This window comes from Mixophyes fleayi, chromosome 2 (assembly GCF_038048845.1).
Source record: "Mixophyes fleayi isolate aMixFle1 chromosome 2, aMixFle1.hap1, whole genome shotgun sequence".
Classification (NCBI taxonomy): Eukaryota; Metazoa; Chordata; class Amphibia; order Anura; family Limnodynastidae; genus Mixophyes; species Mixophyes fleayi.
In genome coordinates, this window is record NC_134403.1 from 162,793,272 (window position 1) to 162,937,450 (window position 144,179).

Genomic DNA, 144,179 nt, shown 5'->3' on the forward strand with positions numbered 1-144,179 from the left:
ACCCAAATTTCTTAGAAAAAAAACAGGCTTGAAAAGAGAACTATGAAAAGTGTTTAGATTTTTCAATGATCTAGGAAGATCTAACCGGAAGGCAACAGGGTTAAATTTTTTAGTGAATGGACCATTGTATCTAGATCCAAATTTCCTAGAAGGTTGCTGAAGTCAGATATTTTGAGTGGACAACCAGACCCTATCGCCCACTTGTAAAGTGTATGTCCTACGATGCAGATCAATGAAAAAAATTAAGCAAAAATAGGCATGTAGGAAGGCAGAATGGACTTTCTTCCAAATAGACTTAAAACATAAAGCAGTGTTGCGTACTTCAGTTGATCACTGGGTGATGAACTGGTATAATGAAATTGCCCTATGATGTTGTACATAATTACAAAAGAACAAATATTGTTGGTTGATGAATGACAGGACTTGCTGTAATCAAATTCAGTCCATGGTAAATATTCGACCCAGTTATTATGAAATTTAGACATAAAACTTGATAGATACTGCTCCAAGAACTTATTCATCTTCTCAGTCTGGCCATGATGAGGACAGGCTAAGATTGATTCCCAACATGGAACAAAAGAATCTCCACAACTGAGCAACAAACTGAGATCATCTGTCGGAGACTATATGAAAGGGCAGTCCATGGAGTCTGAACACATGTTAGATTAGAAAAAAGAAGTAGTAAGAGGAACAAAATGGGCCATCTTACTGAAACAATCGACAATGACCCATATGGTATTGTAACCAACAGCAATGGGTAATTCAACAATAAAATCCATGGGTGCAGGTTTTACTGGGTATAGGTAGAGGCAAAAGTTAGCCAGAAGGTACACTCCAAGGGGATATATTTATGCCCGATATCTCACAAGACAAGACAAATTCCTTCACATACATATACAAACATGACCACCATACAGAATTGGACAAAAGTTTCCATGTTTTTCAATTCAAGGATGACCTGAGGTTTTGCAAGAATGCAGCTCTAAGATAACTACTTTCCTAAGACCAGCAGGAACAAATAAAAGCTGAGTATATAAATAAATAGTGATGATGATGAGGATGATGATGATGAGCAGGTATTTCTTGCATTTGAGACAATTTGAATTTAAGCTTTTAGCTGATTCATTATAAAGCAAGTTTTTGTTATCATTAATGACTGGCCCCTTCTAACCAATGCCTCCAGTCGTTGCAGGCTCATTTTGAAGGCCCATTCTAAGGCAAGAAGTTCCTGGTTAGTTGGTTTCAGTAGACAAAAACTTTTGAGGGAAAAAAGGCACAGGGATAAAACCTCTTATCAACAAGGTCAACTTGGAAAAGGATGGATCCAGCAACAACATCAGAAGCAACCACTTCAATGAGAAAAGGTTTGGGATGACGAAGCATTGGAGCAGAGATAAATGCTCTTTTTAGGACAGAAAAGGCTCAGGGCAGGATTAAGGGAAGGGAGGCTCCTGGGCCAAGAGTACTGCGAGGGCCCTACCCCATGAGGCCCCCCAAGCCATGAGCCCTCCTCCATGAGCTTCACTCCTTCCGTTATTCCACTCCCTGTAGCACTTACGCGGTGTGCAGTAATCTCCTTAGTGAGGAGATCTCATGAGAGTGAGACTATGACTCATAGTCTCACTCTCACGAGATCTCCTCACTAAGGAGATTACTGCATGCGCTGTAAGTCCTACAGTGACAGCAGGCAACTAACAGCATAACATTCGCTGTTAGCTGCCTTCCATTCTCCTTAAACAGGTGGCAGTTGGAGCCGGGGGTGGGGACGCCCCCAACCCGATGAATGCCGGTGAGCTTCCCAGCTGCCCAAGGTCCCTGGGCTGTAGCCCCTTTAGCCCTATTGTTAATCCGGCTCTGAAAAGGCTTCCAAGGTTTGAGGAGTCCAGTTCATAGTGCCAGCTCCCTTTAATCAAGCCAGTGATGGGTGCAACAATGACTGAGAATGAACAAATGATTCTTCTGTAGTAGTTGGCAAATCCTAAAAACCTCTGGATAGTTTTTAAGTTGGAGGGTTGTACACAATCTAGGATGGCCTGGAGCTTGCTAGGATCCATAGAGGGTAGATATTGTATCCAAGAAAGGCAACCGTGTCAATTTCAGATTCATATTTGTCTAGTTTTGCAAATAAATGATTCTCCCGGACTTTCTGAAGGACCTTCTTAATATGAAGCCAATGTAATTCTAGAGATGAAAAATAGATCAGATAATCATCTAGATACACAGAACAAATTTGCCCAGGACCTCTCGATGAACATCATTCATTAATTCTTGAAAGACTGCAGGAGCGTTGTCGAGACCAAAGGGCATAACTAGATATTTATACTGTCCAGATTGCATATTGAATGCAGTCTTCAACTCATTTCCTTCTTTAATATGAATTAAATTATTTTCTCCACAAAGGTCTATTGAGTTGATCAAACAAGACTGAGAGCAATGTTAACGGATAAGTATCCTTGATGGTAATTTTATTTAGACCCTTAAAATCAATACAGGGTTGAAGACTCCAAACAATTTTAGAAACAGAGAAGAATCCAGCCGGGGATTGAGAATGCCATATGAAGCCTGTACTGAGATTCTCCTGGTTATACTTTTCCATGCCCTTAGTTTCAGAACAAGACAAAAAATAAAGTTTCCCTTTAGGGAGTCTGGCACCCAGAAATAATTCAATAGCTCAGTCACAGCTCCATTGCGGGGACAGTGTATCTGCTGCCTGTAAGAGAAGACATCAAGGATTATATTTGACTAACCACAGATGTCCTAAATGAATGGAATAGTGGGACAATTACTCTGAACGCAGGCTCACAATGGATAAATGTAAATGTGCAGTCTTGTTCAAAATGTGTTCCCATACAAGGGGATTACCATTAAGACCATTCTTAATCATAATAGGATCGATATTGAGGAAAAGAATTTTAAGGACTTTAGCTAGTCCAATGTCCAAGAAGTTTCCCACTGCTCCACTATTCAGGAATGTCAAAAAATTGGTCATCAAAAAATAAACAAATAAACAAGCATCAACCAGAAGAGAGTTTCTGGTGGAGAAGAATTGTATGTCCAAGTGGACCTCTTCTGAATCCGCCTAGCCTGGTGTTTTCCTGGCTTATTGAGGCAAGTGCGGGTCATATGACCTTTCATATCCACAGTATAAACAGAGACCCAAAGAGCGTCCCCTGAACTTTTCTTCCTGGGAAAGTCTGTAGGCCCCCAACTGCATGGGTTCAGTAAGGTCATCCACAACAAGAATGGATAGAAGATGTAAAGGCATCGTGTTCTTTCTCCATCTACCTTTCTTAAATGTACCTACCAATTTTAATAGCCAGCTGCATTAATTTCTCCAACGTTTCAGGGGCAAGGTACTGGAAATCTTTGATTTGTTCAGTCCCAACCGGAATTAGCTGTGCAGGTCTGGGACCATTCCACTGTCTATGGGCCAGCAACTGAATTCAGCGGAGTATTCCTCTGCCATCGCAAGGCCTTGTTTAAGATATCACAGATGACTTTCAGTGGAGGCTACCCTGTCAGGATCATTATATAATAAGCTGAGGGCTTTTCTACTAAGATCCCTTTACAGTTTGCAAATCGGGATGTCCCCCCAAAGTTGGGAGGTATGTATACAATAAATTTCCTATATAAGCATATGTTTCTATAATTTTATTTCATTTATCACATTCACAGGTATAGCACTAGCAATCATGAGAGGGGTGCACTGACTAGGCAGTGTCATTGTATCTCAAAATTGAAAAATAGTAATGTGACCCTCAGCTTGCTTGAGTTTGTCTTATTATTAGTAGGGCTAGGCAGAGCATGGTCATACTTAGAAGACTCATCTGAACTCAAACTACAATAAAGTTTATCAAATATCAAGATATCCAGAATTTAGTAGAAGAAACCATGGATATAGCCAAGCCAAGTAACTCCAGTGAGTGAGTATCAATGTTGAACATAGTTATTATGCTCTCAAACAAAGAGGATTAATTTTAGTGGTTTATATTAATTAATTATTAGTCGAGTACATTGGTGCATTTCTCTTTGTGTAAATATAGTGCTGCAAAAGTAAACTGCATTGTCTTAGTAACAAACACATTATAATGCGTCTTAAAAATAAGTAATTACCAGATAAAGTACAAATGGGTCAGGGTAATAACAATTAAATGCTGCTATCTTTCATGTAGCTCTAATTCCCATCAATAGAGTGCAGAAAAAGTGAAAAAAGAAATTCAAAATACTTTGTTACATTATTTAGTGCCAAGTAGAAGACAAACAGCATGCACTAAGGCTCATTTAGAATGGCAAGTGAGGCCTATTTTTAAGTGTAAAATATACATTTTGGAACTGTTCATGCACACATTAATGTGTATCCCTTTGTTCAAATTACACTATTTGTGTATCCCTGGCTTGCACTTCCTTACGTCTGAAGATCCAGAATAGTTAAGGGAATGGCCCTGTTAATGAAGACCAAGTACAGTAAATTTGTGCATACGTACTTGTGAAGAAACAGTCACAGATACACCTATGAAGAGACACTTCTGTTGTGGGTGTATTCCAAGAGTAAAGGTGCGTGCTGATGACTTGTAAAAAATAATAATGCAAAAAAAAATGTTGCGCCCTACCTCTCCAAAGTGCTCCTAGTACCAGTGCTTATAGCCTGGGCTAGCAGTATGAGGACCCCCTACCTATGCAATAGCCACTATCAGTACTAGGCTATGACAGGCTGATCTGGTGATACTATGCCATGGGGTCCCCCTGTCATAATGTCAACCAGCCATTGCCTGTTCAGCATGAGGAAATTGGGCCTGCAAAAAACTGTTCCACTCCTTAAAAAAAATAGCCTTGTGCTGAAGCTCTAGAGCTTTTTCAAACCCATGCCCAGTTGGTGTTGGGTAATAAATATTTCAAAGACAGATTTTATCCTTTTTTTCTGGTCCATTACTTGTACCAGCAATTGAAGGCATCCCAAAATTGCTTTGGTATGCTAGTACTTGGCATCCAGGGCCTGTTGGATCTGTAGTGCACCAACAAAAAATACTCTTAAATAAGATCACCCTCAGTGTGATAAAAAAAATTGTTAAAATTAGAGATTTACTCAGACCCCCATGATTTAGTTTTGGATTTGATTCTAGTTCTAAAACCATCTTCATGTTTTGGTTTTGACCAAAAATCGTCATGTGTTTTGGTTTTGGTATTGAAACTGGATTTGATAAAAAAAATGAGTGAAAATAGGTAAAATCATGTGATTTTGAGCATCTTTTGCTGCTACTTAACTATTTATAGCATTTACATTCATTTACAGTCATTTACAGTCTATTTTCTAATGCTACCCCAAAACTGAAATGGTTTTGTCAATAGCATGTGTGTATATATACATATATACACACACTAAATGGACAAAAGTATTTGGTCATGCCTATTAATTATTAAATTGAGGTGCTTCAATCAGAACCATAACCAGAGGTGTATAAAATCAAGCACCTAGCCATGCAGTCTCCATTTGTAATACATAATAGGTCATTCTGAAGAGATCAGTGACTTCAAGCGTGGTACTGTGATAGGATGCCACTTTTGCAATAAGATGGTTAGTGAAATTTCATCCCTGATGGATATTCCACAGTCAACTGTAAGTGATATAATTAGAAAGTGGAAGCGTTTAGGACCAAAAACAACTCAGCCATGAAGTGGAAGACCACGTAAAATCACAGAGTGGGGGCCAATGACTACTAAGTTGCATGGTCTGTAAAAGTCGCCAATGCTCTGCTGATTCCATAGCTGAAGAATTCCAAGTTTCCACTGGCATTAATGTAAGCACAAAAACTGTGTGCTAAGAGCTTAATGGAATGGGTTTCCATGGCCAAGCAGCTGCATGCAAGCCTCACATTACAAAGACCAATGCCAAACATTGGATGGAATAGTACAAAGCACACCGACACTGAACTATAGAGCAGTGGAAATGTGTTCTGTGGAGTGGCGAATCACACTTCTCTGTAAATGCTCTACAGAATGAATGGGCACAAATTCCCACAGAAACAATTCAACATCTTGTGGAAAGCCTTCCAAGAAGAGTGGAAGCTGTTATCGCTGCAGAAGGTGGACCAACTCTATACTAAAGTATATGTATTTGCATACAAGGTCATTACAGTCCCTGTTAGTGTAATGGTCAAGCATCCGAATACTTCTGTCCATATATTGTATATATGAAGCTTACAAAGTATGGAATTCCACCTCATTACTACCCCTTGCTGGGTTTGATACATAGGTTCGACAGTTACATGTTCAACATCATAATATAGACAGGGTTGAAAAGTCGACAATAATGACATTGACAGTATTATTAGGTTGCCAAGTGAAATGTAGACCATATTATTAGGATGACAAATCAAATGATGACATTATTTTTAGGTTGACAGTAAGATCCCTAAAACCTATCCCTATTCCTAATCCTACCCCTATCCCTTACCATATAATACTGTCTATATTGGAATTGTAGACCTAATAATACTGAAGGCACTTGATTTGTCAATGTAATGATGTCTTTCAAATTAATGTCTAGCCATCGACCGCTTACCTTTGGAAATTTTGGCATGAGTAGTAATGACGATAATTTAGACATTAGAATTTGAGGATACTACTGTGGAGCTTAACAATGTGAAACAGGATGAGGAGATAGTTGTGGATCTGAAAAGAAGAAGGGTGCCAAGAAAGGTAAGCATAGTTTTAAACAACATTTCTCTGTGGAGCAAGCATTTGCAAATATGCCAGCATCCTGTTGCATAGTGGATCACTAAAGCCACTACAGCTGTGTTAGCATTGGATGTGTGTCCAATCTCCAACATAAATGCATCAGGTTTTAGCAGATTAGTTGAGATCATGTGTCCACACTAACAAATTCTTGATTCCATTTCTACGGAACAGCAATTCCTTGGCTGGATCTGGAGACTATACAATAAGTTATTCAGTACCTATAAAATGCCATTGTACTGGCTATCCAAATACAGATATGTGGACAAGCAGTACTGGTCAAATATGATTAAATTACCATAACAACCTACTAGGTAGGTGTATCACCTTTACCAGCAGCAGTGCCTGTAGCATCCTCCTCCTCCTCCTCCTCATTTTCTATTTTGCAAAGTAGAGCTAGCACACAGTACCAGGTCATTCACAGCACCCTGTCTTTCGGCAGCTTTTTAGTACAGGTACTATCCTGCCCCTCACACAATTGCTTTTATATTGAAATACTTGAGATTTCAAAAGCAAACAAAAATATATATTTTTTGCGTGTCTGCTCATAGTAAACAGCACCCTGTTTTTTTTATCTCTAAATAGTTCAGATGTCACTGATGCTGACCCTTGCATTACTGCCTTCAGATTAAAACACTCTGATTTGAATAGCAAGAAAAAATATTTTTGTCCAATCCTAGTTAGCTTACTAATATAATGTACAATTACAACGATAAGCCACTGCTTGTCTAATCTGCACTCGCTCACACCCAATTTATCAGCACACAATTCCAACAGACTGATCTGTAAATAACCTTTGAAGATTCATGCAGTAAAATATATAGCTATTGCAATAGCTGTGCTAGTGCAACATACATTGCCTCTTTCACCCTTTCCAACTGTCTACTAAAATTTATGAGCACAGAATTGCAGCAAATGTCCTACCCACATGCTATCTCTTCTAACTTGGCAGCTGAGAACAGAGGGAAGGGCTAGAAACTAGAGGTCAGCAAAATAAACTGAGTCATGACTCTGTACCACAAAGTTCTGTTCTGTCAGATTTCTCCAAATCCAAACCACTCTTCTCTAGTTAAAATAGGGACTCCTCAACATACTCTCTTTTACCAATTTATCAGCCACCTATAGCCAGGGGGGAGAATCTTGCCTTTCTTGCTGCTAAATCCTTTGGGGGGAAAAAAAACATATCCACGACTTGCTCTTTGTGAAGCCGCAACCTGAATGACAGGCAAGATGGTTTGTCAGATACTAAACAATATATAGCGGCTTTGCTTTGATTGGTCAATGCATGGAAAAGCCTCTCTGTATTGGTTAGTAGTGGTTATATATCATGTGAGGAAATACCTCAATGAACTACTTTGCTACAATGTAGTACATTAAGAAAATGTAACATTAAGGTTATAGCCTACATGGGAATTAAGCACTACTAACCAATACAGAGCAGCTTTCCCATGCTCTGACCAATCTTGATACACTATAAACGTATATTCCTGCGCACACATGACATGTTTATTATGAATTGCATGTAATGTAAGATACAATATGTGCAATATGTACATGTGCTTTTTTTAAAGCCCGCATATTACTTCTATACTTTTGGCATAAATACGGCCAACTCTAAATAAAACCTAACACGTTTTATAATTAAACAACATACTAGATACAAAATACATATAATTTGATGCATTCTAAACTCACTAAAAGAAGCAATTTAGCAAATTTACCATGGCACATACTGTATTTGCATAATTGGTAGTGTTACTCAGACACTAGGTTATTAGTACTATGATTCATATGCAGTTATAAGAAAAAGGCGGTTCACACCATTGTATATGGAGAATATCTAAATGATGTAGATTATCTTGTGTTTTCATTAATTATTGTCATCTGAATGACCTTGTGTTTATCATTTTAGACTGATTATATTTCACCTCTGTTTTAGTTAATTATTCTAAAATAAGTCTGTGTTTTAATCATTCTTTATGTGATCAGTTAGTTGTTTAAATGGGGGTTGCAAACAATAATTTTGAAGTTTACCTGTCCTCGGCTTTATTGTTTAAGAAGTAGGTTATACATGAAAATACACTAATAATACAGCACAATTAATTATTGCCAGGTGGTTTATAGAATGTTAGAGGAAAAGACACAACATATTTCAACAGAGGAGCTAAATTATTTGTATACTGTAGACATATAGGAGAGTCGTTTTTAATGCCATTTGACTAGTAATTGCATTAACTTTGTTTTAGAGCTCTGTCTATACATTTGTGGGCCCCATGGTTAAAATTAGTAAGGAGCGCCATGTCCATCACCCAAGTATGAAAAAAACAGGAAACAGTTGACAATATTTTAAGTGACAACAATCTCATTTGTTGCTACAAAATATCATATAGTAAGTGGTTTCATAGTTCCAAGCATAATGAATAACAGAATAATATGCAAGCACTATAACTGGTAAATATGCAATTGTTTATACTTGAATCAGTTGTCTCAGCTTCTTGATAACTATTTTTCTTTTTTTTAAACATATTTTATTAGGAAGATTTTTAAATTTTCAAAACAGTGTAAAGGTTAAGTTACATTGATCAAACAACAAGTACCTTACAAACGAGAAGAACAATGTAAACTTTGTCAATCAAAGTAAAAACATAGTAAGGGAAAGAGAAGAGAGAAAACGGGACGGGGGGGGGGAAGGAAAAAAGGGGGAGGAGAGGAAGAAAAGTTAGTATGGTAAGAGGGGGAAGGAAAAGGGGCACTCGACTTGGCATCTAGGTGTAGTACATGTATATACCATATATTCAACATCTTCTGACGCTATATTCATTAGTTTTCATTCTAATCAGGCCTTGGTTGTTCTGTACCATAGGAGGAGAGCCAAGGATCCCAAATTGCACGAAATGTATTGGGACGATCATTGAGAATGCTTGTAATGTGTTCACAGCTATATGTCTGCCATATTCTATTGATAATTTCAGGCAGCGATGGGGATTCTGGGTGTTTCCAATTAGCTGCTATTGCGCATTTAGCTGCATTAAGCATATGGCCTATGAGCATCATTGTGTATTTGTTAACGTCCGGTATAGGCCTATGCAATAGTGAGTATGAGGGGCAGGGGGGGGAGTTTTACTGAGGTGACTCTATCAATTAAGTTGTGAATTTTCCGCCAGAATTCCACAAGTCTCAGACAAGACCACCAGATGTGTTGAAATGAGCCTTCCTGCCCACATAGTCTCCAGCATTGATTAGAGGAGTCAGGATATATGGCTTTCAAGCGAGTTGGGACCAAATACCATCTATATAAGAGCTTATACGAGTTTTCCTTGGTACGGACACAAATAGAGCTCGTAGCCCCCGAGTTCTTTATTAGCTGAAATGTGCGAGTACTATAGTCCCACATCTGGAGGGAGAAACGGGTGGCGGATAAGAGTAATGAGAGTGGTGGTCTATGTTTGATTGAAATCCACAGTAATGTAGAGGGCGAGAGTAATTGCAGAAAGGTAGCCTCAATGTCTACCCATAGTCTAGTGGAAGATGGGGAGTGAAATAAAACTAGCTGGGTCAAGTGTGCAGCATTATAGTATTTGGAGATGTTTGGGAGGCCCACCCCTCCTTCCGATCTTCGTTGGAAGAGCGTGCAGGCCTTTACTCGGGGTCGCTTGCCTGCCCAAACAAATCTAGTAATTTGCTTTTGGAGGGTCTGTAGCGCAAGAGAGGGTACACGAACAGGTAGGGTTTGAAATAAATAAAGAATACGTGGCAAGAGGTTCATTTTTACCGCCGCCATGCGGCCGAGCCAGGAGATATATAGTTTATCCCATTTTTCAAGATCATGCTTGAGTGAGTCTAAAAGCCTGGGGAAGTTAGCTGCATATATCTGATTATAATGGGTCGTTAAGTAAATTCCCAAGTATTTAAGTTTGTCTCGTTGCCATCGGAAATTTGTTTGGCTCTTCAGGGTATCTAATAGGTGGGGAGGTAGATTAAGAGGGAGAATTTCTGATTTGTCCATGTTGATCTTGAAGTTAGATACTACGCCATACTCATCGAGTTCTTTTTGAAGAGATGGGATGGAGGCGAGGGGATTGGTGACTGTAAGAAGAATATCATCTGCATACATAGATATCTTATAATCAGTTGTCCCCATTTGAATTCCAAAAATTGTCGGGTTCCTGCGTATACGCGACGCCAAAGGTTCCATCGTGAGAGCGAACAACAAGGGGGAGAGTGGGCAGCCCTGTCGTGTACCATTTGTAATGTAAAATGGAGATGACGCAGCGCCATTGGCTATTACCGTAGCTGAGGGATTATGATAGAGGAATGCTAGTCCGCATAGGAAACGGCCCCTGAACCCCATTGCGCCCAGGGTGGCTCTCATGAAGGACCATGAGACCCTGTCGAACGCCTTTTCTGCGTCAAGAGACACCACCAAAGCAGGGACCCGGGCCCTATTCGCTATTTCAATCAGATCAATAGACCGTCTAGTATTGTCGGCTCCTTGTCGACTAGGGATAAAACCTACCTGGTCTGGGTGGACCAGGGCGGGAATTACTCTGGCTAGTCTGTTTGCCAGTAGTTTGGCAAATAGCTTTAGGTCCACATTTAATAGTGAAATTTGGTCGATAACTTCAACAGCGACTAGGGTCACGTCCCTCTTTGGCTATAACAATAACGTCTGCTCTGGTGGTGTCCCTTTCAAAGTACCCACCATTCAAAATTGTTTCAAAAAGCGAGAGATCTTGATAACTATTTTATGATGTACTGCCCTGGCATCTATTTTAACAGATTTATATGTTTGTTACACTGACCTTTGGCTAAAGCTGGGTATACACTACACTGTTTTCGTCCAATAATCGGCTCAAACAGCTGACATACGACCGCTCGTTCAAAAGTCGGGTCAGTGTGTGCAGTGACACGATGGTTGAAAGTCTGCCCAAATGGATGATTATCGCCTCATTTGGTTGGTCGTACCATTTAATATTTTCATTCCAATCTCGTTTTCGCTGTGTAGTGTGTATAAACTTCCGACCGATCCACAACAGTGAGTACAAGATTACAGTCATTGCTCACGACAACATGACTGTAAAAAGTCGCTAAAGGGACTTCTGCTCTTCCCTTTATCGTCCTAAACAAGGCTATTGTGTATGCAGTCCATGGACCGAGCGATCAGAACATCGATTGCATGTAAAATCACTTGGCATAAAAAGTTGGTCGAAATTTCTGTAGTGTGTACCCAGCTTTAGTTATCTGTTGTTGAACCTAAGCTGCCTGCCCCTGACCTTGAAGTAGCATTCTGATTTTGTACCTGAGCTGCCAACCAGCCATTTGCTTATACTTTTTTACTTTACATTCTCCAACTAAGATATCATTGAGGAAAGTTCAAGCATGGATGTTTTTGGGCTTTATAAGGGATCCCTAGCATTATCATCACTACCACTAACTTCTAAAGAATTACATACTTTTTATGTAATCCAATAGCCAATAAAACGCACTATATAAATGTAATATTTAATGTACTGAAAATTTAATTATATATTTAATTATATTTATTATAGTTATTACAAACTGGTTATTCAAAGATGCAAACAAATAGCATTGTCTTTTTAAAGCAGAAACACAGCTTTCATGACACATAACAAAAAGTAAACAAGTTGGATGTATTGACTTTGTTTTTAATAAGTACGTTTGATAGTACTGTCTTCCAGCACCATCTATGTTGTTGGGGACATTGCTCCTTTCCACTATCAACATCATCATCAGCACCATTAATTCTGCATCTCTGTACAGAGAACACACTCACATCAGTCCCTGCCCCATTGGAGCTTACAGTCTAAATTCTCTAACATACACAGAGAGAGAGATTAGCGTTAATTTGTTAGCAACAAATTAAGATAACAGTATGTTTTTGGAGTGTGGAAAGAAATGGGAGCACCTGTAGGAAACTCACACAAACACGGGGAGAACATACAAACTCCACACAGCCATCGGGAATCGAACTCATGACTCGCTGTGAGTCAACCACTAAGCCACCGTGCTGCCCATCACTATCAAATATCACACATGTGAACAGGTCAGACAATTCATACATACCTTGAAAAATTATACAACTTAAGCTTTATTACAAAAAAACATTACATTTTTGTTCAATTTGGTTCTTGTTTAATATTTAAATGCAAATTACATTAATTAGACATTGATTAAAGTGCAAATAGGATATTAGATTTCTAAAGTCTTATTTTTAATTTGATGTAATACAGCACATTAGGAGTAAGTAAGGATAAGCCTAGGAGCCGATGGACAAATATTGTGGTAATTGCAACTTTGGGCTTGAGTCATTAAGGCATGCATACTGAGGGCATCATGCGTTTGTTTTAAAATGCATGATGCCCTTAGTATAAATGAGCTCTGCATACTTCCAAAATCAACAAGGAATGTATCTAAAGATATGTGTGGTGTTGACTACGGGTGTAGGTTTAATCTGCTCTAATAGACCAAGCACTGCAGGATATGTACAATACGTATGTGGAATATAAAATCTCAAAAGAACGCACATAAAAAAAATTATTAAATAATTAATATTACTTTTCAATAACAGTCAATTATAATTATAAAAGTTTGAAAAATAATAAAATAATTGTAATATATTTTTTTCCCTTGGAAAAACATTTATTAGGTTGTGCTTAATGTCTACTCTACATAAAATAAATGTTTACAGTTGCACCTAATTGCAAACACATATTTTTGCATGCATACTCAGCCGTCAGCACTAGTATTCGAAACTTAAACTAGTCCCCATTTGGAGCAAGAGATACGGCAGAAAATCAGCATACTTCTGTGTGCGCCTGAGTTTGACTTGGACGTAGCTGCACAAGAGCGCCTTTACTGTATATTGTCTACGTGAATCCACACATTCTCTATCCTGTTCACTCCCCTAAATCTTAGGCTATAGTAAGTGTTGTTTGCGCTTGAAGCTGACCTGGACGTGGCTGCGATCTGTTGCATATCGCCCGGTCCTGAGCATGCGCAGCATGATTTTTGCGAACAATGAGCACAATACTGGCAGATACATTCCTTAATGACTCAAGGCCTTTATATATGTTTTGGAATAATAATTAATTTTGATGTCTTACTTTTTTTTTCTTTTTTTTTTACCATTAGTGGGATCAGATGGTGTTAGTTCCAGATTAAGGGATAGAAGAGCCCGTAAAAGGCCTATGCCTACAGGTGCAGTGCTGTCAATATCATAAAGTAAGTGTTTTCATTGTTCAATGTATTATAGTAGCAAAATGCTTCCTGTACTGAACCACACCTTGTGACACCAATAATCCTGTTCAGTTCCTTTTGCAATACATCACTGCTCTGCCATTTGTTCAGTTATCCAAATTATGCACCGCAATCCTTTGTATGCTTTGATTATAGACTGCTGTTTATCTATCTCTGTGGTTGCTATTCCGCTGACCTGTCATCTGTCTGAAAAGCTTACTCCTGCTGTTCCTGGAAAATAGTTTACTGATGCTATTGTTTTCTATCGGTACTTGTGCTTCTCCCCCCCTTTACTGGCCAAAACACTGGAATCGTAGCTTGCACTTTAATTTGTTGCTCACTACACTACTCAGTATTTTCTACTGCCAGGTACTGGTTAGACTTGGGTACTGCATCCTTCCTGTCCCATCATCCATACCTGCTACATTAGTATCTTAATGGTCATCATCTATCTCAGCATTCATGCTACCCAGAGTGGTATTCTCAGATAAATTTTTTACCTTTGCTTGAATTCTATTGTACCAACCCTAAACATGTTAGGATACTGATCCTAAAATGTATCTGGCCTGCAGTAACTTTTTGCTACCAGAGGTGCTGCTGCTGCTCCATTGGACATTTCCACCTCTCCTGCAGAAATTAACCTCCTTCCATGAACATCACCTGCCTTATATGCTAGCCCTAAACATTTGCTGCTCCTGGTCCTTGTCAGTAGTCCTGTGTTATTGTGCCTGTTGTTCTCCTGATTATATGACTTCTACTTTTTCCATAGTTTTGCACCTTTGCCTTTGACTCAAGACCCTGACTTCTTTAGACCTTGTTCCTGCTTACTCCCTGGTATGAATGTGGTTCCCATGGCTTCTGACCCCTGGCTTGCCTGACCCTCCTCTGCCTGATTCTCCTGTAGATCATCTTGTGCCCCCCGTCACCTGGCTAAACCTGGTAACCTGCATCTCCACTTCCCCATTTATGCCTGATATCCAGTGCCTCGTACCACATTTGTATACCTGGAAACCATTCGTTGCTAAACTTGGTAACCTGCATCTACACTTCGCCATTTTTGACTGATATCCACTGGAGACTGGATTACCTAGTTTAACCACTGGAGCAGATGATACTGGTGTCCACCAGTATTTCCTTCTCCAGTGGTTAAACCACTGGCTCTCGTCAAGATCAGTTCTGAGAAGGGTAAGTCATGTTTTTGTGACATTCTACATATAAAACACATAGATATGCTGCATATTATCTAGTGTCTGCATAGAAAACACATAGTTATTGAGCTGCAAGTAAACTAGGCTCTGCATATAAAACAAATATTTAAGACAGCAAAAATATGCACATTAAACCTCCCACCACAGTTCTCTTCCTCCGAAATTTTGGCCTGTCTGATTGCACTTCTGCTTTCTGCTCTTTTTTTCTTTTATTTTTTACATTTCAATTTTTTTATTTTATTTCAGTAGGAGTTTGTGTGCAAAATGTTTAGCACTCTTTAGAGTACACGTTCAGGCCCAATGTTCGACATAGAAAACACAGATATTGCTACGCATATAAACAATACTAAACATATGAAACACCTATTTCCCTGCTTATGGACAGCACTGGATTAATTCATACTCTGTTCTTTGAGACCAACTTCTCTCCTTGCTCCATTCACTCTCTGATCCCATTATTCCAGTTTCCTTATATCAGTTCAACTCTATTCATCTGATATTGTTCTAACTGCTTCTATCTCTTGTTATTCACTCTGTCCCTATATCATCATTAAAACACTCTAACTGCTGCATATTATTTAATGTTCCCCATGCCATTCCACAGTCATACTACAATATATCTCCATGTCACATCTCCATCCCATTCCATAATAAGATCCTTCCAAATATGATTCCATTTTCTCCATCCCCAACCATATCATTACATGAATATTGAATGTACATTTTTAAAGAATTTATTTGGTTTTATATACTTGCAACATGTTAAGGCTTATGTAAAAAGATTATATTATTGTTAATGTAGTAATTAAATTAGATTAGTAACTTAACAATGAATACTTTATAATGCTATAACAGCAACCATTGATAATAAAACAAAGATTATAATTTTATCAGATCAACCAGAGGTGACACTATGTAGATCAGTGCTCAAAGTGGGCCGGTATATGAAGATATGTCATCCCACCACTTCTCCCACTGCCATAGTCATCAGCTCTGCAGATGTTCAGCACCTTTCCACTGACCCTATTTTTATATGAAACATCCCTACTCCTTGTACTCCCATCCAATGAAATCACTGCAGTGGGCAGACAGTTCCTATTTTTGGGTGCGGTGCTGCCATAAGAGCCTTTGCCACCTATTCCCCTGCAAATTCTCACCCACGCAAAGAGCAGAGAGACAAGGAGAAGATTGGACAATAAGCTAAGAAAAACTGGCAGCTGGTCAGCAAAAGCACAAGGAACAGCAAGAGTTACTATGGAAATTACAAGCGGTTGGAGGGGTTTGGGTACCAATTGACGAGTCTGATGATAGTGACAACGACTATACCGACCAAAAAAAATCTGATTTGATGAATGCCAATAAAAAGAAAATGCAGACAGCATAAAAATGATAGTGTACATCAGCGACATGCTTCCTCTATATACCGAAGGCTGCCAATGCTGGCAGTTTGTATTTACGTCACTTAGCATAGCGAGTTTCAGTTTTCTGTATTTAAAGCGACAATGCCAACAGCCAAAGACTTAGGATTATGATTCGATTTTGACATTACACACAGCTGCTAGTGCTTCCATCCTGCATAGCGCAGAATATAAATTAAGGATAGGCATTTATGTGGCCATGTTCTCCCTTACGAACATGTCCAAGAAAGATCTACTATCAGCCTGTATTGGTTGACGGGCTACTGCAGGTTTGCGGCATACTACTTAGAGACCAGGTCCGTAGCTATCATAGATGTCTGGAGATACCTCCACCTTATTAACAAAATGTTTATCAGTGATGGAGCAGAAATATGCCCACCTATAATTGTCACGGCTCTGAGGTTTTTTGCAGATCCCTTGTCTCTACTATAGAGGATCGTGGAGGCAGAACACAATGATATTCTCAGGATAAGTTCACGGCTACAAGCATCAATAATAACACAGGAGAAAGTAGTAGTGCTGCAACGTAATGTATTGAATGTTGGTACAACAGGAAGGAAATAGATATACATATATTGGCAGAGATGAATACCCGACAATTTGTAGTAATGCAGACACAATTCACATATGCTACTTCATAGTCGGTAACCCTTGGCAACAGCATGAGATGAAAGGATATACAGTTCAACACAGTGATGATAAACAAGAATTCTAGAAAACCACAATAAAGGACTTGGGGTAATCCCCAGGCACCTGTAGTATTACAATAATCAAGGAATATATATAAATTGGGTGTTTAATGTGATCAAAGCCTGATCGCAGAGATGAAATAGAGATGTGTATTGCATCTCGCAATGTTGCAATCACGCTGAAAGTAAAAACAACAACAAGCACGTATCAATCATGCTGACATATGAGATACTGAATAGAAACACATCCTGCTCAATGAGACTTGTTGGCAGCAATGGTTGCAAAATCCAATATACTGTTGTAGTCCCCATAAAAACAAGGCCCCAAACAATTGTGGGTGATAGAGTCGCATGTACTGCATCAAGTTCCCGTGCTGATTGCACAATAAGCAGTCAAATGGACAAGTGAATATGTAAGTCAATGAATAATGATAATGTGGTAGCAGCTCCGGTATATCACAGGAGGAGAATAGAGAAGGTACACTCACCCCGCTCCTAGAAGATCCACTTCTCAGATGTCCGTTCGGGGAGGCCGCTGTGTAGATCTTGGTCCACGCTGCTTGGCATGCGCATGCGGTGGTGTATGTCCGGTCTGTATGAGCGTGACTTACATATCCACTTATCCATTTGACTGCTTATGGCAATACCTTTGAATGTTTGCTTCGAGTTCATCAGTATTACATGTTTAATGGTTTATTCTATTTTGTAAAGATTTTATTTGTTTGAATGTTTTAAGAATAAATTATTTTTAATGTGAATACAAATTACCACAGTCAATTGTTCTGGGTACAGCACACACTATTGCATTTTTTTTTTCAGTCTACCAGGAGAGCCTACCGGGCAGCCTGGCAGCAATAGTTACTCTTCCTAGGATCGTGGGTTCACAATATACCAGAGGGACAATATGTTTGACTTCATATGGGATATATACCAAAGGTGTGTAACACAAACTGCTATGGCTACATGGCAGGTTTTTCATTCATGTTGAGGCTACAGTGTGGATTGGAATCCATCCCACAAATTCCTTCCTTATAGTAATGGCCCTCAAGGGATGGGCAAAGATGAGCCATACTGATATAGATAAGAGAAGGCCGATAGACACAGGCAACCTAACCTGCCTGATTAGTGCCCTGACAACAGTTGCAACAGATGCCTATGAGACGCTACTGTTTAGCACTGCATTTCCACTAACATTAATTTCACTGAGTGTTCAGGGTCAGTGAACTGATTGCGCAGTCCAGGAAATCCTGCAATGTGGCTTTGCTAGCTAAATACACTGTACTTGCTTCCACACAAATAGCTTATAAGTTGATTAAGCCAAAAAAGGATCAGTCTGATATAGGGCAGTTAATAACATTGCCCACCCAAGACAACCCAACTATATGCCCTGTCACTTTATGTTCACGATTGGCAGGGGTAAGCTCCCAAAGGGGTGACATGTGGTTGACACATGCTAACGGATCCCACGTTATAAAATTTCAGTTTAACGTGCTGCTTAAGCGCTCTCTGGTATACGTTTGTCTAGACCCAACACTGTACGGCACCCATTCCTTTTGGATCAGAGCAGCTACTGCTGCGACTGAAAGTGGTACTTTGATCACACCCATTCAATCTTTAGGGGTAGTTAGTTGGACACCTAGAAAAAGTACATGAGGCCCATGGTGTCCATGAGGTTATTTATAATATGAATATAATAATAAGATCAACATTAGAAGGAGGTTAGGTGCATGAAAATAGGGGCATCAGCACTATGCAGACTCTGCAAACTGAGAAGTAGTACATGTGAAAGTGATAAAGGCTAGAAGACATGTGGTTAGGTGGAAAATAAGGAAAAACTAAATATGTGTTAGATGAGCAAAATACTCTGCCCCTAAAATAGTGAAAAAAGACAGGTATTGTGGGAGAATTGGCTAATGACAAGATAGGCCAAGTTTTAGGTGTTTATATTCACAGCATAGTTTTTGTGTGTGTAATGATTGCTATTACTGCGTAAGATTTTGGACCCAGGGGCTTAATGATAAGTGGTGACTGGGGGTTATAAAGTTAGTTTCAAACTATCAAATTCCATTCACATTTTCCATACTGCCATTTCTATATTTCCACTTTGACTACTGATGTAGATTATAACCATATCATAGTGACCAATAAAGTTAGTTGAAGATAATCAGGTGTTATATAATATCCAAATGTTGGCTATCTTTGCCTGTTAACTATGGTTCCCAAACACTATGATATCCCCCAGTTTTGCTTTTGCCAATGTGCCATCAGTTTCTCTATTGAATACAGTGGGCCTGATTCACTTTGGAATGCAATTTGCGTTTTAACAAAACAAACGTTAATCATATACACGTTCGTCAGTATCGAAGTACAGGCAAATCTCAAGAAACTTTTGCATTCGAAAATGGGTATAAGAATTAGAGATGGGCGGGCTCGGTTCCCCGAGAACCCGAACCCGCCCGAACTTTACCTATCCAAGTACCGAGCCGAGCAGGCTCAGTACTCTGGCGCCAATTCGGAATCGAAATCGAGGCAAAACGTCATTGTGACAATCGTTGGATCTTAGAGCTCGGTTCTCGCGTTATTTGAAATACATAAATACCCGCCTCAACAGCAATCCATCGCCATTTGACAGAGGGAGAGTGCAGGGTTAGGTCGCAGGCAGCATTAGAGCAGGGAGAGAGCAATTATTCTATACATTATTTTTGCAATTATTCTTGAAATTCTTCTAGCAATTATTCTAGCAATTGTTATAGCAGGAAGAGAGGAGGAGAGAGGAGGCATTTTTGCAAACATTACCAACAGCTTGGGGTGTCATATTCCCTCTTCCAGAAAATATTTTCTGGCTGCAGAATGTATTATCTAGCAGCACTATCTATTGAATATTTTGCACTACAAGTGCTTTGGGGTGTCCCATATTCCCCAGTGCGAAACCGCAATTTTTCTGGTGTTGAAAGTCTTATCTAGCAGCACTATCTATTTAATATTTTATACTACAAGTGTTTTGGGGTGTCCCATATTTCCCAGTGTGAAACCACAATTTTTCTGGTGTTGAAAGTCTTATCTAACAGCACTATCTATTTAATATTTTGCACTACAAGTGCTTTGGGCTCATTAAAATGGATTCAAAGCAGTCCACATATGAGCAGGATCAGCAAGCAGGTGCTGGCACCCATCCTGATACTAGTCTTCCCTGTACATCATCTAGTAAAGGCTATGTAAAAGTACATAGTCTTTTTAAATCAGGGAAAAAAACACACCACAATTTTTTTTTTACCGTGTTGAAGCGAAAAAGAAGTGTAACTGAGGAAAAGTTAACTGCCGATAAAAAAAATTGCCAACATGCCATTCTACACAAGCAGTGGCAAAGAAAGAATGAGGCCTGCACTTTTCTCTATTAGTGGCAGATCAAAAAATGTTACTGAGCCTTCTTTTTGTACGGTCACTCGTGACCAAGCAAGACCAAGTAATTTGGAGTCCAAAAGTGGTGCACAACTACTGTTACGTATCAAAACCGAGCTGCAAGAACACAGTAAGGCATTAGAGTAAAATATATGCTCAGAATCAGAAATGACACCAATCCCTGTGGAGAGTCCATCCACCAGTGGTATGTGTAATCGTGAACATTCTGATAGTGTACCCATAAAGAAGATATGATACAGAAAAAAATATAATAAATCAGCGCTGAGTGTGATTCGGCAATCCCTCACCAATATCACATGGATTAATGATTAAAATAACATTTATTAGGCATGTTCACAAAAAAGATAACACATTAACCCTAAAATGACCAGCTGGTAACAATAATAACAATTAGTTCTACTGAGTCAGCGTTCGGTGATAGTCCAACACAGGGTGGATAAAAAGTATATTGGCCAATATATCACTCCTAGAGAGACTCTGTGTCGAAAATGTCTCAAATGCTCAAACTCGAGCTGATAATAATCAAACGCAACCTCGTGAGGTCTATAAAGCAGGTGTGTCTGTTAGATCAAAGGTAATTCTTCTTATACGAATCAACCAGATATCTATACGAGCCAGTGATGGTAGTCAGTCAAAGCAACTGACTGAAGTTGCTCACCAAGATAGATACTGGTGATATTCAATACATGGAAATGTTGTTATAATTCGTCCGATGTTAAATAAACAAGTAGAGTCAGTATAATCTCCACTCCATCAAACCCAAACATGGGATTCCTAGATAAGCGAATCATTCACTATGAGGGAAATTAGCGTGACAACTTTATCCGGTAATTAGCAAACATGCAGTACGATACCGTGTTAAGATGAATCTCCAAGATTCATCCTGTTGGGTTGTGCAGTTACTTCACCACCAGACAATAGAAGCTCAGATGTCTCAGTAGCAGACCTCCTTGGAAGTGGAATGTTGGTCCCGATCCGTAAAAGTTGGTATTATGACACATCCAAGAAAATAGCAAATAGGAGATGCCCCGATCTCTCTTTACTAACAGCACACAGCTCGATAGCCGCTTCATGAGTGAGTCAATTCAGCTGGTCACGTGACCTGACACGTTTCATCACCAGGTGGTGATTTCATCAGAGGTACTGGATAGTTTCCTGTGGTTTGTTCTTAAATGCAATCTGATTAATTGATTACTCCATTAATGATCGAAATTTTTCTTGATCTAATGTAGATGACAAGTTCTTGCTGCATAATCAGAAAGATTTTAATCCTGTTTTATTCTGCAGCACTCACAGTCATATCTATACATAACTAATTTTCGTTCACATGATTGATACTAATAATCCACCTAATAAAAAATAGTAATAATAGAGAATATATATATAAAAATAAAAATAATAATAAATATAACACTAAAAATAAAACTTCAAGAGTTGAGATTCTTTATAAAAACCCAACCCAAAAAATACACATATAAAAAAAATATATAAAAAATATATATATGTATAGATATAAATAGATAGAGACAACCCTCGGTCCAAATATTGATAGTATAACCACTGAACACATATCTATAGAGATGCACATAGGAAACTAATATTAAAAATATACATACATATACACATACATATATATACATATATATTACAAATAAATATATATATATATATATATATATATATATACACACATATAACATCCCATTAAATCCATGCATATACATTAAACCCATAAACGGGAATACATATGTTTAACCTTCTAGTACGGAAGAAGACTACATAGGAGACACCCTTCCCGAATCCATCACATTTTTTACATTTGTTATATTCTATATATATATAGATAAAAAGCTCAATTTCTCTCACACTGACAATGAGAATTAAATCATTCGTAAACCCTATCCTATCGCGACACCATTTTTCCTGTAAATCTATTCCACAACTATACCAAAAAGTGTGTAAAAATGTAGTGATTGCACTGAAAAATGCCATTCTGCCCACTGTCCACTTAACCATAGATATGTGGACAAGTGGAGGTGGGCAAACCAAAGACTATATGACTGTGACAGCCCACTGGGTTGGTCATTCGCCTTCACCAGCAGGAACAGCAGCAGCATGTACACCACTACGTAACACTTGTCACAGGCAGGCCACTCTTTGTATCAATGGCTTCACTAACAGGCATACAGCTGACAATTTGTTACGAAAACTGAGAGATGTGATTGATACATGGCTTATACCACTTGCACTCTCCCCAGGATATGTCATTTCTGATAACGCCAACAATATAGTGCGAGCATTACAGCTGGGTGAATTCCATCACATTCCCTGTTTTGCTCACACCATAAACTTGGTGGTGCCGAGCTTCCTAAGAAATAACCGTGAGGTGCAGGAGATGTTTTCCGTGGCCCGTAAAATTTCAGGCCATTTCCGGCATTCTGCCACAGCATCTAGGAGATTGCAACAGCTCCAAGAACAGTTTAACTTGCCACCAACTTAAGCAACAGGTGTTAACTAGGTGGAATTACACCCTGTACATGCTTCAGAGGATGGTGAAACTGCGCAAAGCCATCCAAGCGTATTGCACAAGCCATGACATTGGGAAAGGAGGGGGGATGTATTTCACTCTTGCACAGTGGGGAATCTTTTCTGTGCTGTACAAGGTGCTGAAACCATTTCAAGCTGTGACGTGTGAAGTTAGTGCAGACTCTTCTAGCTTGAGCCAAGTCATTCCCTTAATTAGACTACTGGAAAAGCAGCTTGAGAAACTGAAGGAGGAGATGAAAGAAAGCAATTCCGCAAAGTATGTTGGCCTTGTAGATCAAGTACTTAATTCACTTCGCAATGATCCAAGAGTCATTAAAATCTTGAACACGGATAACTAAGTTTTGGCCCCTGCGCTTGATCCAAGGTTTAAGACCTACAATGATTCTTTGCTTCAAAATGAACGAGATGTGAACCTTTGCAAGGAGCTATTGCTCAGCAAGTTGTCCGCTGAACTGGGTCTTGGCTTGATGACGTGTCCTCCTTCAGTTTCTCAAGAAGCTGCTGCTCGTGAAAATTTAAATTTCCCAAAGCGAGGCAGGGAAGACGCAGGGAGCAGACCAGAACAGTTTAACATCTGGGCTGGTTTGAAAGATTTTTCAAAAAAATGTGTAACCCTGTTCATTACTCCATCCAATCCGAGTATTAACATGCAAAGGATGATGGAGATTTATTTTCAAGAGGTAATTGATATGGAAATGTCAGACTGGCCCTATCCTTACTGAGAAGAAAAGCAGGCCATTTGGAAACCCATGTACAAACTTGCTTTGCAATACCTAAACTGCCCACCCTCCAGTGTGTACTCTGAAAGAGTGTTCAGCACAGCCGGGAACCTAGTCAATGATCGACGCATGAGGTTACTTCCGAAAAATGTGGAGAAGATGATGTTCATAAAAATGAACTACATCTTCCATGAGGAAGGCCTTTACCATAAAAGACATCCAAGCACTGACAGTTCTCTAATGGCGGATTCAAGCGGAGATGAATTGATAGTCTGCGATGATGATGTACACACTGATGAGGGTGAGGATGATGCTGAAGAGGATGATGATAACATATTTTTAAAACTTTCTATATAAGTGTAGGGTGCAATCTACCCCCAAATAGGAGAGGGACTTGGGGCATTTCTATATCACGTACAGTCTTGAAAGGCTGCTGTTTTGTCAATTTCACGAAGGGTAGGGTGTTTGTACACAGACTGAAACCAAACTGCCTTTGTCCATTTCTATTTATATTCTACAGTCTAGACCGGCTGAATTGTTTTCTATTTTACTACTAGTGGAAAGGGGGTCTGATGCAGACAGAAACCAAACTGCCTTTGTCCATTTCTATTTATATTGTACAGTCTATACCAGCTGAATTTTTTCTATTTAACTACTAGTGGAGGGGGGGGGGCTGATACAGACTGACACCAAACTGCCTTTGTCCATTTCTATTTATATTCTACAGTCTAGACCGGCTGAATTGTTTTCTATTTTACTACTAGTGGAAAGGGGGTCTGATGCAGACAGAAACCAAACTGCCTTTGTCCATTTCTATTTATATTGTACAGTCTATACCAGCTGAATTTTTTCTATTTAACTACTAGTGGAGGGGGGGGGGGCTGATACAGACTGACACCAAACTGCCTTTGTCCATTTCTATTTTATTGTACAGTCTATGCAGGCCATCTTCTTTTCTATTTAACTACAAGTGGAGGGGGGAGGCTGATATACAGTCATCAAACTACCTTTGCCCATTTCTAATTTTATTGTACAGTCTATACAGGCCGTCTTCTTTTCTATTTAACTACAGGTGGAGGAAGGGGGGCGGATAGAAAGTCACCAAACTACCTCTTTCCATTTCTATTTTTATTGTACAGTCAATGCAGGCCGTCTTCTATTCTATTTAACTACAAGTGGAGGGGGGGCTGATACAGACAGTCACCAAACTACCTTTGTGCATTTCTATTTTTATTGTACAGTCTATGCAGGCCATCTTCTTTTCTATGTAACTACAAGTGGAGGGGGGCCTATACAGACAGATACCAAACTGCCTTTGTCCATATCTCTTTTTATTGTACAGTCTATACTGACTGTCTTTTTTCTATTTAACTACAAGTGGAGGGGGGGGGGGCGCCTATACAGACAGACACCAAACTGCCTTTGTCCATTTCTATTTTTTTTGTACAGTCTATGCAGGCCGTCTTCTTTTCTATTTAACTATATGTGGAGGGGGTGATACACAGACAGTCACCAACCTCCCTTTGTCTATTTATATTTTAATCTAGGGGAATAATATACACCCAAACACAACATCTGCTTTGCCCATTTGTATTAATAAAATTTTCTTTGCAGGCTGCTTCTTTTTATATTTATATATAAGTGTAGGGTGTAATATACACCCAAAGACGATGGCTGCATTGCCAATAGGCAAAGATGAAGAGGAAGACAATCTGGTTTGTGTGTAGAATTAAGGACGGCCTACCGGGGATTAAACTTTTTTTTCATAATTTATTAGCTTTGGAATTAACTTACTTATCCAAGAAACAGGTGGAGCACTAAATTAGATTATTTTAGCCCGAAAAAAATTGATTTTTAAACAAAATTGCAAAACCAAACCAAACAAAACCAAAACCAAAACTAAAACACGCAAGGGCAATTTTGCCAAAATCAAAACCAAAACACAAAGGTAATTCAGATCCAAAACCAAAACACGGGGGTCAGTGACCATCTCTAATAAGACTGCTGTGGCTGTACGTTACTTGCCATATGCAGACAGACAGAACACAGTGCAGGAAACGCATATGCATATGTGCAATGTCAAGCACCATTAGAACGCATGCCTAAAAACACCTAAAAACTATTAAATAAATCAACAACTCTTAATCATATAATCAATAATAAAAATACATTTAAAAAACGAAGATGTTCTTAATGTGTACTGTACATAAAATGCATCTTTAAAGTTTCTCTTACTAGCAAACACATGTTCTGGCATGCATAGATGGCAGTCATCAGTAGGCATATATACCTGCCCCAGTGCAAGTGATATGACTAAAAAACATGTATTTAAGAGATGCCCAGAGCTTGAATCAAATGAAAGGCTTTTATTGACAATTACATTAAAATTATGCAAAGAGTCAATATTTGCAGTGTTGACCCTTCTTTTTGAAGACCTCTGCAATTCACCCTGGCATGCTGTCAATCAACTTCTGGGCCACATACTGACTGACGTCCGCCCATTCTTCCATAATCAATGCTTGGAGTTTGTCAGAATTTGTGGGTTTTTGTTTGTCCACCCGCTTCTTGAAGATTGACCACAAGTTCTCAATGGGATTAAGATCTGGGGAGTTTCCTGGCCATGGACCCAAAATATCAATGTTTTGATCCCCTAGCCTCTAAGTTTTCACTTTTGCAAGGTTATGCTTATGGCAAGGTGCTCCATTATGCTGGAAAAGGCATTGTTCATCACCAAAACTGTTCTTAGATGGTTGGGAGAAGTTGCTCTTGGCCGATATTTTGGTAACATTCTTTATTCATGGCTGTGTTCTTAGGCAAAATTATGAGTGAGCCCACTCCCTTCACTGAGAGCAACCGCACACATGAATGGTCTCAGGATGCTTTACTGTTGGCATGACACAGGACTGATGGTAGCACTCACCTTTCCTTCTCTGGACAAGCTTTTTGCCAGATGCCACAAACAATCTGAAAGAGGATTCATCAGAGAAAATTACTTTACCCCAGTCCTCAGCAGTCCAATCCCTGTACCTTTTGCAGAACATCAGTCTGTACCTGATGTTTTTCCTGAAGAGAAGTGACTTCTTTGCTGGCCTTCTTGACACCAGCCTATCTTCCAAAAGTCTTTGCCTCACTGTGCGTGCAGATGCACTCACACCTGGCTGCTGCCATTCCTGAGTAAGCTCTGCACTGGTGGTGTCCCGATCCGGCAGCTGAATCAACTTTAGCAGACGGTCCTGGCGCATGCTGGACATTCTTGGGCGCCCTGAAGCCTTCTTCACAACTATTAAACCTCTCTCCTTGAAGTTCTTGATGATCTGATAAATGGTTGATTTAAGTTATGAGGAAAGGTTAGCCAGTTTAGGCATGTTTACTTTAGAAAAGAGGCGTCTAAGGGGAGATATGATTACTATGTACAAATACATTAGGGGTCAATACAGAGAGCTTTCATGGGAACTTTTTACCCCAAGGACCATACACAGGACACGTGGTCATCCCCTAAGGTTAGAGGTGAGGAAATTTCACAACCAGCAAAGGAAGGGGTTCTTTACAGTCAAGGCAGTCAAGATATGGAATTCATTGCCAGGGAAGGTTGTGATGGCAGATTCAATAGATATGTTTAAGAAAGGGTTACACAAATTTTTAGCGGAAAGATGTATCCAGGGATACGACCGTTAATTTAAAATGAAGGATAGTAGTGGATATAGGGTAAAAATAGGACTGCAATATTGAGTCTGGGGGGATTTTCACAATTGAAACAGATTGGCGGTTGCTTACTCTGGATTAATTTCAAATATAAGTGCAGGATCGTAGGAGATCGAAAATAGGTTGAACTTGATGGACTGGTGTCTTTTTTCAACCTCATCAACTATGTTACTATGTTACTATGTTACTAGGTGCAATTTTATTAGCAGCAATATCCTTGCCTGTGAAGCCCTTTTTGTGCAAAGCAATGATGACTGCACATGTTTCCTTGCAGATAACCATGGCTAACAGAGGAAGAACAATGATTTCAAGCACCATCCTCCTTTTAAAGCTTCCATTCTATAATTTTAACTCAATCAGCATGACAGAATGATCTCCAGCCTTGTCCTTGTCAACACTCTCACCTGTGTTAACGAGAGAATCACTGACCTGATGTCAGCTGGTCCTTTTGTGGCAGGGCTGAAATGCAGTGGAAATGCTGTTTTGGGGACAAAGTTCATTGTCATGGCAAAGAAGGACTTTGAAATTAATTGCAATTTATCTGATCACTCTTCATGACATCCTGGAGTATATGCAAATTGCCATCATAAAAACTAAGGCAGCAAACTTTAAGAAAAATAATATTTGTGTCATACTCAAAACTTTTGACCATGACTGTACACATACACAATGAAAGGGTCAGTTGCATATATGTTTATACTTGCATTCATTTTGTAGTTCTGAAAGAAAGGCTGTCCATTTAAAAGTATTAGTATTAAATAGTTTAAATATCTCTTTAACCTACTCTGACCTTTTAACTTGATTAACAGAGACAAGTAAGTTTCCTAGAATTTTTTTTTAAAAAATGATGTTTGATTAAATGTTTAAAAGAGTATCTTTGGTTTTAAATGTTCTCATAATAAAAATGGTGTTGAAGTTTATAATGAACTGCACATGTGTATAATATGTATGTAATAATATAACATTTTGAACAACATGTAAACTGCAGTTTATTGATACTGTTAAGACCCATGTTCAAGACATAACAACTTTTTTGGCAGTTCTAAAATAAAAATAGCTATTTTGTTATATTTTAATTATGCTATTATATAATAAAATGTTCATTGTGTTAGTGATCAGCATTTACATTTGTATGCAGTATAATGTTTTTTTTTTGCTTTTTTTGTAGGTTTGGTTACAATTGTTATCATATTTTGGGATTCTTGCATAATGAAATCGTATTAATTGCTTTCAATGCATTTTATTTTTTCATTGTAAGATTGCAAGGCAGTTCATTTCTTGGCTTTTTTTCCTGATTTTTAGATTCCTTATAATGTAGGAGTTCACAAGAAGATGTTCCATTTAGTGTTATGCAGTCTAATTAAATTACAAGTAAATTACATGGTATGAGAATTTTTTTTCATCCTTTCATTTTTATTACTTGATATGAGATTTTAAATATAATTTTCTATACTTAAATAAACTGCCTACAGAAATACATCTGTTAAAAGAGGTCTAGTGAGATTTACACTATTTCCCCCCGTAGTTATGTAACTATGATTCAGTCCTGCCATCAGACTAAAGGGAACATTTACGAAAGTGCTGTATTTTTTACCAGCTTTCAAACAGCAAGATTTGCTAAAAACCAAACTGCTGAAAAATTGAATCACCATTTTAGAAAGTGCCACATTAGGCATTACGTTCTCATTTTTTTACATGATAAAAATATAAAGCATGAAATTAATCAAGGTGCAGTTTGACAAACTGCTGGAATACCCGACGATAAAAAAAAGTCAGAAAAAACTAAGTTGTGAGAAGTGAGATAGCTCAACCCACATGCAGTTGGAGATATCTTGGCTGTCAGGCAGGAAAAATGTAGTAAATAAATTAAGAAAGTGAAGGTTTTTAACCTTCCTCCCCTTCTGTAACTATGTATGCTACTCATCATAATACTATTGGGTCCAGTGTCGGACTGGGGCATGAAGGGCCCACCGGGGGACTGCAACACTAGGGGCCCACCATAGGGGGTGTAGTCAGTCATCATAGAGGCGGGACCAGACACTAGAGGGGGAGTGGTCAATCCACGAAGGACAGCTCGCACCTTAGTGTAGTATATAAAAAACGCAGTGTGTGTATAAAGAATACACAGTGTTGACCTGCCCCTTAGATTGGGCAGAACAGTCACCAAAAATCAGGATTGTCCCACTAGATCAGGGTTGGCTAACCTATGACACTCCAGGTGTTGTGAAACTACAAGCCCCAGCATGTTTTGCCAATATATGGCAGCTTATTGCTGTAAGGGTATTCTGGGACTTGTAGTTTCACAACACCTCGAGTACCACAGGTTAGCCAGACCTGCACTAGACTCAGAACATTTGACAGACTGTCCAACCTGTTGTTGTCACTTTTACCACCTGTGGCTGCTGCTTTCCTTAGTTGCGGCTTGTCTGGATCCTGTTGTGTTGAGGACTCTATTTGGAAAAAATAATGGGTACATTTAGAAACGCCAACCATCCCTGCCATTAAATCAACAGCACCCACATTTAACAATTAGGCCTCTCTCCAGCCTCAACATTAAAGTAATAGTGCTCACATGTGATAAATAGATCTATTTCCCTCCAACCAACCCCAACATTAAATTAATAGTATTCCCATTTAATAAATAAACCTATTACCCTCCCTCCAAACAGCCCCAGCAATAAATAGCATTTAAGTTTAAAACATCCATTTCCCATGACCATTAATAGCATTAAATAATTAATATTCCCATTTAATAGATAGCCCTCCTCCCCACACTCAGCCCCACATTCAATTATAGACCCAAACCACCTCAGCATTATAGTCCCATCACCCCCTCCCTATAGTGTTCTCTGTGCAGCCCCCCCTCACTATAGTTTAGTATAGTCAGTTCCCCTATAGTTTTTTATAGATAAGCAGCCCCCCTATGCCACATAGTAGTGCCCACAAAACAATGTAATGCCACACAGTAGTGCCCCAAATGTTATGCCACACAGTAGTGCCCCAAATGTTATGCCACACAGTAGTGCCCCAATATTTTGCCACACAGTAGTGCCCCAATATTATGCCACACAGTAGTGCCCCAATGGTATGCCACGCAAGTGTCCCCAATTCACACACACACACATTATATATATATATATATATATATATATATATACACACATGCATCCTTTATCAAATACTTAGTTTGCTACATTCAGGGGTCATTTAGATGGGGACTTCTCTGCCGTTTTGTGTTTAAAAAAAAACCCCAAAAAAAACATGCTGTCTAGCAATGAGTCTCTTACCTGTGAAATGCTCTGGCATACTGCTCCTCTGGGCAGTCGCGACAGGCAGACAGCTCCTCCTCCCCTGCTGAAGTGTAAAAACACACTACCGCGCTGGTGCAGAGAGCCCAGAAACGGCTCTCTGCACCTGCGCGGTAGTGTGTTTGATACACTGCCGCCGCAGACGTCCGGGAGTGGGACTGTCATTGAGGTGCTCCCTGCAAGCTACGCCCCAGCGTCAGAGGGGGCGGGGCTTAATCACGGCAGGGCCTACAGGTGTAGAGTCCGGCTGGCCGGCAGGCCAGTCCGAGGCTGATTGGGTCCCTGCAACTAGAGAAGACCGGCCCAATGCTATGTAGCACCGAGTTTGTCCTTGTACCCCTTGGTGGTGGTTACCAGGGAAATAGCAAATAATGCAAAATGTTTTCTCAATGATAAATAAATAGTTTACTCAATGATTTAGAAATAGTTCCCCATTTCTAAATAAGTGATAACATGATAGTGCCCCCAATTGAATACATTTTTAATCTCAAATCAGGAAAATGCTTAGGAGAAATAACTAAGACTATGTACACACTAGAGGTTTTTCAGCCAGTTACCAGGCCAAATAGTCGTTTATCGGGTGTTTGGCCTTTTTCAAATACTTCCATAACTTATTTGGGGTGCAAAGACTATTATTTCATATATGAAATGTATTAAGTAATGTCTGGATAATTATCTGTGATTTAATCATTGTTCCTACTAAACCACCTTGAGGTATATTTACTAAACTGCGGGGTTTGAAAAAGTAGATATGTTACCTATAGCAACCAATCAGGTTCTAGTTGTCATTTTGTAGAATACACTAAATAAATGAAAGCTAGATTCTCATTGGTTGCAATAGTCAACATCTCCACTTTTTCAAACCCACAGTTTATTAGTAAATATACCCCTTGTGGCTTTATACTTTTGACCAGAAATACCTATAAATGTAGACTGCTATGTGTTTTTATTTCATATTACATATTTTTGCATTGAACTATTTATGAATTTATACTATGTGAAAGGTATGCCAACACTGTGGTTACAATGCTATATGTAGCCAGACTATATTTCTGATGTTAAATCAATAGTTGGTAGATCATGAAAGATTTTCTGTCTTTAAATAGATGACCGAATCCAAAAGTCTGGCCACCGCTGTACCAAACAAAACTAAGAAAATTTACCAAAAATGTTTTGGATTCTAAATTTTCTCATAAAAAATATATTGTTATATTAGGCTGAAGTTTATGATGTTCTATATATGTGAACAAATGTTTTCAAAATCATATTATCTGCTATCTCTTGATACTGGACAGAGTCATGTTAATAGCATAATGATGCTTGATATATTTATTTAGTTATGTTTTATATTATGCTTTTATATAATAAAATAGCAATTCAGATACATTGACTAGAGGTGTTTTTCTACCATAGCACACATTTATCCACCAAAGTGGGAAAATTCTATCTCAACACAACCTTTCTTAACAATATATACTACCACTTCCTACTTGCAACCTTTGTTGTAGTGCCAATGGAGGAAATGTGTGTGACAAGCAACTTGCAAGCAAGCAACATATACAAAGGGGGGGTGAAAACTTACAATCCTGATACCTTTTTCTATACCAATTAGTGCTGTTAAGAAGTCATTACACAGCTCTGCCACATTCAACATTGCACACAGAGAGAGCTTATTTGCTTGGAATAAGCAGATTTGAGACTCAAGGGTAAAATACCATGGAACATTCATCTCCACTGGTGCAAACTGTAAGCACTGGTGGAATAATACTGGAGACAATAGATGGGGAAAGGGTAAGATTGGTGGGTAATTTAAATAATACACATTTCCTTCCCTTCTCCCTCAATGACCAATGAGAACAAAGGAGAGAAAGGGGTGTATTTAATTTTTATCACTTGCTTCCCCTGCTGCTTCTGTGCCGGAACAGTGCTGTGTGCCACCAACTATGATTTCAAGCCCTGTTACTTACCCTTTCACTGTCTTTCTAAGCTGTCCCAGTTGTCTGCAGGCTCTGCTGGTTTCAGATCTCTCTGCAGTCTGTGTCCACTCCAGAGATCACTCCAAAATCAGTACATGGGTAATGCCTTCTTGGATCGAGTCACCTGCTCTCCCTCAGCCAATCAGTGTACTGCTTCAACTCATCTGACTGTAGCTTCCAATCAGAGGATAACAGTCTCCACTCCAGGGTTCCCTCCAAAACCACTTCTTTGGTGCCACCATCTTGAATCCAGTCACCTGATCCCTCGTAGGCAGTCAGAGTGGTGCAACAGCTCAGCAGAACACAGCCTCCAATCAGGTGATAACAGTTAGTATAGAAGGACTTCCTGGAGCCCTTACCTTTTTGCTGCAATGTTGATTCTTCAGACGCCACCCTGGTTCAAAGCAGTCTGCAGTCTTTTCAGTTATTCCTGCTCAGACAGTGCAGTCTGCAATCCAGCTAAATCTGACCACCGTCTTGCTATTCTTCGCTACTTGCCAATCTCCAGTGTCATTCATATTCTCTAGTCTCCTGAACTTACAGCAACCACCATCTGTACCAGACCTTTCTCTTCCAAGCAAAGGTACCTAATGAAGCCACCCACCTTTATGCGCATAGTCACCAGTTCTGTTCCAGAGACACAACCCAGCCCGGGTATAGACAGATTCTCAGGCGTAACACTGTGCAAGGAAATTAAATTAGGAAACAGTTGGTTGTTCACGCAGCCCTGGGGCCTGCTTCACTTTCCCACCTGCCTTATCTCCAGTGCTATGGGCCCTCTGAAACTGGCCTATCTAGCATATTTTTAATGCAAAAGGCCTATTTCTGAATGGGGTCTGAAGTTACAGCTCCATCAGTTCCTATGTTAGCCAAGCCTTTATGGGCATACATGACATTGAACCATGTCTTCCGTGCATGTCTGCAGCAATGTGTCATTTGCAATATTGATGTTATATCAATCAGTAAAAGATTGTACATAAAATCTCTACTGCAAGTGTTTTATTGACCTGGATCAGCTCTAAACTGCCCAAACAAGGCCTATCTTTTATGTAGAAGTTCTGCTTCCGCAATAGGTACATAGTGTTCATTATAAACACATATATTGTGAAATCTGGTGACCAGAAAATAAATGAAACTACTTCCAGACACAGTAAGATCACTCTGTAAATGTACACAAAAAGCACTGTTAATTTCATCAAATGGTTCTGTCTACCACAAGATAGCACACATTCTACACTTAATCCATAGTCATTGTGCACCATTTACTGCATTAACATGTTCTCTATCTTTACAACACCTCAAGCTTCACTAACACCTTCAACGCTGTGGCATTTTTCACCTCTGTGCTGAGCAGTTTTGGGCTCATCATATTATGTAATTCCTGCTGAACAAAGAGCTTCCCTTTTCAAACAAAGGTACCCCTAGCTTTCTGAGTGCCAGGGATATGGAAATAAAGGCTCTACAAAAGCCTCATCGTATCCCTGGCATTTCCCATAGACTTTAATTCACTGTGCATGTGCACATGTATGTTGTGCCGCGCATGTACGACTCTAATGGTGACAGATTCCTTTCCTCTGGCAGAAAACTCCCAGATCATGGTGGGAAGTGATCTGTGGGTTTCCTTAACACCTTAAATGCAGACGTCTAGTGCACTGAAGAGGTTAAAGCTAGTACTGTAGATTTAAAATTAGTAGTACTTTCTATAAAATAAATGCCTATTATAAAAGTCATAATATATAATATCTCTCTCTCTCTGCATATATATATATATATATATATATATATATATATATATATATATATATATATATATATATATATATCCTAAGCAACTGAAATAGGTTTACTGTATGTTTACTGCTGAGAATAAAAAAAGACTAGGATAAGTAGAAAGAGTAGTAGCTAGTAGCAGGAAAAGACTTAGAGGAATAGGTGATAAAGGAATAAAGAAGAAGAAAAGTGAACAAGTATGAAAAAGAAGTATGAAAAGAAAATTCAGATATAAATTTATTTGTTGATTTAATCAAAACAATTCACTTTTGACAACTTGGACAATTTGAGTACCCTTACCTTTTCGTTATACATGTGAGCTTTAGTACATTGACTCTTTAAATTGATGGTGAATAGAGCAGGGTGAAAATGCAATTATGGGAAATTTAAATAAGGGAAAGGCTACATTTATTTTTTTCACACATGCACAATAAAAAATGTGTCCATTTTTTAAGCACAAACCTTTTTATATTTTTGTATTACCTCTCCTAGATTTTATAGCAAATTCACAAAGCAACTATATGCTATTGATTACCTACGAAACAACAATGGCATTATAGACACTTAACAGTTGAGCTATGAGTGCTTCTGAAATAATTTTCTTACATTGCAATTAATGATATAAACACTATCATAGTTGTCACTGAGATAACAGTGAAGTCAAACATCTGAATGGACTGATTAAACTTTTAGCAAGTAAGCATGAATTTAAATGTATCATTATGATTTAATTCTGTTTATTTTACTAAATCTGGTTTACATTATGTAGTTCACACTAGAACCGGAAACCCGCCATATTTTATGAATAATATAGTAATAGATCTTTTGTTTTCATTTAATGTGTTAGTCATAATATTAACTAATAATTTGGAAGAACTATTAATATCCATGTTAAAAAGCCTGTATATACTACTAGTAGATAAATTGCTTCATATAGCAGATTATCAGTCCATACTGTATTTGTAAATATGCAGTTTGTTGGATTTGCAGTCTATGAATAGAGTTGGCAATCAATTCACTCTATTTGGTGTTTTTGATGTATCTGAAATCTAAAGTCCTGCACATTTCCCGAAAAAGCATTTTATTTTCATTGTCATATAATATACTTTTGAAGACAAAGTAAATTCTACTGTGCCTGACTTTATTTTAACAGGAAATAACTTCTCATAACCATATATGTCCTATGGTAGGATTAATTTAACATTTCCTTCATTTATGGGAGATTTTAACAATTATTTCTTTCCCATGAAGCAGAAGAAATTTTTCATACGAGAAGTAAAGCCATACTTATTTCACTAGAAGAATGTTAGATTATTATAGCATTGTATATTGCATAACATGAAAGCAAACATTGAAATGGGGTTAGGTTAATTGTAAAATGTCTGTTTTATGTAAGTGCTCCCATGTGATCAGGTCAGCTGACATTTTTGCAATAAAGTTACTATATTAGCACTAATAGATGGTTTAAATTGATTTTATCTTATTTAAGTCACTCTTATTTAGTCACTCTTATTTAGTTCTATTTCTTTTCCAACTTCTGAGGTTGATATCTATCTTCTTATGCCCCCCACAGCATCAGGAAAGCAGCAAGTTGACCCTTGGTGTTCCATGTTCAAACCCAATCCCACCTAGAGTAGAATGAATTTAGCATAATGGTTTAATTCATAAACTACAAACTCTGTGAAATGCAAATTTACATATGCAGCGTGGAATGGCAATGGGGAGACAAAAGTAGATCTAGAATATTGTATTGCTGACACTTTGCGTCCTGCTCTAGTTTTGCACAAAATATCAACACAATTTCATTAATTTCTAAGCTCCAATCATTAGCTATTTTTTTATTTATTTAACCTATATTCTACTATCCTGTCAAGCTGATCAGCAGGACATTGTATAGTTTATTGCAGGTTAGTAAGAAGCACCATCCAACCCACTAATTACAAATCATCACTGAACACAGCAGAGTTAAACAATTCCTTAGAGAGGGAAGAGAGAGAAATATTTTATTTTCTAGTTGAACTATGATGGATCAAGAAGAAAAACATATGTTTTTATATCTAATTAAGTGGTGAATTAGAGTTTGGTAAGTGTTTTATTCAATTAAATTTTAAATTGTGTGTGAGCATGTTTTTTTTTTTACTCTTTTGATATAATGTGCAAGGATTTTAGGAACCCCTGTAAATTATACTTGGATCACTGGAGTGGTAACATTGCCACTCCAGGTGTAGATTTATACTATGTGTGGTTGGCGGAAGTTACATCACTGCCATCTATTTGCTATTCAGGAAGTGCTGGCTGACAAGAAATACTTGGCAGCCAACTTCATTTCTCAGTATATATCACACAGTAAAGACATGTTCTCACGGTTCTCTAGCCTCTGCTTCTGGATTTGAATGCACAGTTTTACACGAGGGGTCCCAATCTTGAAAATCACCTAACTCCAGCTTCGCTTTGAAAAATACTGGACTATTTGCAAACCCCCTGTTGGCAACAAGGATTGGTTGATTTTTATAGCCCCACCCATCATAGAACAACAAACACTGTGCTGATCATTACAGCACAGGGATGCCATGCTCATGATCTTTCTGTTTTACTGAAAACCAGTGAAAGTCCCGGGATTATTGTGTCAGGATTTGGGTCGAGATGGTATCTGTCTTACAATTATTTATTTTGAATTTCTATGTAGAGCGCAGTGTATGGAAAATTATTTTTTATTTACTGTAAATAGTGCAAGTCCTGTGATATACCTGAGGGGAGGGGGCTGCTGCAATGGTTTTCCAGCGTTAGTCCTTGACCGGTCACTGCTGCTTTGTAGACAGGAAACTGGTCTACTCATTGCTACTCTTTAAAAGGCCATCTGCATTATTCCCTCTAAACCAAGTGATCTGGAAATGAAAGATTTAAAGGTTACTCTGTTGAGGGGTATACCTTGCAGATTTGCTTTCAGAGTCTCTTGGACTTTTTTTAACAGTTACTTCTTTAACTCTGTCACTTCCAGATCTCTCACCTTAGAGGGAACAGTGGTCATTGGTTGTTGAGCGAACTGCTCCTACAATAGACAGTGTTCATGAGCAGAGTGTCATAGCTGGCCTATCTAGCTGATGATAAAGTCCACATTTTGGTGTTAAAAGCTCTTCTGTTTATTTTGATGTCAATTTCAACATAATGATATTATTAAAAGAAGGCTGAGTCTGTTTTCTTTTTAGAATTACATTTATTAGAAAACAACTAAAGACATGTTTTGTTGATTATGTAATTCCATGCAGTATTTATTAACATCTAAATGACAACAAAAGACTTCAGACAAATGTAAAGCAATTTTGCAATCTGTCATTAAGGATAAATTATTTGCATAAAGCGCAAGGCATTTTTGACAAGAGTTTTTGTTAAATATCATCTCTTAGCAATTTCCCCTGTTCCATTGTGCCTGTTTTCAGAGCAATTACATACTTTTATGATTTTGATTGCTGATTCATTTTAATCATGTTACAAACTAACACAAGTAAATTTATTATGTATTTTGATTATCAAATTGATTTTGAGGCATTGACTTTTACTTTTCGCTTTCTTAAGACTGTCAAAATTCCCTTTTATTTTTGCACAAGTACTGTACATGGAATAGCAATAGTGGAATAAGTGTCATTTTAAATACCTGTTTGTTACTAATTATACCACTGAAACAATTTCCACCAATGCCATGGTGGATACTTATAATACATTCTGTCCATGGACCAATATTTTAGTTGGTGGTTTTCCCTTATCAGGTGTTTGTATGCACACCAGTGGGTAAATTTATCTAGCTGTGAGTTTCCGGCGGGTTTGAAAGTGTAGATGTTGCCTATAGCAACCAATCAGATTCAAGTTATTTATTTAGTACATTGTACAAAATGATAGCTAGAATCTGATTGGTTACTATAGGCAACATCTTCACTTTTCAAACCCACTGGAAGCTCGCAGCTTGATACTTTTACCCCCAGATTTTGTTCTCTTCCTTAGATGCATGAACTCATTCTTTCACAGTTTATATCATCCTAATCTTGTATTGCAAATGTGTATAAAAGTAGATATTCAGACACATCTTACTTAATGTCACTCTGGTTCACAATACATTCTCTTTTGCCTTCTATGCTTTGTTTCCTTTTCCATACTTATAGTTGCTTATATCTTGTATTTGTACCTCATTGCTCCTGGAGAGGTGGATCAGAGGCCTTCTCACGCAAGTGCAGTACAGTAAGGGCCTGTAGATCTGCCATGAGTCGTAACGTTTGCATCTTCATATACCAGGTGCAATCTTTGGAGTTGATGTTCAATGATGCATGTTTATTCCAGACACAACTGTATAATACATTTACGATTAAATGCATCGTAGGATGTGTGAAACTCAAAGAGAGTTGTGGAAACATATGCAAAGGGACATCCTTACATACAAATATTAAGGAAGCCCTAAGTCTCATTGTAGGGTTTTCTGATAAATATTGGAATAATCATAAGATTCAGTAACTCTCCACAGTCAGTATCAGTAGAATTGAGATTTTCAACATTTTTCCACCTCTTTTCAATACCTTCTCTCCCCAATTTCTACATTCTCATTTTCACCAAACCCTAGAAACTTTCCTTGATCAAGTGGCTCCAGCGACGCTTCATACTCTGCATAAATTTCATTGCCAACCGTGGCACACCAAAGTAACACGAACTCTACAAAAACTTTTTTGTAAAGCAGTGTCACTGGCATAAATCTTGTACCTCTAATGATTTAATCACATATACTGCTATCTAAGACTCCTATCAAAATGCTCTGGACACTGCAAAACAAACATAATTTCAATCTCTCATCTATGCGTAGGATTCTAACCCCAAACGCATTTTCAACACATTTAAATCTATTCTAAACCCCCCACCCCAAACTCTCCCACTTTCATCAATGCCCAGGATCTTGCTTCCTATTTCAAGGATAAAGTTGATAAGATCAGGCTTGAAATGGCATCATCTCCATCGACAAGCAATCAGCTCAATTCCTTTGTAGCACCCTCTGACACTCTTTCTTCATTTGATTCCACAAATAAAGAGAAAGTTTCTACTCTCTTCTTATCTTTCTACTCTACCTCCTGTCCTCTTGATCCCATACCCTCACAAATTGGTAGGTCCCTGACTCCTGTGCTTATTCCACCTCTAACTAAAATCTGAAATCTCTCTCTCTCTACTGGTATTTTTCCATCTCTATTCAATCATGCAGTGATTACTCCTATTTTGAAAAAACAAAATTCTAACCCAAACTCTCTCTCAAATTACCTCCCCCATCTCTCAACGCCCATGCCCCTCCAAGCTTCTCGAGAGAATTTCCTACACTCGCCTCATACACTTTCAAACAGCAAACAACCTACTGGATTTTCTTCAGTCGGGCGTTTGCTCTCAACACTCCACAGAGACTGCGCTAATCAAGGTTGTCAATGATTTGATCATAGCAAAAACTGAAGGCCATTACTCTCTTCTAATTCTCCTGGATATCTCTGCTGCTTTTGACACTGTTGATCACTCTCTCCTCATAAAAACACTACAATCCTTAGGCCTTGAAGGCACTGTCCTATCCTGGTTCTCATCCTACCTAGCTAATCGCTCTTTCAGTGTTAATCTCTCGTGATTCACTTCTGCTCTGCTTAATTTATCAGTTGGAGTACCACAAGGGTAAGTCCTAGGTCCTATGCTATTCTCTATCTACACCACTTCTCTTGGAAAACTAGTAAACTTCTTTGGATTTCAGTATCAAAAACACCGCTGCTCTTAATTAATTATTCTCACTATTTAATAATTAAGAGCAGCAGTGTTTTATATCATTATATTCTCTCACATCCATGAAATGAGACTTAGGGTGTAGCAGTCCACGATTCACTGACACTAGTTAGCGATGTATTGAGCTAGATAATCCAACGCTATGATACAGCAGACAGTATTAATCAGGGTTAATTACAATATTCTATATAGTTAGTCAAGAACTAAGGGGGTCTATGAACTGGTGAGCATAATAACCAGTGGACCTCCTGAGACTATACTTATAGTATACCAGCTTTTACCCCTATGATCAGTGATTAGTGATACCCTGACAGGGAACACGTTCCAAATTCATGAATCATTAGATTTACCATTACCTCACTCCTTATAATAGTGATAACGATCAGAGAGTGGTAACAATGATATATGTGGACTAGCTAAGTCTACTCAGTAGGCGGACTCAAGCCTGCCTCCTGGTGGATTTAAATAATAGGTTTACCATAGCCCTTCTTATAATCAACCCAAAGACTATATATCATGACTACACTCTACTAGTAATAAGAGGGATTATACATAGCATCAGGCCAACGTGGTAGTTTTCTACCTTTTTTAACTGATGTAATATTCAGGTCAATTTGTATCAAATTTCGTATTTTAATATTTCGCTTATTCATTTTAAATCTACTAATAAAGGTTGTTCATTTTAACATACATACATGATAATAATTCAATTATCTGAATAAAAGAGTGCTCCTTTCAGTACTATTCCTTCTTTTCTCTTTCTTGTACCCCTATTACCTCTCTGTCTGTATGTATTACCCAGTATTGTTATATTAATGTTTGTTACCAATTGTAAAGCGCTAAGGAATTTGCTAGTGCTATATAAATAAATGAGGATGATGATGATAACTGTACTGGAATAGAATCTTTCCCCATATAAAGTTACTATATCATAAATGTATCTCATTTATAATGTGCGGGTGTTCTCTTGAGTGCATGATTGCTTATGGAGAGGCAGGATGGGAGAAGGAAGGGGCATGCAAATAAAGCTAGAGTGCACTAAAGGTGCCTGCATACAAAAGCAGCTAATGGAGACAAAAATGTTTGAAAATTTTTACATAAATCAAAGTAAATAGTGGGCCTGATTCATTAAAAAAAGTAAGGCAAAAAATTACTACGTTTTCTTCTGGACAAAACCACGTTGCAAAGCAAGGGGTTCCAATTAGTTTATTACTTTGAACGTAAGATAAATGCTGGTTGTTTTATCATGTAGCACACAAATACTTGATAACTTTATATGTACACTGAAATTTAAAGTTGATATAGGGCATGCCTTACCCCAACTATAAATCTGACATCACATTTTAAATTTACAACCAATCCAATGTAACATGGTTTTGCCAAGGTGCAAAGTTACTTGTTTTTTTACTTTACTTTCCTTAATGAATAAGGTCCAATATGTTTTAAAAAAACATGCAAAACTGATAAGACATGTACTTGTTTGATTATGCTATATGTAAGCCTTTTTTATTGTAGAACATAAAAATATTTTATATGCTTTAAAAAGGTATTCAATATTTTTCCCATGTTTCTTTCCACAGCGTTTTTCAGGCTCCAACCACCTCTGATGATGACAACACCAGTGAGTTTTCCTTGAAAAGAAAATGAAAAATGTTATAATTTTATTGTATGTTCCTCTTTTCTTCCCTCATAAAATAAGATATAGACAAAGAATAGCAAGTAAAATATATAATTGCGCAAACATTCATACATACACATGTTTTTCTTTACAGGATCTTCACTCCAATATGTTTCCACAGAACACCTTCCTGAGACTGCCCAACAGAAGCCAGGATGTCACAGATCCCAAGCCGGAATTCATTTTATATTGGAATGAGAAAGATTAAAGTCAGTAGAAAAGGAAAAGCAAAAGAAGAGTAGGAGCCTGCTGAGGAGTCAATGGCATACTGAATTCCGACAAATCCAGAAACAATATATGGACACACAACACTTATAGGTGCAGTATTAGCGAATACAAGTGCAATTGATTGACTATATATAGGTGAAAATACACTTGTTCAAATTGCTTTTTTTATGTTACACAGTTAGTGCAAGTCAAAAAATTAACTTAAAAACTGTCCTTAAAATTGTAATTTCCAAACAATTAAATCAGATGACATCAGATACCATCAAAATATGTGTGAAGTTTATGTTAAATCTGAAGAAATGATAGGGCAGTAGATCAGTGATGGGCAACAGGTAGCCTTAGGGCCACATGCAGCCATCGGAGTCTTCACTTGTGGCGCCCTTCTCCTCCTTGCTTTATTGTCAGATTTATTTGTTATAGTTTGTAACTTTTGTTTAAAATGCCTGCTGGTATGTTATTACAGATAGTTGTCTCTTTCTTTGTTGACATGTTTGGTTCTAATTTATTACTGAGATTAAGGGTAATGTGAGGCATTTTGAATGTTAGAGGGCCGTATTATGTGGCACCTGAAGTGTTTCAGGTTGGCCATCACTGTAGTAAATGCATCTGCATTTTAAAGTAGATACTATTAGAGCTAGTTAAGTAATCATTTATTAGAACTGCTATACTTTAGACGCATTAATCAGGTGTCACATTCATCCACTCAGGTCTTCCTATTCTGCACATATGTGCAATCACTCCCCCCTCCCACCTCCCCCACAAGGACAGAACTAACTAACCATGTATGGTACATCTCCTCTATGGAGTACATTACTGCCCTTCTAAACAACACTGTACCCAAATACCAAGCAATGTGGACACCGTTGTTCCACACTCACTACTCTCCTGTCCCGGGTAATGCTTGACCAAGACACTACCCTCCCTCCCACCTCCCTCTCTTCCAATACCTAGCCCACACCCTTTCCCCTCCACATAAAACTCAAAAACCCCATTTTAACTTGGTTACTTCTCTCCATAAGTCTACACCTGCTGGTCCACTTTGTAATTCTCTGATATACACAATGTATAAGAGCTATACTAATTTGTTTACATTCTGTCATTGAATTTTATTATGTCAATGGACCATTCCTACTCCTTTTCTCTTTATACAATGTCTATGTTAAAAAAAAACACATATGTGCCTGCTGTTTCAGCATTTAATGTACAATGTTTGAAAAAATAGAGGATTCAGGAATAAATTGGCATGACAGTTCTGTTAGGCTAATAGTTGTCTTTCCCACACAAGTATATATAACTGACATTGATGCAGATTTGGTTGCCAAAAATATCTGTATTAACAAGTTATATAGATGGAGATATGATGGCTGATGATTTACGTTATGTGATGGAGTTAGACAAATGTATAGGCTAGTATTTTCTTTAATTGAATCACAGAAAGTAAATGCAATAATGGCAGAGTTGCAAAATTCTTCATTAAGACAAGAGTGAACACAAGATCTCAATTACGGACAGTGGCACTAGTAGACATTTAAAAGATGATGAGAGGGCACAGTGTTAAATTCTGCAAGTGAAGATGGTATTGTCCTTGGGTGGGTAAGTGAAGATGGCATTGTCCTTGGGCCCATCCACCCATATGTTAAAAAGAACATGCACATAGTTTAACAAACCAAGCACTTCAGCGACAGGGACTGCCACTTTTGTGACTGAGATGCTTGATTTGTGTGGACCCCCACAAAAGCCAACCTTTTGGTTGTTAAACTGAAGAATAGATAGGGATGCTAACAAATGAATCATGGACATTTGGATAACAGTGGTCACTGGTCACCTTCCTCAATGGTGAGAAATGACAATGTTATCATTACCCTCAGCATCATCCTCATCAGGGGTGTCTACTTCAATTACATTTTCATTTAAAGAAAAGAAGATACACCAAGTCAGTGGCGCACGCAGGGGGGGTTTCTGAGTCTCTAAACCCCCCCCCTGTGATAACAAAGTAGCCACTGTCCTATACAGCAGCCGCGGCGCTGTCAAAGAAGCGTCCGCGGCGGTGCTGTATTGTATACAGCACCGCCGCAGATGCTTCTTAGACAGCGCCGTGGCTGATGTTTAGGACTGCGCTGGCAAAGCGCAGCAGCTCTCTCGTGTTTTTTTTTGTTTTGGTTTTTTTTGGGTCGGCGGGGTGAAACCCCCCCCCCCCCCGACAATCCTCCGTGCGCCCCTGCGCCCCTGCAAGTAAGTAACTATTAAGTAGCATGTATGACATGTTGGAGAAAGTCAGCAGCAATACTCTGGCAAAAAATTTGGAAAATAGAATTGATATTATGAATGCTATAAATAATAATATAGGAGCAAACCAGCTCAAAATCATATCAATTTACTTATTTTACACAATGTAACTAAATCCAGATCCAAAGCCAAAACCTTTCATGATTTTTGGGCAAAACAAGCACACAAAGACATTTTAGAACCAGAACCACATCCAAAATTAAAACATGGGGGTCAGCGTACATCTCTACTAGACAATAAACCAGTGGCCACCATGTCACCTCTCTAGTGTTCCAGTATAACAGTAATTAATTACTTTAATGTCTAATAATGAATGTTAAAAAATGTTTTATGTTTTCTTTTTATTCATATTTATTTTTATTTTTTCTTAGGCAACCTTTGGCTCTCCAGCTGCTATGGAACTACAAAGTCCAACAAGTGCATGCAGGAACTTGTACTTCCACAAAAGGACTGTTGCAAAGCTTCATATCACAGCATGTCCCAGCACTTAGTTGTACAAAGCTGGAGGGTCTCAGGTTACCTAACCTAATGCATGGGGAATGGGCAGAACACTGGAGGCAGCAAATGATGCCACCTCTGAGTAGCATCAATCACCATCTCTAATATCAGCAGTAATTTGTATTTCCACCTCCCACCCGACATCAGGAGTACAAAAAGAAATGTATACACATACATGTGTATGAAAACGGGAATAGTTAAGCTAGAGAAAAAATTGGGACTAAGAAAATGAATTATCTCCAATGTAATGCTATTTAAAGGTTCTCTCATATAAAATATTTCACTTGCAAATGAGGCTCCACATAACAATTTTAAAATATGTATTTTGCTCTACCTTGTAAATTAATCACTTTAACGATGTAATTTAGCTATGCTGGATGACTTACAATTCTTTTACACTAGCTTTGTAAAGTGAACTCTCAACTGTCACATTTGAGAGACAGAAGGTCAATTTCATTTAATTCTCTAGGTATGATACAATCACACATAACAGAAGGTAGATTCACAAGAACAGATGGATTTAAATTTCTAACCTGCTATGCACATCACACTTATTACCTTTGCTCAGTTATTAATATATGACATTTTTCAATTTCCAATTGTCTTATTTTTCTTTATTGCTGTGTATCTTCTTAACTGGTACACTATTAATTTCATTAAATTCACATCCCTATTGCTAGATGTATTAATTTATGTAAACTATAACAGGATGTGTGTGAGGTATATAATAATAAAAAAGGGTCATTGCATTAAATATTATCAGACAAGAAAGTAGAAGTATAATAGGTTTCTAATTCCTATTATTTAAATTGATCTAGTAGTAACTTGGAATAGAGCTATACTTTAATGAATAGAAAGCATTTATTCAGTTAACGACAAAAAAAACAGATGGCAAGTAAAAATGAAGTTAATAATTACAATATTGCCACAGGTATAGTATTGTAATAGCAGCTCATTCTCTGTTGCACTATAAATGTCTTAATTGATTCCCTTTCTTCCAGAATTCAATTTAAGCTGCTCACCTTCAAGTACAAAGATCTCACTAAGCTTCTTCACCTTACAACTTTGACCTTGTCACGAGATACAGCACAGCTAATCCAAAGCCCTACACTTCTGACCTACGCCTCTCCTCCCCTTTTCAACCTCCTGTTACTCCTGTCTCCAAGGTTTCTCTTGTGCTGCTCCCCACCTCTGGAACTCCTTTATAATCAGCCACATCTTCATGCTTTTCTCATTTCCACTCAATCCTCTTCCTCCACTGACCACATTCACTTGTGTCACACTTGCTTCTACTGTCTTTCACTGCACCATGCCTCTAGAACATAAGCACTCACGGACAGGGTCCTCTCCAGTGTTCCCTCTAAGCTGAGCAATCTGGAAAAGAAAGAGTTAAAAGGTCACTCTAATGAGGGCTCCACCCGAAAGGTTTGCATTCACAATCTGCAGGATGTTTCCTAATAAGATACAGGTTTAACGCTATCATTTCCAGATTGCTCAGCTTAGTGGGAACACTGGTCCTCTCCACCCTATTTCTTATGTCTATCTACCTCGCTTGCACTAGTGTTGTCCTAAGCTGTATTTTTGTGACTGCTATGCTGATTGTTTATTTATACGCACAGAATACGTACTTGTTTTTGAGCTACATGTAATTACTCAAGCATAACTCATACTTGGGTTTAGTACCACACATTTGCTATTATGCTTAATTGTATTTGTATTATACAATTAATACATAAATAAGTATTCATGTATTTGTTATGTTATATTCATAGATCTGTATGCAGACAGTCTGGTGCTGCAGAATCTGTACTACCTTATAAATAAGCGATAATGATGGTGATTATGATTAGGATGATGATAATGAAGGAATATCACATTCTATCAGATTAAAAAACACACTAATTTTTACATTTTTAAAAGGTATGTTCAAGTAAGGAAAAGTTTATTTTATAATTTTACTAATACTCATAAAACATTGATTTGTGGTAGTAAGACTAATATTAGAATCACATTGTACTGAAACATAATTCTATTTTGCTTGGCTTTGACTTTTTTTAATAATTCTAGGTACATATGCTGTGATATCCCAGTGTGCATAGCTCAAAGCAACAATTATGCTTGTTAATTATCCTACCAAACAGGATCAATAATGGGAATGGTGATAAATGAAGTTGAAGATGACCAAGATGACCACTTATAGGTCATCATATGACTACAATGACAGTCCTCAGTAATATCAGCAGTAATTCGGCTTTTCAGACAGTTTATCTACTATACTCACATTCGATCTTGGACAGAACTGCAGAATTGCAGCATGTAACAAGATTAAGTGTAATAAGAATCTTTTTATAGCCGAGAAATGTTTTATTCAACATTTATATCTTGGTAAGCTCATGCAATGGGCAAGCGTCATTGCTAGACATTTTAGTGCTCTGAGCGAGTGAGAACATTAGTGCCCACCAAGTAGTGTAAGAGCTGCTACAGTGTCCAAAGGTGAGGAAAGGTCCGTACTTGCCGCACATCCTGCAACAATGGTAGTTAGACCCCTGCCTGCACTACCTTTCAGGACAGAGTAAGGGCAGTGAAGCCAAAGCACAGCTTTAGGATTAATGCATATTTGCACCTAAAGATGAAACACAATTGATGTATGATAGACATAACATTTTGTGATTTGCAGAACATAACATATATATAAAAGAATTAAAGTACTTCTTGTTCCTGTCCAAAATGTCAAAATGTGCTTTTCAATAATTTATACTCTTTAAAATATAAATACAGTAAAAAAATAAAAAAGGACTCTGGCAGGCTGCTATTTTACATAAAGCATAATGAAACATTTTACATTTTTTTTACAATGGTTATGAATTCAAAATTACATTTCTTGAGTGATTTACATTAAGAACATTATGTTTTCTTTAGCGAACAAAAGAAAAAATTGGTGTAGAAGCTAATCCAGGAGAGAATAAAAGTTAATAATAGTATTTTAGTATCACAACTATTGCCAGTGTATACTTACAAGCTTAAAAGAACATGTTTTTTAATTTTTACATTTATTGGCCCAGAATATAGTTCTCATATCATAATGATGTAAAAGTATGTAATCTGCCTTCTTTATCCACCACATTTAAATGGCAGGACCTACTACAGGTGAGTTTAACTTCTGTTATGTGACTATGCAGTAGTCCTGCACAGTAACTAGGGCATGATGTCAGAGAATGTATGGGATATCCATGCTTCCTCTTTGCCAGAAGCTCTAATAAGAAAGAAACTTGTTGTCCAGTTCACAGTCTAAATTAACTAAATGTTCCATCTAGCAGATTTTGGTTAATATGTTGGATAGTCATGTTCCAAAAATGGTTAAATAAAGCTGGAGTATTTACTAATAGTGAATCATTGGAACACATATTGCTAAACAACTTTGAATTGTATTATTATTATTATTATTATTATTATTATACATTTTATTAAGTCCCTCCATGTCACTCAACACTGTACAATGAAATGAAACAAGTTAAAGATGGCACTACCCAAAAGAACCTACAATCTAAGAGGTTTTGGGAAGACTTGATAAGTAAGATAGCAGAATAACAATATGGTAATAATGGTAATAAAAATAAACAGAATTTACACTGCCTTTCTCATATTGCTGTCTATATTACTCAGACTGTAAGTTGCAGATATTTGCTGATTTTTAAAAATCTAAAACTGTAGATGTAATTTACACTATACAAATAATATTTTTTGTATGGTTGAGATTTGTCAGTTCACCCAGACATTGCAGTATGTGTGGTTCAAATGCTTAGAATATTGGTCCTATCAAATGCAAAATTATCTGTCTCCTAAATGCTTCTTTTTTACTCCATGAAATATAGCAGTAGGCATGGTTCAAGTTATGTAGACATACATTATGCAAATTATACTTGAAATGTGTCACATTCTTAACTCTCCCTTTTCCTTCAAAGAAATAAAGAAGTAGATTCATACTACAGAAATGTGTTTTATACCAGCTGTACCAGACACTGTTTTATAAGAACTTCTTTCCCACTCAAATAAAAGTGATAGTAATAAATAAGGCTCAGAAGTGTTAATGCTATAAAAGTGTAGGAGATGATTGGGTAGATATAGAGACTGATCAATAAGATGTAAAGTGATGCAATATTATGGAGTGCTTTTTAGATGAGAAAAGGGACTTTATACTTTATCATTGAAGAAATTAGTAGTTAACTAATACAATACTGGATAAGTTTTGCAACATTTGTAAATCAGATAATGAGGAAGATAAGTGAGAAAGCCATATTAAAGTTGGAATAAAGTATTGCCATTTTTGTAAATGAAAAGTAACTAAACTAAATATTTTAGTAATTGAAATGAAAGTTTATGAGCATATGTATTAGTATTACGATAGTGTCATTAGTGAGGTAAGGCAGTGGTGAGAATCAGCCAGTTTGCACCGGTTCGCCAAAACCGATACCTAATTTTAAGGTGAGTTTGGCGAATTGGTTGCTCCAGAGTCCTCTTCGTTGGAGGGGGGAGCAGCGTACTTTAAAAAAATTTTTTAAAAAAATACTCAGCTGTTTGCGGAATCGGCACTCCTCCTCCCTGCTCCGTTTGGACTGAATGTCGGGCGTGAAGTCATCACACCCAACATTCATTGAGGAACGGCACAGAGAGGAGCCAGCAAGGAAGAAGACAGAAGACAAGAAGAGAAGAAAAGAGAAGAAAGAAGCCATAAGAAAAGGTAAGTGAAGGAACGGAAGCAAGGGGGAGCAAAGCTGGATGGCAGAGTGTAAAGGGGGTCAAAAGCAGTATGGATCAGTATGAAGGGGGGTAAAATCAGCATGGCACAGTGTGAAGGGGAGTAAAAGCAGCATGGCACAGTGTGAAGGGGTATTATTGTGATTCAATGTATGTGTTGCCATGTAACTTCCATTGTTGGTACTTTATATATTTTTTCATTTTTCTGTCAGGTATTATTTAATATTTTTTCAATAATATTTTAAAACTCTTTTTTATAACATAATCTAGTTTTCTGTACCTCTTTTATTGTTCTTATTTGAGTATTAAATGCATGAAATGTTAAACTACTTTCAGTATATTTTTTTGTATACTTTTGTATACTTACTTACTTACCTCATTAGAGCAGATAACCGGTTGTTAATTTATTTGAATCCCACCACTGAGGTAAGGGAAATTGCAAACAATATGTCTTACCCTTACATACATACTTTTACATATATACTATACAAAGAATCAGAAAACAATTTGCACAGATTTGCAGGGAGATCAAACTTTAATGACTATAACCTGTCAAACTTTGTCAACACAAATTCAATTAAATTAATGGTTTTAAAAGCTTCTCATACTGCACCCAAATATTAAAATCACTAGGATGTTTAAGTTATAAAATGTTCTTGTGAGATGTAGAATAACTTGTACAATGTATTTTCAATGATTTTCTTTCTTTGTACAATAGCAGTTTTAATTAAGGATGAGCGGGCTCGGATTCCGCTAATCCGAGCCCACCCGAACAGTAAGGATCCGACGGGATCCGAGCACTGTTCGGGTATTTCCGGCGCCCAAAAAATGAAAATGAGGCTCTGACGTCCAAGTCTCGCGAAACTCGGATTGCATAAATTCCCCGCTTGCGGCCGCCATCTTCATTTGGGCTGTGATCAGGGAAGAGGTAGGTTGTAGGGTAGTGGTGCTCCTGCTCCTGTGTGATCAGTCCAGTGGTGCTTTATTCTTTTGTCCTGTGCTCTGTCCTGCTGAGTCCAGTGGTGCTTTTGTCCTGTGCTCTGTCCTGCTGAGTCCAGTGGTGCTTTGGCCAGTGTCTGTCCTGCTGAGTCCAGTGGTGCTTTTGTCCTGTGCTTTGTTCTGATAAGTCCATAGTAATTTTATAATTATTAACAAATCATAAAAAAATAAAAAAATAAAATAAAAAAAAATTATACAAAAAAAATTAAAAAAAATAAAAAGATAATAATTTAAAAAGTATAAAAAAATTTCTAGAGCAATATATTCTTGCAGTCCAGAAATATTAGTACTGCTAAATTAAAATACGTTCACTGTTCTTGCAGTCCAGAAATATTAGTACTGCTAAATTAAAATACGCTCATTGTTCTTGCAGTCCAGAAATATTAGTACTGCTATATTTACCTACGTTCACTGTTCTTGCAGTCCAGAAATATTAGTACTGCTATATTTACCTACGTTCACTGTTCTTGCAGTCCAGAAATATTAGTACTGCTATATTTAACTACGATAACTGTTCCTGCAGTGCAGAATTATTAGAATCAGATATTAAAGTACGTTCACTGTTGCTGCTACATCAAAAAAGCATGAACCTGCCCTGCCATCAACTAAAACAAGAGGTAGTGACGCGCTTGAACTCCACCCTCTATATGCTGCAGAGGATGGAGGAGCAGCAAAAGCCCATTCAAGCCTACACAGCCACCTACGATGGGCCACGTGTTTATGCCGCCCACTTGTGTCGCTTAGCTTAGACATCCAGCTACCTCGGTGCAACCTTTTGGACTAAAAACAATATTGTGAGGTGTGAGGTGTTCAGAATAGACTGGAAATTAGTGGAAATGAATGTTATTGAGGTTAATAATAGTGTAGGAGTGAAAAAAAAATAAAATATGGATTTTAGCACTTTTTATGCTTTTTTAAAAAAAAATCAGAACCCAAAACCCAAAATCAGAACCAAAACCTTTCGTGGGGTGTTTTGGCAAAACAAATCAGAACCCAAAACCTCAAGTAAGGATGAGCGGGTCTGGAATCCGAGCCCACCCAAACAGTGTGATTCCGAGTCAGATCCGAGCAATGTCCGGGTATTCCCGCCGATTCCGAAACTTAAAACGAGGCTCTGACTCATAATCCTGCTGTCGGATCTCGCGATACCCGGATCCTTTAAATTCCCCGCTTGCCGCTGCCATCTTCACTCGGGCATTGATCAGGGAAGAGGGAGGGTGTGTTAGGTGGTCCTCTGTCCTGTGATTTCTCGTGCTGCGCTGTGCTGTGTTCTGCTCAGTCCAGTCCAGTGGTGCTGTGTCCTGTGCTCTGTCCTGCTGAGTCCAGTGGTGCTGTGTCCTGTGCTCTGTCCTGCTGAGTCCAGTGGTGCTTTGTGCAGTGCTGTGTCCTGCTGATTCCAGTGGCGCTGTGTCCTGTGCTCTGTTCTGCTAAGGGCATTGTTATTTCTAAATTATTCCAAAGTTATAAATAATTTATTAAAAAGTTATAAAGAAAGAAATATAAAAAAAATAAAAAAATTATAAAAAAATTATACGAAAAAAAAAAATTAGATTGAAAAAAATAGGTAGTACTATTTCAATTCAATGTCACACTACGTTCACTCTTGCAGCTGTCACAAAAAATAGGCAGAACTATTTCAATTCAAAGTCACATTACGTTCACTCTTCTAGCTGTCACAAAAATTAGGTAGTACTATTTCAATTCAAATTCACACTACGTTCACTCTTGCAGCTGTCACTAAAAATAGGTACTGCTGTATAACTACAGTCCAGTGGTACTCTCCTGTGCCGCAGATAATTTGTAAAGGCTTTGCCCAGTGTGTGTGGTTTAGGGGTACGCTCTCTTGTGCTGCATATAATGGAGTACCAAAATTTGGAGGATAAAGTAGGGAAAGATCAAGAACCACTTCCTCCTAATGCTGAAACTGCTGCCACTAGTCATGACATAGACGATGAAATACCATCAACGTCGTCTGCCAAGGCCGACGCCCAATCTCCTAGTACAGGGCATGTAAAATCCAAAAACCCAAAGTTGACTAAAATTTCCAAAAAAAGAAAATTAAAAACATCTGAGGAGAAACGAAAACTTGCCAATATGCCATTTACGACACGGAGTGGCAAGGAACGGCTTAGGCCCTGGCCTGTGTTCAGGACTAGTGGTTCAGCTTCACCCAAGGATCTCTGCCCTCCTCCTCCCCCCCTCTCAAATAAATTGAAGAGAGTTATGCTGTCAGCAACAACAACAAAACAGCAAACAATTCTGTCTTCTAAACAGATGACATCACAAATCCCCAAGGCGAGTCCAAGGGTGTTGGTGGTTGATAAGCCTGACCTTCCCATCACTGTACGGGAAGAGGTGACTCCATCCACCATTTGCAGCACACCCTCTGCATATGCTGGAAGGATCACCCACAGTGTAGATCCAGATTTGGATAATCAAGGTGTCAATGTTGTACACCGGGAGGAGGCTATTGATGTAGCTGGCGCTGTGGAGGAACTTGATGATGAGGATGCTGATGTGGTTATTGTAAATGAGGCACCAGGGGGGGAAATAGCTGTTGTCCATGGGATGAAAAAGCCCATCGTCATGCCTGGTCAGAAGACCAAAAAATGCACCTCTTCGGTCTGGAGTTATTTTTATCCAAATCCTGACAACAAATGTATGGCCAAATGTAGCTTATGTAAAGCTCAAATAAGCAGGGGTGAGGATCTTGGCCACCTAGGGACATCCTCCCTTATATGTCACCTGAATAACCTTCATAGTTCAGTGGTTAGTTCAGGAACTGGGGCTAGGACCGTCATCAGTCCAGGGACACCTAAATCCCTTGGTCCTGTTGGATACACACAACCAACACCCTCCTCGTCAACTTCCTCCACGATCTCCATCAGATTTAGTCCTGCAGGCCATGTCACCAGCCAGAATGAGTCCACGGGATTCATCCGAGGAATCCTGCAGCGGTACGCCTACTACTGCCACTGCTGCTGTTGCTGCTGGTAGTCGGTCATCTTCCCAGAGGGGAAGTCGTAAGATCACTACGTCTTTCACCAAACAATTGACCATCCAACAGTCATTTGCCATGAGCACCAAGTACGACACTAGTCATCCTATGGCAAAGCGGATAACTGCGTCAATAACAGCAATGTTGGTGTTAGATGTGCGTCCGATGTCCGCCATCAGTGGAGTGAGATTTAGACGGTTGATGGAGGTATTGTGTCCCTGGTACCAAATCCCATAGAGATTCCACTTCACTAGGCAGGCGATACCAAAGATGTACAGAGAAGTAAGAACAAGTGTCCTCAGTGCTCTGAAAAATGCGGTTGTACCCACTGTCCACTTAACCACGGACATGTGGACAAGTGGTTCAGGGCAAACTAAGGACTATATGACTGTGACAGCCCACTGGGTAGATGCATCGCCTTCCGCAGCAACAGCAGCAGCTGCATCAGTAGCAGCATCTCCACAACGGCTGCTCGTGCCAAGGCAGGCAACGTTGTGTATCACAGGTTTTAGTAAGAGGCACAACGCTGACAACCTCTTAGAAAAACTGAGGGAAATAATCTCGGAGTGGCTTACCCCACTTAGACTCTCCAGGGGATTTGTGATGTCAGACAACGCCAGTAACATTGTGCAGGCATTACATATGGGCAATTTCCAGCACGTCCCATGTATTGCCCACACCGTTAATTTGGTGGTGCAGCATTACCTCAGGAGTGACGGGTGTGCAGGAGATGCTTGCGGTGGTCCGCAAAATTGCTGGACACTTTCGGCATTCTGCCAGTGCCTACCGCAGACTCGAGCAACATCAAAAAAGTCTGATCCTGCCCTGCCATCACCTCAAACAAGAGGTTGTGACGCGCTGGAACTCCACCTTCTATATGCTGCAGAGGATGGAGGAGCAGCAAAAGGCCATTCAAGCCTACGCAGCCACCTACACGACATAGGAAAAGGAGTGGGGATGCGCCTGAGTCAAGCGCATTGGAAACTGATTTCCGTGTTGTTCAAGGTTCTGCAGCCGTTTGAACTTGCCACACGAGAAGTCACTTCCGACACTGCCAGCTTGAGTCAGGTGATTCCCCTGATCAGGCTGTTGTAGAAGCAGCTGGAGAAAGTGAGGGAGGATCTGGTAAACCATTGCGATTCCACCAAGCATGTAGCTCTTGTGGATGAAGCCCTTCGTACGCTTTGCCAGGATCCGAGGGTGGTCACTTTTTTAAAGTCAGAGGAATACATTCTGGCCACCGTGCTTGATCCTCGGTTTAAAGCGTATGTTGTGTCTCTGTTTCCGGCGGACACAAGTCTACAGAGGTGCAAAGACCTGCTGGTCAGGAAATTGTCCTCTGAAGAGGACCGTGACATGCCAACAGCTCCACCTTCATATTCTTCCACACCTGTGGCTGCGAGGAAAAAATTCAGTTTTCCTAAAAGACCCGCTGGTGGGGATACAGACAACATCTGGTCCGGACTGAAGGACCTGCCAACCATTGCAGACATGTCTAGTGTCACAATATTGGATGCTGTCACAATAGAAAAAATGGTGGAGGATTATTTTACTGACACCATCCAAATAGACATGTCAGACAGTCCATATTGTTACTGGCAGGAAAAAAAGGCAGTTTGGAAGCCCCCGTACAAACTGGCTCTATTTTACCTGAGTTGTCCCCCCTCCAGTGTGTACTCGGAAAGAGTTTTTAGTGCAGCGGGGAACCTGGTCAGTGAGCGGCGAAGGAGGTTTCTTCCGCAGAACGTTGAAAAAATGATGTTCATTAAAATGAATTATCAATTCCTCAATCAAGTACAGCACTGCCCTCCAGATAGTACAGAGGGACCTGTGGTTGTGGAGTCCAGCGGGGACGAATTGATAATGTGTGAGGATGAGGAAGTACACACTGAAGGGGGAGAGGAATCAGAGGATGAGGATGAGGACGACATCTTGCCTCAGTAGAGCCTGTTTAGTTTGTACAGGGAGATATGAAAAGCTTATTTGGTGTGGGGGCCCAAACAAACCAATCATTTCAGCCACAGTTGTTTGGTAGGCCCTGTCGCTGAAATGATTGGTTTGTTAAAGTGTGCATGTCCTATTTCAACAACATAAGGGTGGGTGGGAGGGCCCAAGGACAATTCCATCTTGCAACTCTTTTTTTTGGTATTATGTGACCATTCAACAGTCGTTTGCCATGAGCACAAAGTAAAACAAAATTAAAACAAATTAAACAAATTAAACCAAAAGTATAATATAACTTATAAACACTACACTTGAAAGCTTGAGCCTTTAAATGAAAAAGTCACTCTTCATTGCATGAAGATTTGCAACAGGGACAGTTTTTTTGTTTCCAAAGTCAACAAATAACACTTCGACCCTGTCTGTCTTTAACATACTTGATGGGATCTCAATGATGAATGGTCTGTACCATGGTTGGAAGAGGTATTGAGCTGTGCAGTGGAATTGAGACCATTTGAAGGTGGAGGTATTTTGGCCCCGGTACCAAATTGGGTACCGGGCCCACTCCACTACGCAGTCCAGAAAGCTACCTCGGTGCAACGTTTTGGACTAAAAACAATATTGTGAGGTGTGAGGTGTCCAGAATAGACTGGAAATTAGTGGAAATGATTGTTATTGAATGTTATTGAGGTTAATAACAGCGTAGGAGTGAAAAACAAACAAAAAACTAGATTTTAGCACGTTTTATGCTTTTTAAAAATAAATCAGAACCCAAAACCCTAAATCAGAACCAAAACCTTTCGTCAGGTGTTTTGGCAAAACAAATCAGAACCTAAAACCTCAAGCTAATCAGAACCCAAAACCCAAAACACCAAAAGTGGCCGGTGCACACCCTTAGTTTTAATTGTAACACAATGTAATTATATTACTGTTTAGTAATCCAATATTTTTCTTTCTGCAAAAATTCTTCACTGAGAAATGTAGCCACACTTCCTAAGCTTCTGTATGGCAGACATTTAACACAATTTTCAAAGGATCTTTTTACCTTACAATTCCCAGTGTTTTCTATCAAAACTCATCTATTTATTTATCGTACACTTTTGAACTATGTCGTTTACACATATCTATTTGTTTGTGCTATGTGTCTGTGATGGATTAAGAGGAATTTCCCTCTGTTGTGCTTCTTTCCTAGATGCTTGAACCTCTTTTGCTTAGGGTCACAGTTTTTGAGATGGCTCACTTGATTCTATTTTGCCACATTCAATTAATTATGACTTCTGACTTTTGTAAACTGAGAATTATGAAGAAGGATTATCCTATATATCCAACATCATACTTAGGAACAGGAAGCATTGGTTTCCTTGCTACTGTCTGTGACTATCTATTGTCAATTTGTCATTCAGTCATTAACAAATCTCCTGTGGTTGCTAATAGTATTTATAACCTTAGAATCCTGCTGCAAGGTATGTTTTCCAAGGCCTATGCCTTTGACCTGTAGCAATGTCATCTTCTTCTGCTTATAGCGATTGCAACATTAAACGAAAATGTAAAACTGAATTTTTAAGTTTTCAAGTGTTAGCCAGTATGTTCCAATCAATCTCTTTCTATTTGATGTAAGTTTGTTAGCAATCTATCTGTTAATTCTTTTTTTTTCCATCTCCCCTGCCTCCTGTTGTTCACAGATATTTATGTTCACTTATACCTGAAGCAATTATATATTATCCATGAAGTTGGTGGATAGTAGCTGAGGCTCGTATTTTAAATCAAATGTAAGTTATACTTGTGGCCCTCCTATGCCTGGAGATGTGGAGTGGAGTTGTGCAAGCACAAGTTAAGAACAGTGTAAATGTAAGATATGCATCTTAGTCACCCGCAGAGAGGTTATGTAGCTATTACACACACCCTTCAGAAACAAGCGGTTTCTGTTGCAACTCTCGAAGGCCTGATATTAAGATACACACTGATGATGATGATGATAAAAATCAGCACTTAACTTTGCTTGTTAAAAAGCAAAATGTAAGCCAGCACCAATCCATGCCAGGCTAAGTTGGTAACACTATAACAGGGAGACCAGCAGTGTGGGATCCACCCATCATAATGTGTAACAAGCCCAGCATAGTCAATAGGGGGAGTTTGCTAAGGAAATTTGGCACGTATGTTCATCATCATCATCATCACCATTTATTTATATAGCGCCACTGATTCCGCAGCGCTGTACAGAGAACTCACTCACATCAGTCCCTGCCCCATTGGGGCTTACAGTCTAATTTCCCTAACACACACACAGACAGACACAAACACACACACACACACACACAGACAGACACAAACACACATACAGACAGACAGACATACAGACTAAGGTCAATTTGTTAGCAGTCAATTAACCTACCAGTATGTTTTTCAAGTGTGGGAGGAAACCGGAGCACCCGGAGGAAACCCACGCAAATGCGGGGAGAACATACAAACTCCTCAGAGATAAGGGCATGGTCAGCAATTGAACTCATGACCCCAGTGCTGTAGGACAGAAGTGCTAACCACTTATGTTTAGGCAAACCAATGCATAAATTAGTTTAAACAAAAAAATGGGTGCCTTAGTTATAGTGCATAGTGAAAAAAACTAAAATAACCTGGACTTGCTAAACTGACAGGGTACTGGATTATCCCTCTTCCAACATGTGTGTATAAAACGTGTACAGCATTTATTACCTTTAAGCCATGTTTGTGTTTATTAACCCTCTACAGAGTTATTTTTAAGCAAATAAACCTCACTGTTAATTAAAATCCTGTTCTATTCCTGTAGCATGCACATTCCTGCTGTATTCCTGTGGCCTAAAGATAAGAGCTAACATTCTCATCCCCAGATTGTCATGTTTTGGACCCAACATACTAAATCAACTATCTGCCAGCTATTCAGTAATCCTGTTCTAATGGAGGAATTCGCCACCACTCCAGCACAGAGTTTATGTCACTAGTACACACACCATCCATGGGCAAGTGGATTCTGGTGTTGGCGAAGAAGTCTGTTGGTGGCAGCAACTGTTCTTGCACAACTGGAGGCACTATGTTGGTGTGCAGTTGACATTTACAGTCAGGGAGAGACTGGTGGCCATGCAGCACAAGTCAGAGTCATCAGTAATGTCAGATTTCTATCAGTAAGTGGAACCCCAAAACAATCAGTAAAACTTCTCTCCCGACAGGGTAGCAAGGTAAGCCCACACTTTCATACTGACATGTATGTCATGCCATGTAAGAGTACCTCACATTTATGACTGCACCAGTAGTTAAATATCTTAAAATAAACACTCTAGGAAAATCAGCATTATACCCCATTCATACTGCACCAAAATCCCGGGTTTTTGCCGGGGCGAGCTCAAACGACCCGGGTCTTGGTGCAGTATGAATGGTACAAGTAAAAAATCCCAGGTCTAAAAACCCGGGTCTTCAACCCGGGATTTATCGAGTGGTAATTCCCGGGTCGGACCCGGGTTGCCTGCACTATGAACGGTGCAACCCGGGTTTTTCAACCCGGGTTGCACAGAAAACAAGCTGATTGGCTGTCTGCCTGTATCTGGAGGATGATGTCATCGGTGGGAGCCCGTGGAAGATTCGAGAAGGAGTTTAGGAGATTTTTCAGCCCATGAAAACTGCTCTGGTGATGACTCCCACAAATTGCCAGGGCACAGACTTGTGCAGTATGAATGGGGTCAACCCGGGAAATTCCCGGGTCCGAGGTGCAGTATGAATGGTGTTTCTGAGCTGGGACGCTCCGAGCCCCGGCAAAAACCCGGCTTGAAAAACAAGGGATATTGCCGGGCGGCAGTATGAAAGTGGTATTAGTTAGATCTCAACATGGGTGCAAGTAGACAAAGCTGGGTTCACCTGCTGATGCATTCAGTATAGAAAGTATGGACATAATGAAAACAACAACTACCATTACACTTATAGAGTTCAGTTCCATTAAGTCACCTGATTTTTGATGGATAGGACTGTGCAAATCAGTAGCAACCAACATGTTTTCTTTAAGGATATAAAGAAGTGTAGTTAAGTTACTTATTTTAGGGAAATCTCATTAGTCTGCATATTGACATCGTATTAGCAAAAATATTTTTTACCCGTTGAATTGTAGACCCATATTCATGTATTTCACTACATTGCCAATCAATGGTGATTCCCCTGACTAAAATGAATTGTGTGGAGAGGTCAGTTTGAAGTGCCCAAATTTCTACAAGCTGATAATAAACAAAGATATAGAAGTGATTTATACATTTTCTCAGCCTTGGTAATTCAAACTGATCTACATTTCTCCTTTTCAGTCATGATACCAAATGTGCTTTAAAAGAATCAAGCAAAAAAAGTGTCTCATTCTTACAGCACTGAGATTGCACAGAAAGTATGACTTATATATCCATCAGTGACCTTGTTATACTTCTACTAATGACATTTCTTGCCTCTTAGGAATCAATCTCAATTGTTTCAATATACAATAGCGACATGAGACTGTATGAGACTGTATGAATTATCACTTACCCTGTAATTTTTACTCTATTTTATGTACTTTGTTTTATGATTTTCTATGACAATCAATGTAAATTAAGGCAAATTAAATTCAATATAATTTGCATACACAAATGTATCACACGTGAGTACGATACTAATGACTTCTATTATAACAGGATCTGTTTGGTTATTAGTTTGAGTGCATACACTGGTCTTTGTGATATTCTTTTTACAATCAGGTGAACACCATTAGTTCTCCCATTGCTCTGATTGATTTTTGAATAATATACAGTATAAGCACTGTAATAGCACATTTAGAAGTTACTGAAACAGAAATTCAACAAAAACAGAAGTATTTTTAGATATATCAGTAGTTTGACTTAATATATCTTATCATATATCACATGTTTTATGGGGTTTCTCAGCTTAATTTTTTGCATTTCAATCTCAGGTTACTACAGTGTCACTCTTTCTTTGATGATTCTAGAGCAGAAGAAAAATTAATCACCAGTAAATTTGCAACTTTTTGCAATGCTTTCATTAACTAGGATGATATTGAGTGAGGACATAGTGGGTCTTCAGATTGCCTCTATTATCATATGGTGCAACTTGGAACCTAGTTCAAGCTTTAGACCCACCCTCCCCATCATTTCTCTTGCATGCACTAGATAATAATGGGGGGTGGGACACTTCCTTAAATATCATCATCATCACCATTTATTTATATAGCACCACTATATCCGCAGCGCTGTAGAGAGAACTCATTCACATCAGTCCCTGCCCCATTGGAGCTTACAGTCTAAATTCCCTAACACACACACACACACACAGACAGAGAGAGAGAGAGAGACTAGGGTAAATTTTTGATATCAGCCAATTAACCTACTAGTATGTTTTTGGAGTGTGGGAGGAAACCGGAGCACCTGGAGGAAACCCACGCAAACACGGGGAGAACATACAAACTCCACACAGATAAGGCCATGGTCGGGAATTGAACTCATGACCCCAGCGCTGTGAAGCAGAAGTGCTAACCACTTCGCCACCGTGCTGCCCCGTATTGCCGAATGCCCCCAATGCCAAACATGAAACCATCTTAGAAGTTCTCACAAAAATGTACACGTGGCATTTTCAGCCTGGGTCTAGATACAAGTATCTTCAACTGCTAACTCAAGGATTGAACAGAAAGAAAAACATCTCCTTTCTTTGGGACTATGAGCTGCACCAATAAGGAAGTATACTGTATACCATATATGCCTAATGGTAAAATAAAACATAGTTTTAGTCAAATATAGAGAAAAATCTCCCAGTATATCACTCTTAACAGTAAAAGACTTGCTTTTTCTACGTGTACATAAAAATGCAGATTTCTCAGTTACACACACTTACAAATGAATTTAAGCCACCCAACACATCACAGTGCATATGCTAATATGGTAGTCCTAACTCTAAACAATGATAGTCCCTATTTTTGGATCATACATATGTGTTTTTAAATTGAGAGCTAACTTACCAAAAATCCCCCCAAGAGCCTCCAAAGGGCAGTAAGGCACCAACCCTCCCCATCAGCTACTGATACCAGAGAATGCTTCTCAAACAAACAATACAGAGAGGAAAGTTGCTCAATCAATGAATAGGTTAACAACAGGTGCTTGAAAGGGTGGGGTTTTCCTGAAAGGAGCAAATAAAGAGAAAAATGCCCCAGCACACCGCTGTTAACCAGTAAACAAGCTGCTATTTTTACTTGTACATAAACATGCAGAATTCTCAGTTACACACATTTGCAAATATGTGATAAACAACCCCCCATGTCACAGTGCTTCTGCTAATAGGGTGGTCCTAATTCTAAACAATGACAGTCTCTATGGTTGGGTCATTGTTGTAGTCAAACCACTAACAGGCGTGTAAGGAGATATAATACGATAGTCTGTCTGTGGATAGGCTATATAGATTGATTTGCTAAAGTGCAATATGTGTTTGACATTTTTGTATCGTACTAATCTGAAGATTTGTGTACTGTTTAGTCACTGCCTTACCTTACTCAAGGTTGCCACTACTTCCTCAGAAATCACTTTGTGCGAGGGTATTATGGGCTACTCAAAACAAAAAAAGAGTAAAAGCATTCTAATTTTGAAGGGAAAAAAATTGCCTCCAATATTAGAACGCTTTCTCTCTATTAGTTCAAGGAGAGCACCCCGTAAAAATTTGAATAATGTTTGGGATATTTTTCCAGTAGAAAATTAAACAAAAATCTTAGAAGATGATTCTGGTTCAGATAGTATTCTTCCATGTGTATTGCTAGTCTGGGTAGAGTTAGCATGTCCCAACTGTTTTTTTTATATGTTTCTGTATGGTTCTCCCCAAATCTGGAAATGGTTGTTAAATAGCAACTTTCTAAAAGATGATAAGGTGTTTGCATCAGCAGGTAGTTGATGTTTCTTCAAAAGAAAGTGACATCTCAAAAAAAAAATACAATGATATTAGGAAGCTTCTCACAGAGGATGGCTATACCGGTCAAAAGCTACAGCTTAGTAAGGCACAAGACCTGTAATGTACAGATTGTTGAATCAGCAAGTAGAGAAGTACATATTGTTGTATATATTGGTACTAGGGTTCTGGCAGAGATGGTGCAGAGAGATTTTGGCTTCTTAGAAAAGGATCTTGGAAAACATCATTGTAGGTGTAGTTTTCAGAAGATTTTTTTTTTGCAGTTTAAACCTGCAATTCAATTTTTTTAAAATTTCACTAGCTATGATCTGACAAATAACAATTTTACAAATTCAATTATATTATTTTATTTTCAGTTAACTCAATTGACATAGTAAAGTTAGACTAGTTAACCGTATTATAATTACGTTTAGTTAAAGTTTAGTTTCTGTTTGCTGTGTGACTAAATGAATCCTTGTTTATTGCGTATTGTAAGACGGCTGTCATGTGGGCAAGACAGTAAAGACTATTGACCAGGGCTCCAAGCAACCCGAGTGCTCAAGTTGCACAAGCAACCCGAGTGCTCAAGTTGCACAAGCAACTGCTGCAACATTTATTGCAAAATATATAAGTAACAAATAATGTTAATAATAAAAAAATCCAGGTCCAATTTAAATGGAAAGAGGAAGAGTAAAACAGAAAAGAAACAGAACGTAGGGGAATGACAGTATTCCTAAAAACAGTGTGGTTGTGAAGGAGGAAAAGGGGAGGTAACAGGGGTTTGAGAACATGGGAATTACAGGTCATATATGCTGTTTCCAGGGTCTACTGTGATAGAGGTTCAGGACTCTCATAAAAATTTCTAACCTTAACGGGCTCCATAATGACTTGGAAGCCAGGTTTTAAATTGTGAGGTAGCTTAAAAACAAATATAGTTCCACCTTAGTAATAAAGGGAATAGCTTAACAGCTTAATAAAACTGCCATCAGCCAGTTGTGGAGATCCAAATGTGAATTATTTTGAGCTTCAAGCAAACTAATTTAGGTCAAGAGTCTTTTTGTCTGCTTTTGCCATTGCATAAGGATGGTATGTTGGTGGGTCAGAGTCCAATTTAAAAATTGAAAAATTCCCACACACTCTGAAAAATATTTTTTCTATTTTTATAGACTGTAAACTATGTGATTTAAAACAAATAAACTAAATAGATGATGATCTGACCTGGCAGGAGATATGTAAGAGCTGATTTTTTTTTTATTGAATGCCCGGGAACAGTGCTTTTGTGCCCTAATAAACGGGAAAAAGTGCGAAACTTAAAAAACGTGTACTAGGGTGCGGTCCATGGCCCTCCTCAAAAAAGGATAGGCCCTAGTCCCCGACCCCCGGATCCTAATGGACCCTTAGGGGGCAAGGGTCTTCAGACCCCTTCGCCGCAAGGCTAGGGGGGTCCCTTTGGCCCTAGGATCCACCGAGGCTTCACCCAGGGGTCGACAACTAGCACACCCCTGGAAGGATGAGCGAACGATGGGGTTCAGGGGGGCAGGAACCAAAAGGCCCCACAACCCCCTAGATCTTAGGGGACACAGAGCCTAAAAGGGCCTACCCGCACCCCTAAAAATCTGTGAAGCAATCAAACATAAAAGTGAAAGTGACAAACAAGAAGTGTCATAAATAGAAAAATAAAAAAGTGCCGAGTGGTTACGGCCCCAGCCTCATGGCTGGACTATTATAAAAAAATTCTCGCCCCGCCATAAGGCCGGGGCAAAGAATAAAAGGCGGTGCGTATAATGAAAGTGGTCTAACGTGCTCGGTGCCAACAAAATCACATTGTATCTATTTCAAGGTGCTGCTGACCTGTGATTTTCTGTCCCGGGCTTTCAATGCAGCTCACCCGGCCCCTGGCCAGAGGACTAAGTGCAGCTCTGCCACGACTGCACTTGATCTTAGCCAAAAGACCGAGAAGTGATGTAAGAGTATATGTAAGAGCTGATGCTTGATCTGAGAGATCCCTGTGAGTGGCAAAACTGTGCTTGATAGTTACCGATTGTGGCCAGGGTCAGAGGAGTGTATCATCACCCTGTGGGAGAGAACAAATTGGCTACAATCATGCCAGAGATATATAAGGGAGACAGGATTGCAGACCTATCATGCAAGAATGTTAGCTTTTGTTGTTAGAGTATTATATTATTTCAGTAATTAAGCCTTATCTGTGTAGAAGTGAATTTTTGGAAATAGGAAGAAAACTACCTAATTTATTTTCATTGGTAATTTTCTGCTATATCTGAACTGTGTTGTTACCTAATCTGCATGTACCTCTCTTGTTTGACTATTCACCCAAGGACTTGAGTGTAAAGAGACTGAGTTAGCCCCGGGTGTCAGAACCCAGAGGTAAGTGCCAATGAGATATGCACCAACACAACCCATGAGGCAAGCAGGGAGCTACACAAATATTTTTTCCACCATATTTTTTGTGTCTGAATGGTGTTGACTGACCACCATTCTGATTCAAAGCACAAGGGGCTTGATCATCATCGAACATAACATGCACACATGTTGCGTTTTTAAAACAAGCACAGGAGATGAGCGTATGTAAACCCTGTATTCTAATCCAAGTGGATTTCAAGATAAGTTTCCATTTGAATCTGGGTATAAGTACGCTCTATCTAAACAGTGCTTGTTGTATATTAACGATAGAACAGACTGTAGAATACGCACGTGCAAATGCGTTAATATGTGTGTTTTTTTAATATATGTTTCTGTTTTCATTTTTTTTTAAAATATTACTTGCATAAATTGTGGTGCTCTTAATGCGTAATGTGCATACAATGCATTTATATAGTCAATCTTCCTTGCATACATATTTTCTTTGCTAATAAAGAAAAAAGAAAGCCCTACAAGTGCAAAAATCAAAATATTGCAGTCTTAAGACTCTACACAAGCATCAACTATGGCCTGTAATAAAATAATCATAACACATATATTAGAGATGAGAGATTTGGATTCAGAGAAATCTGACAGATCCGAGGTTTTGAGTTCTGATTGAACACCGAACCGAATCTGAAAACGAGGCAAAGCCTAATTTCCGGGAAAATTTCAGATCTCTTGAGTTTGGATCAATATCTTCTCTTATATAGCCCTCCTTTATGTTGTCATCTGCCATTTTACAACAGACAGCATGTAGGGAGGATGTCAGCTGCAGTGCTCTGCTCTGAAAATTGCATTTAAACTAGACTACAGCATTAGACAGAGTGCAAGGGACAGAGGAAAGAATAGTATATCTGTGATTGATTATCATTTATTTTAATACAGTTTAGTTCTCTAGAGATCAGTGAGGTTGAAAACTTTGCAGATCAACATTTCCATAGTACTATATAGAGTTAGACATCATTGTCATTTAACTAGTATTGAGTGGACAAAACAGTGTACTTTTGCTGTATGTCTCTAAGCAATAGAACCCAATAAACAATTAGATTTATTTCTTTAATATTTTAAGTTTTGCTATTGAAAGTAATCTTGTGTGAGGTAGTAACATCTGTATTAAGTGGGAAAAAAATGGCTGTTTGTGTGTGAGGATCAGCATCGGAGCCCCTCAAAAAACTACTATATTCTAAACTTTTTCTATTTTTCAATACTTGTGAAGTTATTAAGGGTCATTCAGTGACATCTATATTTAATTGAAAAAAAACAGAATGTGTGTATGTGTGTCAGCAGCAGCACCTCCCCACAAAAACAGGGTGTTCTTTTATTTGACTCCTGAGCAGCACAACCCCCGCACAAAAAAAATGTGTTTGTTAGGAAATAATAATGACTTTTCTAAATTATAAGTATATTGTGGAGCAGTGTTGTAATGTAAGAATTGTAAGATAACAATCCATCCTTTTCACTTGTTCGGTGACAGGCAACTACAAGTAGTTTCAACTTGTTCAAGTAGTATTACTCTTCTTTGCAACCATACATCACTGTACAGATCAGGACCACTGCAGTGCCAGTACTGGCAGTAGTAGTACTTTTACTGTTGCAACCTCTACTAGTAATAAAGGCAATGCGGGAAGAAAATTGACAAAAGCATCCTCCAAATCTGAACACTATTTGTCAAATTCAATCTCAAAGAAAACATTAGCTCTTGATGTACGGAGCAGGAGTAAGAGATAAGTGTGTGATGAATGTGGTGATTTGTCAAAAAAAAGAAAATAGCAAACATTCCATACACCACCCAGAGTGGCAAGACATGGTTCAGACTATGCCCACTTTTGCCTAGTAGGGGTCCTGGTACTGCTGGCACTGATAAATGTACTAGAATGGCCATTGCAAAATAGAGTGCCAAAAATGGTTGTGCATGTTCCTTTACTTCCCATGCACCACCTTCTTGCTCAGAGAGTAGTCTGTCCCTGTCACCTTCAAAACAGCCAAATCAGTGCCTGAAAATAACGTTGAGGCTGTAGAACAATTTTGACACTCAAGTAATCCTGAGGAGTCTTAAGTTTCAGAATCTGACACTGTCATTATAAAGTAGCCTCCTTCAAAAATTCCTCAACCATTTGTAAATGTGAGGATGAGTAGTAGTGTTACTTAAACTGCCCATCCTCCAGTGTGTACTCTGAAAGAGTGATTAGCGCAGCCAGGAAAAATAGGGTTGATCCTCAGAGAAGTCTCCTTTTCAAAAATGTAGAAAAACTGGTGTTCAGCAAAATGAACTACAAATTGTATGAGGAATACCGTTCTTGCATACAACTACAAACAGAATCTGTGGATTCCAGGGGAGATTAATTAATATTATGTGATGATGGTGATCATGACATCAGTAATGAGGATGATGATGAGGGTGATGACATTGTCAACATAGAGGAAAATGACCACTGTTAGCCAAATGCCCATTAATAATTTGTTAAAATAAAAAGACAGTTGTTGTCTGCGCTTATCCTTAACACTCCATATCTGTGTGTATCTAGCAAAATGAAAACATGAGGTATTAGTTCACATTTAAGCCTAAATCTCAGCATCAAGTGCACCTCATTATATGCAGGTCCTACACTAACCTATATGCCCTAAACACCATTAAAATGCAGTTAAAATCAGATGGACTCACCTTCCAGATTTAGGGGCTTACATCTAGCAAGGGCTGTCTTGTAAGTCACACCCAAATGAGCTTTAAATAGGCTTGATGGACAGCTGTCTAGACAACATAACACAATATTTTCAGATCAAACCAGAGAAAAAATAAGCTTGCACTCGGTATATGCCATATTATATATGGTACCAGCTGCATAGCAATATAAATGCCCATATATGTATACAAAACAAAATAGTTGTTGTCAGCGCTTATCCTTAACACTGCATATCTGTGTGTATGTAGCAAAATGAAAACATGATGTATTAGTTCATATTTTGTTAAAATCCCTATCTATTCTCTCCAGTTCATTAACCAATAACCAAACCGGTCTCTTTTGTGGGGGCCCAAACAAATGAAGCACTTCAGCCACAAAAGTGGTAGTCCCTGTTGCTGAATGCTTAGTTTATTAAACTTTGCGCCTGTCCTTTTTAACATATGGGTGGGTGGGACGGATGTGAGTGAGTTCTTTGTACAGCGCTGCGGAATTAGTGGCGCTATATAAATAAATGGTGATGATGATGATGGGAGTTCCCAAGGACAATACCATCTTGACTTACACCATTTATCATTGTGCTCCTGGTTTTCTCATCATCTGTTAAATGTTTACTAATTTCACTGACCATAGTTTAGGTCTTCTGTTCACTCTCATCTTAATACTGTAAAAGATTTTGTAATGCTATCACATAGCGTAAATCATCAGCTATCCTATCTACATGTACTCTTTTCCAGTGTCAAATTTTGTCCTCCTAATTTCTCAGAATGTGCATTGTCTAGGCAACACAGATGTTTGGCAACCAAATCTGCATCAATGTCAGTTATTCTTACTTGTGTGGGAAGGCTGATTTGAACTGCCTGTTTTACATATTTCTTACACTTCCCTAATATAACAGATATAAATTATCTAGACAATCCATATTATACTAATAATTATAAACAGTGCGCACTACCACAAAAATGTCCAATGAAGACAAATGTCTAAGAGTAAATCGAAATCCAAGGTGCTCCTGTTTGTCCACACCTTCAAAGTGCACCAGCAGATCGTGATCTGTGCATCTTACCCTTGTAAGACCCCATCTCCATGAGACAAACAAATTTCAAAAATATCAAACACAAAAGGGGTGTTTTCATAGTGTATCATTAGGTATAAAACATTTATTCATAAAACGTAAAATCATGCATGTACCAGAACAACAAGTATTCACAGAGCAGCTCTCCCATTTGTAATCAAGCGTCTACTTCCACTTCATGTTTTGTCGCAGGTGACACCCCCTCCTGATGAAGTCACCTGCGACAAAATGCGTAAAGGGAGTAGATGTTTGATTACAAGTGGGAGAGATGCTCTGTTCTGAACGCAATGTTTTAGGAAGAGTTAGCTGAATTGTAACCTGATATGCTATGAATAATTGTTGTTCTGGTACGTGCATGATTTTACGTTTTATGATTAAATCTTTTATACCTGATGATATACTATGGAAGCACCCCCTTTGTGTTTGGCATTTTAGAAATTCCATACTATATATTGCATATTTTTATATACACTCCTTATTTACATACGTGACATATTAATATATATTCCATATTTATAAATTTTACATACATTACATATTTATATACATTACATATTAGTAAATTTTATATACATTAGATATTTATATGCATGCGTTTTTAGGACCGCCTCTGCAACAAGTCTTGGACAGTCCATTTTTACTCCGGGTTGGCAAAACCTTCCCCTGTGAGACTGGTTCTTCTGCCATTCCCATAAGGAGGAAGCCTCGAACAAGAAGTGAAGAGTATAGACCATATAGTGGCTATACCCAAACCGTGTTCAAGCAAACAAAAAATAGAGCAAACTGGAATTTGTGTACAGGCACCTTGGCCTCCAAACACCACCAGCTTTCTGACATCAAACCAAGACATCCACCCTTTCAGGGCATTCCAAACCAACAGTACTAGGTCAGATACTACAATTCAGCCAAGCTAAAAGGGAAATTTCAGATTGACATTTTCAGCTCAAACTGGACATAAGTAAGTTACAAAACTTGTACAACATTTTCAAAAAACTGGTAACTGGTAAATATATTCGAGTGACGAGTCCTCTTATTTGTTTCACAAGGGCAGCTTTACTATCTACTTGTCTAAGTAAATATCTACTTATGCCGCTCTATATCTCATGAACTCTGCTTCTTGCTGTTTCTTCACTCACCATGATGCTTGGTGTCTAATGTTCAATATGTAGTGTGCGTAGTCTTTCAATTTTTTTATTATGGGTGCAGGCCAACTTCAAGTATTTACTTTATAGAAATGTCTCTAATGCTAGGTAGACACTACACTGTTTTCAGGCAATTATCGTGCCAATAAGATGATAAACAACTAACAACTAATGGCCCAATATCACAGTAACCTGGAATGATGAATGATCATCGCTTGATCGGATTGGTTGCACTGCTTAAAAATCTCGTTCAGTTATGGAACAATGTCGTTCCAATTCTGCAGTCTGTATGCAGAATTGGACTGACATTGCTTGAAGCAGCACTTGCCTGTCACTAGAAGTGTCCGGGGCTTTGCTGTCATTTCCTCAGTATCCTCCTGCAGATGGTGCTGTACATAACATCTTCCAGCCTGACACACTGCTGGTGCTTCTAGTTTTCAGTTTCAGTGGAGACCATTAGTACAGTGAGGGCACACTGGGTAAAGGATGCAGAGGCTGCATGTAGGGAAGGGTGAGGCTGACCTTTGTGCCGAGGGTGACCTTTGTGCTGTGTGTGCATGGTGAGAATTTCTGGCAGCAGCAGAGCTCCATGCAGGCTGAGAGAGTCCAGAGTGCAGTGAAAGTGACAGGCAGATGGTTATGACAGATGAACAGCAGACATCTGAAGGTAATCCCTATAGTGTGTATACATAAATCGGAATGCTGATTGGGTCTTTTTATTTTTCTGTCGTCAATGAATCGCTATTTAATACCCTTTCCTGCAGTGTGTACCTAGCCTTACTCTATTCATTCATACCACTGTCCATCAAATTAACACTGCCTTTTTCTGTTGCATCAGTATCTGTGATGCCCTATTACATTCAGAATTTATTGTGTGCATAGTCTTTCTATATTTTTATCAATTGCACTTTACACTACTATTTATATGTTGTTTATTTCATCTAAGTAAATACATTTCTTATCTTTACCCACCTCATGCACTACACCCCACCCTACATAAACCCTACATACTACACTACACAACACAACCCAAACAATTTACACATCACTAATATAACACATATATCTTTATTTATACACATTTCATAATTATATAGATTACATTGCTATATACATTACATACACATTAGTATACATTATATATTTATTACATAATCCTCTGTCCCAATGCAAAAATCTATCCATCCATTTGAATCCATCTTCAATCCACATTGTATTCCATCAAGAAACTAATGTGTGGTACAGGTGGGGCCAGCAGATCCGACGTCTGGGCTCCTTGACTGATGCAGCCATTGCAGGTCCAGCAGCATTCTCTCACACACCCTGTCCCACATGCATCTCCTCACTTTCTACCAGATTCACACCTTCCACTCCCTCACTTAGCAAACCATCATTCACACATTCTTCCATATATGTTGCATACATTACATATACATCCATACTGTGTTCCTGAATGACTGTCATGCGACTACTTTTGTACATGCGCTTTTGGATTTATGGAAAAAAGTTTGTGGCACTAAAAGTCTCAGCGAGACCTGACTGCCATTAACAGTCTGGGCATGCTGGTGCTTGTAGAATTACAAGCATCTGCATTCTCATGGCAGCCAGGCCATGCTGGCAAGAGCCACCATGTCCTGCCACCTAGGGCTTACTGAGCCATGTAGTGCCACAAAGTCAAATATAAATAAAACACACCACAATCATTACAAACACATTACTTAAATAAAAATAATTAAACCAATAAAATCGATCACACCACCCTCGTTATAACTACATATATTTATTAAAAATAATAAAACCCTATATTCTTTCTATCTGATGTCTTCATCTATAAAGGATCCGATCTTCCTCCATTAGGCTTGAAAAAAAACATACTAAAAAGCTTAATATTCCAAAGTTCCTGTTGCTGTCCAAAAAAAATAACTATCCAGGTCATGGAGTAGTCCTACCAAAAAAAAAAAAAAAAAAAGCCCCAAAAATTATTTCAAATGCACTTGGAAAAAATCTTCATTTCTCCAGTTAAAATTACCCCAAAATATTCCAGCAGGATCTGGCTTGGCAAACCAAGAGACCCTTAACAACAACTGCACTATGGTCTTCTATGGAAGACCATCTACCACAGAGTGAAAAATTATTAGACGCAAGATCTATTTATACTGTAGGGGGTCTTCCCATTTTGTCATGTGAAACCCCCTACAATATCTTGAGACCCGTGGCTTGATTAATTCAGGCACATGCAAAGCCTAAATATATATGTAGAATATGGAGCGCGAAATACGCACAGAATACATGCCCTAATGAATCAGACCCATAGTGGTTAAAAAGGGACAGTAGATACTTTATATTGGGGAGGTTATCATTTATTTATTGAATGATTTGAAATCAAGGGTTTTTTTCATAACGGAGGAGTGTGTGTATGTGTTTTTAACTTTTAAAAATAAATGAATTGTATTTATTTGTTTGTTTACTCTGTTTACTGTGAGTCTCTAGCTACAAGTACTAGTATGTCTTGCCACCTAGAGCTTGGAAAAGTCTACAAACCTCAAATGGTATATGGGATATATGAAACCAATGGCGGTAGCATATATTGCCACCTTCTGGGGCACACAACAACACAGCGAGGTGGAAAGAACTATCTGTATTAGGCTGGATATCATTAATTTGTCCAGAGGGGTGAAGTGGGCCATTCATTTTTACCTTAATTTACATTCCTTCTACTGGATCAGAGAATCCCTCTCCCTGTAAGGTATTACTTTTGAAGAAGTTCTATATACACTTTGCTTTGTTTTGTTTTGTTTTTCTTCTTATCATATTGGTATTGCATGCATTTATTCAGTTCATTGTACTCCACTGTCGGTGAAATTCTGTTGAAACAGATTGGAGCTGTCTTTGTAATTCTTAAAAGCCTTTCTGAACTATAGTACTTATCTACATTTTTTGCACTGTTATTTAAGGCATATCAAGCTAGACATAGAGTAGATATAATAAGGAATCATACAGTAATCTGTTTGAAATGTGTTTACTAGAAAAAAAATAACATTTTCACTTTTAAAATATTTAAAAACTGGAATGCTTGAAGTTGCTTTGAATTGTATAAAAGAAATATATTCGTTGAAGTGTGTATAATACAGTACAACTCAACTGCTCAGCTGTAATATACTGTAATTATATATTACTGTGTTTATCAAAACTAGTTTTATTTGTATATCTTTTTTTCATCTAAACATATTTGGAGTTTATGTACATTATATGGAGGACAATGGGCAATAATTATTATTATTATTATTATTATCGTTTATTTGTAGGGCGCCACAAGGTTTCCGCAGCGCCGCACATAGTACAAACAGTAGACTATACAGGGTAGAACAGTACAGAACAATAAACACACAGTACCAGTACTTCAGAAACTCCGGGAGGGCAGATACAGTAGAGACGGAGCAGAAGAACAGGTATGGAGACTGGAGGGAAGAGGGCCCTGCTCATTCGAGCTTACATCCTAAGGGAGGGTAAACAAAGTCAGGCACAAAAGGGAGCCAGTGAATCAAAGGGAGAGAGATGAGGGGTCAAGGGAGAATGAGCAGAAGAGATGAGAGGTTAAATGGATGGTTGGTAGGTCTTGAGGAACAGGTGAGTTTTAAGTGCCCGTTTGAAGGAGCACAGATTGGGAGAGAGACGGATGGAGCGAGGGAGGTTGTTCCAGTGAAGGGGGGCAGCACGGGAGAAGTCTTGGATTCGAGAGTGGGAAGAGGTGATCAGTGTGGAGGAGAGGCGGCGATCATTGGCTGAGCACAGGGAGCGGACAGTAGTGTGAATGGAGAGGAGGTTAGAGATATAAGGGGCAGTAGACTGGGAGAGAGCCTTGTAAGTGGTGGTAAGGAGTTTAAAAAGGATTCTGTAGGGGAAGGGGAGCCAGTGTAAGGCGAGACAGAGTGAAGAGGCGGAGGTGGAGCGGCGTGAGAGGAAGATGAGTCTTGCAGCCACATTGAGTATAGAGCGTAGGGGGGCAAGGTGGGAGTGGGGGAGGCCAGTAAGGAGAAGGTTGCAGTAATCGAGGCGGGAGATGATGAGAGCATGGATGATGGTTTTGGTGGCATCCTGAGAGAGAAAGGGACGGATGCGGGCAATGTTACGGAGTTGGAAGCGACAGGCTTGGCCGAGGGATTGAATGTGGGGGGCAAAAGAGAAAGAGGAGTCAAGAGTGACACCTAGGCAGCGGAGTTGGGTGACAGAGGAGATAGTGGATTTATTGACAACGATAGAGTGTTCGTGGTGGGATTGGAGTCTGGGCAGAGGAAAGACAATAAGTTCAGTTTTTTAAATGTTATTTTTAAGAAAGTGTGAGGACATCCAGGAAGAGATAGCTGAGAGGCAGTCAGTCACACGAGAGAGGAGGGTGGAGGAAAGATCAGGAGAAGAGATGTAGAGCTGAATGTCATCAGCGTAAAGGTGATACTGAAGACCAAACGAGGAGATGAGAGCACCAAGGGAGGAAGTATAGAGCTTGAAGAGTAGAGGGCCAAGAACAGAGCCCTGGGGTCTCCTACAGGGAGAGGGGAGGGGGTGGAGGAAGAGCCAGACGTGGATACAGAGAAGGAGCGGTTATCCACGTATGAGGTGAACCAGGCATGGACAGAACCAGAGAGGCCAAGAGAAAGAAGAGTTTGCAGCAGGAGGGGGTGGTCCACGGTGTCAAAGGTCGCAGAGAGGTCGAGGAGGATGAGTATGGAGAAGTGACCTTTGGATTTGGCTGAAAGGAGGTCATTAGTGACTTTAGCCAGGGCAGTTTCGGTGGAGTGGAGGGGGCGGTAGCCAGATTGGAGTGGGTCAAGGAGGGAGTTGTCAGAGAGGTGACAGGTGAGGCGGCTGCAGACAATCCGCTCAAGTAGTTTGGAGGCATAGGGGAGAAGAGAGATAGGGCGGTAGTTCGCAAGAGAGGTGGGGTCAAGGTTGGGTTTCTTGAGGATAGGGGAGATAAGAGCATGCTTGAATGAGGATGGGACTACGCCAGAGGAGAGTGATAGGTTGAATAGGTGTGCGAGGTAAGAGCAGGCAGTAGGAGAGAGAGAGAGCGAAGGAGGTGAGAGGGGATGGGATCAAGAGGACAGGTAGAGGGTGGAGAGGAAAGAATAAGGGAGCGAACTTCTTCACCTGATGTAGGGGTGAAGGAGCACCACAGCTGGTTAATGGGGGGAGGTGAAGCAATGAGGGTGGTGGGAGAGGGAAAGGAGGAGGAGATGTTCTGTCTAATGGCTTCAATTTCGGAAGAGAAAAAGGTAGCGAAGTCAGAGGCAGAGAGGGAAGGCGGGACAGTGGGAGGGGGGGGAGAGGAGGGAGTTGAATGTGGCGAAGAGGCGGCGGGATTGGAGGACTGAGAAGAGATAAGGGACTTAAAGAAGGATTGTTTAGCGAGGGACAGGGCAGAGCAGAAAGAGGAGATGATAAATTTAAAGTGAAGGAAGTCCGCCAGGGAACGAGATTTCCTCTAGAGGCGTTCGGCTGTGCGAGAGCACTTTTGGAGGGAGCGGGTAAGTTTGGAGTGCCAGGATTGGGGAATAAGGCGACGCCGGCGAATAGAAGAGGCCGGGGCAACAGTGTCCAGGGCAGTAGTGAGGGAGTGGTTGTAGAGAGCGGAGGCTTGATCAGGGCAAGCCAGAGAGGTAAGGGGTGATAGGAGAGTTTCTAGGGAGGAGGAGAAGGAGAAGGGGTCGATGGCGTCAAGGTTGCGCCTGGTGAGGGTGGCTTTAGGCGAGGAGGGAGAGGGGGTGGAAGACAGAGTGAAGGAGAGGAGATGGTGGTCAGAGAGAGGGAAGGGAGAGTTGGAGAAGTCAGAGAGATTGCAGAGGTGAGAGAAGACAATAATAATAGGGAATTAATAATTATTTCTTATATTACTACTAGTTTTAGAAATAGTTTGAATCTTAGTGGAGCTTGAACACTAATTTAACTGTAAAGGGGTTTGAATCAGCAAACAGCTTACTTTTATTTAACTTCTGGGTGAATGCCAATAGTCCTGCTATCACATAGCAGCAACAGGAAATTACTGGCTCACTCTTACCTTCATGTAAGGAATTTAGCTAAGTAACATAATTCGCTTCAATGTCTCTCACTGCAGAAGCACTGACATAGAAGCATAAGGGGGAGGGAACAAGTGCAAACACAGCAATTAGAGGACTTAAGTTATAGTAAAAAAAATGGTGATTCATAGAAGACAAAAGAACAGGGGCTGATTGAGAATTTAATGTGGCCCTGGAAAAAAATCTGGAAGTGGCCTCACATGGGTGGGATCAAATCAAAAGAAGGCAGGGCAAGCACAAAGTAGGCATGATTAGAACACAGTTATCCATAGCTACAGTGGTGGTAGGCAAAGCTAGTGCAGCACGCAATGGTAGGGGGAATCATGTTTATGCAAGGGAGAAAAACAAGCAAAAATGTCTATAAAATATTGTGCTCTACCAAAAGTATTTCATGAACCAAAGGAGTTTGCCCCTCCCTGGTGTGGGACTGGAGGTACAGGCAATCCAAGTCCATACACCATTGTTCCAAGGCTGTCTTCAACCTCCTGTTAAATATTTTGCTGTCAGAGACATGTTTAACAAGAGTTCCCTTGAGAAAGGCCTTGAACACATCCCAGAGGACTGCTGGAGAGAACATGACACAGTTGTCCCTGAAAAAACCCTCCAGGAGACAAATCAAGTCTGGCCGCCGTTGAATCCAGCCACACTGGGTTCAGCTTCCAAAATTAGATTTACTTCTCATCCAAAAGATCAAGGCAGATAATTACCAGGAGTGATCTGATATACCTCTAGGGACATAGACATGGAAGTGACAAACGGAATCAAGCCAGCGGAGGGTAGGACAAAGTCAATCTGCGATATGGTGTGGTAGCTGGTAGAATGAGAGGAAAATTGCCTAGCATCAGGGTCTCTAAGCCTCCAAACATCAATTGGACCCATCTCCTCAATCAGGCGGGTGAAAGTGGTACAGCCGGGGGAAAGGGGATATGACACCTCCACCTTTCCAAGCCTGTGTGCAGAACATTGTTAAAATCTCACAACCGGAGAATCCGGAGAGAGTTTCATGAAGATTGCAGCACTTTTTAACACTTTGTTGTTATATGGTGGCGGAATATACACCAAAAGAATAATAAGGGGAGAGAAGTTAACAATTTCCCTGATGAACATGTATCGCCCATAATGGTCCATCTGGACCTGTTCCAGTGCTATTGTTAGTAGCATAGAATGTAGTGCAACATTTTCTGGTTTCAAGAACAATAATGTGTGTTTTTTATAATTCTTATTTAGGGATTTTAATCTCTTTTCTGTAGAAGTAGTTAATATTTCTTAGATCTGTGATGATCTGTGTGGAGCATGGAAATGTATATGAAAAAGAACTCTCAGCTACACTTTCAGTTTATGGAAGTTGCTTTTCATTGGTGACGTAAGGTGTCCTTGGCACTGGTTCTGTCTGTGGATATACATTTGTGGAGAGGTGTCCACGAGGTAGGCTGGAGGAGTTGACCCCTCTTCTGTTACATTGCAACTTGATATAACTTCTGGTTGTTGTGTGCTTCTGTGGGTGTGCTTTGTTGTGATCCATATATTATCCCTTTTCTCTCCTGCTATGCTAGCTCCTTTTTCTAGTCCCGGCCGCTGTGTGTGCAGTATCCTTACGCTGACCTCTCATGTAGAGGATAATTCAGAGAGAGGCACAAAGCTGGGAGGCCACAGGTTAAGGTTTACCAGGACATTGGTGGCCCACTTACCACATTTTGTTCACCACTGCCCTACACCCCCACTCCCTGTGCTGCTGAATGCCAAAAATGTATACGGAAAACCAAAAAATCTTCAAGTAGCATCCAGATGGCCTTGCTAGGTCCCTGTCCTACTGGGAAAACTCTTGGTAAGGCCTATGACTAGTACACCGCTGCATATGAATGAAAGAGGAGAAGAGTATATACGCAAGACACATAAAGAAGGGGACCTACATGAGACACAGGAAGGAGAAAAAGACAAGACAGTGGGAGGACGCAGTGAGGGTCAATGACAAAACTATGGGAATATGTGAATGATGGACACATACAAGATGTAAGTGGCAGTAAAGGGTGGCATAAAAAAAGCAATGAAGAGGGAGATATAGAAAAAAATAATCATTTTAAAAGTGGGGGATAGGCAAGACAAATGGTAGAAGATTGACTATCGACATAGGGAAAATGAAGAAAATACAAAAATAGAGGAGAGGAAGGAACATAAACAACATACAATGGGAGAGGGGGGGTGGGCAGGACATAAGAAGAAGGTAGCATAGCCTGGTTTGACTGAAAAGAAAAATATTTTTTTTCCCTTAATAAGCGCTTCCTGTACAATGCAGCCACTTCAATCATAGAATAGTTCATTTAGAGGCAAGAATATTTGGTCAACCACAGGCACAAAGACAAAGAACAAATATAAAGTTATGATACCCGATACTGAGAATTATTTCATTCTTTTTTCAATACATCTTTATCATATTAATCGTCAATTTGATTATAGTCTCTGATTTTCTATTCAGTCAAAAAAGTCTCTTACAATTGGTAAATCGTTTAGATCTAATCTCTGATACTCAAATAGGCAATCTCTCACGGTTCATGCACAAAAATAGGTGTTCCGTGAATAATGGGGAAAAAAGAGAGAAAATGTAACATAGTGTAATACTTTCAATAAAACTTGGAAAACCAATAAATATGCAGGAGACCTCTTTCGTTATAGGTGGATATAAAATGATATCATTACCACTATGTGAAATCAATAATATATAGAGATATATAAAGATATTTCATATACTGATATGTCGTCCAAGGTTCAGTGCATGCAAAAGACATATGAGAAACATCTTGGGTGATACCTTCTTAAAGACTTTGTTATTTTATTCAAACTACACAAAATGTTAAAAGCAATTTAGGCGTATAGGAACGCTCTACATTTCATAGTAATGTTTCAGAATCCAAAAATGGAGCAGCAAGTACACTCCTACCAGAGCTTTGCATGGTGTTCAGCGTGTAATAGATGACACAACTCGGGATTTTCTTGCTCGTTCACCAAGTTCGGCTGAAGCAGTATAACTATATCCAAATATTTATCTACGTGATATAGAGAATGGACCATCATGCTACAAATTTACATAGTTATTGAGTCGGATCCAATAGATGTATTTGGATTCTGAAACATTACAATGAAATGTAGAGCATTCCTAAATGTCTAAATTGTTTTCAAAATTTTGTGTAGTCTGAATAAAATAACAAAGTCTTTAAGAAGGTATCACCAGAGATGTTTCTCTTATGTCTTTTGCCAAACTTGCCTACTTTCAGGCAGTGCAGTCCAGGAGAGGGGCGTGACTAGAGGGCGGGAGGGAGCGGGGAGCTGCCAATCGCATCACTTTGACCCCGCCACTCGCGGGGAAAATGCTGTTTTTTTGCGGGGCCAAAATGACGTGATTCACTGCGAATCGTGTTATTTTGGCCAGTGAATTGCGGGATACGGGAGGCTTGCCTGCTCTCCCGGGAGTACGGGATAATGATCCAAATTTTGGGAGTCTCCCGGACATTCTGAGAGAGTTGGCAAGTATGTCTTTTGCACGCAATGAACCTTGAACGACATATCAGTATATGAAATATCTCAAGGGACCACATCAAGTGATCATATAGGTTGAAAGCTACTCTTTTGGTTGATTCAAGTAAACGTAACTCGAAAGAGGTTTTGTTCCCCTATCTATTATTGATTTCACGTGGTGGTAATGATAACATCTTATATCCACCTATAACAAAAGAGGTCTCCTGCATATTTATTTGGTTTCCAAGTTTTATTGAAAATATTACACTATGTTACATTTTCTCTCTTTTTCCCCATTATTCACGGAGCACTTATTTTTGTGGATGGACTGTGAGAGATTGCCTATTTGAAAAGAAGGATCAGAGATTAGATCTAAACGATTTTCCAATTTTAAGAGATTTTTGTGATTGAAAAGTAGATCAGAGACTATATATAAATGGACGATTAATATGATAAAGATGTATTGAAAAAAGAATGGACTATATCTGAATGAAATAAATCTCAGTATCGGCTATCATATCTCTATATTTGTTCTTTGTCTTTGCGCCTGTGGTTGACACAATATTCTTGGCTTGACTGAAAAGCAGGTTGATAATTCTCACAGCTATTAGAAATCTGGTTTACAGGTACCTGATGCTAAAAGAGCACTTTCTGCAAAAAATGCTCAGCTTTAAGCAGTTCCCACTGGATTTGTGTCAAGACGCTGGCTTCGTGTCACAGATTCTGATTGCACATTGACATCTGGTGTAAATTGGTTTAATATTACACATGTCTTATCAGTAAAGCTTGTATTGCTGTCATTGGATTGTCATGCTTATGAAATGCTAACATATTCTGTTATATAATGCTCAGTTGCTGCAGTTAACATTTTATGAGAAAGAGAACACAAAGGGAAATACACAGCAGAAGACAGTAACTCTCTATTTCGCTATTAGAACTCTCTAACTTCATATTTTACAATTTTTTTTACATACATTAATGCAGATGTTTGTTGAACACTTCTAGTTCAATTATTAGTATTTTATATTAACACAAATAAATACTACTATAAATCTACTATTATCCACACAGGATAAGAAAATTAATTACATAATGATAGCTACCAGTGAATTATCCCTATTCTTTTATATTTATTTTATATTTATCTTTTATATTACATCATTTTCTACATGAGGGTGCACCCCAAGAAAAACATGGCACTATTACAAAAAGGAACAGAAGGAAACTCTATACTTTTACTTTTATGTTACATCTGTGTAAAAAAAAAATATATTTATTTAAATATATAACATGTAATATATTACAATCTAATTTTAGACATACTTAGTGACACTTCCTGTATGCTGGATGAAATTTTGACCATAACCGGTAAATGCTGGAGGATATCCCAACATAAATCGTGGTGTCCTTTAAAATGACTAACTATCTGAGCTATCTTTGTGATATCTTTCAGCTCTGTTGTGTTAGAGTGTCCCGGTATATATTTCTAATTTCTATTTATATTATCGCTTCTTTGGTTTAGCAATTTTGCTTCTGTAATTTACAGTAACTTATTTGACATGCTTACACTATTGTGTACTGCAATATTAGTCTTGCTATAACAAAAAGATATATCCTTACTTATTATTGTAGTGTATAAGTTAGTACAGTAAGTATGAGGTCTATGAATGTGTTGAGCATGGTTGTGGAGCAGGCCATAGGTCTTTTGACAACATTTTAATGCCTCTACACCACACTCTATTTGAGTGGCCTGTGCATAGTGCTGATTACATGTGATATAGAGTCACTTTACACCAGAATAAACCACCAAACAGGACTCAATGTGGTGAGTATCTTTTGAAAATGCCATTAATGACTGTTAGACTGGGGTGAGCCTCAATCTCCATATATTGACCCTCTGCAATAGCTGGCTATTGACTATATGAATAACATTTGCTGATATACGTATTATATTTTAGGTAGCCTGCGCTTTTCTTATATATGTTGGTGATAATCTAATAGGGACCTGTGCTGGTGCTGCCATCTTGTGGGTCTGAGGGGTATTGCGCCTATCTATCTGACAGTTCCTCTTCTGCACTGACCTTTCCTTCTACAAGTAAACTCCTGGTGGGGCAACCTGCTCGTTTTTCCATCTGAATTGATTTAAGATTTGTCTGGCTAATTACCTGTTGCTTTTGTGTATAAAGCAACCATTGGAGCTACATTTATTTCTGCCATCATGGGTAAAACTAACATAGCCTCAGCGGCTACAATGCTGAATAAATATGCCCATACCTCTTCTTATTCTGACTCTAGTGACGCTCAAGGATCTGCTAGATCAACCACAGTGTCAGCTGACATATCTATCCATTCAGCAGGATCTCCTAGCAAAAACTTCTGAGAAGAAGACCAGTTTGGAGAGTTGGAGTCTGAACTATCTCTTAATGAGGAAGTGGGTTGGTGAGGTTGAGAACAGTATATCCTCAATGGAAAATGTTACTGCCCCTATGAAAGGTGAAATTGCAGATAAGTGACACAAATTCATATGTGCAAACAAAATATGTCCAATATGGAGGGATGACTTAGAAGAAATAAACTCTGATTTGTGGGCCTGCCAGAGTGAGCAAAGGAATCTAACCCCAAATCTTTCTTGGAGACTTGGCTTATCCGGGCATTTAGAAAATATGTCTTCACATCACATGTTGTGGTCAAAAGGGCCCATCGGCTTCCATTTCAGCCCCCTCAGCCAGGAGTTCTAGTTCGCAATTTATAATGAAACTGCTCCACTATTTGGGACCAAAATACTATTCTTTAGTTGGCCAGAATAAAAAGTGAGTTGCAACATTGTACATGTTACCCAAGGTACATAAAAATGAAAGAAAACATCCTGGAAGACCAATCATGTCAGGGATGAAAAACCTAACCGAGAAAGCAAGTATCTACATATATACATATTTACAAGAGTTTGCTGTGACTTTGCCATCATATGTCTGAGACATTTTAGATGTCTTGGGCAAATTACAAAATATAAGTGTAAATGAAAACAAGTGGCTGAATACATGTGCTATAGAGTCACTTTACACAAGAATAAACCACCAAACAGGACTCAATGTGGTGAGTATTTTTTGAAAATGAAGACCGATAATGATCACAAATTTTTTGTCCTAGAATTATTAGAATTTGTCCAAACAAAAAGTGTTTTACATTTGATGAGAAATTCTATCTACAAACGCATGGCACGGCAATGGGAACAACTTGTGCCCCAACACATGCAAACACGTATTTGGGGTGGTGGGAACATAAAATTTCTTTATTCCAGAGAATTAGAAATATATGGAATGTATTGCTAGTTGGCTCAAGCTTCTTTGATGATATATTCCTTATTTGGGAAAGCAGTCAAAATCTCTTTAATTAATTAATTCTAAAATTGAATAACAATAACATCAACCACAAATTTAAATCTGAGATCGATGGAAAAAACATAACATTTCTGGATATAACTATATCAGGGAATAATTAATTAAAAACTGATATATACAGAAAATCAACAGCAACAAATAGCATTCTACATGCTTCAAGCTCCCATTTTCCCTCAACAATAAGAGGAGCATTTGAAGGGAATTTCTGTGCATTAAACGCAACTGTGGTGATCAAGTCACAATTGACAAACGGGAAAAGGAATTGCAAATAAGACTAAGACAAAAGGGTTTATAATAACAATTTGATAAAAAAAAATCATATAACACGACTAAGGTAGTAAAAAGAGAATCCTATATATCCAATGCAAAAAGAGAAGTCAAACAAAGGACATAAAAGATTTATTAGCCACTTTAACAACCATTGGCAAGACATACAACAAATATTGCATAAACATGGTCTACAACTAGACCCTGATCTGAAAGAAGTGATTGGTAAAAAGATTCCAATCAGCTGGAAAAGATCCAAAAGTCTGGGAGACATATTGGTTAAATGCCACTACATTAATTTGGAAAAAAGAAGAGGTATCCCTGGACAAATTGTAGGTTTTCATGCCTGCGGAAGATGCAGGGCATGTATATACTCTAAAAAAGAAATATTTTGCTAATAAATATATAAAAAATACATGAAATAAGAACTTTAATGAACTCTAATACACAAGGGATAATCTATTGCTTAAATTGCAGTTGTGAATTAAAATATGGCCATTCAAATAAAGACTATTATAACATGTAGGCAATATTCACAATGCCAAATCATATACAGTTAAAATGAGACCCTTGACCATGGTTGCAAAGCACCTACCCAAACGGGATTTCATATAAGAAAATATCACTAGGGATAAGAGGAGGGGATATGAAGAGAGAACTTCTTAATAAAAGAGTCAATATATATATATATATATATATATATATATATATATATAGTTAGATGCAACCAGTCCTAAAGGCCTGAATGAAAACAATAACTTTATGATATTTTTAGAATAAAATAGAAACATTCACATTTGTAAATTCTCATTGAAGGTGTCTGTTTCAGTTCTTTGGAGATGATCGCCATGGTCAGTGCTGTGATGAGGGAAATAAAGGAAAAAATTTATAAAACAAACATTGGAAGTATTATTGAAAACAACACAAGAAAACATCATAATAATAAGATTCAAATTAATAATATAAATGAAAAAAAAATGATATGAAATGACAATATAGTCAGTTTAGCAATCAAATAAAATTGACTATGAAACAGATCAATGAGATTCTACATCATTTCAACAAAAATATAATTTATAATTATTTGTAAGCACTAAGGGTGAATATACAAATATCAAGGTGTTGTTTGAAATAATATACATGTTATATTTATGAATTAAATAGGTTCAAAGCAGTATATATTAATCACACATACATTTCTTTATAGAAGTCGCAGTAAAAATAAAGTAATCATAAGAATAATTAAAAGGAAAATTATAATTAATCATGTACACAGTTTGGTCGTGGATGATCAAGGCTGAAAGCGAGATTAGTCATGAGTATTCTCCACGCGGCGCTAATAGTATTACAGTTAATATGGTAATTTTAACCCAGATTTTTGCTTGCAAGCAAAAATCAGTGTAAAAATTACAGTACTAACAGTAATACTGCTCACTACTCACTACTTTACTATAGTAAAGGTAGCAGTGCGTAGGCTGCGTTATTCCTAGAATAACACGGCTGAATTGAATTGTCCCCCTAGTATGTTAATTTTCAATATACCATCAGTGACAGCCTGTGCTGCGATTGGATATTTTATATCTGATTGGACACATTGGCCTGGTGACATGTGGTCTGATCACAGCAAAAGAATGAAATACATCTTTGTGATTAATATTTTATAATGAGCATAGAAAATGGTAATGCTTGAGACTGATGGGAGTGGCTCTTGGGAACTTGATCCAGTAAATGTGGGTTGCGTTTTACCGCACAAATTGTTCTTAGTTTCTGATGGTGTTATATGCCAGTGTTAAGCTATAAATGACTGTGTGTCCAAAAAATTGACAGATCACAGAAAGTTAATAATATTAAAAATCATGCGACCTTGGAAAACATTTAAAGTAATACAATTCTATTAATGAAGCTAATATTACTTTACAATATTATAAATTTAAAAATAGAATATATAGATAAATAAATAATAAAACATAATTTATTTACCATCACTAATGAATAGCGTTTTCTATTATTTAAATCTGAATCATTATAAAGCATGACTGAAATAATATAATATACACATTAAAAGTACAAAAATGACAATAGCAAAATTAACACACATATTATACCTACCAAAATAAAATCAACAAAAAATAGAGTAAATATACAAATTTAATTTGTTATTTACCTCAGATCAGTAAGGGTTAAAACTTCACTGACTGCCAAAAAATGGATGAATATAAAATGCAAATCAGTGATTGGATAGAAACAGTTTAAAAATCCCCCTCCAACTGTAAATTGGCTTACCTTGAATAATCTACCCCAGTGAAACGGGTATTGGCGTTCACTTAACAGACTTAATCTAAAATTTTAAAGTGAAAGATTATACTCCTCACTAACACCATCAAATTAAACATATTTTAATCTTTTTTTAATCTTTCACCAATTCTAAAGAAACCATCTCTCGATCCAGCCTCTCCCTCTAACTATCATCCAATTTCTCACCTCCCCTTTGCCTCCAAACTACTAGTCAAAGTGTAGGTGAGAAATAGGATGGTAGTTGGTTAGTGTACAATCACTTCATTTTCGACTCTCTGCATTCAGGCTTCTGACCTCAACATTACACTGAAACTACTCTCACAAAAGTACAAAAGTGATCATTGATCTACTTACTGCAAAGTCTATGGGTCATTTCTCCATACTTATCCTCCTATACATCCTAAATACTGCTGCAAGACTGATCTTCCTCTCTCATCGCTCCACATCTGCTGCACCACCTTACAAATCCCTACACTGGCCTCCTCTGTACTTCAGAATTCAAATCAAATTACATACCTCTCCTTCATACATTTCAAATCTAACATGAAAATGTTCTCCCTCTCAACCAGGGCCGCCATCAGGGGAGTACGGGGGGTACTCTTGTATTGGGCCGGGGTCACCAGGGGGCCTGGCAGCTCTCTTATAGTTTCATTTTCATTCATTCATTCTTTTTTTTTTTAATGCATGTTGTTTTTACTTCGACCACAAGGGGGCGCCCCGATGGCCGACAGTGAAGCAGCCCTGGAAGTAAATCACCAGGCCGCTTTTCACTGAGGGTGGGCTGCAGCACAAGCAGGAGTGAGAGAGATCACATGTAGCTCAACATCCTGTAAATCAGATAGGCTGCTCACAGCTCTTCTATTACCCGATGAGGAACGGACAACATCAGTGTGAGAGGTGAGTTGACTCACATATAGGACTACAGAGCAGTTTTTAGTTTTGTAGTGTGTGTCACAGTTTGAATTGGGGCACTACTGTGTGGCATAATATCTGGGGGCACTACTGTGTGGCATATTATCATCTGGGGCACTACTGTGTGGCATATTATCATCTGGGGGCACTATTGTGTGACATTTTATAATCTGGGGGCACTATTGTGTGACATTTTATAATCTGGGGGCACTACTGTGTGGCATAATATTATCTGGGGACGCTACTGTGTGGCATATTATCATTTAGGGTGCACTACTTGGCATAATATTATCTGGGAACACTACTGTGTGGGATATTATCATCTGGGGTGCACTACTTGGCATAATATTATCTGGGGACACTACTGTGTGGCATATTATTTGTGGGCACTACTGTGTGGCATAATATTATCTGGGGACACTACTGTGTGGCATATTATCATCTGGGGTGCACTAATTGGCATAATATTATCTGGGGACACTACTGTGTGGCATATTATCATCTGGGGGCAGTATTGTTTGGCATAATATGTTCCGGGGGCATTTGTTTGGTGTAATGTGATTGATTTGGGGGCAGTATTGTTTGGTGCTTGGTGTTATATGAACTGAAGACACTATTGTTTGGTGTATTATGAACTGAAGGCACTATTGTTTGGTGTTATATGAACTGGAGGCACTTTTATTTGGCATTGTATGAATTGGGGGCACTATTAGGCACCCACCCCCTAGACGTTGCTGTACACACCCTTCCGGCAGCAAGCTGCGGCACAGAATATCCCTCACTTTGTAACCCTGGGTGCACACCCTAATGAAGTGTTCTGCGCACTCTTATGGGTAAGTGACCTGAACTGAACACTCTGAGAGATTACTAAGCTAATATCAGATCATCATTGGCAACAGAATTTCCTTATGGAGTAAATCTGCTTGCCAGCCTACTGCATCATCTTTCTATGTCTTATAACATCCAAAATTGTATTTCATCCTCATTATTTGGTAGTATTTAAGGATTTTATTCTTGTTATGAGACCATGTTACACGTTTATGATCTGATTCTACTACAGAACAGTGGTACTCTCACATCTGACATTGCTGCTGTCCTTGCAATATTCCAGCACTGGCATCTTTCTTTTATTTCTCTACCTGGTCACTTTTAAGCAGGTACTGTAAGTAAATTCATTAGGTATTGAATGGATTATCCTGCATATTTGGAAACTCACAGTTCCTTTCTGCAGAGCATTTACTTATTATTTTAACTCTTTATCATCATCATCATTTATTTATATAGCGCCAACATATTCCATAGCGCTTTACAATTGGGGGCAAACACAGTAATAAACAAACTGGGTAAAACAGACAAAGAGGTGAGAAGGCGCTGCTTGCAAGATTACAATATATGGAAGGCCCTGCTCGCAAGTTTACAATATATGGAAGGCCCTGCTCGCAAGCTTACAATATATGGAAGGCCCTGCTCGCAAGCTTACAATATATGGAAGGCCCTGCTCGCAAGCTTACAATATATGGAAGGCCCTGTTCGCAAGCTTACAATATATGGAAAGCCCTGCTCGCAAGCTTACAATATATGGTTTAAATATTATGAACATGTTGTACATTTGTATGGAACACCAGCATTTTATTCATGCATATCAGTCCATGTGTAGATTACAATATAATTTACCTACCACATACTCGCACACGTGAGAAGCAATTTAGTCAGAATTCAATGCTTGATGGTATAGGAAGGGGAGAGGGACCTCTGAATGAATGACTTTCTTATAGATAGGAGGCTGGCATGGTCTGTCTGTGCGGTGTGTCAAATGTCTTTTTGTTTACACAATATAGTCACACTCCTCTTACATGGCAGTTTTCAGTTCTACATTAATAAATACTGGGGTGTAGCACAATACTTTATAATCTTTCTTTGTGTCTGCTTACTGTGACTCCGCCTACCACTGCGTGTTCCGTTAGCCTCACCTGCCACTGATGACTGATGTGGTTATAGATAATAAAGTTAATCTCGCCTACTTTTGTGTTGGACCAGCCCACTGTTTGGTCCCGCCCATGTGAGGCCACTTCCAGAATTTTTTCCAGGGCCACTCTAAGTTCCCAATCCGCCCCTGAGTGATGGTTTGGTGTGACCTGACGTCACACTGATTTTCCAGCCGCCACTGTAAGAATAAGGAGCAAGGAGCAGCAGCTGCAACATCTGGGTAAGTATATTTTAAAGATATTTTATTATCACATTTTTTTTACTCTGAATTTTGTAGGAGACTAGGCTTCCAAGTATGATAATGGGTTAAGCTGTATTTCTTAAAGGATATGAGGGATAATAGTTATTTTCTCCCTTAATGTCATAAATTAAGTTTTTGTTGTTTTTTTGGGGGGGGGGCATTCACCAAGAGGGATGAGGGCGTTCATTGGGGGGGCCCTGCCTGTTTCATTTGTACTGGGCCCACGATTTCTGATGGCAGCCCTGCCATCAGAAATCAGTGTGATCGTGTCGGGGTATGAGGTATCGGGTTTCTCTGCATCGGATTAAGGTACCCACCCCATCTTCCTTAACTTCCCATGCACCAATTTCTCACTCAGGGTGTAGGTCGGTCACCTCCTAAATAGCCCCATCATTGCATGAAAAGAACATGAAGGCTGAAGAACAACTTGGGCACTCCTGAGTAGAGTCTAAGGTTATCCATGAGTGCTATATGTGAACTTGACATTTCAGATTCTGACACTGTAATTACAGAGCAGCCCCCTTCCAAAATTTCTCAACCATTTGGAAATATAATAATAAGTAGTAATGATGATAATTGCAGAAAGTTCATCTTAAAAAAATGACCTGCCATACCACCAAGTGAAGCAGTAGTAACAAAGTGGAATTCTACTCTTTGTGTACACTGCTGTGCCGTTATGTTTCATAGAGATTGTACCTTGTATCAAACTGACATTTGTGCCACTGCTCTGTCACTATTAGCCAGCCTGCTCGCTACAGCCTTTGGCCAAAATTGGTGAAAATGTTGACAGTTGTGAAGAGATCAATACAAAATAGACTGTAAATGATTTAAATGAATCTTACTGCTATAAATACTTATGTAGGAACAATAATAGCTCAAAATCACATCATTTTATGAGGATTTTTTGACAAAACCTAAACATGAAGATAGTTTTAGGACCACATGACAAAACTAAAACATGGGGGTCTGCCCACATCTCTAGTTAAAATGCTGGGGTACATACATTAAACCATGTAACATGAAACTACATGTGTTATTTTTTTTCAGATCACAGTGATTTGCAAACAGTGAATAAAATAATATGCAATACACAGCAAGTTAAACAAGTGTTAAGTTAAAAAAAACATAACAATGAACAATGCAATGTCCTGTCCTTAATGACCCAGGGCAACTCCGAAAGGCCTTTACATAAATCTCTTTTAATGATGCTGAAAATAATACATTTTTAATGTTATACATTACATATTTTAAACATATTTTTATTTATAATACATATTTCATGTCAGCATTTTTAGTTTATTAGAAGAATCAGTTAAGAAACACTAAAACTTGTCAACCCCGGTTGACACACTGACAGTGATGGCTAACATTAAAGTAGGTAATATAATGAAGTGTACTACTAAGTGACATGCTAGTTGGTGGTTTTCATAATCTGTGAAAACAAGCAATTTTATATTTGCATGAATCACTGTATGTGACATAAGTCTATAATTTATTTTTAATAATTAATGTTTAATAGTTGAGCATTATTAATAAATCACGTCTATACTTCCTTAAGTCACAGTATGTGACATTAATATGCATTTTTTTTTTAAATGAATTAAATTATATAGTTGATGCAATTTCATAGAAGTCTCTGACATTTACGTGTGACATATTTCAGTAGGATTGACTGAATTTAATGTTTTTGGCAATAAGCAGGAAGCATGCTTTTGTGTGTTTAAATAATCTACAGGGTCTTCAAATAAACATCTTATGCTATATCAGTTGTGTGTGTGTGTGTGTGTGTGTGTGTGTGTGTGTGTGTGTGTGTGTGTGTGTGTGTGTGTGTGTTATTTTTGTTTGCATAATTCATGCCTAGAATTGCCTTAAAAATTTGTATTTTGCATCATGTATTAAAATAAGAACCAATTTAAGACACATAAATAATGAGTCTAAAAAAGTAATTTCTGGACTCCAGAGGGCACATGTGTCTTACAGCTGTTCACTGATGATAGGGTAGTTTCATAGCAGAAGAAGGTTCAGTGACTTTTGTATGGTTTTTATGACTGCAACAGTGACAAGGCCAACAGAAAAAGTAGTTTTTTTTTCAGGCCTTTGGCAGGACAGCGCCAAAAGGAAATTATGGCAATTGTTCTAGATCAGTGTTAGAAGACTAGACTCTTAACACATTAACAGCTTGTTCCACCACTTGTAAAATGTCTACACATGATGAACATTCAATAAAAATTTTTTTTTACCTCTGTACAGTAAAGTAAAACGCCAGCTTGAGGGAAAAATTTAATTTATTTTAATTTGAGGAAACATATGCAGTATTTTATACAATATTTATGCTATGACAGTACAGAAGAATGTATCCGAGAAAATGTTGTGGTGCAAAACAATGGGAAAGGTCTTGTAAAATTAGAGAAATGGACTCACTGAAATGTGTTAGCGATTAAGGTGATTGTAAAATAAGTGAAGTATAAAATCATGGTGTGTAAAATGACGGATTGACTGTATTTGGAATTGGTTTTTATCCATTTAAAGCAGCCTGTGTTCACATCCACTAATTTTACTGAAACACATAGTATACAAACAATAGTATTAGGAACAGGGAAACCTAATAATCTTCCAGTAGAGATTGTTAGCTGACCTGATACCCATTCTTTGATGCACCCTACCACACACAGTTCCAAGCAGGAAATAATTTGAAACTTTTATAAGGGAATAAAATGCTAAGATATACAGTATATTATATAATGTCATATATAGTATATGTGCATACTTCTCGTCAGCTTTTTAATGTACCCTTCACTTGTTTTAATTATATGAACACCAAGCCTCCAAATTGAGTCTAGGTTTGGCACAAAAAATACCACACTTAATACATTCCTATATTACAGAAGGAAGCTGGCAAAATAAAGCAATTAATTTAGCAAAAGTTGAAGAATGATTTGTTTGTGCCAATTCGTTAAAGTCATTTGACCCTATTTGTACACAATGTAATGAAGTGTCATGTACAGAAGTGAGGATATTGGCAATTGTTAAAAAATGCAAAAGTTGCATTTACATATAAAATGTAGTTAAAAGTAAACACCATACATACATTGTTTACTCTTTTAGAAATACAATAGGAAACTTCATCCTTGAAGTAATCCAAATGGAAATTACAAGTAATATGAATAGATGGCCTCAACATGATATAATATAACTGCATCACTAATAAATTAAGTATGGTCAAATGGAAAGGTCAAAAGACAGACAATCAGAAGCAGCTAAATAGTGCTACTGATGTCAACATCATGATCATCATCATCACAACATATCTTTACACTAGTCCTCCAGAACCCGCACGAGATACACCTTCCAAAGAGACATTTCTACAAATGTGTCCATGTCTAATGATGTTGCAGGTATGTAAACACACCCTCACTGTACTCAGATTATGCTCACCCCTAACCTTTATTTAAAAGGTTTATTTAAAAGCACAAAACACTTTGAAAATAAATAAATAAATAAATAATAAAAAAAAATATTATATCTATATGTATATGTATATATATATATATATATATATATATATATATATATATCAATCTATCTATCTATCTATATATATATATATATATATATATATATATATATATCTATATACCACAAGCGAAACTGCACCAGTGCTCATAGCCTGGGTTGGTTCCAGCAACTGCAGAAAGGTGAACTGCGTAACTGTGTTTTTATTTTTAATTGCGCATATTGCAACTTATTTTACACTTGTGTTTTTGACGCAAACATATCATACTCTAAACAAGCCTCTTAATGTGCAAAGGATGCTTTACTGAGAATAAGATACGCACCACTGCAACTTTTTAATGTGCTCCTATAAGATTTCATATTGTCAGATTCTGTAGAAAAAAAGATTGGGCATTGTCTTAGAAAAAAAACATACTAAATTTAGTATGTTGATTGGGTGAGTTTTCTGATTGCCAGTATGTATAGAGGATGGAATATGCCCCTTATATAGTATATTTTTTATTTTTGTTTGCTGTTATTTCTTTGGGTTTTGTTGTTTTCCTCTAGAAAGAATGAATGGTTATACTTGAAGGAACATAAACAACTATCTAATGTTGGCACACAAATTAGTTTCTGTTTTGGTTATACAGATTTACACTGATTTATATTATACTGCTTTCATTGTGGGTTTTGGACACTGTTATAACCCTTTTTTATATGAGGAAAGGTGACACATTATCTTAGGTGAAGGAGGATGCATCATCTTATGTGTGGCAGAGAGAAGGCTCTCGGTTTGCTTCTTGAGCCCTTGCTGTTCTTCTTTCTCTTACCTTATTGATCCGGTATTCTGCTCTATACAATAAGTGATTGCAGGAAGGAATGCAACGTTACTTTGTGCAATTACATTTTAGCACACACAGATGTAAGCTGTGAATGGTGTAGGGATATGATAAAAAGAGGAATTATTCACCTTTTTATTCCCATTGAGCTAGAGGAGTCAGGTATAATTAATAATAAAATGCTTATGGCTGATATCTCCTACTTCACTTAACCTCTTCTCAACCTTTAACAACTTGAAATAAATGACACAAGATCTGAGTGTGGCAAATTAAAGAACTTTATTTAAATATGGTGGTGGAGAAAAGAGCAGTGAGCACAACTTCCGCCAGGCAACCAGGAAGTACCCGTATCAAGCAAGGGACTAACCCTGGGTGCACATATCTACCTCCAGGACATCTGTAGACCTTGGCCTGAGGCAACCAAAGTCACTAACCACAGCAATAGGACAAACAGATAAACGCCTCCTAGGAACTAACTGGACCAAGCGACTTCTACCCAGCTGGTCCGATTTAGACCTCCTAACCTTACAGCAAACTGAGGAGGGGCAAACCACAACATTCTGCACAAGCATTCCAGAATTGAGAGCGAACCTAGATGAGGCAATTACTTCACTCACCTGAAAAGCCTCAAAGTACAATATGACAAAAGCAGCGCGAACGAAAGCAGTTTCATAGTAATCATGTGCAATCCCCGCAAGCCAGCGGCCCAGGCTAACCACATTAATTGGGGATTCCACCTTCTGCAGCGCTGGGAGTGTGCACTTTATCTGCCCCACCACCTCTAACGGGCTTGTCACAAGACTTGGCGGGGTGACCACACCCGCAACGCAGGCAGCTCTGCGCATACCTACATGCCGCCCAGCGTAAGCAACTGGTTCTGTTGAAGAGAAAAAAAAGACCCCTACTGACAAAGGATGCACCAACCCGACCCTGTATAAGTGGACAGTGTCCCAACGTGGCCGAGGAGGCATCACCCTATCCATCCTGGGACACCTTCAACCACGTCTCTACAACCAGATAGCCAAGCATAAAGCTGTGTTGGTCATCATATTTATCCCTAAATGCTTCATCATAGGCTAGACCTACCCACGGGCGGGATGACAGGTACATTTCATGGATCATGTGTAAGTATTTCAACATGTCTATCCACTCCCGAGGACGCGACTCAAGGTAGCACACAGCAAACAGATATGCCCCAGTAAGCCAGTTCTTGTAAGTCTTATAACTAGTCTCACTGACAACGCTCATGCCAGGGCCCTTATCACAACCTTCTTGGACTTCTCGATCATAGTGAACATATCAATATATCTACATTTGTATATCCTATCCTGCACCAAGAGCTGAACACCCTGAAATATTGCTGTGCTAGCGCAGCACACCATTTCATCTCCAGTGAGTCGAGCTCCTTAGGGCACACGTCTGAGGCAGAAGATTCCATACTAGAGCTATAGCAATCAGACAAAATAGGACAATCATCTGGTAAACCAAACATGTCATACTCACCTGACCAAATGGAACCGCCTTCAGAGCCGACAAGCTGGCCTTCCATATCCGACCTTGCTGAGGTATAGCTACCAGGACTCACTGACCGTGCATATTGATCATCCACACCTGCACAGACCCAAAACCATTAATTTGATCACTTTTCATTTTAATGTTTCTTATTTTTATACAAGTTAACCCGTGCATGATACTCATGCATTCTAGTCAAATCAAGCTACTTAAGGTCTTAAAAAGGTTCTTGTCATGCATTTGGGCCTAGCCCAGGCCTCCTCAGGGGAAGAGCGTTACTTCCTGATGCAAGTGCCCTTTTAAATGTGTGTTCATGAGGTAAAATTACCTCGCGAAAATGAGTTTGAGCCCTCAACTCGTAAATTTAGCCTTTACTACCCCTCCCACGGGGGGAAGGGGGGATGATGGAAGTTAACTGACTTCACTATTCTAATTTTTTGGTCGAATAATGTCAGTATACCAAATTTCAGGTCAATTGGATGAGCCCTTTCTGAGAAAATAGTTTTCTCCACAGACACACACACACTAACACACGCCGCTAGGTTTTTACTTTTATATATTAGATAATGCTAAGAATTTAGTAGGTCAGTGTATACCTCTGCCCAGCAGGTGGCGCTGCAGCTTGTTTTGGTTTTGTTCCACACACAGACTAACACACGCCACTAGTATTTTATATTATAGATTTTATGGTTACTCAAAAAATTGATATCAACAATTAACGTAATGGCGCTACAAGTTCATTCAGGAAATGTATACAAGATCATAAATTTTTTTCTGTTCCTAATGTTTTAAATTCAATTCTAATTAAGTGAGATATCACATATCTATGATTAATCATAAGATGGAAGCAGAGGTTGCTATGCTATGTATTTATTTCCAGAATACATGATATATAAATATAGCAACTCTCTTGGAATATTTCAGTTTCATAGGGAGAATATAGAATATAGAATATAGAATATAATTAATGTTGCTTGATCTTTACTTTAACAGCTGTTCTGTGCTATACTTAATCATCTACATTACAGTCTGAGCACATACATTATTTTATTTACTACGTGCTTTTCATTTTGAAGAAATTATTCAAGCTTATATGCTAATATACTATATATGTCCTTATTTTACATTCTGATCTGAAAGTGAGGCAATACGCCATTTCCGGTAAATTGTGAGATCTTGCAAGTTTTGGATCAATATTTTCTATATATAGACCTCACTCCTGTTCTCAGATGCCATTTTAGAAGTGTTAGAATGTGATTTGAGCACGTTTGCTGAAATTATGTGCTCATAAAGTGACTAGTAGAAGGTTGGCCAGAGTGAAGTAAGCAATGTATAATGTAGTAGCTGTGATTTTACTGCACAAATCTTAAGAGTTTATTTACAGATTAGTCTGCTGAAATGGTGTGCTGATAAATTAGGTGTGAAAGAGTGAAAAGTAGACAAGCAATGGTTACTGGTTGTCATAGTATATAAGTAAACTAATTAGGAGTGGACAAAAAATATTATTTATTGCTTTTAAAACCAAAATCTCTCAATCTGAAGGCAGTTGTGACAAGGGTCAGTATCAGTGACATCAGAACAAAAAACAGAGTGCTGTGTTACTGTGACGAGCATCGCCGAAAAAATATAGATTTTGTGCGTTTAAAATCCCAAGTATTTCAATCTGAAAGCATTTGTGTGAGGGGCAGTATAAGTGATATTTAAACTATTTAGTGGACAAAAAACAGGGTGCCGCTTGACTGTGAGCAGCATCCCCCCCTAACAAAAAATATGTTTTGCTTTTAAAATCCCAAATGTTTCAATCTGAAAGCAGTTGTTTAATTGGGGCAGTATCTCATCTGTACTAATAAGCGGCCATAAGTCAGGCTGCTGTGAATGACCTGACATTGTGTGCTAGCACTATTATGCTGAAGGGATGAGAATGATGATGATGATGATGATGATGATGACGATGATGCTTCAGGCACTGCTGCTGGTGAAGACAATAGACCTACCTGTAGTGCTGTTATGGTCATGCAGTCTTTTTTAACCTTTACCACTTGTCCACAAATCAGTCAATACAATGGCATTTTCAAGGGACTGAATGACTTTTTGTTTAACCTCTCTGTACAGCTGAAGAATTCCTGTTTGGAAGAAAAGGAATTTGGCAGTGTGGACACATGATCTCAACTAATCTGCTAAAACCTGATGCAATCATGGTGGAAAGTGGATGCTCATCCAATGCTAACATACCTGTCATTGCTTTAGTGATCCGCTGTACAATAGGATGCTGACTGTCATACACTTGCTTCACAGACAATTGTTGTTTAAAACTTTTGCATACTCTTCTCGGTCCATTTGGGTATAGATGCTTAACCCCCTGGAGCAGCAGCAGCATCCGTAGTGCACAAGGATGACTTTTGGGATTTATGGATTTCATTAGGGATGTCGGTTTTCATTTGAATATTGGATGCTGGGACTAGAGTTGTCAAAGCAAAACAATGGATAAATAATGAAGAACATTCCCTACAGACCCAAATTAATAATGCTCCATGTATACCTAGCCTATCAACACTCAAACATACTTCCATTGCTCCCGCTCTTTCCTGTTGGAAAAAGGTTATATGTTGGCAACTCAAATTATCAAGGGTCTCTCTTATGACCTCCTTTGTAGCGAACATTCAGTTTCCAGGACTAAATCTAAGTGCTTTTAAGCAGTGACTAGAAGAGTCCGGATTGGCCAGCTGGTGAGCTATAAAGGAATACATGATTTCGGTGAGCTTCAAGGAAAATGGCATCTTCTGAAAACAGAGAAATGGAGGTACAACATTTCCTTGAAATAAAAGCTTTTATTACCAAAATCAGCAAAAACCTCACACCATTTGAGAAGTTATGCCAACTCAACCAATCCCTACCATTTAATATCTACTTTATATTAAATTATTATTGAGGACACACATTACACCACACCATGGGAAATAGATATGGAACATGAGATTGGGAAAGTAGATGGCTTAAAATCTTCCAAATGTTACATGCTAGCTCACCAAGTATAGGTGCAATTAAAACTCAATACAAATAACTCTTTAGATGTTACACTTTGCTCATCTCTATTCCTAAGGCAGCCTTATTTTTATTACCTGATATCTGTGTTAATATATTGCATTTCTCAGATCTGTTCCTTTATACAATAGTTTTCCTCTATTTGGTATTTATTTGTAAACACCAAGTGCAGCTTTATACTTAATTTGATCTATACTCTTCACCTTACATTCTATGAGGTACTTATAGCTAGCACCTATACTTTCTTACAAGTTAACCCGTGCATGATACTCATGCATTCTAGTCAAATCAAGCTACTTAAGGTGTTAAAAAGGTTCTTGTCATGCATTTGGGCCTAGCCCAGGCCTCCTCAGGGGAAGAGCGTTACTTCCCGACGCAAGTTCCCTTTTTTAACATGGTTTTGTCCACATTTCACCACCTCATCATTTTTCTCCATCACCTCATCCTTCATCTTTATCGCCACATCTATCCAGATGTATATCCAGACACAGGGATCTCTCTCAGCGGTCCTGAGTATCACACTCCTCTCGCTCTGTCACCCCTGGCAACCACCAACCACTCCCCACTGTCACCCCCGGCAACCACCAACCACTCCCAACTGTCACTTCTCCTTCAAGAAATATATATATATTTTTTTTAAATCTTTATAAACACTTTTAACAATTAACAAATTAAATTAACAAATTAAAAACATCTTAGTATACCAAATTTCAGCCCTTTCTGAGTTTTTTTTTCCACACACACTAAGAATTTAGTAGGTCAGTGTATAACTCCGCCCAGCAGGTGGCGCTGCAGCTTGGTTGTTTTTTTTTCCACACACACACACAGACTAACACACGCCACTAGGCTTTTATATTATAGATGTATATGTGTGGATACAGTATATTTGCACAAATGAGACAACGATAAAAAAAGATTGGAAGATGGTGAAGGAAAAATGCCGGAAGAAGCCAAGAGACTAAAACGCAAGCAGAGGAAGAAGAAATACAGAGATATTATAATGAGACAGCAGGGACTATTTGCTTAATCATATTTTATTATTATTTCAATTTGCACCATTTTATAATGGTCAAAGTTTTTACAGACCTAAGGCTTGATTCAAGTTGGAATGCAAATTGGGCGCAATTTTTGTGTTTAAAAAGAGTATGTAACTTTTGCGTAGTTCCGCCCATTTTCAGATTAAAAAAATTCTCAAGATATGCTATGATTTTAATAGTGGTAGAAATACACTCTGTATAAACAATACATATTTTCGATAAACATAGACACAAATACAGGCTGAGGTATTTTTTAGGAGCATTTGCACCATGTTTACAATGAATGCACATCTGACCGCACAAAACTGTTACATGATCATAAATTATAATAACAACTGGCAACAATATCAAAGCAAAACAATTAAGAAAAAAATATTTAAATATAATTTCATTCAAATCATTTTAAATAATTTTAAAATAACTAATATGGTAGCATTTACCTATCTGACACCTGCAAGAAGTCCCAAATATCCAAATCACCACCACTACTAGCAGTTGCCCAGAAACACTCCCACCATGCAATGGCTTCAATCCATATAAGTATACTGCATGAAAATAATCTGGTTACAGAACAATCTTCACAGAGTGCTGCATCCAGATTTGCTGTTTATTGTCAGGAGTTCCTGCTGCAGTTCATGTCCTCCTACTCTGAGTTCTCTCACTAGACATGGCTCTCTAGTGTTGGAAGTACAAGTAACCCTTTGGTATTACAGACTGGAGGTGAGTGTCACCTTGGTTTTTGATTCATACCTTTTGGATATCTCTAAACAACCATGTCTTCTTGTAACTAGATAAATACTCATTGTGCACAGCATGATATTTTTTACACATGCCATTGTGGCTTTCTGAGTAAGTCTCAGCAAACCTTTGATTATACACATACAGGGCTGCTATCCGCACAAATGAAACAGGCAGGGTCCCCTCCTATTCCGCAACCCCCAGCTCCCCAGGCCAGGTGGATGATTGGGAGTGCTGGTGTTGTATTGCCATTTGGAGGCTTTTTGGGTTATCTCTTGGTAAGTTAGTTCTCTATTTAAATACACATATATGTATGACCCAAAAATAGGGACTTTCATTGTTTAGAGTAAGGCCCACTCTATTAGCAGAAGCACCTTGACGAGGTGGGTGGCTTATCATAGATTTGAAAATGTGTATAAATGAGAATTCAGGGTGTTTATGTACAAGTAGAAAAAGCAGCTCTTTTTACTAGTGTGCTAGGGGATTTTTCTCTGTATATGTTCCTTAAACGAAAAGCCACAAGAATATCAATCCCTAAAACAAAGTGAGAGCAAAGCATTGAGAACACTTGATCTCATACACAACTATGTGTGTGACACAATGAAAGTGCGCACACCAGGAGATACAGATATATATTGACTTTGATTGACGACTACTCAAGATACACCAAACAGATAATATTATTATGAGAGCCTGACAACAGTATCCGTTAAAAATATATTTAATAAAATATTAAAATCAACATTACGTAAAACTCAGATTAACTGAACTTTCACATTAATGCCAAGAAATTAATTGAAGCTACTTGCTTAGGTGATACCTATTGTCCATAGACACCCCGACCATGGGATATTCAGTCCATATAAAAATTAGCCCTTCCCAATTTAGATAAGAAAGTCCCAGAATCATGATCTGCCTCTGGCTACAATCCTGCAACTCCTCACTACTTGCTGCTGTGCCTTCCCCTGAGCTTGCCTGCAAGGGCTTATGTCTTAACTCTGTAATTAGATGTATACACCCTGCAGCACCGCTGTTCCAACAAAGGGGCTGCTGTTGCACCTGGATTATTGTCCTACCTACAGAAGCTTAGCTCATTACCCTTTGATCCCTTGGACCTGTGGCTGGCCTTTATAAAACTGACTCTCCCTGCAAACTAGGCCAGTTCATCTGTTCTCTTATCTGCCACATCTCCAGTTATCCAGCTCCTGTGTTGCATACTATTGCATATCCAGCTATACAACTCCTGTGCCTGCTGTTTATTGCATCTCCAGCAACCCAGCTCCTGCGTCTACAGTCTTTTGCCCCTCTAGCAATCCAGTTCCAGTGCATGCAGTCTATAGTACCTCTAGCAATGCAGCACCTACAGACCATTGGATCTCCTCTGGTCCAGTCTCCTGGCTGTCTGTCTACATGGACCTCTGTGTATTCCTGGCTGAAGAACAATACACCTTCTCTGTTCCAAGCCATCCAGCTGTCAACTTACCTAGACCTCCGTGTATCCCTGCCTGCAGACCATTACACTTTCTCTGCCTGCTGATCATCAACTTCCCAGCTATCCTGATTACCCTGTTACCTTTACTAGCTCTACCTTCTCCAGCAGGTCTCCTTGTGCCTGCAATTCAAGTAATCATCATTCTGCATATATCCTGCTGAGTTGTACTTGCTGCCTTACCATTTATTGCATCCTAAACCTGTGTAACCTATGTTAAAAATAAAACCATTTTGTTTCACTTATGCTCTCTCATTGGTCATCATATTGGGAATCTTGACACCCAGCAATACTTAGCTGTATTTGACCACTAATCCAGTGACAGATCCCAGCACAGCTGTAATGTGATGTGAATTGTCATATCTGCAGTATTGATGGTCTCGCTCCTTGTCTGTACAATTCCAGAAAGCAAAGAATCATCCACTTGTAATGAAATCCGTAGCATCCGAAAACATTTACCATCGTTTGAGTAGCAACATAAATGATATCCTTTGAATACAACGGGGAAGTTCCAACACTGTCAGTACTCCGACATCACCTGGCGCAATTCTCTGACCCTTTTGGTAGGCGGTTTCATCAGAGTTAAATTAAAAATGTATAGGCCGGCACCATTTATGTATCAAGCGGCAAATCACATGCTTTTACTAACCAATCAGTTTTTAAGAAACAAAGTTGTAAGCTAGTGAGATCCTAGTCTGTCACTAATTACATGGGGAAGAAGTAAACCAATCCCATCTTTGGCATTATGGCAGATTTTGATCCACACATATATATCGATTGAGGTAGAATTTAACCAAAAGAAATTCAATTGGAAATATAACAGCAAAAAAGCCAAAATAACAAAAAAATATATAAAAAATGTACACTAATATTTAACAATATGTATATACACTATTTTAGCCAACTAGTATAGACTATGTAATGTGTTGCTAGAACATATATACAACAGTGAGATGTGTGGCAGACCTGAATTGCTAAACAAATGCCAACAATCACCCTATATTGTTCCACATAATATTAGTAAAGGCTAAATGTAGAAATATATATATATATATATATATATATATATATATATATAAAACCAAATTCACACCCTAAAATGTACATAAACCTAGTGTACGTATAGGCAAATGTATGTTACACTCGGTTACACATTTTCAAAATAAAAACGAATGGTCACACAGTATCTGACTGTTCAACAACCAGGAGGTGTGAATGCTGTATAAAAGAGAAAGCCACAAGAATAACAATCACAAAACAAAGTGAAAAACAGAGCATTGAGACCACCTGATTTCATGCACAGCGACATTGTGGCCCTATGAAAGTGCGCACTTTCACTGATGACAACTCCAGATACACAGTCATTTACCTAATGCAAAGCAAAGATGAAGTAGTGGACAAGTTACAGGATTAGGTGACCATGACTAGACATAAATGTTAAGGAAATTCACTTGTGTTTCTTAGTGACAATGGAGGAGAATTCACAGGACACAAAGTAGTACACATCCTAAGACAACTCAGCATAGAGCACCACAAGACAGTACCCTACATGACCAGAACAAAATGTGGGAGCCAAAAGGGCAAATGGAACCTTGACTGAAATGATCATTTGCATGTTAACAGATTCAGGACTATCTGAAAACATTTGGGGTAAAGCGGCAATAAGAGCCACTTAATTACAGAAGAGACTCTTTTCCAAAACAGTGGAGAAAACTCTGTATGAACTATGGCATGGTAAGAAACCTAATGTAAAACATATTAGAGTTTTCGGGTGTAAAGCATTTATCTACATTCCTGCAGAAAGATGTAGTAAACTGCTAAACCACCCAGTGAAAGGGATTCTTGTAGGATGCAGCAAATGTTTCAAAGAATACAGAATCTTAAATCCAAAAACAGAAAAAGCAACAATAAGCAATAGTGTGACATTTGAAATGTATTGTGTTGCACAAGAATGTTCTAGTAAATGTTATTGCTCAAGTAAAATCCTGTCATGGCTGTATGCTGGGAACTAAACAGTTTATTAGAGCTAGTTATACCACAAGGAACTTCCCAGTGTGTGCCTATTAGCTGAGTATGAATGAAACACTGATCTGCTAAAGGGCTACAGGCCCTTCCCCACCCTGTTCGCTTTCTCAAATTGCAGGCTGTAGTAAATATCCTTTGCGCTAGAAAATTAATTGAGCATTGTTGCGTACTGTGGCATATAGTCTGGTTCTGGGCATGTGCAGAGTAATTATGCGGATTATACGCACAAAATCACCATTTACATCACTTAATGAATCAGGCACCAGGTGTGTCCCTATGATATTATGGTTTATAGGGGTATAAATGGAATTTCAGTTGTACTTTGTATGTGATGGAAAAATGTCTCCATGTAGACCGAAACACTGGAATTAAATACCTTCTTTGCAAATTAGACATGGAGAGTGCTGTAGATAACACTTATTTATTGTTGTTCCCAGCATTTTGAGAAACTTATTGAGCCCACCATGAATTGAAAGAAACTGTCTTTGTTATAAACATATGTATACTGTATATGTGTTAGTGTGTGTGTGTGTGTGTGTGTGTGTGTGTGTGTGTGTGTGTATGTGTGTGTATGTTTTCGTTTGATTGGGATGGCTGGAAAGAAAGGAAGGTGCTTTACAGAGTAGGTTGGCTGTAATTAATAGAGATGATTCTGCTATATGCAATCCTCATTCTGAAAGTTAATACAAAGGCCATCCGAAAATAATTCTACCCAAGTCAGGGGGTTGGCTACAAAAATTAATGGTAGCTGTTTTTTTCTGTATGCATACGCAGGTTTGTTTCTGTTCCTTTTCATAGAATGGTAGGTCTCTTGGAGTTGCTTCTAGATACACAATTATTTATTTGTTTACTTATTTAATTACTCTTTAAGGGGTCTCAATTAATTAACCTAGTCACAATACCAGTAGATGGTCTTTATGAAAATCTTGCTAAAGCTGGGTACACACTACACTGTTTTCGTCCAATAATCGGCTGAAACAGCCGACATACGACCGCTCGTTCAAAAGTCTGGTCAGTGTGTACAGTTACACGATGGTTGAAAGTCTGCCCAAATGGACGATTCTCGCCTCATTCGGTTGGTCGTACCGTTTAATATTTTCGTTCCAATCTCGTTTCCGCAGTGTAGTATGTATAGACTTCCGACAGATCCACGACAATCCTCCGATACTTCCTCGACCTGGGGGGCGTGTGTATGTAAATTTTTTATGTCAATCCCAGTACCACGTGGTGCGGAATCCGCACATCACAGACTTGTGTTTTGTATAGATGTGTATTGCACCTGTCTGGCTGCAGACCGTTACACATGTATAAAGCACGTGGGTTATTACCCTTTGGAAGTATGTTGGCATTCATTTCTCATTTAACCTTTATAAAGTTTCCAAACTATTAAAGTTATAATGTCATATTAACCTTTATTACATAATGAATATGCCCCAATATGTCTGAAATACTCGGAATAAACCACACAGTGTTAACGCAACACTTTTATTGCTGGAAAAAAAAATAGCAATGTCAGACTTCTCTAGTACAATATGAAAAGTGAACAAATAGTAGTATTATAGTGAAATGGTGGTACTGGTTTGTGGCACAACAGTTGCAAACAGCATATACATATCATCGAAAGTATTATCAAGGATTTTGATTGTTCTCTTATTATTCGCAATATTGGCTTTCATTTTTTTCAAATGATCGTAGAGCTCGGCAACATTTTTTCCCTCTTCCGAACTTTCGTCTGATATGACGATGGTATCTATGAAGCAAGAAAATACAAAGGTTTTACCATTTCGCTTCTATATCTGTACTAAAGTTACTACAAGTTTTATTCCAACACCTGACATGTGCTCACCTTGCACACTGCTCGAGATCACTTTGTGTTGTGGTCCCTCGGGCACATTGATTTTTTCGCGTTTTATCACAGATGTAATTACATCACTGGTATCTACAGTGGCCTTGTCACCGTTAATTCTTGCTTCTGACAAAACAACAATCATACGTTTGCATTGCTTCATTTGACAGTAGAATGAAATACATAAAGTCCTTCATACAGGTACATTACACGACTACACGTGCTACTCATGTTTTTTAATGTTTTTACGGATTCGCTCCAGTCTCCTAGCTTCTTTATTTTTAAGGTCCGACCACCTCTTCTGGACTTGGAATTTATTTCTTTTTTTTACAAGTTTTTCCTTCAATAATCGCAGTGGTTTTTGCATTATTAATTCCTTTCCATTATTCACTTTTCTGTACTTTCGCTTTTGACAGTCGTAGTAGTACTGGTCTGTCACTCACCGGACCGTGAGTGCCTCTGCTCTTGTGTGTGGTTCTCTCTCCTTCCTGCCGGCGCCTGTCCTGAGCCTCGGCCGTCCGCCATCTTGATAGGACTGCGCATGTGCAGGATCCCTGAACTCTTATGACCTTGCTTTTAACTTAATTGGTGGATCAATCACCTCTCCCTATTTAAGGCAACTGTGGCCTTTGTATCGCTGCTGATCTTGATTCTCACTCCCTGTGAGTCTCTGAAGGTGTTCCCTGTGTCCTGCTCGTGTCTTCAGTTTCCTGCTGGATTACCTGCTCTGCTCATCGGCAGTTCCCAAACCCGCTACAGACTCCTAGCTCTCCTGCTCGTGTCTTCTGTTTCCTGCTGGATTACCTGCTCTGCTCATCGGCGGTTCCCATACCCGCTACAGCCTCCCAGCTCTCCTGCTGTGTCTGCACCAGGACAAGCCTCTCTACTCAGCGGCGGTATGCATACTTGTTATTGACTATTAACTGTTATCCTGCATATCTGCCTTGGACAAGTTTCTCTACTCAGCAGCGGTATACATACCTGCTATAGACTATTAGCTGTTACCCTGCATATCTGTTTGGACAAGCTTCTCTGCTCTCCAGCTGTATACATACAGCCATAGACTATTACTATTACTCTACTTATCCGCACCTGGACAAGTCCTCACCTCCTCGCAGTGGTACAACTTGCTATCCGCAGACCACTGACTTCCCCGCTACCTACCTGCACCTGGACAAGTCTTCCCATCACAGCAGTGGTACAACTTGCTATCCGCAGACCACTGACTCTCCCGCTACCTACCTGCACCTGGACAAGTCTTCTCAGCACAGCAGTGGTACAACTTGCTACCCGCAGACCACTGACTCTCCCGTTACCTTCCTTCACCTATTCACGTCCGCCCGGCTCTTCTTGGTTGATACCTGCCTCTGCACTATAGTTGCAAGTAGCTGACTTTCCTACCATTATAGCTGCGAGTCGCTGACTCCTATCTACTGCATTGACATTCTCTCTGCACCTGCTGTTGTATAACGTTCCTACTATTCACCCTACTGCCCAGAGGATCGCTGTGTAAACCCCGCCCCTCTGGTAAGCATTATCATCTGGTGAATCCTGGGTAGAACTCCTAGTGCCCGTGACATGGTCCAGTATTTTGACCATCATCTCCATCTCTCTAGGGCTCATTGACTTTGCTCTTTTACCTGCAGTACATTCTTCTTGAGCATCTCCATCCCCCTCTGTAACTTTTCCTACATTTGTTGGCCCTTCCGGCACAATTTGTGCCTGTGTCTCCGTCTCCCTTGCTTCCACCCCCACTAACACCTTCTCTTTATTCTCCATCTTCTCAGGTTCCTCGGCGCCAGACAGGCTCCTCTATAATTTTATACACTCTGACATGGGTGTTTGTTTAGAGAATGGAGCATTGTGGGTGAAGACTATTCGTGTATAATAACCTCGTGTATCAGTGTTTTTTTTCTATAACTGTAACCCGTTCATGAACATTACATATGAAGGAATTTTACGATTCTTCGGAGCTGTACATTCGTTCACATATATACGGTAAGTTATTTCTGATTAGTACATACATGTGTACTTGCATTGTTGAAATTTACAGCACGGATGGGACTTATGTTTCTTTTTATTATACCCAAACAGATAATCATAATGACATATGAAAGAAATGCTGACCTAATGAAGGATTTTATTGAGACCTACAGGGCTCACCCATGTTTGTGGAAAGCCAAATCCAAGGAGTATTCTAACAGAATGATGCAAAACATTGTGATGCAAGAGCTTGTAAAAGCATGTCTGCCATATCACCCTGGAGCAACTGTTGAATGGGAAAAAAGCAAGATCCAGAACCTTAGGACTGTGTATAAAAAAGAATTAAATAAAGTTGAAGCATCCAAAAAATCAGGAGCTGCAGCTGAAGACGTGTATGTGCCAAAGCTATGGTACTTTGATATGTTACACTTTGTGAAGGACCAAGAAACACCACGTACGTCCATTAGCAGCATGCCCACAGACAGCAGTTCATCCCCAGAGGCAGAGCAAGCATATGATATACCTGCAAGCGGCACAGTAAGTACAGTACATTATGATGTTGTAATGTAACAGATTTATTAATGTTCAAACAATCAACAACACAATAACAATGCATAACATGTTTATAAATATTCATATACAATCATTTTGCCATGGCACGGCACCATCACCTTTGAAATAGGAAAGGTAGGCCTCACGATTTAATTTTGCCACTGAACAACTGTTTTTAGAGTGGCCACACTCTAATGGTGTTAAGCCCACTACCTCCATGTCCTCGCCATTACTTTCCACATTGACCTGAGTGGTACGGCCACTATTGCTTTTACGCCGCAGAAAGTTATGCAGAACACAACAGGCCATCACATCTTTGTCAATTTTGTCCAAACGCAGGTTGATTGTCGACTGAAAAACTCTGAACCTGTTGCTTAGAATCCCAAAGGCATTTTCAACGACAAGCCGAGCACATGAAAGTCTGTAATTAAATATACGCCTTTCATGGGTCATATTTCTTTGCGGGTATGGTCTTAATACATTCCCATGCAATGCAAAGGCGTCATCTGCCACAAACACAAAGTTTAATCCATATTTTGTGCTGCTCCACAATGGAAGGTTTAGGGCATTGTTTTTTAGTTTCTTGTGGAAGGCAGTATGCTCCAATGCACCACCATCTGAGACTCTTCCATTTTTCCCAATGTCCACAAATAGGAATTCATAGTTCGCATCCACGATGGCCATTAAAATAATGCTGAAAGATCCACTGTTTGATGGTGGCATGATTCGGACATGTTTGCCATCAATAGCACCACCGCAATTTGAGAAATTCCACAGTCTCTCAAAGTCTTCCGCTATCACTTTCCAGTCTGCTTCGCTCGATGGGAACTGAAACATAAAGATGTGTACATAGTTTACATTTGAACATGCATGCAATTACATCCCCTCATTTGTTTGCTCTTTTTCAGCCTGCACTACTGTCTGATGGGCTCCTGCTGGAAGTTGAAGACCCGGATGCTACAACAATTTATCCCACTCCACGTGAAAGCCAGCTAACTGCAGACAGGCAAGATGTGACCCAAGGTGATACACCAGCAAAAATAAATCAGAAGCGAAAGAGATGCAGAATACATGAAATAGCAGAAAGTGATGCACTGGCAGAAAGGATGCTTGATTGTGCTAACAGTCTGCTAACACCAAGAAAGGAACAGGACACATTTGAGTTACTCGCATCAACATTAGCTAGCAAAATGAGAAGTAGTAGCAAGCACATACAAACTGAAATGGGGCGGCTGCTGTGCGACGTCATGTGCAGGACACATGTCTTTCCTCAACTAACCATAGACACCAACAAGCATACACATTTCAGACCATGGGTGGACAAAGCGGCATGTCTCAACCTTGTATGGCATCCACGCCATTACCATCAGTAAGGATGCCACATTATGTTGGGGACACACCTGGTATGGACACAAGCGAAATTTTGCACTACCAACATTTGTAAACTGTTGCGCTGGTCCTAACAATTTATGATTTGCACATTCCAAGGAAAATGTATTTTTACAATGTTAAATATATTAATATGTAAAACGATATTTTTACAATTAATACTGTTGCTTTTCACAAACCTTCATATACTGGTCACTGAGAACTTCAATTATAGCATCACAGGTGTCAGGTATTATCATGCTAAGAGCTTGAGGTGAAATAGCCGTGCAGTATTTCAGATCTGCCAGTGTTCTCCCTGTTGCCAAAAAACGTAGGGTTGCCACCAGTCTTTGCTCTGGCGGTATGGGTCTCCTTAAATGGGTGTTCTCCCTCTGGATGAGAGGGGTTACAAGTTGGAGCAGTTCCTGAAAAGTAGAATCATTCATACGAAGAAAATTCTTGAAATCATCGGGGTTGTTGTCCCGTATCTCCTGTAGCAGGGGCATATGGCAGAACGTGTCTCTCCTCTTGAACCACTCTTTGCTCCAACAAGATCTATTCTTTCTCCTTCTTTCTCTTCGGTTCCGTACCAGCAGTCTTCTTGCCACAGTAAGCATGAGAAGTGGAGCTGCTTGTTCTTGTTTTGTAGCCATTGTACGTTTACAAATGGGAATGAATGAAGGGACAGTGTAGCCTTCTGTTTTTAAGCTGTTTTGGGAGTTAACTATAGTGCAGAGTCCACCCCTTTATGCTAATGTCTCCGGTACCTCGTACATTTCCCCGCAAATGTCACTGCAGTGTGTACAAAATTAAAATCATTGCTCATGACAACATGGCTGTGAAAAGTCGGTAAAGGGACTTCCGCTCTTCCCTTTCTCGTTCTAAACAAGGCTAGTGTGTATGCAGTCCATGGACTGAGCAATCGGACCATCGATCGCATGTAAAATCGCTCGGCATAAAAAGTTGGTTGAAATTTCTGTAGTGTGTACCCAGCTTAACTCGTTATAGAAAAGTACGCTAGTTTACGTGTTGGTGTTTCCTCTATCTATAGAGTATTGTATTGTGCATGTATATTTATGATTGCGAATTATTAGCCCTTAAATTCGCATCCACAGTTATTTACAATTCAAAATTACACATGACACATTTTTCATGTTGGACAACAAGAGAATGTGTGTGTGTGTAATTCTTTATTGTTTATCCTTAGACCTTCATGTTGGCAGTAGTGCCTGTGTTTTGTTGTATGTTTTTTTGGAGCACTATAAGCTTGGTTTATGGTTTATGTACTCACATTTATTTTTACCTAATAGGACTTTCAACCATAGTGCTTGACATTCAAGTCTATATAATGTATGTAATTCTTAATCAGCACGTTGCCTTACTGGTTAGACAAACCACTTTTCATCAGTGGGGTCATGAGATCGATTCCTGATCCATTTTGTGGATTATGCCTGTATCGCATGTTGCAATTTGTGTAGAGCTACAACACAGACAAGCAGATGTTTCAAATAAAGTGAATGCAAACAAATAGAAAGTATCCACAGATAAAAGCAAAAACCACCTAAGTGCTAAAAAAAAAGGCAGAAGGCAAAAAATGACAAAGTCCAACTATTATTATTATTATATTATACATCAATGATTTCCCATAGCAAATTATTTAAACTGTGCATCTACCAAGGATTTAGGGTTATAATATGCCATTGTATAATTATTGACATTAATCAAAATTATAACAGAAAAAAAGTTTGTTATGGGAGAAGATCATGCTCAGCTTTTCGTTCTAGTCTATATTATGCACATATTGTTTCTACTTGCACGTTGGCTTAGTGATTAGACAATCCACCTTTCAACAGTGGGGTCCTGAGTTAGAATCCTCACTCACAGCCTTATCTCTGTGGAGTTTATATATCCTCCCCATGTTTGTGTGGATTTCCTATGTGTCCCTAATGGAAGAGTACGCATGGTTTAAGTTCGTACAATTTTAGCAAATTAAGCGGTTATGTCTTTCATTTACACTAGCGTATTATTAGCCTTTTTTTAAAATATCCAAAAAGGTATAGGTTAACTATTAGATATTGCACATCAACCACTTTACATTGCAATTTATTACAATTGTGCATCCACCATGGTTGTTTTTAAAAAAAATAGTATATTGATTAATGTTTGATATTAATATAAAATTAAATTTTAAAAAATAATAATTTTGAGTGAAGTGCATTAAGATGTATATTGTACATATTTAGTTGTGAGTGTTTTAAACAAACAATGTTTTTTGAACAGTTTAGTGTTCCAGATGTCCATATGCCCAAAATACATGCATTTTTTTTTTAAAAAAAAACCTCATAATATGTTCATTTTGCATGCCTTAATGAATCATGCCCTCAATGTAGTTTTAGAAATCTGACATAAAAAGCAAGGAGTCATTTGCCATTTATATAACCATATGCTGAAATAAGTGTTAAATCATACATCCAATATGTTGAAAATTATATGAAAACTCTAAATGCTCTGCTGACACCCTGCCAATTCCTATTGTTTTGAATACGTGAAAGCCCAAACTAGTATCTTTTAAAACTCACTTGATAAAGGTCAGACGTTTTCTCTTGCAGATAAATAGATGTATTAAAGATCATTTATAAATGGGTAAATGTGCAAAATCAAAGAGTCTATTTGCACAAATAAAGTGAGGACCTTATTCAGACTGAGACTTACATAGCGTAATTTTTGTATTTTATTTACATTTACTGTGCAAGCTAAGAAAGTGAACATATACACCTGTGGATATTCAGACCTGTGACTTTTTGGCACTTATGTCTATTTATACCTGTAGAGGCGCGATGGTGGAGGGATGTGGCACTCTAACATATGCAATGTACAGTAGTGCTCATTAAAGAGATTGCATATCGATTCAGAATGTATTCGCAGATACGGTGAAAAAGCAGTTTTATTTGTGGTGTGTTGGGGGCAGGTATAAGTAATGGATGATGATGGTGATGTACACATGAACAAACCGCTTGTAATTAGGAGTTTGCAAATTATTTGCTAACTGAGACTTTAGTAGGTTCTCGACCATATATTAGAATTTGTTGAATGAGCTATGCAAAAGATTAAAAAATAAAAACATTTGTAAGTATGCCAGGAAGTTGTTCCAGCTGTATTAGCTAGGTTATACAATTTTAAATGATGCATCATAACAATTAAATTTGTATCATAAAAGGTTTTTGTACATGTTTGTTAGACGGACATTAGTGTTTGAGGGGTGTGTCTGTCACCAAGAGAACACAACCCTGAATATGCTGTACATATGCATACAGTTGCATGTAATTTTTCAATTGTAAGTTATGCTTATGCTTACATTCCCCTCTGAATCAGGCCCTGAGTCCTTATTACAAATGCCAATTTAGTTTTTAAAATGTTTTTGTTACATTGTTCAAAATCTGCCTAGTAATGTTCTTTCCTGTAACAGTGAAGCCATGGAACGTAATCTACAAGTGCACTCTATCACCCACACACACAACCTCCGTTGCTTCCGCCTCGCCTTACCTAATTTTCCCCACTCCCTGCACCAAATTCACAGTGATACCTAAATATTCTCAAACAATCCAATGTTTATCTTCACTAAAACTACTCCTCTCTCATATAATTATCCTTGCCCTGATATAGCTGTCTATTTCTACAACAGTAGATTCATGTCAGCCATAGACAATGCAGTTCAAGCAACCACACACAGTCTCAGATGATCCAAATCCCAAACATGTCACATCACACCAGTAACTTCAACAGTGCTCCACACTACTGAATGACACTGGAGGAAATCTCACACTAAAGCCGTATTCTCCCATATAAAATCATTTCAACTTACAACATTGCCCTTTTACTTGTGAAGCAATTCTAAATTAATTCTAATATCCATCCCCAAAAGACTCTTTCACCATCAATTTGATTCTCTACCCACCTGCATCAACCCCCCTTCCTCCCTCACTGTAAAAAAAAAAACTTTATTATGTGCTTATTGTGGTCATTGGTCACCAAATAATTTTGCTATAAAAGGCTTTACGGTTGATGCTCAACCATGCATGGCTCCCGAAATCATTATTCCCCTTAACATAAAACAAATACACAGACACCAATTTTTGGTAAATAAAAAGTCAGTTTTATTAATAAAAAAAATATGGTGAAGGAGAAAGAACAAGCAGCCAGTTAGAACCAATACCAAAATGCCACAATGAGGATCACCAACCCTCTCGGTATAAATCATCTGGGGGATATTTTCCTCCCAGGACTGCACCTTTAAAACAATGAGGTATACATACACCCCAAGACTTAGAGTACCCACATCTCCTCCAAGGCTGACATAACACAAAAACAAACTTGCCCCTAAGGGCGGTTCCTGTAATTGAGCTAAAAGCCTGACACTTTGAAGGGATGAGAACTGTGTTTGCTAAATAACCATACGCTCATTAGGTACTGACCTCTAGCTGCAAATGGTTTCTGGCCACGCCAGGTGCCATGAGGGACCAAGGTCCACCACCATACTGATCTAACAAACTCTCCTCAAATTCTCATAACCGCTAACAATAAAAAAAAACAGACTTTCCTCCATCAAATAAATGCTATTGTGCCTATTAAGATGTGGAAAGCAATATCTGATCCGCGGATGTTCAATTCAAATGCCATCAATGACTAGCACAAATCTGGAAGCTACAGAATAACCTTTCTCAGCATTTTCTCCACCACTCTGCCGTCAGAAAAAAATATTCCACTCATGTCTAGGATTAATATTATTTATTTTTCTGTAATTTGTTTTTATTAAATCTTCAAAATTAGAACAAACATGATGTACATGTAACCAGTAAGGCATGTTTCAAACTTAGAGTCACAGATAAGATTCATAATCTAAGCCACAGTAAAATAACTTCATTTTTTACGAATAAACAATACAGGACAATTATATAAAGATGTAATGACATAGATATAAAAGAAGATGAAGAAAAGTTAAAGAGAAGGGAGGTAAGAGTGGATAGGGGAGGGGGGTAATTCCTCAAGGTGTGTAAAGCCTAGATAAAAGAGATAGTGTCCAGAGGGTTTACATGTAACGTGACCTCTCACATAAGCATCTATCAACATTCAGATCTCAACTGAGAATAGTTAACCCGAGTCGATAAAAGAGCGGTAAGACGTGGATTCTTTAAATTCAAGCCATCAAAGCTATATTGCCGCGTATTCAGTGACCTTCTTTTGGCTGCAGAAGTATATGTCCTCCATAAGCCAATAAAGGTCAATCCATCTAAACCACTTCCGTATGTTAGGGGGCACAGGAGGCCGCCAATGGACTGGGACAACTGCTAAGGCTGCATTACATAGATGCCAAAGTAAGGATTTTTTGTATTGAGAAATTGGTATATTTGAGATACTAAATAACCAGAAGTCTGGTCCATCTGGGGCTGAGTGTTAGCAGTCGCGGCGGTGCCCGCGTCCGCCGCCCGTGTCCGCCGCGACTCTCTGGGCTCTCCTACTTGCGCCCCGGCCGTCGCATTGATGACCGGGACGTCACTTGCGGTTTCTGCTCCCCGGTTGACTGGGCAACAACCGGGACGCTCTAGGCTCTCTGTTGCCATGCCCGGCCAGCTGGTTGATAGGTGCGCGCGCGCACAGGGCTAGTTAGGGAATGAGCCAATCATGGCATCCAGGTGATTGTGGGAGGCAGTCTATGTTGGGCTAGTTATATGGCAGCTGAGCTCTGCATTTACTATTGGCAACCAGCACTATTATTAATTAGGCTGCTCCTGTGGATACTTGTAAGGCTTGATTCTGATTAGCTCCTTGTACTATTTAAGGCAGTGAGGACTGAGCCTCACTGCCGGTTATAGCGTTCAGTTCAGTTCTGCTGCCTGCTCCTGTTCCTATCTGTGGTGTTTAACCTGTGATTGATTACCCGTGTATGACCTTTGCATGTTCCTGGATTCTGAACCTGTGCTTCTGACCCTGATCTATTGCCTGTACCCGGATTCTGAACCTCTGCTAGTGACCCTGACTTACCGCCTCCCCTGGATCCTGAACCTGTGCCTGTGACCTTGACCTTCCTGCCTGTACCCAACATACCCTCTGGTGCTCTGTCCAGTCTGCTTATCTCTGGCCTGCCACTACTCCGTGTGCAACCTCCTATACCTGTGCACTACCATGATAACATAAACCCATACTACTCTGAGTATAAGACCTGGGGGCATCTGAGTACCTGTGAGCACAACCAGTCTCTACGGGAAAGGCGGCTGATAAAGATGAAGACCTCTTCAGCCTGTTCTATGAGTTTATGTTGCACTGGTAGCCATAACACTGAGGTACCTAAAATCTTCTCTGTAACAGATTTCACCTTACTCCAAAATGTTGCTATCACAGGGCAGGACCACCATATGTGGAAGGTGGTTCCTGATCCAGAACCACAACTCCAACACGACCCGAGACATCTGGGTGCATTTTGCTAAGTTGAGAAGGGCATCTGTACCAACAGGAGAGAACCTTGTATCGCGTCTCCGCCACAGAGTGGCTAGAGGAGCTCACCATCGTGTATTGGAAAGCTTTGATCCAAAATTGTTCTGAGGTTTCTCTCCTCAATTCTCTGTTCCAAGTACTGGCATAAACAGGTAATTTGGAGTATAAGTTTACAATGAGTATTTGGTATATCTTTGAGATGGTATGTTTGGGTTCAGTGGAGACGCAGCACAACTCCATAAAGCCGGTCATACTCCTTCTCGCGACCTCCATAACATCTCTCGATTGTAAATAGTGTCTAATTTGAAGGTATGACCAAAAACTCTGAGGCAGATAAGCCTAGTTTGTCCTGTAAGAGAGAGAAGGCATGTACTCGCCCATTAACCACCAGGTGGCCACTCCGAAACATCTTGTCTGTGTACCAAGTTCCAAAAGTCCCTGGTGTGAGACCGGGTGTAAAGTCAGGATTGGCAGTCAGGGGAGTAAGAGGCGATAGGTGGGATGATATAAATTTTAAATTTCGGAGTCTGGCCCAGCATTGAAGAGTGGGCCCAATTGTGGGATGTGAAGTGTGTGCGAGTTTGGGGAACCAGGGAAATATAGTTGTGGAGACCCCCATTGCATGTTTTTCAATTTGAATCCACTGCTCAAAGGGTGTTATTATAGTCCTCTCCATCACCCTGTTTAGAAAAAAACACCTGATAATATTTAGCAAAGTGAGGGAGCTGAAAGCCCCCTTAGCCTTCCGCCTATATAAAATGTCATGGCAAAACCTAGGTGGCTTACCATTCCAAATAAATTTGCGTATCAATCTTTGCAGATCTAAGAAGAATCAGTGAGGAATATGTAGTGAGCGGGTTTGCATAAGGTATAAAATCTTTGGAAGAATATTCATTTTGATAATATTTATCCTCCCTAGCCATGAGAAGCCCTGAGAACGCCAGCGGCCAAAGTCTGCTCGAAATTTGGGGGATCAATGGGACAAAATTAATTTTGTGTAAGATAGAGAGGTCTTCCGATAGCAGTTCCCAAGGTATTTAATTTGAGAGGGATGCCAGGTGAAGGGGAATGAGCTTTTAAGAACTTCGAGTGATGGAATGGAGAGGTTCAGAGCCATAGATATTGTGTAGTTGATTTTAAAATTGGACAGTGTCCCAAACCTTTCAAATTCAAGCATTAAATTGGGTAGTGAGATTAAGGGATTGGTTATTGTTGCTAATAGGTCATCTGCGAAGAGAGCCAATTTGTGCTGTGTTGTCCCTACCCTCACCCCAGAAATATCTGGATTTTTTCTAATCAACAGGGCAAGTGCCTCCATATATAAGACAAAAATCAACGGGGACATCAGGAATCCCTGTTGTGTGCCATTCTAAATGGAAAATGGATGAGAGAGAGTCATTAATCTTAATACGCGCAGTTGGGTTCTTATAGAGAGAAAGGATTCTATGAAGACAAATCAGACCCAGTCCCATGTGCTCCAGCACACCTTGTAGGAATTGCCAGTCCATCCTGTCAAAGGCCTTCTCAGCGTCAGTGGATAACAATAGAGTAGGAAAATTACCTCCTTTTATGTGGTGCATCAAGTCAATAATCTTGGTGGTGTTGTCTCGTGCCTCACGGCCCGGGACAAAACCTACTTGGTCACTATGAATTAGGTCCAGTAGGGTTTTCAGGCGGTTTGCCGTCATTTTCACAAAAATTCTTAGATCTACGTTTAATAGGGATATTGAACGATAACTGAAGGACAGGGAGGGGTCTTTTCCATCTTTAGGGATAATTGTAATGTGTGCTTTGAGGAACTGTCGGGAGAAGCCTGACTTATCAGAAATCTCATTCATAGCCCGTAGAAGGAGAGGATTTAACATCTGGTCGAACATGCACAAGCTAATAGTGAATCCATCTGGCCCTGGACTTTTATCAGTTGGTGTGGAAGTTATGGCTTCTTTTAGTCCCTGTATAGTGAATGGTCAGGTTAGCATCTCCCTATCCAGTTCTGAAAGGATTATTATTAATCCTTTAGTATTAATATTAGACCAGCAGTTCACTATCCACCTTGATTTTTAAATTAAGAGCAATCAAAGTGCCATGGCCAAATTCATTATCTCCCAAATGAGCAACCAAACAATACAGGTCACCACTACCTCAGAAAAAGAGCACGAAAATCAGACCAATGCAGACCTCTCTGCCACAACCATAGCACAACTACCGGACTAGGAAAGAAAGACGTGTTCTTAGCAAACTGATGCAGAGCAGTCCAATGCACAAAGGAATGGCCAATCACCCAGATTTCCATTGGCCCCAGCGACCAGTAATGCAGGAGCAAGAAAACTGAGATGTCAAAACCAATACGTACAACAAATGGCAGCCAACAGTGAACAGGAGCAAACCATATCATGGGAACAATCAACCATGAGCGGTCAGAGTAAAGCACCAGCAAAGCACAGGAAAGGCACAAACTAAGTAGAAAAAGAGAAAAAACAGAGACAGAAGAATGAGGGACACAAGTGAAGGTAAAGCCATAAATCCTCAGAAGTCAATAGTCAATCAGAAAAAAAAAGTAGTAACAGGAAAAAGTAGGCAAAATCTCTTTTGCGCCTCTGCATCCAAAAGCAACAAGCAGCGGAAGCCCTTTGTCTCGAGAAGCCAGAAATGGGAGATGAGAAAGACTTAAAGAGAGAAAGAGATAAGAGAAGGGAGCCAAGTGCACAGGACGGATTGTGAGCCATCAGTCCTGCAGCGCGTTGCTGGCTTTACAGCGTGACCACCCGTATGTCTAATAGACGGGCGGTGGACACGCGTGGACCCAGCCATGATCGGCAGCAGAAAGGCCGGGATACCAGTGACCACAACAGCTGTATGGTCAAAGTTGCTGCTGGCAGAAACAGACATCGCAGATGCAGGGGAATCACATGGAAAGGCTGGGGTGGCTTAAACAATCGGGAGGATATGAATAAAAGGCTGGGAAGGGGCAGACATATATAAGAATCAGGTGCTCAGGAGCAGTAAACCAAATAAGACACAAAGGGAAAAAACAAGCACAAACACAGAAACATGCAGATGAGAAAGAGTCAGCAAAAGGGGATAAGGAAAAGAAAGCACAAAGGGAAAATTGGAACAAAAACAGAAAACCACAGTACTGGAAGGGAAAAGATACAAACAGCTAACAAAACAGGTGATTGCTACTTATCCAAACTTGCACAGAAACAAAGAGAAAGGTCATTAAGTTCAGCAGTATATTTATAACCATGTCAGAAAAGCAACTCCACTGTGACACACCATGGGAATAACCACGCAATTTGCAGTGCCCTTTTTTTCAACCCTTTAATGGTTTGGAGCCAATACCAGGCTTGATCACAAACCTCAGTCCTTTAATCTCCTTTGGGCTGATGATCATCCCTCTCTTGTAATTCATTCCCATGTTAATTAAATGCAGTTATTTATTGTTTAGGAAAATGTTTTAAACTGACCCTTTATTTGTCTAAATCTGATTTATTGTAATCTGTAGTCTGCAGGGTTTTAAGTATTTGACTTTGTGTAGGAGTATTTAAATTGAAGTGCTATTTTGATATATAGAAGTGATATTTTTTTAACATTAAGCTAATTTAAAATAGGTTGTAGCTACTTTATTTCTTTAGTGATATAACTCGCTGATCAAGTGTCTTGGCAGATCTTCAAAAGTGATTATTTCACAAAAAAAGTAATTTTCAAATCATAAATATGAATAGCAAGGTATCACTTCATAACACTGAAACTCATTTTTACTAGTTGACAAAAGTTGATATGAACACGTCTTCACACTTTTTGGTCGCTTGTGCTAGAATTGTTCTGAAAATAGGTTTCTAGGGAATACAAAGCTTGGCAAGATTTTCATAAAATGATTTGCATGGGTTGTTTTATGAAGATTTCCTGCTTTCAATTTGCAACGAATAGCATCTTTCATATATGTCACGCTTCTGCATGAAATGTATTCAGAGTAGCTTGGAAAGCTTTTGTGCTGGCTGGATGTGTTTTAAGAGCAAGAGTTTATGAAACATAGCCAAATAAATCAAGAATCCAGAGGGTTGAATGCACTGGGGAGGTGTTGAGAATAAATACACATATTTCAAAAAAATTGATAACTCAGCAACTTACACATACAGACCACTCATTAATTCAGGATTCAACTTTGTTGTTTATTTTTAGATAGTTAGATAGAGATTAAAAGATTGCTGTAAAACATTTCACATATCAAATGGACTTTCAGATTCCCTGATAATTAGGTCAGTAGTTTGGAGTGACTAAACAAAGATTTGCTCTGAATCAACACAAATTGAAACTACAAATTAGGTACTAATCATGTGTCAGTATTACAATGTATAAAGGTCACTTTCCTCCTCTTTAATACTGCAAGAATCTTATTGGGAACAAAGTAGTTCAAGTCATCTGTTCTTTGTTACTGTTTAAGAATAGTTTAGAATTATTAAATACTTTGTCCACTGAGGGGTAGTTTACTAAAGCATTTTACTTTTAACTACTTGTCAGACATGAGTTTGCTTCTGTTCTCTCAAGCAGAGCCGTAACTTAGAATTCTAGCGCCCCTGGCGAGAAAGACCAGATTAACCCAAAATATTCTTAAATTGCGCCCCCCTTCAGCATTGCGCCCTGGGCGGTCGCCCCTTTCGCACAGCCCTAGTTACGGCCCTGCTCTCAAGACAGCTATAAAGAAACAATTCCCTTTTTATTTTTTTTCTCCACACGATTAGTCATGATGGAGGCAAAGTTGTATTCACTAAGCTGTCAAAGATTACATGCAGAAATAGTAGCATGGGGAAAAGCCACAAGCAATCTCTTCACATAAACAGTAAGATTGCTAACACTATGCAAATAGAATTTAACTATTCATACTGAATATCCAGATATGGAAGGAACCAGAAGTCTTAGGGCAATATCTATATGGGGTCAGGGCCACACTTCTTTAACTCACTCAAAATAAGTAAGGTGTGCACTAACATGGTTGATGGCAAATCTCACATATAGGGCCTGATTCATTCTGGAGCATAAAGGGCTATGCGCTGCGCATTGTGTGCACAATTAGTCTGCGCATGCCTAGAACCGGAACATATGCCAAAGCACAGCTTCCAATTCATATTCAAGCGCAAAGGACAAAGCTTATGATTTCAGGGGTGGAACAGAGTACGGAAGGTGCGGATGCACATAGTCAATGTACAATAAAGACGTTCCCCTGCAGATACATGCGATTCATGCAGAAATAAGCTGTTTTTCAGGTGTTTGCACCTGTTCAAGTTCAAGTGTATCTCACTGATGATAGTGATGACCAAACATAGCATTCACTAATTCCTCAACTAATGGAAGAATGGACTATTCACATGCACACCTGAACACACTCATCTCATTGTACATAAAATATATCTTTATATACCAAATAAGTAAGTGCATTATTATATATTTTACAAGCACTGCATACTTGTAAGAATGTTGAAATTGTCTTTCCTTTTCAAATTATTTCCAAACATTTAACATTTTTAATATTTTTACCGCATGAGTGTGAACATTACCGATGCTTGTCTGTTTTTAATGTTATGTGCATGCTATATAGATCCTACACGCTTGCATATTTTTGCATTGAGGTTGTGTGCTTAGAAGTCTTGTCTATATCGTGTACCTGCCTACATAGTAAAATACGTTTGTAATATTATGTTGTTTTTTTTTATTTAATTTAATGAAATTGTCATGTTTATTAAATGTCATGCTATGCTTAATTTATATATATTTTTGGACTATTTTACAGAAACGTGGGGATGAAAATAAGTAGATCTATGCTAGTTGTAAGTATATCTATAATATATAATGTACAAAGAGAGTACAAAATCTGCAAGGCATGTTGCATAGATTGCAGCAGTGGCAAGGAGGTGAAAGGCCACATAGTGGCGCGTGGCTATTAGATACTATTTTCTATCACATCATTATTTACAAGTAACCCTTTGTTGTTGTAAATACATTGGTATACACTGTGGTCATAAATGCTAGGTCTATTAATTTTGCAAAATATTAACACTCTGCACTATGGTGTACTTGTAGAATCAAATTTCAAATTCTCAAAAATCTCCCTAATTGTATGTTTCGTTACTCATTAGTAAAAAAAAACAGTTTTCATTCTTGCTACTCTTTATAGGAGACAATGCGTACCCTTTCCGCACTTGGCTCCTCACTCCCATTTTAAATCCACACAGAACAAGAAGTAGTATATAATTTGGAGCATATGTCCATCGCAATGGTTATAGAGGGGGTTTTTAGCCCTTTAAAGGCAAAATTCCACTCCCTTGACCAGTGTGAAGTTCTTATGTATGCACCCAATATTGTATGTAACATAATCGCTCTGTGTATGGTATTCCATAACATCGCAATCAGAAGTGGGGTTCCATGGGTGGAAGCGGTAGATGTTGGTGGTGGATGACGTTGATCCTGGTCCTTCAGATTCCAAAGACTATTCCAACTATAAAGAATAAATTATTTCATCATACTTTTCTTCAACTATAATGCTTAAAATAAATGGACAAAAAAACCAGGAGAATTTTTTTTTTTCCATTTTATTTTAATATGTGGAAAAAATAATCAACAAAAAGTGATAAACAAGACCATTTATGGAAATATACATAATAAATTATTATTATTTTTTTTTCTCCCACATTTGTCTCCTGGGCTAACATTTGGAGTGGTGGTACTCTTTCCTTCACTGCTTGTTATCCGTGATGTGGATTGTAATGATGGTGAAGAAGCAGAGGTCATTGGGGCAGTGGGTTGGGTATGGTTTAACGCTGCTGAGAATTCCAACAACGTTAATACCTACCAAAATAATCAGATTGGCTAAAAAAACGACTACAATAAAAACAGCCTTACCTGCAAACCGAAGCTCCAGATGTCCGATGGCACCGGCACGCTGTCAGGAAGTGTCTGCCGAAGACACAGCTCTCTGGCACTTCAGTATCATGTGATCGCAACTTACATCAATTTAAAGCAGCAATGTGTGGACCAATCAGGTTAAGTGTTGAAACACTTAACCTGAGGGGTCCACACATTGGCAACCCTATAGCTTAGGGTTGTGTTGATTTTCTGAGTGTTATTTTCTAAGAATTGTTTGGACTGGTACATTTTCTAAATTCTTGGAGCCTGGAAGGCTTCCCACTGCCCACTGCTTCCTCATCCATATGTGTCTCTTCCATATCTATATTGTGAGTTCACTGCTGCCTTCCAGTCCCTGGTTTTCAGACATCTTTCCTACAAAGGTGTGTCTTGATCAGCCATTTGTTTTACAATGATAAATGTAATGTTTTATTATAATGTATGTATTATATACGGAGTCATCTGTTATGAACTGTGTTCACTTATTGCTCGGCTTTCCATATTTCATGTACGTATATATTTTCCAAACAGGTCCCAACATTCCAGAATCCAGTTAAGAATACAGTACAGGTTGTGAAAGCTGAATAACAGGTAGGTGAGAGCATACACAATATGACATATCCAAAGAGACGAAGCCACATTTCATGTTGCCCATGCCCCAAACAATATGTAGCCACTCCCTCTTTGACAGCTCCACTGTGGGGCGAGGATGGGGCAAAAATTTGCTGTACCAGGGCCCCAAATTCCTCTTGGCGGCCCTGCTGATAGTCATCATCATCATCATAGCATGTTGTTACACCTGAAGGAAATATGCCTCCTAAAAGGCATATTTTCTGATGTATCAATGCCTAATTGTATTGCAATTGCATGAACACACCCCTACTGTACTCAGCCTATGCCTGCCTGGCCTCATTCTGCCTCTCCAGGCGGAAGGAGACTTAAGTCAACTATAGGTGAATAGCTATATTGTGATAACTTTTGTTCTGATAAGTCTACCTGTTAATATCTCAGGATATTTGAACTGATTAAAATATCTTTGCAGATGACCATTCATTTAAATTAACCTTACATCACCTGTACTACCTCATTCTCAAATTACATTTGCTTTGCACTATACATGATAAGCAATACTCCAATTTAACAATTAAAAAACTTTGCTTCACCTTGTTATATTACACTTTGTTAAATATTTCTTAGCATGTATCCTCCTGTTATAATATACTTATGAGAAAATAAGAGGAGCAACAACATTCATATTTAGATCCATTTTGATAAATTTGGCTCATTATTTTGGCTCACTTTTATAGGCTCTAGAGATATGTTGAGTGGTTATTCTAAATCTCTCTCTCTGTTTTGTTATTTAGTACTGTATATGCTATGAGGTTTTAGTTTTGAGTATTACAGGTAGATAAGTAGAGTGTCATACTTCATGTGACTATGATTTGCAATATTCTATCATGCCCTTATATTCGCATTATAATTTATTTGAAAGTATTACTATTCTTTCATCTTTCTTGTTATACATAGCTTTAAGTGCTAATTGATAAGCTTCTGTGTTCAGGAGACTTTCTGCATGCATAAATGCGAAGTGTTTTGCTAATAAAGACCATTGGGAACCTATTTGAATGATCCATGCCAAGAAAACATCAAATTATATTTTGCTAGTCTACAGAACAGGAGGCATATATTGAAATACTGAATACTGAAATATTCATATATAACTTAATCTTAGATAAATTAACCAAAGTCTCATTGTTAAAGTGATTTTAATGTGGTATTCAGTGGCCTATAACAGCATAAGACAAACACAATTCATTAGACAATATATATTTTTAAAAATGGTGTAAATGAGCTTGATAATAATCCCAGCAGTGGGACTGTCCAAACCCCAACATTATGTGGACATTTAGGCTCAGCCAGTACAAGTAGAATCTCTCCACTTTTATGTCCGTGCTACTGGGCTTAATGTATATGTAATGGTGTTGGGTCAATGCAACATGGCTATATAATGGGGTAGTGGGGACAGGGTTATTATATAGTTTAAATTTCATTGCTTCTGCTAGTGCCAGGCACCATGAAAATAACACTAATCATATACTTAGTTATTGATTGTGAATAAAACACCATTTTAATGATTTAGATAAATCATTTATGCATATGTTTATGAATATGCCTCTCAAATAAATGTAAATAAAACACACAACAAATTACTCACCGATAAATTCATACACCTTCTGCAGACATTGCACATGTACACATAGCGCCCAGTGGTTCTCAGACATTCAGAAAATTATGAGATTTTATCTGATGCGACAGGCGACCTCATTTGAAATTAGAAGTACTGCATTATATATATGGAGGTAAAAGGGAAGTCTCCTGCTTCCTCATTTAGCCAGCTGCTATCAAATAAATATGTTAAATAGAATAAGAGCTGTTCACTGACCCTCGTGTTTTGGTTTTGGATCTGTATTAACTTTGTGTTTTGGTTTTGGTTTTGGCAAAACCGCCTTTGCATCTTTTGGTTTTGGCTTAGGATCTGTACTTTTTAGCAAAATTGGTAAAATGTGCTAAAATCACATCATTTAGCTCTTTTTTTTCCTACATTATTATTATCATCATCATAATCATCAACATTTATTTATATAACGCCAGCAAGTTCCGTAGCGCTTTACAATTGGAAACAAAAATTAATAAGACAATACTGGGTAATACATACAGACAGAGAGGTAAGAGAACCCTGCTTGCAAGCTTACAATCTATAGGACAATGGGAGTTTGAAACACAAGGGCATGTGCTATATCATTTTGCACACTGGAACAGCTAAAATGCAAAGGTAAAGTATTGAGTGGGCTGTGTGTGTAGCAATGTTGGTAAGACGGTTGTTGTCTTGTGTCAGCTGTGTAGAGGGTGGTAATAGGGTAACCTAGGGAGATTAAGATGGCGGCTGAGGAATATCATAAGCTTGTCTGAAGAAGTGGGTTTTCAGAGAACGCTTGAAGGTTTAAAGACTAGAGGAATGTCTTACTGTGCGAGGGAGGGAATTCCACAAACTGGGTGCAGGCCGAAAAAAGTCCTGTAACCGAGAATGGAAGGATGTGATGAGAGTGGAAGAGAGACGCAGATCTTGTGCAGAAGGGAGATGTCGAGTTGGGAGATATTTTGAGACAAGTGAGGAAATGTATGTAGGTGCAATTTTGTTGACGGCTTTGCATGTTAGTAGAAGAATTTTATATTGGATTCGTTGAAATACAGGCAAACAATGTAGAGACTGACAGAGTGGCTCAGCATAGGACGAACAGTTTGCAAGGAAAATCAATTAGCGGCTGTGTGGAAAATAGATTGTAGGGGTTCAAGTCTGACTTTGGGAAGACCAGTAAGGAGGGAATTGCAATAGTCGATGTGCGAGATGATGAGTGCATGAATTAAGGTTTTTGCTGTGTCTTGTGTGAGATATGTGCATATTTAGGAAATGTTCTTTAGATCTATGTAACGTGATTTAGATATAGAGTTGATGTGGAGAATAAACGATAGTTGTGAGTCAAGGATTACACCTAGGCAGCGAGCTTGCGGGGTAGGATTTATGGTCATGTTAGCAACAGAAATAGAAATGTCATGGAGGAAGCTTCTGTTTTTGGGTGGGAATATTATTAATTCAGTTTTAGAAAGATTGAGTTTTAGTTGGTCGAGAAGATATCCAAGATGAAATGGCAGAAAGACAGCCAGTAACGCGAAACAACACAGATGGTGATAGATCAGGAGAGGATAGATAGATTTGTGTATCATCCGCATGGAGATGATACTGAAATCCAAAGGAGCTTATTAGTTTCCAAGAGAAGTGGTGTAGATAGAGAATAGCAAAGGACCTAGGACTGAGCCTTGTGGTACTCCAAATGATAAAGGAAGCGGAGCAGAGGTGGATCCAGACAAATTAACACTGAAAGAGCGATTAGATAGGTAGGATGAGAGCCAGGATAGGACAGTGCCTTCAAGACCTAGGGATTGTAGCATTTGTATGAGGAGAGAGTGGTCAACAGTGTCAAATGCAGCAGAGAGATCCAGGAGAATTAGAAGAGAGTAATGGTTTTTACTTTTTGCTATGATCAAATCATTGACAACCTTGGTCAGCGCAGTCTCTATGGAGTGTTGAAAGCGAAAACCTGACTGAAGTGGATCCAATAGGTTGTTTGCTGTAACAAAGTGTGTGGCGAGTGTAGGCATTGCAGGTATTAAACTCAATAGCACTTATTTCCAGTCAATAAAGTAATAAAGAACTTGATCTACAAGTCTGACATACTTAGTGTAATTACTTTATTTCATCTCCTCCTTCAATTTCTCAAGCTGCTATTCCAAGAGATTAAGGAAATTACTTTGCTCAAGCTAGCAGTGTCTGAGCTCACTTCAAAGGTGAATACTTTGAATTGTTTCAGCACCTTGCACAAGGCGGAAAGTTTTCTCTATAATACATTCCCCCTCTCTTCCCAATGTCATGGCTTGTGGAGTAAGGGCGGATGGCTTTTTGCTGTTTCTCCATCCTCACAAGCATATAAAAGGTGGAATTCCACAACTTTCTTCAGTTGGTGGCAGGGCAAAATAAATTGTTCTTGTAGCTGCTGCAATTTCCTATATGCTGTTGCAGAATGCCAAAAATGTCCCAAAATTTTTTGGGCCACTGACAGCATCTCATGGACACCCCTGTAATTTTCAAAAAGCTCTATACCACCAGGTTTATTGTGTGAACAAAACAGGGAATGTAATGGAATTCACCCAGCTTTAATGCTCTCACAATATTGGTGGCGTTATCAGAAATTACTTATCTTTAGTAGAGACCAAATGGCATAATCCACGTTTCAATGACATCCTTTAGTTTTTCTAACAGGTTGTCAGCGGTATGCCTCTTTGTAAAGCTGGTAATACATAGAGTAGCCTGCCTCTGAAAATTCTGGAGTTGTTGGGTACATGCTACTGCTGTTATTGCTGCTGAAAGCGATTCACCAATCCAGTAGGCTGCCACAGTCATATAATCTTTAGTTTGCCCAGTTCCGCTTGTCCACATATCTGTGGTTAAGTGTAGACTGGGTAGAATGGCATTTTGTACCCCAATAATCTAGTTTTATCGAACCTTCTGGTAGATGTGAGGAAATGCTTTTATAGTAAAATGTCCTAATGGAATTTGGTAACAGGGCCACAGGACCTCAATTAACTGTCTAAAACCAGCTGCATTAATTGTGGATATTGGACGCAGATCTAATACTATCATAGTCGCCATGGCATCTGTGATCTGCTTTGCAACTTGGAGACAGCTTTCATACTTGCCTCCTTTTGCAAAAGATTGTTTTACAGCCGATTGTTGTAAACTGGTAGTCTTCTTTTTGGTCTACTTCCAGGTTGAAAAACCACCCCCAGCAGCAGCAGCGAGATTAACGCTCAAGAATTCTTCCAAGGAATCCTGGATAAGGGAGAAGTCATCTAGCCTTAGCAACTCGGATGCAGGACTAACTCTGATGAATAGTGAGATTATTGATGAGGAAAGTGTTGTCGGTGTGGCTTTACAAACACTACAAATGGCTAGACAACTATTGTCAGGATTGGTTAAAAGTAATTCCACACATAAGAGGTGGGTTTTTTGGTCTAATACCCAGGCATGACAATGACCTTCTTATCACTGGCAAGAACTGCTTTCACTGGTGCAGGACTTACACAAACAACATCATCCTCATCAACATACTCATTAGTGCCGTCGTCAGCTACACAAATTTCCCCCTCATCCTGTACCAAATACAAAGTGGTATCCTCAATTTATGTATCACCGGCTACACTAAAAGGCATACCAATATTGTGAGAGCATTACAGCGGGGATAATTCCATCACATTCCCTGTTTTGCTCACACAATCAACTTCGTTGTACAGAGTTTTTTACAAAATGACAGTGGCATGCAGGAGATGCTGTCTGTGTCCCAAAATAATTTGGGTAATTTTTGGCATTCTGCAACAGCATGTAGGAGGTTGCAGCAGCTGCAAGAAGGATTGAATTTGTGGGGGAATGTACTTTAGTCCACGCAGTGGAGAATACTTTCCATGTTGTGCAAGTCGTTGAAACCATTCTATGTAGTCACCTGTGAAGTGAGTTCAGACACTGTTAACTTGAGTCAAGTGATTCCCCTAATTAGACTTTTGGAAAAGTAGCTAGAGAAATTGAAGGAGGAGATGAAATAAAGCAATTCTGATAACTATGTCTGACTTATAGATCAAGTACTTTATTTGTTTTGCCAGGATCCAACAGCTATCATCATCTTGAAATCGGAATACTACATTTTGGCAACTGTGCATGATCCTGGGTTTAAAAGCTATGTCTTCTCTTTCTTTCCAACTGACCAAGATCTTAAGTGATGCAATGATCTCTTGGTCCTCAAGCTGATAGCTCAATTGGTATATGACATGACCACGTCTTCTCCCTCAGATTCTTTAGCAACTGCTGCTAGGAAAAAACGTAGCCTTCCCAAGACACGCAGTGGTGATGCAGATGAGTCAGCACAACATTTTGACATTTTGTCTGGTCTACAAGGATTGCCCAAAAATTGTGACAGCTTTGTCGTAAAATGAGCTACAAATTCCACGAGGAAGGCCATTACCGACAATTACATCAAAGTACAGAGACTTCTGTAATAGTGGATTCCAGCGGGATGAATTAGTATTGTGTGAGAATGATGTACACACTGATGAAGGTGAGAATGAGCGTGAGGATGATGGCAGTGTAGATTGCAGGTGCTGGGATCTAGCTGAGAGATGGGAGTTAGCTAATGCTGGTATGCTTATTAATATTTTAGGTAGAATGGCATGTTGGCAATTTTATGTTTTTCTACAGTAAACTTTCACCTTTATTAGAGATGTGTTTTTTCTTTAAAAAGTAAAAGCTTTATTTTTACATTTTTGTTTCCCTGATTTAAAACCACTATACACTTGAACATAGGCTTTAGCAGATGACTTAGAGGGATTAGTGTTGTCATGACTGGGGCCAACAGCTGCTTGGTGCTCCTGGTCTTCTGTGGACTGATGTGAATCCATATCGATGACACAGAGCAATGTGACTGGAGACTGGAGAGTGACAAGAACAATATTACTGGAGACTGGAGAGTGACATGAACACTGCTACCCCTGTTTATGTGTGAACAACAGCATTGAGACTGGAGAGTAACAAGAACAATGTGACTGGAGACTGGAGAGTGACAAGAACACTACCACCCCTTCTGTTTCTGTATGAGCAAATGGCACAGAGCAATGTCACTAAAGAGGAGACTGGTAATAAGAATACTGCCTTCCCTCCTGTTTCTGTATGAGCTATGGCACAATACAATGCCACTGGAGGCTGCCAAGAACACTGACACCCCTCCTCTTTCTGTTATAGCTATAGCTAACTGCATTGGAGACTGCCAAGAACATTGCTACCCCTAATATGTCTGTCTCTAGACATCTCTAAGTAAAATACTAGAGTGGACCAAAGGCATAGATGTAACAGTGGATCGGGACTGAGGAACAGGTTTGGAGAATACCAAAGAGAACTGCCCCATGGATCTCTAAACTGCCCACAATCACTAATGCAACAATTTCCCCTACTCTTACTTGTTGAAAAAGAAAATAATTTCATCAGTAATCTCCCCCTTGTTGTTATTTGTAGCAAGTTCTCAGATTCCCCTGAGTATAAATCATATGACCTTTAAAATATTGACTGCAGGTGGAGATTTTTGGAGCTGACCAGCTTGCATGCGCCTTTCAGTGAAGTCTAAACCAAGTGGAGCCTAAGTCATGTGGAAACACCTATAAATCCACCATTTCCTTGGAAAAAAAATGTATGCTTTGGAAACTTTGCAGATACCTTACCTATACACTATATTACCTGCTAGAGCTTAGCAGAGGGGCACTGAAATAGAGAATGTGGACAAAAATGTTCCAAATGACACATGCAAGTTCTCCAAACATATGTGTAGATAAGACATAATTTAAACTACTTTCTCGGTGGTACAGATGTCTAGATACCTTGCTCAAAATGCCCTCAGGAATTCCCTTCTGGAGATGTTGCAGGATCAGAAAACCATCTCCATATCTGGTATGAGTGTTTGAAATTTAGACCTTTAGGGACACAACTCTGCAAAAAGATCCATGGAGAAGGATGCTCCCCAAGATCTGATGTTCTAGCTCCTAAATTTGTCAAAGATGTCAGTTGAAATGCAAAAAAAAATTTTTTGAAACATATTAAAAATATTCTTCTAAGGTGGAGATTCCGATCTCATAGAGATCCTTCTCTCTTCCAACTGTGTCTGGCAAAGTCAATTTCTATATGCATATAGATGATGTAATATATACAGCAGGAGAGAGCTATGAAACATTTTGTGACACCTCGTTCAGATGACTCAAAAACTCAAAATTAAATAAATCATACATCCAAGGCAGGATGCTCCAACAATCCTATGGGAAATTGAATTAATACATGTTGCTCCTCTTCTTGTTGTCTAGCCTTGTCCACCCTCTACTATTTTCTCAGAAACAGATTTTAGATACACTTGCTCATAGATTAAGCATTCAAATCAGCTAGAGTGAGCTAAGCTTAGCCCCTTAGTATTCCCACTTTTCTTATCCCTCTTTATAGAGATTGAAACTACCTCTTCCTCCTCCCCTTCCAGCTCCCATCCATCTGCCATCATCTCCACCTTATCATCTTCTGCTTGTCCTCCCCTTTATTTTTCTGTTTTGCTTTGTTCTTGTTTTTAGCTGTACATGACAAAAATGTGAATTACCTGGTATAGAGTGACCAATTATTTGAACAATGAGTGCAACAAAAGCATTACTATATTAATATGCATATTATATTTGTGTCTGCTATTGTAATATGCTCTGTTACATTTTAAAAATCAATAAAGAAAATGTAAACAAAAATAACACACCAAATATTATTAATGGAGCTGTAAAAATGCAAAACATTTCTTTTTTTGTGAAAATGCACCTATTGGTCCGCCAAATGCATAACAAAGTGCAAGTTCACCCATGCTTTGGGTTGTGTTGCTAATCATTCTGCTCGACTATATGTGGGGCTACAGTCCTATATAGCAGTGCTTCACAACCTTTTCTCACCCTCAGCACACCTAAGCCCTTCCCAGAATTTTGCGGTACACCAAAAGCAAAAATATACAAAAAAGCAGGTATTGCCGCTTTCTAGAATGTCACATGTACGCAATACTTTCATAAGTGTCACCCACGTAACATAATAATAACTCTTTATTTCCCTAAAATATTTTACAAAGAAAACATATGGAACAAACGGTGAAATTATTTTCTTAAGGCCAGGTCTTCCAGCTAACCATAGTATGACGCATGTACTGCAATAAATCTTGTGCTTTTTCTCCTGGTGGAGGCATTGCGCCGCGGCACACTTAGCAACATCTGGTGGCACACTGGTGTGCTGGGGCAAACTGGTTAAGAAGCACTGCTATATAGGAATGGACATACTGTAAAAAGCAAACAGATCTCTTCCAAGTGCAGTCTACCTTCAATTTTGGACCCTCTCTTAATTTAGAGCTTTCCATTTTTTCTTCCAAAATACTGTTTTGTGAGACTCATTTATGCTTTTTTGTAGAGCCATCAAGGCTATCTTTATTTCTTGTGTCACATTTGAAAATGTCTATATTTTAATTTTATTATGTAACAAAAGGAGGCATTTAGATGGCAATATGCAGAGAAAGCAGGGAAGTAAATAAAACATTTGTGCAGCAATGCACCTAGATTGAATGTAAAGACCTATGTGTAACAAACAATAGTTTAAGTTTGGTTAACTTACATGCAGAGAAATCCTTCCTCTCAGCAAACAGACAGGGTGTGTCTCTTTAGTGCAAAACAAAGCCAGTGATGGGGCGTTTCCTTTTAAAGAGAAGATGGGTGTGTCATCTGTCCATCAAGCTAAGGCTGGGGGAGGAATATCAGGTATAAAAGCTTGTTTGTATCATTTGTGCACTGAGATCAACGCTGGGGAAGCTGGCTGGTCTTGAGAGAGCTGAGCTATGTCTAGCTAGCGTTTAGGGTCTCAAAGTATTGCTGTGAAATCTGTACGGTGTCAAAACATTTACCATCCTGACAATAAAACTACATTAAAAGGAAGAAGTTGTTCGCGTGTGCTTCAGCAGTAGCGGGCTCTTGCCACAAGTGGTGTCAGGAGTGGGATACTCCAGGAAGCAAGTTTCCGCTACCCAACCCACACAGACGTCAACATGGAGGAAGTACTGAGAACCCTCATGAATGTGGCCGCTGCGCAGCAACAGCAGCAAGCTCAGATGCTACGAGTTGCCGAGGCACATGTGGAAAACACAAGGCTCTTAAGAGAAGTGTTATGCCAGGTGAGACATGACAGATATGAACCACTTTGTCCTGTTCTCCAGAAAATGTCGCCAGGTGATGACATAGAAGCATATCTGGTGTCCTTTGAGAGACTTGCAAAAAGGGCAAAATGGCCTCCTAAAGATTGGGCTGAGAGGCTGGCGCCATATCTGACTGGTGAAGCTCAGCGAGCTTATATGGATCTAGATGAGGAACGGGCCTCTGACTATCTGTGCCTAAAGTCTGAGATATTGGCTCACATTGGAGTTTCCGGGCCAGGCCGAGCCCAGCGCTATCACCAATGGCGCTATGTTAAAGAAAAACCGGTCAGAGCGCAAGTGGCTGAGCTTTCTAAAATTTTAAAGAAATGGCTGCAGCCTGAGGAGAATTCGCCTTCTCGGATTATTGAAGTTCTGGCGATAGATCACTGCATCCGGGGGCTGAACCGCGATTTGCAAAGGTGGGTTCTGCAATCAGACCCACAAAGTTATGAAGAGCTTGCCACCGTGGTAGAAAGGTTTTGTGCGCTACAGCAAATGACTAAAGAACCTGCATTTGTGCCAAAGCCGCTGCCACTTCAAAAGCCCGGTTTGACAATCCTTGCTACGGACAGAGGGCCAGGTGCAAAGCCGTCTAATCTGAAGTGTTTTGAATGTGGTGAACCAGGCTACTTTAAGGCAGAGAGTGTCCTAAACTACCGAAACCCATGGACTGTTCCGTGGCACATATTGGGCCTGCTTTTCCAAGCTGTTTTACCATGAGTCCCACATCAGGAAGTCCTTGTTTGTTCCGGGTGACTGTGCTAATCAACCAGAACCTTGTTCTGGCCTTGGTTGACTCGGGGAGTAAACTCTCATTGGTTTCCAGCTCTGCCTTACCCGAAACCATAACTTCTCGGTTGCCCAAGGTGAAGGTTCTTTGCGTACATGGCACGACAGAGGAGTATGAAAGAACAATACTACCAGTCACACTCAAAGACAAAACTGTTATGGTGGTAGCTGCCAGAGCACCTAAACTCCCATATCCACTCATTTTGGGGCGAGACTTCCCACTGTTTAATAATGTCCTCGGTGAGCGGATCCGCCCAGACATGCCGGCAACTGATGCAGCGGTCGGAAGCCCGGTCTTAAAGGAACGCCTAAAGATCCACAACATCTGGACATCGATCTTTGGAAACCGCCAAACCGGAATGCCATCCTGGGAGTCACAGCAGGAGTTCCACAAAAGCATCCACCTGCGGGGAAACATGGACAGTCCAAACTAGCATTGGTCGGTGATGTCGTAGATGAGCCCACCCCGCCTGTCAGTGAGGATACGGACTGGTCCGCAATACCAATTTTGTTTCCTCTGCAGAACTTTGCTCGAGACCAACTTAATGATGCCACATTGGAACATGCCTTTAAAAGTGTGACTGAGGTAAATGGGGTAGCGAAAGCTGCCCAGCCTGCAGAAGGTATACCATATTTTATTGTTAAAAATAATTTCCTGTATAGAGTTGCTAATGTGCAGGGGGAAAAAGTAGAACAATTAATGGTTCCTCAGGTCCATGTAACCCTAGTGTTAAAAGCAGCACACACACATGTCTGTGGGGGGACACCTAGGGGAGGATAAAACACGGGAACGAGTTCTGCTTAGGTTTTACTGGCCCAGGGTACACATGGCAGTGAAAAAGTATTGCTGGTCCTGTCCCATTTGTCAGAGAACCTGTCCTAAACCCATGTACAGGGCACCTCTCTTATTCCAATACCAATAGTACAAGTTTCCTTTGAACGGATAGCTATGGACCTTGTGGGGCCACTGGAAAAATCCGCACGTGGGCACCAATATATACTAGTGGTGCTTGACTATGCAACCAGGTATCCAGAGGCAATTCCCCTACGAAACATAAAGTCCAGCACCATAGCTAGAGAACTTGTATTGATGTTTACACGCTTGGGAATACCCAAAGAAATTCTCACAGATCAGGGTACTCCATTCATGTCTAAACTGATGAAGGACATGTGCCAGTTGCTAGGGGTTAAGGCGCTTCACACCTCTGTATACCATCCACAAACAGATGGCAGGGTGGAACGCTTTAACCGCACATTAAAGCACATGCTCAGGAAAGCAGTGGCTCAAGAAAAAAAAGATTGGGACACTCTTATTCCCTATTTGATGTTTGCCATCCGTGAGGTACCTCAAGCTTCAACAGGGTTTAGTCCCTTTGAGTTATTGTTTGGGAGACAGCCCAGGGGTATCTTGGATATGTTAAAAGAAGGGTGGGAGCAGCAAGATCCCAGGGAGCCAAATCTGGTACAATTTGTGTCACAATTGTATGAGATTCTAGAAAAGATAGGGCCCATTGTGCAGCAACATGCAAAAAAGGCTCAGAAACGACAGAGAAAAAGTTCTGATAAAAGTGCTGTTGTTCGATCTTTCAAGCCTGGGGACAAGGTCCTAGTCCTGGTTCACACCCAGGAAAGCAAACTTTTCGCCCATTGGCAGGTTCCATATGAAGTTCTAGAGGCTGTCATTCCTGTCAATTACAGAGGCCGCCAGTTAGGTGGGAGAAGGGAGGAGCAAATATACCATGTTATCCTCCTTAAACCTTGGCATAATGAGGAAACCTCTCCTCAGGTAGTGAGTACTGCCATTGAAAAGTCTGAAGTGCCCATAGAGCTAGCTTTTTTCCATTCAGCAGAGACAACAAACTGAAGAAATGATTCACTGGAACAGGGATGTCTTCTCTTCCATTCCTGGGCGCACTACCTTAATCGAACACGACATTGTCACTGCGCCAGGAGACATTGTGAAGCAGAAGCCGTATTGTATTCCCGAAGCCAGACGGGTGGACGTGAGAAAGGAGGTCGAGAAGATGCTCCAGTTAGATGTAATTGAAGAGTCCACTAGTGAGTGGAATAGTCCCATTGTGCTTGTCCCGAAACCCAATGGGACAATTAGGTTCTGCAATGACTTTAGGCGCCTAAACAGTATGTTGCAGTTTGATGCCTATCCGATGCCACGTGCGGATGAACTAGTGGAAAATCTTGCTGGTAGCAATTATTTGACAACCCTTGATCTAACAAAGGGTTATTGGCAAGTTCCCCTGACTTTCACGGCAAAGCCAAAGACTGCATTGTCCACCCCTGATGGTCTCTATCAATATAAAGTCCTACCCTTTGGGTAGCATGGGGCACCTGCCACCTTCCAAAGGGCCATGAATAAATTGCTACGACCTCACACAGCTTATGCAGCTGCTTACCTGGATGATATAGTGATTTATACCCCAGACTGGGGATCACATTTAGCCAAAGTTGAGGCGGTCTTAGCTTCATTAAGGTCAGCAGGGTTAACAGCTAACCCAGAGAAATGTGCCATAGCCATGAGAGAAGCCAAATATTTGGGGTACGTTGTTGGTCGAGGGCGTGTAAAACCCCAGCTAGATAGTGGAGGCAGTCAAAAATTGGGCAAGACCAGAAAAAAAGTCACAGTTAAGAACCTTTTTAGGCTTAGTCGGTTACTACAGGTGGTTTGTAAGCCACTTCGCCACTAGAGCTGCTCCACTTACGGACATGTTAAAAAAAAGTTGTCCAGATAGATTAACCTGGTCTGACTCTGCAGATACCGCCTGGTCTGATCTTCGGTTAGCTCTTTGTTCCTCCCCAGTGCTACAAGTACCGGATTTTACCCGGAGGTTCTTCCTCCAAACTGATGCTTCTGGTGTTGGCTTAGGTGCAGCCTTGTCACAAGAGAAGAATAGAGTAGAAAATCCTGTCCTGTACCTAAGTCGTAAGTTGCTTCCAAGGGAACAAAAATATGCCACTGTGGAGAAAGAATGTCTCGCCATAAAATGGGCTACAGAAGCTCTGCGCTATTATCTCCTAGGCAGAGAGTTCACCTTAATAACAGACCATGCACCATTGAGATGGATGCAGAACAACCGGGAGGTAAATGCCAAGGTAACCCGCTAGTTCTTGGCACTGCAACCTTTCAAGTTCTCAGTAGAACACAGACCTGGAATTCTACACAAAAATGCAGATGCGTTGTCACGAAAATATGCGCTCCTCGCGAAGTCCGCATTCCCCTACTTGGAGACGCTAGGGGGAGGGATATGTAACAAAAGGTGGCATTTAGATGGCAATATGCAGAGAAAGCAGGGAAGTAAAGTAAAACATTTGTGCAGCAATGCACCTAGATTGAATGTAAAGACCTATGTGTAACAAACAATAGTTTAAGTTTGATTAACTTACATGCAGAGAAATCCTTCCTCTCAGCAAACAGACAGGGTGTGTCTCTTTAGTTCAAAACAGAGCCAGTGATGGGGCGTTTCCTTTTAAAGAGAAGGTGGGTGTGTCGCCTGTCCATCAAGCTAAGGCTGGGGGAGGAGTATCAGGTATAAAAGCTTGTTTGTATCATTTGTGCACTGAGATCAACGCTGGGGAAGCTGGCTGGTCTTGAGAGAGCTGAGCTATGTCTAGCTAGCGTTTAGGGTCTCAAAGTATTGCTGTGAAATCTGTACGGTGTCAAAACATTTACCATCCTGACAATAAAACTACATAAAAAGGAAGAAGTTGTTCGCGTGTGCTTCAGCAGTAGCGGGCTCTTATCACAATTAGTTTTTGCACACCTATAAATGTGCTTTCCATATAAAATGTGCCTTGATGGTGCCAAAAGACATCCAACTGAAAGTATAAGTCAATACTTGACCTCTGAAACCTCCAATGACTTATGAAATGCAAATCTTTTAGCTGAGTGTAAAAAGGTCTTTGTTGCCACCCAGTAAACAGGGAAATGTCCTAAATTTGTTAATTTCCTGTCATTGGATGGAACAAAGAATTTTTTCTTGTAGTTTCGGTTATCTTGCTTTGCTAATCTAAGCAATTACCCATAATAGGCACAATTATAGAACAAATAGGATAAACAGCAGTTGTGGAGTATTTCCAAATTCTCTAATTTGGTAAATGACCATTACTGACAAATTTTAAGCCCACTAATAATGAAGTAAACGTACTTTTCCCTCTGAAAACAAGGTCTTTACAAGTGTTGGGGATCTTACATATGGGACATCAGCACAAGCATGTCCTGGTTCTCACTACAATTATATATCGATGGAGCAAAGTATTTGAGAAAAAATATATATGGTATTGCCCATGACTGTGTGGAGAAATGTCTGAGTGAAGTACACCTATGTGAATGGACTTTTTTTCCAAAAAACTTGTAGGTACTAGTTTGGCATATTACAATTTCATGTTGTAGGTTTCATGCTATAGAGTCTGATTTTTATTATAATGACTGAATGCTACATGTCCTGACAATAGCCCGATTATCACTATCTATCTGCTCTATGTGACATATTATATATTTAATTATGACAATTATGTGACTGTGATTTTTGCTTCTTACTTTTGACTTTTGTCCTTCCATTATTTCCTGTCATTCCATTCTGGTGGACAACTGGGGCTGTGAATAAGTCTTTGGGATAATTAAATACAAGTTAGCCACCCTGTGAAGGGGAGCTGTTAAAGGTATAGACCAGACAATATTAGGGTCTCAGTTGCTAGTTAGCCAGTAAGGTCTCGTTTTAGAGTCATTTTTTTATGTTGCGAAATATACCAAAAAGTATATCAAAATCTAAAAGTATATAATTTATTATTTCCTCAAATTAAAGAAATGTGAACTATTCAATATTTAATATATTTCCCATGGATTACCTAATCTTTCTTTTAACTGAAATTAGTGAATATTTTTTCACTACAATAAAATATATTATTAGATTTATTTTTTATTAAACCAACTCTATTTAAAAGAATCATTTTCTAAGGAGCTGTGTGAGTTGATTCTGGTTTTAATTCAATATTACTTGTAGATATCGGCAGTATTTAATATGTAGAATGTATAAATAACGGAAATCATTTGAATATTTAATATGCACATATTGATGCTTTATGGCATATAGATTAGCTCCAAATCTGCAGCAACAAATTTAACAAAGTTGCCAAAATAGATATAGATTTACGTGATGCATGTAATTAATCCACACACACTCCCTAGTTAATAATTAAGAATAATTTAAACCACTACCTCTCTTGCACCTTTTGTTTATACTCATCTATCATTCCAACTAGTAAAGTAAAATATATTTCACTCTATTATTCATTCAATTACCAAAATGAAGGAACCATCAGTTTTTATTGTGCAAGCAAATAACGGGAATAAATTTAGAACCTTATGATAAAAGAGATGAAACAAGCAACTTTCCGTATAAAGGTAATTTATGAGGACCACTCACCACTAGCTGTTCCCGGCGTCAATGTGTGTGGGAGTGGAGCCATTAGGTTCATCTAAGGCAGCGTTTCCAAACCCTAGTCCTCAAGTACCCCTAACAGAGCATGTTTTCAATATCTCTTTGCTGGAGCACAGGTGTAATCATTACTGACTGACACATTTTGAAAGATCCACAGGTGGTACAATCATACAACTGGTCACCTGGAAAACTTGCACTGTTAGGGGTACTTTAAGACTAGGGTTGGGAAACACTGCTCTAAAGTATGATAGTGCGGCAGGGTATATGACAAAACCCTGTTGCTGATGCTCTCTGGCAATCCAGTCTCATCTAACCTATCTTACCTCTTCTACATATCACATCTAAACCCATATTTTTGCCCGACCTGGACTCTCCACAGACAGATGGATGGTGGGCAGCACAGATCCTCTTAAAAGTCAAACATTTCTTGACTTATGAGGGAGTTTTTTCCTTTCCAAATCTTGTGCATCCAAAATAATGATCCTAAGGAAGAAATCTTCAAATATTCTCAGGTCAAAAATGTTTTGGTCTCCCCATTGAGGTAACCAAATTAGTTCCCTAACAAAATCAAGGGCTTTTGCAGGCCCTTTTACATAGAAATGTAGACTGGTTTTCAGTAATTGATCGTAAACATTTACCCTTTACTTTTCAGACAGCTAAGAACACTATAGTTAGGGCATAGTTCGGTCACATAGCCAAGCCTTCTCAAAGGTGAAATATAGACTGGATGTATTCTATCTTTTGTAAAAAATAAAATCAATATACATGTCAACATATTACATAATAGAAACTGGCATTGGAACTCTGTGTCCTAAAATCAATCAAATATATGAACACTATTATAATAAAGAGGTAAGCATTTTTTAAAAAAAATGGATTAGGAGATAAAACACACATATGTTTAATAAACAATTAACATTTATTAAAATGTGACAGATCTCTTAATACAGGGTTAATTTATAGACTTATAGGACCATTTATGTTTCTTTTATATCTATCAGTAATAATTAACAATTTATTATGCCATATGCCATTGTAGGAATCTTATTTAATATAGTGTATATAAAACTGTGAAATGCACTCAGTAGTATATCTGCTAAATTCTGCACCGCGTTACGGGCATTATTAAAATGGCTGATGCAGAGTGAGTACTATTCCAGTTTGCACAGCTTGTCTTGCGTGAAATCATTCTCCACATGACCACAAAATAGGTATCTTCCAAGCATAGATAATTTGGCTGCACAAGGTCCCTGTTAGATTCACTCTACTAGTAAATCCATCTAGCTAACAGGGTTAGGACATTTAATTTGCAAAATAGATTTATTGGAGTTGTTGCATTTAGTCATGAAAAATAATAAAAGTACACAAAGGCAAACTACTCTTTTAATTCTTGCCATCAATTCTAATGCACAGAAAGTGTTTAAATGATATCACTATTAATACATAATAAAATATAACATATTCAGAAATATACTGATAGCTGATGCATCTTATATCCCACTATATAACAAGTATATAAGGTTTTTTTTACCATATTGAGACCTGCTAAAAATCTATCTTGATGCTACTAAGAAATATGTTCTTTGGCTATACCAAGGCAAAACTGCTATCTGTTATATGGGTCCCAGACCAAGCTCTGTCAGTACTTTTTTTTGTCATACATTGTAGCAAAATACTATGAAATATGCTTTTATTAAATGTGCTTTGACTCTATCTGTGATATGAACTAATACAGGTTTTCTTTTCAGGGAGTCATTGTTGGCAATGCTACATACCTAACTAAAAGTACAATGCAGGACATGCTATTCACAGAGTTAACACTTGAAAAATGTTTTACAAAGTCATAATTAATTGTAATAGATAGATAGATAGATAGATAGATAGATATAAATAGCCCTATTTCATTCATAATTTGTCAGATATCCCATTTTTAAATGATCTGCCAAAATGACATGAACTGTGACATTATTTTAAGATTGTATGCATTATAAAGTGTTATCAGCTGACGCGAGGGATTTGAATGAAATTGAGCTTTCATTTGAGCTTGAAAATGAAATCACTGCTGGATTTCTTTTAATCTATTTTCCTGAATGTTTGCCTTCTTTATAATTCAGTGCCAATCTTACAACATGCTGGAGATGCAGAGTGAATAGTCTGAAATATGCTGTTTTGTTAAGGAGAGCCGAGTGCTTTAAATGGAAGAGACTGGCATCACATTAAATAGTTCTGTGACACAAAATGAGGCACCATATCCATGATCTTACATTGTATATGTAGAACATCAAGTTCTTTGTGCTTTGAATGTGTTTGTGTTTAAATGGAAACAGCCATGTTTTACTTTGCCATACACACAGATAGTTGAATCATTGACATCTCAATCAGTCTTTTTTATTCTGGAATCACAGCGGGAAGCCTTTTATGTAGACTGTACTGACTACAGATGAATTGATTTCCATTTGGAGGAGCCTCAGAATAGAAAGCACAAATATACATTTCAGGAAAAAGGAACATTGTACAACAACGTGATTAGATTTAATTTTCAATCTACGCAACCAAACAGAAATGTAATGTAAAATAAGTGAATTCATGCCTGATTGCCTTTAGTAGTTACAATTTAAATGTATACTGATAACAGAGAGAAAGAGTATAGAGCACACACACCTAGAAACTCACTTTAGAAATATATATCACAGCCAATGCATACCAATTTATATTTTTAATTGAATGCTTATTTTTGTACTCTTGGTGGTCCTCTTATTGTCACGAGCCGCGGCGGTACTCACAGCCGCCGCAGCTCGCTTCTGGCTCCCCCTAGCGTCCCGGTCGTCACCAGGTCAACGGCCGGACGCCTCTACTATAGCGCTGCGTCCCGGCGGTAGGCGGGCGCATGCGCATGACAGGAAGCCTGTGGGCTGATTAATTAGAGGTCTGATTTACAGGCATTAGCCTGCATCTGTGTATTTCAGGGACAAGCCCTGATTGGCCCTGCTCTGTATGAGCAATTAGCCTGCAGCAGTGTATCTTACTCCTGATTGGTCTGTATTTGTATTTAAGGCAATGAGGTCTGCTGCCTCATTGCCGGTTATAGTCTCTGTATCCAGTCTGCTGTACCTGCTCTCTGCCCTGTTCCTGTCTATTGGACTTGCTGTTGTTTACCCGTGTATGACCCTTTGCTTGGATTTGGACTTTGCTTGTGAATCTTGTGACCCTGACCTCTGGCTTGAATACCGACCTCCCTGTCTGCTCGTGACCCTTGACCTCAGCTTGTATACTGGTACTGTTGTCTGCTGCCGGCCCCTGACCTCTGCTTGGATTCCACTCCGCTTGCTTGGGTTCTCCCCAGCCGGTACACACTTCACGACCCTCTGTCAGTCTGCAGCCCAGTCTGTCCCCACCATCAGGGGCTCCAGTGAACACATGACTGGCAGAGTAGATTCCGGGTTGTGTTGTGCCGGCTGGAGGTGTTCCTAACACTTATTAGGAGTGATCTACAGTGACTCTGGTCTTCAAAGCATGCAGGCTAACATTTCAGTTAGTATACATGTACTTAAAATATAAAAAAAGATTGGAAAACTGTCAAATCTATTCCTACAAGCCAGGTCTTTTTATAATAGACACCTACATGCAAAGTAAAGAATTTGTGGATGATCTTTTATAGTCTGTGTCCCAATAAGATTCTGGTTAGGATAAGGAAGAGACATTTGTATTCCCAGTTTCTAGATGTAAACCATGCATGTAGGAAACTTGGGAGAAATGTTTATTTGGGCCGTGGTTAACAGGGTTTGACCTGAGATAGGTGAATTCAAGACTGAGAGTAAAACAAACTACCATGATTTCTTCCACAATGGGATGCAAATAACACCATTGCTCACAAAGCAGTGTAATTTGATTGATTACTACTTTACCCAATTACCTTCCTCTACTCCAATCCCACAAGAGAAGAGTTGTAAATAGAATCCATAGGAAGGGGCACTTAAGGATTTCAAACCATAACAATCCAGAAAACATGTGTTTTAATGTGAACTGACAAAAATGTAGTTATAATGTCAGGATTCCTACTATGAACACCATGGAGAGAAATATAAATGAAACAAGGTGGTTCGTTTAAGCACAGAACATACAGGTACACTGCTATGTAGCAAATGAAAGACAGATAATACAAGTACTAGATAATCAGAGAACTCAGGATTGGCTGATAAGCTGAAGACTCTGGCTTTCCAGGCAGGTAAGGTAAATGTCCAAATGACGACCAGGTTAGCTGGGAAGCTTATGAGCAGAATACCAGACTGGTAGCACAGAGGTCCAGGTAAGCTGGGAGCTTGCAGCTGGATACCAGGTGGTAGCAATTGTATGCAGGCACAGGTAGCACAGAGGCCCAGGTAAGCTAGGAAGCTTAGAGCTGGATACCAGACACGTGAAATGATCAGAAAGTTAGTCAAAATAAGAACACAGGAGTTTCTCAATAGACTAGCAATAGCATGACACTTGATGAACTGGCTCAGTTTGTAGGAAAAGGCAGTCTCTTAAAAGCCAACAACAGATGATTAGAATCCACATTCAACGGTAAGGAGTTAAACTTTTCAGACTCGATCTTCAGAAGACAAAGCAACATCTATGAAGAAGGTGATGCAGTGTAGCCAGAGGCAGATCGTGACATATAAGACATAGTATTCCTCAGGGATAGTATCTATATTATATATATATATATATATATATATATATATATATATATATATATATATATATATATATATATATACACACATACATATACACACACACACATAGACTTCCATAATTTAGTCAGACAACTGGCAGTGTGAAAGGCTACTTTATTTTATATTTAAAATAGGTGTTCACAGCTCACAGAATTGTACTTCCCAACCCTACCCAAAAAGACTATAGTCACCAAGTTCTCTGGAGTGATGTTCATAATACTATGGAAAGCTATCTCTTCCAACAAGCCACACTGTTCACTCCTCTGCCAGCTGGGCAGTGACCAAGTCAGATGTCTTCCAGCTTTTTCCAAGTACAATAGGTAACAAGGTCCACGAAGACTTGAAGATCTATACATAGTCATAATGCTGGACAAGTCGAACAGTTATTTAACTTCTAGCCAGTCTGTTCAAAAGTAACACATGCAGTGTTCCCCCTTTTGATCCCAAACTGGATCCCATGTTGGTGTGTCCTTGTTGGGGTTTGTTCGAGATAAGAATTTCCAACTGGTTTGGGTACAAAGTTATCTGAGCGTGGCTGTCAAGCCTTCTCCAACTTTGCAGCAGGCATTACTTTGTAGCATAATAAAAGTTACTTCAATTAGAGTAGGTTCCAATCCTCGGTTTAGTCATGAATGTGTTTTTATGTTGAAAGTGGTAATACAGCTGAC